Source organism: Biomphalaria glabrata, chromosome 3 (genome assembly GCF_947242115.1).
Source record: "Biomphalaria glabrata chromosome 3, xgBioGlab47.1, whole genome shotgun sequence".
In the NCBI taxonomy this organism is placed as follows: Eukaryota; Metazoa; Mollusca; class Gastropoda; family Planorbidae; genus Biomphalaria; species Biomphalaria glabrata.
Window position 1 is genome coordinate 41,755,231 of NC_074713.1, and position 101,914 is coordinate 41,857,144.

A 101,914-nucleotide genomic window follows, 5' to 3' on the forward strand; every position below is an offset into this window, starting at 1 on the left:
AAATGTTTTTACATCACACAAACACTGTCTACTAAACAAGTCAACTCCACATTTGTAGACACTGAAATGTTTTTACATCACAAACACTGTCTACTAATCAAGTCAACTCCACATTTGTAGACACTGAAATGTTTCTACATCACACAAACACTGTCTACTAAACAAGTCAACTCCACATTTGTAGACACTGAAATGTTTCTACATTACACAAACACTGTCTACTAAACAAGTCAACTCCACATTTGTAGACACTGAAATGTTTATTGTCATAAGAAACATAAAATATATAAATGTATATATGTTAAAAAGATTCACAATAGGTAGTTGAATTGTTATCACAAATACTTAAAAAATGAATGAAAACAGTGCAATTTGTCAGACACTTTAAGTAAGTTAAGGAATGACTCAGTTGAGACAAGACACTTGTGTCCTTTTAAATATACAGTGAGAACCTTTTTTTCTAGAGAGACATGTTAGAGGTCAGTGACATGGCAGAAATGTCTCCAAAGCATATAATGCATGGCTACCATCATTTACAACACTGACAGACTAGACAGGAAATCTGTTTTTCAAATGTTAGTACTGACAGGACAAGACAAGAATGTTAGTCTACAGAAACAGAATCAATGCTCTTTAATTTCCTATTTAGATCCATTTCAGTTTCTCACAGTAAATGCTAGCTGGCAGTAAAAACATTTTGCCATAAATATCAATTATTTTACTTTGTATTCAACCAAACCTTGGCTTCTTTCGACTGCAGACTTCCAAAATAGTGCTAAAACTAGGCTACTACTAGTGCAAGCATCTAGTTCAATGTCAGTTCCTTATAGAACTAGATCAGACCTCCCACCCCTCCACTTTGTTCTTTTGATTTAGATTACAAGCAATCTACTACTAGCTGGACAAAAGTCTTCACAAAGACTTGACAACATTGAGTGTACAAACAAGAAGACAAAGAATTGACCAATCTGAACCGTCAGTCTCACTAGTTGCAAAGTGATAAGTCAAAAATGTCGTGAATATATGAATAGTATTGTATAGGAAAATAGTCCAAGGAAAATAATTTCACAATAAAGTTGATAAGTTCAACAGTCAGTATCCACTGTTGAACACTTCAACAGTCATATCAGAAACTGAACAGTTCAGCAGAGAGAACATCTTTAAACTAGTCTCTAAACACTTTTATATTATAAATACTACAGATCACTTGATGTTCTACTTAATATTAGTTTGACTATCTTCTAGGTTTAGAAAGGCATCACCAACTTAGTGATAAATGTTGGACTCGTAACATGTTGCTAACATATAGAAAATATTTTGGCAAAGCTTTAAAACGTCTGCAGATTTTATACACACAGTAAAAATAAACGCTGCCGTTTTGTGTTTAATATAGGAAAGCTTGAAATTCAACTTCAGATGAAATGAAATAAAGAGGTTGCATAATAGACCAAACTACAACAGTATGTGATCGCATAAATGGTTAGAATAAAACTACAAAACATGTCTCCATGAGCAACAGTCCAAGTGATGTGTGTGTTCTAGACCACCTGCCACTGAAGAACTGCTGTGTCTTTCCCTCCGGTGGAGATCAAACGGGAATCATCAAATAAGAATGAGACTGATGTCACGTGACTACTGTGGCCCTTGTAGGAATGACAGGCACTCTGGAAGAGAAGACAATATTGATGGGGGATGATAAGAACTTGTCACAGATAAACAGTTATAATAATCAAGGTGGCAATCAAAGCCATCTGGAAAAAAGTTTGGGTTTCATTTCTGAAGGTGTGTTTGAAACTTAGAAGCAAAAGCTTTAACTAATAGATGAAGTGAATAACATTTGCATTCCTTCAGGAATAAAATAATAGTTAAAAAATGTCTAGAAAGATGATTAATGAGGCTAGACATATAGTGGGCTCCATGTCTATTCAACACTCTTAAGATTCTACTTATTGAATCCAGAGATTCAACGAATGTCATACCTAAATGAACCTCAGTCAAATTTATAAACAAAAAAAATTTACTTTAACGATTAAAAAAAATAAAATTATCATTAAAAAATAGAGACTGCCTAAGCAGTACACATAAACCAATGAGATTTTCAAATATTTGTGTATATTTTATATATTAATTATCTGACTTTAAATGCAAGTTCTGCTTATGTGATCAATAGAACTCTGGCAATTAGCTAAAATAATTTTCATTAAAGATTTGAAAGCAGTTTAAAAATTTATTAAACTTTAAAACATTCTTTCAAAATCTTATTAACCATTATTAAGATGCATCAGCAACAATATAAAATGTTTTCTCTCAATCAAAATTAAACAGATAATAGTTTGTGGAACAGCTTTAAGATTTTTTTTTACAAAATAAAATTAACATTTTTAAAAAACAAAAATCTTTATGGTATATTATACTAATGAATTCAATCTGGATACAGAACAGATAATGAAATTAGATTCAAAGCAAAGAGCTTGTAAATTAATCTTGCAATGATTAATTGTCTTAACTAATTAAAAAGATGAATTGAAAAGATAACTTCATCCAACATACCCTTGGTTGTATAGCTGGATATGAAAATAGATTAACTTTACCAAAGTCATCACAGGAGACAAGGAAGCGTTCATTGTGAGACTTACAGCAGCCATTGATGTCCGTACCGTCAACACCTTCTGGCCAGATCCCTAAAAATACATTGGTCAAACTTAGTTTGTCATCTGATATTAAATTCAATGGAAATAATCATTATCTTTCTCACAATCCAATGTGCAATAAACATTGATAATGAAACTACTTCCTACCAACAGTGTTGAATGCCAAGACACAGTTCTGTGTCGCCCACTTGATGTCTTTAATTACTTGTGTGTTGGTCAACATTTTACAGCTACTGGCAGTCCCTTCAGTGAACAACAACAAAGTATAACATCTTAAAATGTATAGACATAGGAACATTCATGTTTTAAACCTAAATACTGATATCAATCTAAGACATGTTAAACAATAACATAAGATAATTTTATTGGTCCAAACAAAAGGAAATTCACTACATTGTGCATAATGAATAAAAAAACAACTTACAAAACAATATTTCATAGTCTCCAGAATTACTAGTCAAGTATTGATTGTCTTCAGACCAGTCAACATGAGTTACAAAACTGGAATGACCCTGTGCACAAAAAAAGATATGAGAGACTTGGTTAGTTGAAAACAAAAGTTATCCTAGTGAACATCCAAGTCATCCTTCTTTCTGGTTCAATTTTGAACTTAATTATTCAATTTAATGATATGGAATATCTATAACAACAACCAATGATTTTAATCTAAGAAATGTTTCACTAAAAATATAAAAAAAATAAATAAAATGTAGGAAAAGAAATGCAAGACAATTAATAGAGAAAGAATTTTTTTGATTTTAATTATTGTCTTGTCTTAATTTCACATCCTGCAGAACATGACCCCACATCCAGAGAATGTAAGAATCTTCATACATGATTACACTACTTCCAGAATATCTACCAATCTTCAGACCATGACCTCACTATTTCCAGAGCATCTACCCCCTACATCTTCAGACCATGATCTCACTATTTCCAGAGCATCTACCCCCTACATCTTCAGACCATGATCTCACTATTTCCAGAACATCTACCACCTACATCTTCAGACCATGATCTCACTATTTTCAGAGCATCTACCCCCTACATCTTCAGACCATGATCTCACTATTTCCAGAGCATCTACCCCCTACATCTTCAGACCATGATCTCACTATTTCCAGAACATCTACCACCTACATCTTCAGACCATGATCTCACTATTTCCAGAGCATCTACCCCCTACATCTTCAGACCATGATCTCACTATTTCCAGAGCATCTACCAATCTTCAGACCATGATCCCAATACTTACAGAACATCTACCAATCTTGGAATATTTTTTCCCATCCTCAGAAACACTGTAGACATAAATGTAATTGTCTCTGGAACCAACAGCAATCATTGAGCCATCTGTGAAGAAAAATCCAATTATTTCTGTGGTGAGAGACTCGAGATTTACACCCAAAAAAAAAAATCGATTAATAGTACTTATTTAATAATTTACTTCTTTCTAAATACTCTAGGGTTTTAATTTTGTCTTTCAAAATTGTTTTTATTTGCAATCTTGTTAGAGAGATAATAGAGATGTTGAAAAGTTAAAACCTAAATACAGGTCTTAAAACCCACTACTGACACAATTTTGGCAGAGTAGTGTCCTTTAGTACTAGGCGTCCCCACTTACCAGGTGAATACTGAATGCATTCTATTTGTTCGTTGCCATCAGTATGAACTGAGATGATTTCACGTGTGGCAAGGTCAAGGACTAGCCACCTGGCCACACTTGTCCCCACAGCTACAATGCCACCCCTTGGATGGAAGCAACAGCTGTGAATAGCATCCTGAAACAGGTACAAAAAAATAATGTCACATAGGCTGGTATTAGCTACACAAACAAATGACTACCTTGACAAGATACAAGTATGTCACAATGACCCTTTCATCCTGTTAACCAATTCAATTTCTATCCAGAATCAATCACATCAAAAATTCAAACATTTCTATCAGTAAAATAAAAAAAAGGGGCAAGTTATTTTTACCAACTCTAGACTTCAAAGTGAAAATGATTGTCCTCAAAATAAAATGTTTGGTTACATTGGTCAGGTCAGGAAAAAGAAATGGGAAATAAGGGCCTAAGATGTATATGTATATTTCTGTAATAAAACTGTTTGTACACTAAATGTACAAACTATGAACAGAATAGATCTCAGAAATGTTTTATGAATAGAAGTTATGAAATGGGAAATAAGGGCCTAAGATAGTGACATGTATATTTCTGTAATAAAACTGTTTGTACACTAAATGTACAAACTATGAACAGAATAGATCTCAGAAATGTTTTATGAATAGAAGTTATGAAATGGGAAATAAGGGCCTAAGATAGTGGCATGTATATTTCTGTAATAAAACTGTTTGTACACTAAATGTACAAACTATGAACAGAATAGATCTCAGAAATGTTTTATCAATAGAAGTTATGAAATGGGAAATAAGGGCCTAAGATAGTGACATGTATATTTCTGTAATAAAACTGTTTGTACACTAAATGTACAAACTATGAACAGAATAGATCTCAGAAATGTTTTATGAATAGAAGTTATGAAATGGGAAATAAGGGCCTAAGATAGTGGCATGTATATTTCTGTAATAAAACTGTTTGTACACTAAATGTACAAACTATGAACAGAATAGATCTCAGAAATGTTTTATCAATAGAAGTTATGAAATGGGAAATAAGGGCCTAAGATAGTGACATGTATATTTCTGTAATAAAACTGTTTGTACACTAAATGTACAAACTATGAACAGAATAGATCTCAGAAATGTTTTATGAATAGAAGTTATGAAATGGGAAATAAGGGCCTAAGATAGTGGCATGTATATTTCTGTAATAAAACTGTTTGTACACTAAATGTACAAACTATGAACAGAATAGATCTCAGAAATGTTTTATTAATAGAAGTTATGAAATGGGAAATAAGGGCCTAAGATAGTGGCATGTATATTTCTGTAATAAAACTGTTTGTACACTTAATGTACAAACTATGAACAGAATAGATCTCAGAAATGAATTATCAATAGAAGTTATGAAATGGGAAATAAGGACCTAAGATAGTGGCATGTATATTTCTGTAATAAAACTGTTTATACATTAAATGTACAAACTATGAACAGAATAGATCTCAGAAATGTTTTATCAATAGAAGTTATCACTCAGGTTAAAAGAAGGGCAAGCAAAAACTATGACAAGTCTTACATTCATTTCCTTGTTCCAGACCACACTTCTTGACTGGGTGTCCCAGAGAAACAGTTGCTTGTCTGAGCCACAGGTCAGGAACTGATGCTGTGAGGGGTGGGAGGCAAGTCCCCACAACTCATCTGTGTGACCCTAAACCAAAAACAGAATACATTTTTGTGATGGCTTGCAACACTTTTCATAACATTTAAAACTTATCCAAATACCAATTGATGAATCAGGTACTATCATCACATAAGTTATTGCAGTTGATACCAAACAGTGGTTCTAATTCTAATGTTCACAAACCTGTACAATCAGAGAGAATTCCAAGTCCAGTGAGCCATGAAGAATACAATTCTTTGTAGTTCCTACTAGAATAAGGCCACCTTTACCTTGACTTAATGTACGCACAGGACCATAAGCTTCTGGCAACTAAAAAAAAAATATATAAAAAAATTAGTGAAACTATAAATTTAAAAAAAAATCATCTTAAGTCATTTTCAAAAAAAAAAATGTGTTTCTCTTTTATTAGTGTTCAAATGAAACTCATTCTTGAGGGGGTGACTAAAACAAAGAAGTCAAGTGGGATCCAATGAATCAAGTGCTACTAAAGGGAATCAAGTGCTACTAAAGGGAATCAATTGCTACTGAAGGGAATCAAGTGCTACTAAAGGGAATCAAGTGCTACTGAAGGGAATCAAGTGCTACTAAAGGGAATCAAGTGCTACTAAAGGGAATCAAGTGCTACTGAAGGGAAAGGCCCAAAACAACTTCCCTATCAAATTGAAAGGAATGATGAAAAAAAAAAGGGCAATGTTAATTTTTAATTCTAATCATGTTCATATCAGTGTTAAAACAAAATCTGAATCCCTTGTTGGATGGTCTTACTATTGAGTTATTACATCCACTAAATAAATGGGAGACATTTGAATAAATTCTAAAAAATGAAAATACTAAATCAATACCTCTATAATTTTAATGAAGTCATCTACTTACCTCAGTTTCTGGTCCAGTCTTATTGTATGTGTTGTCCCACTGAATGATTTTTCTATCTTTGCCTCCCCCTGAGATTAGATTTCCATCTTTCAAGACGCAAAGGGAAAATACTCCACCATCATGAGCAGCAAGTTTGGCATTGATAATCCTTTGACTTCCTGATAGTATGTGATTCATCATAAACATTAAAGAAATACAAATTTAAAAACTCATTTACCATCTTGAAAATGATATGGAAAACTAATTCAATATAGCAATTTAATTTAAGTTATGAAAAACTGATACAGAATCTAAATAGTCAAAGTTATGGTTATTTGGCAAACTACATTATGTAAATTATGTTATGTCAACCCAACTTCAACAATGATGACAATCGGATAATTTTAAAGTTCATTAGAATATGAATATAATGTTTTAGATTAAATAAACTAACCATGATTGAATGACGCCAGATATAGCCACAACTTTGAATGTTTTGCATAAATAGCTTAACAATTAGAGTTTAGAAGCAATTACAATTCCAAATTCTTATCATATTTAAATTATATTTAAATCAGACGTGTATTCTGAGATAACATTATCTACTTCTATATTTTGTTTGCCATCAAAATGGTGACCAATTCTTTTAAATGCAAATGGCCTATTCATTCAACAGTTTCTGATCAACTTTCTGAGAACAAAAATTTCTGTGCAGATTAACTTAAGAGAAAATGTTTCAAGCTCTGTACATTTTCTAAGAGTAGAGTTTGACATGTTGTAAAGTCAGTTCAGAGAATTTGTTAAACTATTTTAAAACCTTAGCAATATTTGAAACTTTTTATCAGAATTTGTTTAAAATAATTTAAATGTGTGAATTTGTTAAACTATTTTAAAACCTTAGCAATATTTGAACTTTTTATCAGAATTTGTTTAAAATAATTTAAATGTGTAACAAATTTCTGTGTGTGTTTCTATTCATAAATATAGCAGACAAAGTTGTAAGTAAAATGAAGAAAATAGAGATTTAACCAAATAAAATCCTATAAATCAATTTTTTAAAAACTATTTAAATGAATTATAAAATTTAACTATCCTATTCAAAGGGTACATTAATTAACAAGTAAAACCGTAAGATTTTTCAATATCACTATTGTATGAATGACCATCTCGACATATTAAAATAAAATAGTCTGATATATGTAAAACCAACCTCTTCCCCAGACAAAAATGTTGCCATTAGAGTCACCAGACAACACATCTCCATTGTCAGCAAAGGCAAGACACAAAATGTATTTAGGTTTCTCATATTTCTGCAGAAACCAAATAGAATTTGAGATTTGTTTTTAATGTTTGTATAACTAAAAGTCAAACAAAACATATCTGCTCTAATGATGACTTTGTAAACCTTGTAATACTTTTAACATAAAAATTTGGTTGAAATTATTTTTTTTTTAATTTAATTTCTTCCATTATAAAAGTTATGATTCTTAACCAATTCCTACATCAAAAATGCCTTGTTTTTTAGCAAGTGATCCTCCCTCTAATGTCCAGAATGATATTTGGCCCTTTCCACAACAAACTATTTGGTTCTTCTCTAATGGATGATATTCAACAGCCAGAACTGGATCTCCAGAGCTCTGAGAAAATAGTGGTATTGAGTATTTCATTAACAAGAGAAAATAAAAGTCTTAATGTTACAGCAATAGTTTTTAAGATAAAGGAATAATTGGACTTCTTTTTTTATCTAGTAATTTTTTTTTTTTAAGTATTCTTTCAATTACTATCTGTCACCTCCTCAAAGTTGGTTCCATACAGTAGACAACCTACTTTGATATAATAAGTGTAATTCACAGCTCATGTTTGTGAAAGTGAATACTTTTAACCTTAAGCTTAGCAGCTACTTGATAGCGTCAGTCAGAGCAGTCAGTAAGGGGCAGTCAGTAAGGGGCAGTCAGTCAGAGCAGTCAGTAAGGGGCAGTCAGTCAGACAGTAAGGGGCAGTCAGTCAGAGTAGTCAGGGGCAGTAAGTAAGGGGCAGTCTGTCAGACAGTCAGGGGCAGTCAGTCAGACAAGTCAGTCAGGGCACTCAGTCAGACAGTAAGGGGCAGTCAGTCAGAGCAGTCAGTAGGGGACAGTCAATGAAGGTAGTCACCTGATGACTAAATAATTGAGGAATGTAATTACTTTTTAAAGGTTTTGTTAACTGATATTACTGAATAGATATATTATCAAACACACCAAAAATTGCATGCTTAACTTAAAGAATAGCATTTAATCTTCTTGAAAGCCAATATACTGAACTATTAGTGCACAATATCCACAATTTAAACTACATCAGACCTTGGTCTCAGCTATTTTGTGAGGTTTCTCTTTGCTGATGTCCCATACAGTCATGATATGCTCATTAGCCTCATCAACAATTACCAACTGTTGGCCAACATCCTGAAATATCAAACATACTAAAGTTACGAAAGTAGTTCTAGTCTCCTACACTTTAACATATTACATTTATTTACAATGATTCACTTTCACATTAAAGAATACATCTGTATTAGTTTGTAGACTATTTAGCTTGAATTTTTTTTTTAAACCTGTTAAAATTTATTCCCCTCAAAAATAGCACAATTATGCAGCAGTTTAGCAGCTTGGATGACAATTTGATGTTTATAATTTATACACTATGACATAACATGTTCTATTCCAGACATGACATAGTGACACTATCTTAAAACTCACCAGTTTAGAGAAAGACAAACAACAGACTGATCTGTTGAAGACACCAAGTCCTATGACATGGAGTGTGTTCAGGCTAACAGAATCCCAGACTCTGACATGGGGCTAAACAAAAAGCACAATCTTTTAAACAAAATAGTTTCAATATTATTTCTATTAATATTAGCCTTGCACTCACACACATACACACACAAATAATAGAAATGTATGCCTCAAAAAGAAAAACTTGTCCTTCAATTACATTGAGAAACAAAACAAAAAAAGTAAGGTGTAAAGCAATGCATTTTTTAAAGAATGTTTTTGACTATTCTAAGTACAAGATTATGTGAGTAAATGACAGCATAATCAATTATTTAATCATAATGAGAATATAGTTTAAAGAGTTATCTTTTTTTTTAAATAAACATACCATACAAATAAGCAACTGTTAAGTATTTTGTTCTGGTTGTAGTCAACAAGAGATGACTATTAACACAAAACAATCACATAGACATTTAGTGTAAAAGAAATTGAAACTAAACTTCCATGTGCCCTAAAGCAGGAGTGTAAACTAAATGTATGCAAGTACTCACTAGGCTCTCATCTGGAGCTGCACTTTTTTTCTTTGCTTGAGGCTTAAAGCAAAACAAAAACCAAAACAAAATAATTCTAGGAAATAAAATGTGATGCCAAGAAATTTGAAACACAAAGCAAACAGTAAACAGAGGGAAAGCAATGTCTTTCTACAGTGTAACATGGACCAATGGAAGCAAGCATGGAGTTTTGATACAGCTGTTTTATAAGTTTAACAAGAAACACCAACATGCATTTAGAAGGACTAGAAAATAATATGCAGTCCAACATTAAGATTGGGAGCATGTCTGGATCTATAACACTGGAGCACTTTTTTTTGTTTCTTTAGAAACTATTCTAAGACAAGGTCATTTAGGATGAGAAATGTAGACAATTATGTCTTATAATATTTACTTTATAATAGTAATGGAAGTTTTACTTTAGAAGTTAAATAGTAGAGTAGGATTAGACATTATACATAACATTGCTTTGCTTATCTTTTTTTAATCAACCTTTTTTCTACATAAGAACCTATACATTTTTCCATGTTCCAAAAATTTTGTCTTCATCATGAATCTGGAACAAAATATTGATTCTAGCCAGTGGGTTACATTAGTTTATTACAAAGTGCATTTACCTCTGGCTGGTGTTACTGAAATAAACTTGTTTGGTATGAAACTTAAAAGAAATCCTCCTAGTGTTAAGTAATTAACTAAAACATTTGCACAGCTACATTTCGATTCAAGTGGTTCATCTATTGTGCAATTAAAGAAACACATGATCATTTACAATGACTACTAATGGCTGCAGTATAATACAATGTACAAGCTTTTGTTTGTTCATGGCAAGCCACCCAGGCAACAAAGAATGATAGAAGCACTGCCTTATCAATTAGACATGCTGAGTCCATATTTTAAATTGAGCATTTACTCATTTGCAAAATATTTCACAATGAGATTTCATTACATAACTTTCTCATTTATACTTAGGAAACAAATTCATTTGAACATAATTTTTACAGTTAGGGTTTTAGAGATGTTACTAATCATGTGTTTTTGTTATTGTGTCCAGAACCATTTACTGTGCATACACTGGGGAGGAGTTTTTAAATACAGGTGCTAAACATTTATATACCTAAACATTCTCTGAAATACACCTAATTAGTTGTGCAACTTTAAAAATCCTCATATGAACACTTTCTTGTTATGTGTATTGACATGAAAACAAACCTGTAACCAAGTGCCAGCAGATAAACTAATGGTGTGTGTGTGGTCATCCTCAGCCAAAACATGAAATGGATAGCTGGTGCATATACTCATTCACAGGTAGAAAGCCCCAGAACAAAAACCAAAAACCGCTACAGTAATCTATCAATGTGCACTGTTCACTCCACCAAGCAACTACTCTTACCTTAGTCTCTCTCAGCTCATGCCCAGCTACTTGACCAGTGGCTATCTTGATTTTATCAGGATGAATAGCTAGACTAGAGAATGGTACAAGTTAATATTACATGATAAGATATATACATCTTTTTAATGTAATTTTTTTCATAACTACCTTTTATATTTTCCAAAAATTTCTTTCTGCATTGTTTTTTAACCAAATTTTTAAAGCAAACATTCACTTGCAAGTTGTATTCATTTCAATATGGTTTAAAATACCTCAGGAAATTCAGTATGATGTTTTGATATTGCTTAAGTTATCTAGAATAAAACTACCAGAAAAACTAAACAAAGGAAGAAGAGAAAGAATGTAGGGTTTGTTAGTTGTTTTTTTTAATTGATTTGATAAATCAAGTCTTAGTGAAACTATTAAATTTAAATGAATATTGTTTGTTAACCAGAATTAAGTGTACTTGTGGAGGTAAAGCATTCAGGTTTCAATTAAGTGTCTGTTTCTGAATTTTATTTCTCACAAATTTATTTTTATGATTGTTGTTGAAACAAAGAATGTGCTAGATCCAGTCATCTCAATGTGAAATTCATAATTCATACATTTTTGGCATAACATCTTGTATCAGTTAAATAGCTATCATACAAAGTGAGCTGAAAACGAATTGTACAATAAAATCTAAACAAACTGAATGTTTTGTTTTTCAAGTCATGTGACTGATAAAAAAACAAAATAAATATCATTCGCAAAAAAATAAAATAATTAAAAATGGTGGCAATAACACTTCCCATCATTAGTAGAGCACATTGATAATTCATACCATTTAATGTCATCTGTGTGACCCAGATAGTGCCGCTGTGTCTGCTCCTCTACATTGTGAAGAACAACTACAGCTGCAGTAAAGTAAATGATCTCCCCAGTCGGGAGATAATAAAGGTTAGACCTGCAGTCTCTGCCCCTATAGCCATAGCTTTACAATACAAGTTAAGGCCAACACTAGCAAAAAAACAAAAAAAATTCTGGAAAAAATGATACACTTAATACTTTGTTCCAAATGTTCATGATTTTTTTTTATTTCAGACTAAAGATTGTGCTGTCATCACAATGATCAGTCTAACATCTGAATTAGCTAGTGTACTAAGACTGGATACATTCTATAGTGAAAGATAAATGACATATGACACATGGATGCTGGTCAAGAACCTTTAAATTATTCATTGCATATATTGCCATCTCCCAACAGAATGGCTGGTAGCATAGCAACCATCTTCTAGCAATTTTACAAATTGATTCAACTGTTAACCTTCAAATTAAACAATCTTAGTTCCAAATACAAAAAGTGAAGAAAGAGATTCCTTTTTTGTTTCTCTAATGAAACCAGACAAATACTAAGCAGTAACTTAGAAGCAGCCATTAGTGTGGTGGTGTTTGGAAGATCTTCAGAGATATTTTAATAAAACCTGGCAACAACTTGAGAGGCAGGAAGATAAGAATTAAGACTGTAATTAATGGCTAGAAAGTAATGCATAGATGTGAACTTTGAACCAAACTGTTTTAATAAATACAGTAGTGTATATTATATATATTATATATATGTCTCTCCAAAATAGGGCTCCACAGCCACATGAGGAAGTGTGCTCTGAGATGAACCATAGTCGTTCTACTACTAAAGGAGGCCAATGAATGAATGAATGAATGAATATATATATATATATATATATATATATATATATATACAAGGATAAGTTAAACTAAAGCATCAAAAAAATGAAATGATAATCTAAACTATATGAATCTCTTAAAATTCTCAGCTTATAAAATCTTCTAGCTGAAAGATTTGTTATGTGTTGTTTTTCATGTTAAAAGTAACTGCAAGGATACACCCACTCTAGCTGAAGTGTTTCTGATGGCGCATCTGCCTGTTTGCTGATATTGTAATCTGTAAGGTCGCTTGGTCCGTAAAAATTTAGAGCACGTCCCCTCAAGAATAACCTGAGTGAACCCTCCTCTATATAAAAAAAAAAATTAAATCATAAAAAACAATTTATAGTAATGAATGGTCAATAGACATACAATCTTTACAATTAAACTTAACAATGAAGACAAGGAATTCACAAGGGCAATGGCTTACAACTAACCTTGATTCCATTGGGGCTCTTTTGATCTGTTAGAAATAAAGTTTTCGAAAATTAGTATTAAAGAAAAAAAAGCAACAAAATAAAGTTATGTGGGGTTTTTTTTGGTATACACTTTAATGCTGGCACAAAAACAGTTATATAATAAAAGTTTATATATACATTAAAGTTTCAATGGACTGAAATAACTGAGTTAAAAAACCCAACTCCGAATAACAGAAGTTCATCAGGTACTTGTTTTTTCTAATACCAGACATTTCTAAAAACCAATTTTTCTATCTTGGAAGAGTAACTGCCAGTACAATTAATATGACAGTCTAAATTTAATAGTTATAAAATAATCCTAGCAAGGTGGACAATGAAACAATCTAATATCTAAGTTCAAATCCTGGTTACTACCAAGATTCAAACCCAGGACTCTTGGTTCAACAATTAAAACCCTCTTTAAGGTTGTGATATTTGTAATTATAAGAAATTCTGAACTTTTAAATAGTAGTCTTACTTGTTATGATTTTTTTTTAAAAAGGTATTAAACAAAAAAAAAAAAAGGTAGCAAAAGTTTAATCAATTAACATGTTAATATATAAGTAAGACAAATGATACATTGTAAAACATTTTCAACAGTAGGATTGCAACAAATAAAATATTTACTTAAATTGTATTCTTTTTTAAAAAAGAACTTAAATTTTTTTTTTCCAAACAAGTTTTTAATATCTTAGAAAAAAAAACTTTTTAAAATGTATAAATTAGGGTAAGACAACCTTTTAATAAGCTTTACATTTACAATAGAGTAATTACTATTCAGTATCCAAGACAATTTTTGATCATAAATAATTTCAATTAAAAAGTTAATTAGCAAAGACAAACTAATTCCTGCATGCCTATAAAAAAAAAAACCATGCTGAATATGGAAAAAAAAAATAGTGACATAAATATTAGAAGATTAGAATCAAAGTTAAACTAAACTAAAACATGCCACAGCTCCACACCATCACCACAACCAGAGTCTACATAATAAAACAAAAGGGTTGAACTATAAAGACATTAAAACTTGAGACATTTTGTATTAGATTTTATATTAGCTCTGTTACGTTTAATGCCTATCAACAATATGTAGGTGATCATAGCAAATTATTTTTAAATTAGCATGTACACAGGTTCATATTAAAGTTACCTCACACAACATTAAGATTTTGGCTATAAAAAACTAAAAGTGACATCACTACATGTTAAACTAAACAGCACACATATACATAGAAATACTAGCAGTATTTGGCATCATAACCTCAGTGTTAATGAATCGTGTTTGTTGAAGATATATGTATATATTAAAAAGCAGATGAAAAAAAACAAAAAAAAAAACTGAAAAAGACTTTACATAAAACTATTAGGAATTGTGAATTGTACACATATGTTTGTAATGCAAGGACAAAAGATGGCTAAGACTGAGACCAACTTTAGAAACAGCTGTTCACATGGACAGTGCATAGACTGAATGTAGGATTAAGCTATGTTCAGCACAAGTTAATTATAAAAGTAGAAAAGTTTGAGAAGCCCTCATTTGAAAAAAAAAAAATCCAGTGGGAAATGTAGCTTAACCCAATATTTGAGCCTTGCCTACCATAGACATATGTGTACAAGTTTCACTTCTAGTTTCACTGCTATGGCCACAATATGGCGATCAAAGAGAAAATGTCCGACCTGTTGGCCATGCTCCGACCTGGATGCAACAAAAGGTTCCCATGAGATGTGCTCCGGCTAGCATATAAAGTGGACACAACATTGTAGAAAACAGGACAATTGCAATGGAGCAACTTAAAAACATAAAACATCTCAAAACATATCCAATGGAATAAAGAGATCAAAGAAATGAAGAAAAAAAAAAGCACATTAGTCTTTCACATCAAGAGAAGAAAAAAAAACAAACAAAAACATATGGTCATTGAATGAAAGAAATAAACAAAAACGTAACACATCCAAAACAAAACAGAGGTTTGTATTACAGAGATGCCACTAATGTGCACATCTAATGTCAAGAGCAAAGTTTACAAACATCCAGAAATATTAGTTTATATACAAGCATCCACTTTGAATTGATTGGTGCATCAACAGGGAACAGAAAGGTCAACAACAAACATGAAAACATTTTAAAGCTTTGTTTCCATGGAGCAGGAATGAAGTGTGGACACCCCAAGGTATATATATATATGTACTGTATTCTGTTACTTCCAATGAAAAAGTAGAGAAAGAAATGTATGAATTGAAGTAGTCTCTATACTGATGCAATCAATTGTACCTATACAGTATTTGTATTGTTATGATCAATATACAAATCAGTTCATGTACTAAAGCACTCAATGTATTGTTGCACTCTTTGTACTAGTGCAGTGCATATTTGTATATATTTTTTTAAAGTACTTTTGAACATTCAACAAAATCACACATACATTGCAGATCTAAACTTGATCCTGTTCAAAGACACCACAGCTATGTATGAGGTTAGGAATGAAATCACATTCACCTTGTGAAGACCACTTTGGTTCAATCATATACATCAACAGAAAAAAAATCAGATCTCAATTTCCCTGTCATATGGCACACATATCACAGATCAAACTAGGCACACTGATATCACAGGTAGCACTAGACAAACTGATACAACTGGTAGCAGGCTGAACTGAATACTAAATTGACAAAGTATTTTTTAAAACCAACTTTTGTGATTCCAATGTGGCCTAAAATGATTTACATTTACAAACTGCTATAAAGTACATTCCAACAAATAGCAACAGCATCCATCCATACCTGATTCATGCATACTGATAAGAACTATCTTTTAATAGAGTACACTCTAGATTATATTGAGAATACAAGTTACATTGAAATGTAGAACTTTGGCTTAGTTTAGAGTAGTTTAGACTGTGTTGAGCCCATAGGGTTAGAGGAAAATAAGTGATAAAAAAAAACAAATAAAACATGCTACATACCCTAACCAATGTCACTAATAGACTGCGTGCTTAGATCATGTGAGAGGTTATAATTGGCATTGAGTAGAGAATTAGGCTGAACTAGTAGTTATAGTGTAGAAATACTAGGAAATCATTCAAGCGAGTCAAAATTGTTTGATACAAAATTTTACCGTTGTGACATGGTCCCTGTGTGTTTGTGTGTGTGTTTTTAAACTTCCCGCTCAGAGAGATCTGCAATAACAAACTGAGATCAAAGTGGGCCAAGACTGTACCATAACATTCAGTTGGGACACTCTACTTAGGTCTACAAATCTATCCCCCAATACAAACCCAAAACAAAGCATTCCGTAGACTAACATAAAATTGTAAACAAAATATATCTATATGCCGGCTGCTACAACAGATAATATTAACTAGACATAAATATACACTATAAATGACAGCTATGAAATATAGATCTAGATCTAATGAGCTAAAGCATGCATAGAGCTTAAATCTTAGTTTTACTCTTCCATAGCAAGAAAATGAGTGTCCAAGAAAGAAAGCACTGCTCACGAAGTGATGAAGAAACTGCTTTGGATGGTATGCAGCATCAGGATATATTTTTAGGTTGAGTTCCCGCGAGATTGAGCGATTTTTACCTCCCCTGATGGAGCGGAAGGGGGGAGGTCGGGTGAGTCAGACTGGACTAGGTTGGTTAGTAGCAACGGCAGCTGTGTCGGTCTATGTCAAGGACAGGGAACCCCCTCCCCCTGGCGTTATGAATCAATCATATTGCACGGCTCGGTGATGTGTGTCACTGTGTAGACAGTGATCGTGTCATGCCGATGTACCCACGAGCTAGTGCTATAGAGTTGGTATAATAAGACTAAATAGGCCAAAACTGTTTTGATGATTCAGCAAAACAAAACAGAGGCTTGCTATCGATCTGAAAGTAACGATCAGCTATTGTACGCATTGATGAATAAGAGCTTCAAACAATAGATCCAAGTAGCCACCAGCCTACGAGTGCAGAAAAACACACGTACGAGCAACCTAAACTGGATCTTGACACATTTCGTCTGAACTGCAAACGTGCAGACAAGTTGACCTAGTTTCAAGCGACTCAGTGTGTGAATGCGGGACGTTATGATACATTAACATAATTATATATAGTACCAAAACCTGTGTGCCTACTACTGTAGCTCAACATACAAGATACAGGTGAGGGCTGCGTACATGTGCTGCAGTTCGGGGATATGAATAGATGACTACGCTATAATGGATTCATCTGAAAACAAACATAAAATGACAAGCTTCACAACACACACACACAGACCGCTATTTCAACCTTCAAGGACACACACAAATGTAGATTTTATTTGTATATCAAGTATGACTTTAATAGTTTGTATATTCCTTTCACTAGGTTTGAAACAAGAGCGCCCAATAACAGAACTCTTCAAGTCAAAAAATGTAGAAATGATTAACCGTGACAGATCTAGATACTAAGATTCTAATAATGACCAGTCAATGTCACGAGTGCTGGGGTTCAAATCCTGAACACAAAAAAAAAAAAAAATTGATTCGAGTGAAGAAAACGAACTGCTTCCATCTCAAGGGCAAGGCATAAAACTGAAGAGTCGGTCCCTAACATAATCAGAAATACTCGTCATTTAGAGGAGTAGATTTTGTCACGTCTAGATAGCTTCAGACTATAGGGTCCATTTTGTACTCAACTTCTGCAGCAAGCATGTACGTGACACTTCTAATACATTTTGTCACGTCTAGATAGCTTCAGACTATAGTGTCCATTTTGTACTCAACTTCTGCAGCAAGCATGTACGTGACACTTCTAATACATTTTGTCACGTCTAGATAGCTTCAGACTATAGTGTCCATTTTGTACTCAACTTCTGCAGCAAGCATGTACGTGACACTTCTACTACATTTGTGTTCAAGGGAGACAGTTACTTCTAGTGAACTTTTAAGTGCATCAGTGCAGATTCTCTAAGCAAAATTCCCACTTCCATGATTCCTAGCATTGGACATGAAGGTAAATCTACACCACAAGTAATTCTGAAACTATCCATTGATTGGAAATAACTCTGGAGATATGGTCAACAAGCTGATAATACATCAGGCCAGTAAGTCCAAAGGAACAAGTGACATCAGACACACAAAATCCAATGAAAATATTGAGCAACTTTTAAAGAATAGCTGGGTCACTGGTTTGGGTTGAGTTTTACTATTTTTCAATCTTTTAGTCATAACAAACTGTTTACACTTGCATTATTGAAAGTAAGTGTGTTTGAATAAATATATTTAATGCATGTGTTTATTATATGATGCAATATAAATATATAGAGAGAGACTGCCAGGGATAATTGTATGGCTTAGCTTACCTTTGTCACCTGGGCCCACACTAGAGATAACTAAATGATGATATTATGCAATGCAATTAAACTGAGTCACATCATACAGGATTGTTAACATTGACAAAGCTCTGACACAAAGTTCTTTAAGACATTCATCAGGTCAACAGACAAAGCAACAGACTTCAGGGGACTTAAAGAGCTGTATAAATAAATCTAGAAAAGACTGCACTAGTGGTAGACATTCATTTGTGCAACTTACAAGTTTCAAACCTGACAAGCACATGACAACAACATATCCTAGTGGACCAAGCTTGGTGTAAGTTAGTGTATGTGTAGGTTAGTGTATGTGTATGTTAGTGTATGTGTATAAGGAAGTAAACCAAAGAAAAGAGGCAAACAGGAAGTAAGTGAGAACTCAAGTTTCTACATCAATAACACTAGAAGTACAGCAAGTCAGAGTTCTAACAAAGAATTAGTTTAGCATGGCTCAGTAATACATTGAGTAGCCTCCCTTTGTCCTAAAAAAAAAAAATTTAACCCTAAAACACAAACTAAAAAAAACAAAACATTTATTTCCTGTAAAAAGAAATCCACCATACCAAGAGATCAACAATAAACAATGGTTACTGTTTACAACAGTGGTATAGCTAGTCTAGTGGTGTCAAATGATATAGGCTTCACAGATTTAAAAAAGGGGATGGGGGGGAGGGGAGGTCATTAAGTTGTTCGAAGTAATGATGTTTGAGTCTTGAAATGATTAAAAAGTAACATTATTTTTTGTAACTATGTTAACAGTTTAAATGACTATTTCCTGTCACATTTTATTGACTCTGTGATGTCTCAAACAAAATTTACAGAAACAAAAAACTTTATTTATTCCACCAGACTTTGAAAATTATTTTTTAATTTAAAAATGTAAGAAAATATTATAATACTTTCATTAATTAAAAAAAAAAGAAAAAGAAAAACACTATTTTATTAATTATATTGTAATTCAATTTAATTGGCTTTTGCAATGACAAAAACTCTTGCATTGTAGGGGGAAACAGATGTTGGTCTCTAGTGTAGACTAAATGACTGACTGGCTATACCACTGGTAGACAAAAATAAAATAAACAATCTGTTAAACTTTGTGTGTGTGTGTGTGTGTGCAAATTGATTTTGTAATCCAGAAAAATGGCCATGCATAATTAGAGAAATAAATTTGAAACTCAATTTTCCTTTCAGTATTATGTTGTTATAAGAGGAATGCAAAACAATTAGAATCCAAACAAAAAAAAAGTTGTAGATATTCTGTTTCAAATGTGCAAAAACATTTTTTATGACTGAACTACTTGAACAGTCCATAACATTCAGATTATACATTGGATAAAACTAATGGTAGAATGTATCTTTACGCACAAATACTTACGATGTGGGTGTCAGTGCTGTGTTGGACATCTCCACTGATGTGGACAGAGATGACCATTTGGTTAGAGCAGAAGCATGGCGCACACTTTTGTTGGCAGCCCTGGACGATGACGGGGCATTCCTGTAGGACATGACATTGACATTTTCAAGAGCGTTCATGTGTGATTTACTTGTGCTGCTGCTACCAGTCATGGAACGTGGTCTGCTTAAAGTAAGTCTCATAGCAGACCTGGAGGATGAGGCACTGTTCTGGGAGACTGGAATAGAATATCATATCTATCAGACATAATAAACAAGCAAACCAAACAAAATAATAAGCAGTTTCTAAACACTAGGCCAGGGGTGGCCAACCTATGGCGCTAAAGTGGCGCATTTCCCACTGAGGAAAATAAACATGAAAAAAGCATGCCTGTTCGCAAAAAATGATAATAATCAATTTTAAAAAAGTTTCACAGGAATTTAATTTCCAAGCTATTACGATGCCCATATTGACCGGAATGTTTATAAAGCTAATCTGACCCAAAAAAACAACAACAAAGAACACATAGGTTCAATGTATTTGTTAGCATTGGATTCTGTGTGTGAATATGTATGCTCTATCTTTTGGTTAGCCTTGGACATTTTTTATGTTACATATTTAAGCTTATTTAATTTAAAAAATGATGATAATTGGCCTAAAGTCACTCGAAGGAAAAACCAGATCATGGTCTGACATAAGAGGAAGCAAGTCATGTCTAGGAAATCATCAATTAAAGTGAACTAAAGTAAACTAAGCCCTCAATGACTGGTAGAGTTACTGGATCTGTAATATTGCTTAGGTCTGTCAGATACCGAGGTCAGCAAGCATTTTCATTGACGAAAATGATCAAAAACAAACTGAGGTCATGAAATGAGCTCTTAATATATACATTTAAAACTGCTAACAATGTTCATAAATTATAATTTGACTATAGGTCCTACAGAAATAATAAAATTATATGCAAGCTAAAAATATTAACAAAGAAATAAGTAAAAGTTTTCTTTTGTTTTTTTTTCTTAAATCTCTAACCTCTACTCTACACAAATGTGTAGAACTAACCAAACATGTACAAATGACACTACTTTAAAGGACTTAAACTTGTAAAATTATAAGTGGTGCATCTGAATCAGAAGTGAAAAAAATTGGCCCATGGAACCAAAAGGTTGGCCAGCCCTAAACTAGGCTGAGTGACTAAGTATCCAAATGAAGCTCGGAGAATATTAGACATTTATTTTTAGTTAAAGGATCCCAAAAAGAGGACGCATATTCTAATATTGGTCTAACCAAGGGTTACAAGTATTTACATTTTTTGTTCTTGTCTCATTTGTAAACAAAATTCTTGCAATTAACTATAATCCTTTTGTAAGAGTTCTAAATTCCATCCAAAAGGCATTTCCACATTAACTTTTTATTTATCATAACACCTAAGTATTTAGAGTTAGCTCTCAAGTAACTGGTACACTGTGAATAAGATAAGTAGGTTTTATTGTTTATTTGTTTTTCAATTACCTTTAATAAATGCCACTTTTCATGTTAATGCTATACTAAAATGTTGAGTTAACGGACATCAAAACAGCAAAGTACCTACCCTGCTCCACAGAACCAAGCCTTCTGATGACATCAGCTAAGGCAGACTTGAGGCACACTATTTCATCCTCTTGCTGTTGGACTTTCTTCTCCAGATAACTGACCCTCTCCACCAGGTCCTCTTTGTCATGGTTTAGTAATCCATCTGTAGACATAAAATCACACATTTTTTACACTGACCACCACTAAGCTGCTTTTCTAAAAAAGTGACAGTCTACATTACACAACAACAAAAATGAGCAGCACACAGCTGTCAACCAAGAACATAAGAGATAAATAATGAGCTGCCAAAAGAAAAAAAAATTAGTGATGACAATAAAGCTTTTTTTTTTTGCTGGTTCAACTGGTTCTTACCCAGCACATCTAAACTAGTTTTCACATCATCCTGGTGACATTTGTTCAAGAACTCTGTCATAGACGTCATCCCATCCAGCTAGGTATCAAATTTGGAACAGCAAAAACCAAAATCCAAATTAGTTGAACACAACAGCTTCATCCATTAGAACACACAACTTTTCTCCTTGTCTACAAGTTGTTTTTAATATCAGAAGCAATGTTTAGAAATGTCTAACACTGTTTTCAAAATGAAATTTAAAAAAAATATTCACTAATGATTGTATAAAGTATATCTTTGTGTCATACTGTAATACCATTTAGAAGGAGGGGAAAAAAAAAACACTTTAAAAACTCTAAAACTAAAACACTCAAGAGGCATCTATTATCCCAGAAGTTTGTACAGAAATACCATAATAAGGTATTTAGCTATCTAGATAATGAACACAATACTAACTGCTATCACAAACTGATAACTCAATGACAATGAAATATTACATTGGTTAAAAAATAAAAACTAAGCCTAACTTTGTTGTACTGTGAACAGTCCAACTATTACATGCAGCCAGAGTTCAGATAAGGCCAAAGCTGAATTTTAATCACTAAACAGAAAACAACAAAGAAAAACTATTTTAATCCCCAAGCAATCCCATTGATTGCCCAAGACAGGCGGCTCTTGTTTTATGATCATTGATATGTTAAACTAAGCTACATTTCCTGTCAGCTGGAGATAGCAGAACATTTTCTCTAACAACGTCTAGGAGCTGGGTCACATTTCAAACTCATTCTATTATATGCTACTATTAAACCAGACAGAACAAAATATTTATTCACAACATTGTGATGTGCTTGTGGGATGTGAGTATGAGTGCCTGCTTGGAGGCTTAAGTTCAAAGACAAGTTGAGCTGAGTTGTGACTGCTGAGCTCCTAAAGGCAGCAGTGAAACCTTCCCTCAGTACCCCCACCCCACACAAGAGATTAGACTATAGCATATGGAGTACGCCATACCATGTGCTATCTTATACACAAGCAAGTAAAAAAAAAAGAAATATTGAGCTTACAAATAGTTTACTAGCAGAGAATGAGTCACCTAAAATTCAAACCCACATAATATGTCAGTACAACTTTCAAGACATTTTCTGAAAATAAAACACAAAGCTTTCTATCTTTTCCGTGCCAATGCTGAGTAGACTTGATTTTAACTCATTTGATAATTTGTTGACAAAACAGCTACAAACTTTGAATCCTTAAAGGGAAGATGTTCTTTCTGTTAAGAAGTTTCTTTTTTTAATTCAACATCCAGCAGATGATGGGACATTATCAGGGTCTTAAGCCAGGGACCAGTAGGTCCACAACCAAAAGTGTGAGCAGACGGGTAAGGGTTTATCTAAGGCAGGAGTAGAAATTTATAAATGGGTCAATATGGAATCAAGTTTAAAGAATTACATTCAGACCAATACATTATTTGGAAGAAATGGATTGTTGCTGAGCAAAATGAGTGTTAGCATACTGGGTGGAAAGGGAGAGAAATGAAGAGACCAATAGAATCATACACTACACTTCACAACATTTTCTTTTAGCCTTGTAGATCATTTTGAAATGTCCTTATACAAAGTTTCTTATAGGTTCAAAGTAATAGAAAATGTTAGCAGGTTAAAGTAAAATATTAATAAGACTTTAAATTCTTCTTATTAAAACCTGTGACTAAAGTAATGGCAAGCAAAGTTTAATTGAATATTATGTCTTTCTGTTAAGTCCAACTTGGTAACTTCCTCATCAGTAAGCTGATTTAAAAAGAAAAATGTTTATCTAAAGAGATAATTCCTCAAGAGTTTTCAAGTGTTGATTGAAGATTTTGGCAGCATACAAAATGTGAATTCCCAGGAGTCATCAAAGCAAGAGTGCAAATAAAAAGCCTTGGTCTACTAATCCTAACTCAACAACACAGCAGCAGACAGTTTATCCCTCAGTTGAAGCTCATGGGCAACATGGTTCACCAACAAACAAAGACTTAACAAATGAGGCCGTTTGAAGCTCAGAAATAGTTTCTATTTTAATTATTTCTTCATTAACTATAATTCAGTAATATATATATATCAAAAGGTGCAAGAAATTACTGTTAAGATTAACACTACATTACTCTAATGATTATGATAATTACATCATGCAGACACTAATGTATAAGAAGCCAAATAAGAATTGCATAATGTTCTCCCTTTTGAGGAGTTAAAAAGCTGATCTAATTCTAACATGTTCCCAAAAATGGAGCAATCAAAAAAAAAAAAATATTCCTAGAGATGAACAGAAATAAAATAAAATTATGTGAAACTTGAATAGGAGATGAATGTACAAACTTCAAAATCAAGTTGAGCTTCTGATCTATAACAAGATGTCAGATATCACAGTTGATCCCTCACAAAGTAAAACCTTTACTTTCTATAGCCAAAGATTTGAGAACCACGGCCATTCCATGCATGCCATGGAACAAGCTGCACAGAACAGCACAACAAAGACTAGGCTGAAGAGAAACAACACATAGATAGTAGTTCTAGACAGCAGAAAGAGATTTCTGTGTCAAGTAAGTTCCCAAAATCTCCCAATACTAATAAAACAGTAATAATATTATAAACTCTAATCTCTGGTACAACTAAGCCTTTTTTTTTTAAAGTGTTCAGTATTGAAAGCTTGTCAACCATTGGTGGTGCCTGTATTAAAAAAAACAACAATCTACCAAGTATTACATCATAGTCTAAGAACACTTTTCTCAGAGCCCATTGAATAAAGTATGAATAAAGTCAGAGAGAACTTCTTAGCGGTCAGTAAGTGTTTTAATCTATTCATAAAAAAAATATATAGATCTATATTTAAGAATCATTAATAATGCATCAACAAATGTTCACTTAGTCATGCTACATCAGTGGATAGATTATTGCGAAAGCCCTCTTCTTCCTGGGTCAAATTGATGAAGTATTGCATTAACTAATGACTCGAGTCAATCAACTATTTGTAAGACTCCTCTGATAATCACTAAGCAACTGGTTTATTGATTTAAACACGTGACCAGAATATAATAGCTAAAAAAAAATAATAACACGTCGCGCTAACAGCCTGTAGTAGCCTGTACGTAATTAGGTCAACTACAGTGATTAATATATAAAGCGGCGAAGGCTAGAGTAGCACCGTTTAGTTTCTGTGCGCGAACTCTCGGAGCCGGCCGCACCGAAATATAAACAAACAAGATGGAAGATGATGACACAAGTACTTGGGATGAATCTGTTGACATGGAGATCAGTGACAACTCCTCTAAACGAATCCCACCAAGTCTGCTGATGTTTGATACGCACTCTGTGTTTACGTTAGACTCGTAGCCTACATGTAAAACCTTTTTTTTTCCCCTGTATAGATCTAGTGTTTTTTTTTCATGCGACAGGTTTTTTTTCTTTTTTCTCCAGCACACAGCTGACACGAGCGGGGGAAGAGGTCATTGTTTTATCAGCAGCTGCTTCCTCTGCTGTGTTGTTGTGTATCGATCGAGAGACGTGCACAGCACGCACCACGGTTGGCACACACACACACACAGATGCCAGTGAATATAATGCCACTACAGAAGCCTGACTCACAGGCCGTCACGGGCAGACGATCTGTTGAGCTGTTCAACGTTAAACCATTGTCATCGGCGAAACAGACATGACCCAGACAGCGCGCATTAATGACAATGTTTGGTCATTATATGATTTGGATATTTAATCAAATAGGTCAGCAACATAATGGAGTCACAGCATTTAGGTTGGTGAAACGAGATGAATGCCGACACTGGTGTAACTGGCCTGAGCCCTTGAGCTGAGGTTAGTTAAGGTCATTCCGTCTTTGGTGGAAGTAACTTAGTGATGGTCTGTAAAAGGACGAAAGAGGTTTTAATGTAAATAAAAAAGGTTCCCTTGCTATCAATGATTTCCTTCTAGTTCTACATCCCCATTTTCTTTCTGTCCTACAAACAACTACACACATTTTAACCTCCTTTTAAACTAGAACTGACCTACAGTCTAATTTTACTCACATTTTAACATCCATTTAAACTAGAACTGACCTAGAGTCTAATTTGGCAAGACCAAATATATATATATATAGATCTTTATTACTTTGAAGAAATGTAAGAGAATCGACTTGTCATAGAAAACGAGCACTGAAATCTTTGGCCATACAAAAAGCTGAAGTAGTAACCAACTCAAAACGACATGTTCCAGTTTGAAAATATAGGATATTACAAGCAAATTAGGGTAGCGATAGAAATAATAATAAATGACACCTCCACTTATCCCTTCGTCTGTTGAATCATTGGGGCACCACACATGATCTGTCAAACATCATTCTCTATTCCTCTGTTTTTCGTCTTGACTATTATCTCTTTCAATGACATTGGTGTCTTCCCATCGCTTTGTGTTAGTGTGTTTTTGTTTTGTTTTGGAGAAAGGTCTTTGAGGACCTCGTGATATGACTATACAGTTTAAGTTTGTGTTTTCTGGCTGTGATCAGCAGGTCGTCGTGGGGCCCAATGGCCATTGTGATCCTGTTTCGTATTTCCTCATGTGTGTAGGTGTAGGCGATGTAAATATTTACAAGTATTTACACTGCAGCACTGAAGCAATGAGATTACCGACTGTGATCTTGGCTACACCAAAGTGTATACACACAAGCTCACTATAAAACAGAAGTCGATATTGTTATCCAAGTAAATACATATGTGTGACATCAGTATGACAGGTCAAAGTAGAAAGCCAAGCTCAAGTTGAAGGTCACGCCGATCACAATCACAATGAATTAGGATTTGCATAATTATACGTGCATTTGACACCGCTACAATTATATGCTCGGGGAAGAAAAAAAATGTGTAAGAACACCCAGATAATACAACACCGCCCCACCCCCACAAGGACTAATCCCATTTGAATATTTTAGAGAAAAAAAAAAAGACACAAAGCCTTATAACTTATTCGTTGCAGTAGACGTCAGCATTATAGGTCACGCAGCCCAGGCACGCAGAGGAAGTTTTAATGACCCCACCAAAAACAAGAAAAGTTGAATAAATAACGCTGGTAGACTCATGATTATGAAATCTTGAAACTAAATTGACACACGAAAGCCAAAACTTAACAGCCTTTTTTTTTTTTTACAAAGCTTATATCAATTTACTGAGTCTGTCTGGTAAAAAGTTTGTACACGTTATTTCTCCTACACCCAATCTCGGATTAAGCTGAAATTTTGTACAATTATTTCTTTTACATGACAACACAAGAATCAAAAAGAAAAATTAACCTATTAAGTAAATGCTTTTTGATAATTAATTATTTTGTTAGGCATCTCGAGCAAGGGAAAGAAATAGTACTTGACTGGAGAGTTGGTAGCTGAATAATGAATTAGTTTCCTTTATAGGTCGCCGCTTTTAAGTAAGTTTGAAACAAACAATAGATAACTATACAACCTTCTGTTTTCATAAGCACCTCACTGGTGGAGTGGTTAGTGTGATGGCTTGAGGGGCTAGAGCCAAGAGTTCGAATTCAGGCTCCCCCCCCCCATATATATGTATATGGCTCAAGAGTTTGGACAAGAAGTAAAGGAGAGATCACTCTTTTATTTCTGCATGTTGGACTAGAGTTACTCTACGAAAAAAAAGTGTGGGGGGGGGAGAACAAGTAGTATTTACCCGTCACAAAATAGCAGGGGCGGACTTAACCGTTGTGACCAAGAAGTCATGGAAAGATCACTCTTTTTTATTTCTACCCCACGTAGTTTTAGCGGGGGAAGAGAACTAGTAATCTACTCTGTATTCACCCGTCACTAAATAGCAGGGCCGGACTCAACGGATTTCGCGGGGTCAAGTTTGGGTAGGGATACGGATAATAAGTGAAAGTTACTAGTTTTTGTTAGAAAATAAATTCGCCTTTGCATTTTATTCATTCTTTACTACCTACAGAATTATTTTACGAGCCTTGCGTGTAGCGAAGTCATACAGTATATCATAGATCACGCTCAATAGCCATAATTACCAAATGTTTCAATCTATATTCGAGAATTGTTGACCTCAAGTAATTCTTCATTAGTTTGAGGCGCGAGAAGCTTCTTTCACCAGATTCCACAATTACGGGTATTGCATAATGCCGTTTTATTTTTCATCGCGCATAGGATTGGCGCTTTCCATTTTGAATGACACCCCAAAATGACACAAACAAATTTTGTCTATATATTTCAGGAATTTCTTTTTTTTTTTAATTTTCAAAAGATTTTTATAATTTCCGAAGATTTCCATGACTTTTTCGTATATTTTGCAATTTCAGGAGATTTCAAGGAGCTCCTGGTAAATCAGGAGGCTGTGGGAATTCTGTTATAAGTTATAAAATTGTTTAATTTAATAATTTACACCTAGAATTAGCGCGGGTCCTTTGAAAGTGCGGGGCCCACTGCGGTCGCATAGGTTGCATTGGCCTAAGACCGGCCCTGCAAAATAATTGCGTATGCTACGCCGTGGGTCGACTAGTATATAAATATATATATATATTATTATATATGTGGCATACACATGCACGAACTGTGGCCAACTCTTGCCGCTCCAGAATTGACTTGATCAGTCACTCCAGATTCTGCCCCATCTCAAAACGTAACCAAAGCCAGTGACTCACCTGGGTGCATCCGTTGTCTTCCGAGACAGAAGGAGCCATATGTATAAATGCTCTTAGAAAGCGATTACCAACAAATCACTCAGATATTCGTGTATGTTTTGTTGTTGTTTTTTTTAAATATTATTATTATTATTATTTAAATGTTTTTACTTATTACGAAGTTACAAACACAAATACCTAGCGTCAATACTTTCTGTGACTGACTATAACAAGGACAAACCTATTCATAGCATCGTATGGTGTACAGAGAAAATATGTCACACAATCTCATTGATCGTTTCAGTGCAACTGTCAAAAAGATACATTAAAAAAAAAAACGTGTTAACACTATAAATCTATCTTCATTAAATCATCCAACACCTTTGCAAATAATTCGTATGACTCAAAGCGGGAAAGGCGTCTGCCGAGCATTGATTTGAGTGAATATGATGGGCGTCGACTGAACATTGAGTTAAGTTAGGGTGTTTAGGAAGTCATCTGTTTGGTTTGCTTAACAAAAAAAAGAAGAAAAGAACCAACCGCAGTGGCACGTCTGGATTAGACAAAGCTAAATGCATTATAACTAAAACTTGAATAGATTGACTGATTAGGCAATGTAACTATTCACATATAAATATTTCCCCACCCATTAGAAGGATTTTCATGGAGCCAAAACCAACTGTTTTAAAGATAGTATTTCCTCTTCCAATACTGCTATAGCTTAAACGTGACACACTGTTCAGCAAGGTTTTCTCTAATAGCTAGTCTACCTGATGAGTGGTAGGTTAAGCCGAATTATCCACTCACAAACAGATCTAAGAGTTCTAACCAGCAACACGCTGTCGTCTTCAATTAAATGGAGTCTGCTCTCTTAAGTTAATTAAAACTATCTATGAAAATACCAACTGACAAGAGTTTAGGTAAAAAGAAAAAGGCATTAGCCGATAAAACAAAATAACGTTTAGACTCATTGTTGTAAAAGAGGTTTTATTATGGAATCAAATACTTTGAGAAGTTCATCTCAGTTTTAGTTCAACTATTTATAGTCTATATAATTCATAAACTAACATATCAAGTGTCTATCCAATACCAATACCCGATTGAACTATTGGTTGTAAATAATAAACCAAAACTAGTCCAGATTCAAAATGTTCAATTTCTTCGGGCCGTTTTGATTAGACCCATGTTTCGTGTTATCCATTCAATGTATTCGCCACAACGAAACAAAGCATTAATTATTTCCTCGCTCCACCTGTTTGATAGACTTCTTCCGAATAAAAACAACTAGACTAGAAAAATTCAAAACAACATGCTGTGAAAGAAAACCACTGCACCGACCTATATTCTAACATCACACATTTGAAAGAAACTAGGGCACTGTTTCTGTTGAACATTATCCTGATAACGATCTCTAGACACGAGTACATGAAGTCTACAAGGCATTGGAGGAACCTATCACTCACACTTTCAACTATATTAAAAAAAGCTGTTGATCTAGATCTCTGTGTTGTGTGTATAAAAAAACAACAACAGCTACTTCAAGACCGAAAGAGAAAGCACATTGAGTGCTCACAGCCAGTGTACACGACACTCAGGTAAGTCATGAGGTCAACACGTGTTGTGCTGATTGCGTAGTCAAGTTAGGTCGTTTAAAATCTTTTTTTTTTTTTTTTAATGCAATAACGTCTCTATACAATCACATTCAAATCACAAGACTCTGTGGTCGGACGAAAAATTCAAGAAAGGATGACTATAGACCTAAGAATACAACACCGTATTTTATGCGTAGTCAGATCGATTGAAATCATCTTTTAGTAAAATTCTTGTTAGCTATTTAAAAAAATGTTACAATATTTAAAACAGACCAAAGTATATATTATATAATGTTCAAAAACAGACCAAAGTGTAAATAATATAATGTTTAAAAACAGACCAAAGTGTAAATAATATAATGTTCAAAAACAGACCAAAGTGTAAATAATATAATGTTTCAAACAGACCAATGAGTATATTAAACAGTGCTTATAACATACCAAAGAGTATATAAAATAATGTTCACAACAGACGAGGCTTATATCAAGACATCAGACAAAACCAGATACAAGAATGTGAAAATGGCCAGCTTTCAATCTTTTGTTTATTTCCTATTATATAGTTAGCTTCAATTGAATTTAATATTTCAAACTCGCTGAGACAGGTTGAATATTGGTTGACGATTGTCATGAAAAGTATTTGTACATCCAAGGTTGTTTAAAAAAAAACTCTTACTCAGAACTCCTTGCTTATCCTCGGTCAAATCAATAGTAAAACTAGCAGGCTAAACAATACAATCACGTCCCCCGCACAAGTCTATTTTCTATGGAAGGGGGTTGAGGTATCATTGGGATTGTTGATAGTTTGTAGTTCAAAATATTGAAACCTCTCTTTTAAAAATTTTTTATTAACGCACTCTGCCTGTCTGTCTGGTACAATTTTGTACACGTTTTTTCTCCCACACCCATTATAGGATAATGTTGAAATTTTACACAATTATTTGTTGTACCTAAAAAAAAAAATAATATAAAAAATATAAACTAATTAGTTAATTAATTATTGTTAATAATTTTATTAGATATCGAAATGAGGAAATAAATGCTACTTATTGAGGGTGTGGCTATATTTATGGAGTTATTCCCCCTTTACCATTTTGTAAAAGTTATTTCCCCTCTTCCCATTCTCAAGTTGAAATTGTACATAATTATTGAAAGTCGATGAAAACAGGTGAATCAAATAAGAAAAAAAAAAGCCATTTAGTTAATCATTAATGGTAATTACTTGTGTGGTATATGGGAAAAGGAAGCTTAGTCCTGAAAAATTTATATATATACATGTCAGTAATATTGCGATTCTTTCCCTTAGACAAGCTTTGCTTTTTTTTTTGGTTAAGATTTTTTTTTTAATATTGCCAACATAGCTCACCAAACAGATGACCCATGGGTGGATCTGTCATAGGCCACCTCTGCTCAAAACTCTTTGTAATCTTTGCTTTTACCGTTTCGTTTATTTGTAGCTATATCAGCGGTTTTCAATCTGTGAGACGCGTTGTCAAGGGGGGGGGGTAATGTGAAGTCAGTTGTTTTTTTTTTATTTAGGACAAAAAAATTCTACTGTAATATAAATTGCAATTATAAATCCGTATTTGAGCATTTAAAAAACACATCATACCAATATTTAATAAATTTAAAAAACAATAATACTAAAAGGACTTATATGACCATTCTTACCTATTGCACGAGAGGCGTCTCAAAATAGATCAATTCGGAAAGTTGTAAAGATTGCATTTCAATACGTCTTCGTCGCTTTTCTAGAGTCTACCGTCTTTCTGACGTCAGAAGGGTCAAACATCAAGGTAATCAAGCATTGCAAACTGAAATGCTCTACCGAATGTCTCTCATACCTGAGTGTGGCCCCGACTAATGACTTCTAGATGTAAATTTATTCGACCTGCGCTCTTCATTAATAGGAGAAATAGTGACTTTATGAATGCAGGAAAATATTTAGCGCTGAGCGAAGCGCTTCCCCAAACCCACTAGCTGGCTAACAAACGGAGGGGAGAATTCAATTTTATCGGTTTAGGTGGAGGTCAATAGTAAATACTTAGCGAGATAAGCTAAAGACACCAGAGCTGGGTACAGTCCTCAAGGCTTGATACTGCTGATGTTGAAAGACGATAAACTCCTTCATTGATAAAGGGTAATTGCATTGAGGTTAATGTTTGCGTGCCAGATGTTACTGGGGGGGGGGGGGGTAGATTCAATGAACTGAACCTGTTTTGTTTCTATTAAAGTCAGTAGAACAGCCTCCTTTCTTTTTCTGCTACACCATAAACGTTTACACTACAATTGATTATAACGTCTTGATATGAAGACGAACACACACACATTGGTAGCTGGGACATTGCAGAGAATCCTTCTCTAAGGCTTTCGTTAGTTAGAACAGAATGGTAGAACATTATTGAGGATTTGCGTTATAACCAAAAGAGAATATTGCTGAGGACTTGCGTTATAACAGTATGTAAGAACATATTGAGAACTTGCGTTAAAACAGTATGTAAGAACATATTGAGGACTTGCGTTATAACAGTATGTAAGAACATATTGAGGACTTGCGTTAAAACAGTATGTAAGAACATATTGAGGACTTGCGTTATAACAGTATGTAAGAACATATTGAGGACTTCCGTTAAAACAGTATGTAAGAACATATTGAGGACTTCCGTTAAAACAGTATGTAAGAACATATTGAGGACTTCCGTTAAAACAGTATGTAAGAACATATTGAGGACTTGCGTTATAACAGTATGTAAGAACATATTGAGGACTTCCGTTAAAACAGTATGTAAGAACATATTGAGGACTTCGGTTAAAACAGTATGTAAGAACATATTGAGGACTTGCGTTATAACAGTATGTAAGAACATATTAAGGACTTCTGTTAAAACAGTATGTAAGAACATATTGCTGAGGACTTGCGTTATAACAGTATGTAAGAACATATTGAGGACTTGCGTTATAATAGTATGTAAGAACATATTAAGGACTTCTGTTAAAACAGTATGTAAGAACATATTGAGGACTTGCGTTATAACAGTATGTAAGAATATATTGAGGACTTGCGTTAAAACAGTATGTAAGAACATATTGAGGACTTGCGTTATAACAGTATGTAAGAACATATTGAGGACTTGCGTTAAAACAGTATGTAAGAACATATTGAGGACTTGCGTTAAAACAGTATGTAAGAACATATTGAGGACTTGCGTTATAACAGTATGTTAAACAGTGAGTGATGTGTGGTTGAGTGAAGAAAGATGTTAAACAGTGAGTGATGTGTGGTTGAATGAAGAAAGACATGTGAAACAGTGAGTGATGTGTGGTTGAGTGAAGAAAGACATGCGAAACAGTGAGTGATGTGTGGTTGAGTGAAGAAAGATGTTAAACAGTGAGTGATGTGTGGTTGAGTGAAGAAAGATGTTAAACAGTGAGTGATATGTGGTTGATTGTAGAAAGATGAGTGAAACAGTGAGTGATGTGTGGTTGAGTGAAGAAAGACATGTGAAACAGTGAGTGATGTGTGGTTGAGTGAAGAAAGATGTGAAACAGTGAGTGATATGTGAATGAGTGAAGAAAGATGAGTGAAACAGTGAGTGATATGTGGTTGAGTGAAGAAAGATGAGTGAAACAGTGATTGATATGTGGTTGAGTGAAGAAAGATGTTAAACAGTGAGTGATGTATGGTTGAGTGAAGAAAGACATGTGAAACAGTGAGTGATGTGTGGTTGAGTGAAGAAAGACATGTGAAACAGTGAGTGATGTGTGGTTGAGTGAAGAAAGATGTGAAACAGTGAGTGATATGTGGTTGAGTGAAGAAAGATGAGTGAAACAGTGAGTGATATGTGGTTGAGTGAAGAAAGATGAGTGAAACAGTGAGTGATGTGTGGTTGAGTGAAGAAAGACATGTGAAACAGTGAGTGATGTGTGGTTGAGTGAAGAAAGATGTGAAACAGTGAGTGATATGTGAATGAGTGAAGAAAGATGAGTGAAACAGTGAGTGATATGTGGTTGAGTGAAGAAAGATGAGTGAAACAGTGAGTGATATGTGGTTGAGTGAAAAAAGATGTTAAACAGTGAGTGATGTATGGTTGAGTGAAGAAAGACATGTGAAACAGTGAGTGATGTGTGGTTGAGTGAAGAAAGACATGTGAAACAGTGAGTGATGTGTGGTTGAGTGAAGAAAGATGTGAAACAGTGAGTGATATGTGGTTGAGTGAAGAAAGATGAGTGAAACAGTGAGTGATATGTGGTTGAGTGAAGAAAGATGAGTGAAACAGTGAGTGATATGTGGTTGATTGAAGAAAGACATGTGAAACAGTGAGTGATGTGTGGTTGAGTGAAGAAAAATGAGTGAAACAGTGAGTGATATGTGGTTGAGTGAAGAAAGATGAGTGAAACAGTGAGTGATATGAGGTTGAGTGAAGAAAGATGAGTGAAACAGTGAGTGATATGTGGTTGATTGAAGAAAGACAAGTGAAACAGTGAGTGCTATGTGGTTGAGTGAAGAAAAATGAGTGAAACAGTGAGTGATATGTGGTTGAGTGAAGAAAGACATGTGAAACAGTGAGTGATATGTGGTTGATTGAAGAAAGATGAGTGAAACAGTGAGTGATATGGGTTGAGTGAAGAAAGATGAGTGAAACAGTGAGTGATATGTGGTTGAGTGAAGAAAGATGTTAAACAGTGAGAGCTGTGTGGTTGATTGAAGAAAGATTAGTGAAACAGTGAATTAATAACCTTAGGACAATGATTCAACATTAGGACCATTGATACAATAAGGACCATTGATTCAACCTTAGGACAATGATTCAACATTAGGACAATTTATTCAACCTTAGGACCATTGATATTAATAACCTTAGGACTATTGATTCAACATTGGGACCATTGATTCAACATTAGGACTATTGATTCAACATTAGAACCATTGATTCAACATTAAGACCATTGATTCAACATTAGGACAATTGATTCAACATTAGGACTATTGATTCAACATTAGGATGATTGATAAAACCTTAGAACTTATGACTTAGACTAAATTATTGATTTTTAACCCATAAACACTCCAGTGGCTAACAAGATACTTAAGTCAGAATTCATTCAACCATGAATGATTCCTATTCTGAGTCTTAAGCCATAATATATATATGCACTCTGTCCTCACCACTCTGCTATCTACTTAAATTTTTTTCTACAGGGAAGATATGTACTGACAGTCAAGTGTAGGAGACATGTTTAAACATATACATTGTTATATGATATTAACAGCGACATTATATAATAAATGTTAAGGCTAAATGTTTGATAGACAATAGCAATATGAGTTACAAATAAGATTTTGTAAAATGGGAAAAGGTGGACAAAATGTGATAAGAATGTACATCACATTAACTATTATATGGATTTTATATAACTGTATTAAATTATACTTAAATTGTGTTCAAAGAAAATAACAGAGATACAGCTTTTAAAATCATGTCATATATCTTATATCTGTAGTAATAATGTACATAGATCTATATCAATTAGAGAGAAATGGATCTGTATGATTCAAAATGTTTTAAAAGAAAACATTTAATTTTAAATTCATGTATTTGAAGAAGAAATTCTCTTTTACTTTATTAAATGGTTGTTAGAGGATAGAGGAGGAATTTATCATGTGTCTGACAACCATAGACAATCTATAGGCTTTTTAAAGCAAAGGCTAAGGCTTGTATTTTTAGATCTAGTATTTTAAAATGGGTAATACATTAGATTTAGATTATCAGGAGACTATATCTATATCTTAGATGGCTGCCTGGTCATGTGGTATATGCTCTTGACTGTCATCTTGATGGTCCTGAGTTTGAGCCAAATGTGCTGACATATTTATCCCATGGTATTGTCATCCCAGAACCCTTTACATCTTAAGTTTGTACCCCTAGAAAAATATCTACAAAACAGCTTAAAGCCCATAATTGTAATTTATGTTATTTTTTAAATTAAGTGGGTCCCAAGATTTTAGTGATGCAAAAGAAGCAGCCCAGTACAGAAATTCCTGGATTTTTCAGACACTTCATTTAAAGCATGTGACAAAAGTGAAGGCCAGGCAATGACAGCAACAATTACTGCTGATGACATTTAAACTTCCTTCATTCAAAGACAAGGGAAAGAGCAAGAGAAATCCAAAGACCACACCAACAATGCCAAGCCGTGTTAGCAGGATGAGATCAGAGAGGTGTTGAAGAGAAAGCACCAAGAAAAAGAAGAGAATGTAAATTTTAAAGAAAGAAAGAAAGGAAAGCAAAATGATAAGAGAAAGTGGATAGAAGGCAGTGCAAGAAAAAAAAAGAAGGAAAAACAAGAAAAAAGGAAGGAAGGCAAAGAGAAAGTTGGAAGTGCATCAGAGAAAGTGATGAGAATCCACAACTCATAAAACAAATGGAAAAGGAAAGATCTATATATATATATATATATATATTAACTATACTCTATAATCTAGTTCTAGATCTACGATTCTATGACCTACGTTTTTAGAGTTGATTTTGTAAGACTAGATCTAGATCTAATCTAGAGCTAGAAGTAGAATAGACTCTTTCTGAGCCTTCTCTTACTGTTAGTTTAGAGTTTAAAGATTTCTTAATTTCTAGATATAAAGATTAGAGATCTATATTATATATATAATCCATTATAATATATAATGTCTAGTAGAGTATATTATTAGTAGTATATATAATATACTATATAGATCTAGTTAAATCTAGTCATAGTTTAGAAACTCTAGATCATGTATACCTTATCTTTTCTTATATAATACAGACGTTACTTCAAAAAATGAAGATGATTACGTCTTACGCGTCATGCATTTAGTCATGCATATTAACCAATGACTTAAATTCTGCCAAGTCACTGGTTTTCCTGGCTAGCTCAGGCAACCCATTCCATGCTCTAATAGCACTAGGGAAGAAGGAGCACTTGTACAAATTTGTCCTAGCATATGGAACGAGAAATGTGCCTTTATCTTTGTGTCTTTCTGAGTATTTTATTAAATTTTGTTTTTGTATTTGAAGATTATGGTTCAGTGTTCTATGTATAATTGCTACTTTACTTTTAAGTCTTCTATCATGAAGGCTTTCTAAATTTAATGATTTTACTAAAGGTGTTACTCTAGTCAAATGTGAATATTCATTTGTTATGAATCTCACTGCTCTATTTTGTGTCTGTTCCAGTTTCTTAAAATGTTTTCTTGAGTTGAGGGGTCCCAAACAGAGGATGCATATTCTATTATTGGCCTAACCAAGGTTAAATAACATTTTAGTTTTATGTTCTTATTTGATTTAATAGAAATTTCTTTTAAAAACCCTAATGCTTTGTTTGATTTTTTGATAGTTTCATCAATATGGGGATTCCATGACAGTTTTTCATTTATTATAACACCTAGGTATTTTGCATTTTTAGTTTGTGTTACTGCTTTACCATGAATAAGATATGTGGATATAATTTGTGTTAGTTTTTTTGTTACTCTTAATAACTGACATTTTTCTGGGTGGAAAGACATGCTCCAATTTGATTCCCATTTCTAATAGAATTCTCTTTGTAAAATTTCTGTATCTTGTGTTGTTTTTATTGTTCTATATATTATGCAATCTGACTTTTGTTCCTGAACTAATGCAATGTGTTAAATCTTTAATGTAAATTAAAAATAGTAGTGGATCTAAGACTGTTCTTTGAGGTACGCCTGAGTTTGGTGTTGATTTAGAGCCATTTATTATTACAGTTTGTTCTCTCCCTATCAGAAAATCTTTAATCCACTGGTGCAATGAACCATCAATGCCAAAATATTTTAATTTTTTAAGCGAACTATGGTGGTGAACTTTGTCAAAAGCTTTGGAAAAATCTAGTAAGATAGCATCTATTTGCTCACTGTTATCTAAACCTTTTGAAAAACCATCTAGTATTTTAAGTATAAGTATTACCATAATAATAATATATATGAAATTACCATATACTATATAGAAGACTCTATTAGTCTATATAACATTAATTAAAGTTAAACTATAATTATTATAATAAATTAAATATAATTAGATCTAGATTATAATTATAGAGTCTAATTATAAATAATAAAGTACTAAAGAGTCTTCAAAGAGTAAGTACTAAGTTCTAAGTTTAATTAAAGTTCACTTACCTACTTAGTTAACTTAGTTACTAAGAGTAAGACTAAGAGTACTATACACTATACTACTAAGACTTAATAAGTTAACAAAGTTTAAAGTTAGATCTAGTACTTACCGACACAATTGACGATACTTAGTGGTTCTCCCATCCCATTATGATTATCCATTCTAATTAAAATTTACTTGGATTGAAGTTAATTTCAAATTTGATAGATCTGTTGGTGTCCAGTCTAGTCTAGAGTAGAGATCTCTTTAGTATAATATAGATCTAGATCTAGAATCTATCCGATGGGTCACACTTGTCACAGAATTATTATTATTCTCTCTACCGGCGTATAAATTAGTTTAGTCCTCTTCTGTGTGAAAACAATAACGTTCTATCAAAACAGTGCCTCCAAATCATACTTTGCCAAGGAAGCATTAAAATTGTTGCCTTTTATCTCCCGCTTTCAAGTCGTCCGCCCAACTTCCGTACTTTTTCCCCACAACAATGTTTCGAATGAAATTCTTGGCTGGGGTTAGGGACATAATACGCTCTAGATCTAGTCACCGGTCTTTCCCACAGTGTAATGGACATAAATCTTTTGAGATACACACCATGTCAGGAGGGAAATTACAAAATAGTTTTTAGGGGAAATCAATCAAAATCTACAAAGAATACAATTAAAAATAAATATGAAATTGAGCACATATCGTAATTGAAAGATCTAGCATCTAGATCTTGTATGATGAAATTAATGTGTAGGTGTGGATTATTAAAGAGTATCAGGAATATCAAAATCTTTTCAGTATATTTTTTTAAATAGTAACTCTAATATCTAGTCTATTCTGCTTGACCTACAAGTGGGGGGGGGGGGGGGGAGAGGCTACTCGGTCTATTTATTTTATCGAAAGCTATCTGGCAATTAGATCTAATCTATATTTAGAACATCAACAAGATGGCTGTAGTTGAGAGTGAGAGTGATGGAACTGCTTTTTTGGAAAAGAATGAATCGGATAGGCTTGACTATTTTATGCGATGTGGTTATTTAAATAAGCAGTTAGTTACTGAAGAGAAATACTTTATAAAATATATGGGAAACAGATGGAAAGACTTATCACAGCACCAAAAAGATGCTTTACTCGACCTTCTTAATGTTGACGATAAAACTCGTAATTTTTACAAGAATGACTTTTTAAATCATACAAATAAGACATATGGATTGAAGTCAGGCGAAGACAACGTTCAGAACTCGTTCCCTAGGTTATTTGTGAACTCTGGACAAAAAATAAATGTGGATTTCGAAAATGATGTGAGCCCATTAGAAAATCTATGAGATCTATTTTTTTAAATCTAATCTTAAATCTATCTAGGTCTAGGACTAGATCTAGCAATCTAGAATAATCTAGATCTACATCTAGATTCTAGATTTCTAATCTCATCTGTCTTTTAAAGTCTTTATTACTTTATAAATTTAATAGACTAGAGTGTCACTAGAGAGAGCGGTAGAGACAGAGAGTAGATCTACTAGTCTACTCTAGAGACTAGACTAGAATCGAGTCTAATATTAAATATAATATTATATATATAGATTATAGATCTACTTGTCTATAGATATAGTAGACTTTAGTGACTTTAGTCTACTAGATTCTTCCATAATTATTATAAATTTTTTATTTGAATATTTTGTGTAATTTTGAACCTCACTTACAGACTTAAGACTTACACTAAAAAAAATTAAAATTAAATTACTAATTCTAGATCTATCTAGATATTATATTTAATTAATACTATTAATATTAATAGTAATAGAATCTCTTGAGTCTAGATCTAAAGATCTATTATAATATAATTATAATATTACTTACCCCTTAAGAATAAGATTTAATCTAGTCTAGATTCAGAATTTAAAATTTAGATATAAGTATTATAACTTTTCTTAGACTGTCACTAGAATAAGAACTCATTAGATCTATGGTCTATAGAATAGATTTTAGAATTTAGAATAATTTAGATTCTAGAGATCTAATTTATTTTAAAATATTAACACTCTAACAGTAAAAGTTGTATAGAAGATTTAATAAAATATTTTATTATATTTACTAATATAAAATTTCTATTTTTACTAACTTAGTACTAGTGCATCATCATGAGTCAATTGTAACTCATTATATATATATAGAGAGAGGCATATAAGTATTTTATTATCTATAGATCAAGAATCTAGACTATTATTATCATTGTCACAGTGACTATACAATATATTATATACAAAATTATTGATCTATACATTCAAGAGGCCTATTTCATATTATTTCTATTAGATATAGTCTAGTAAAGAATATAATATAAAATCTGTAGTCTACATTTATAACAATAGTCTAGACTTGACAACTCAAAGCTTAATATAAAAAAAGAGTATCTTCATTCTATCCTCTCCATGCCTTAGTTCTAGATCTAGATTATTTTATCTAATTCTAGATTATTAGTCATCTTGACTAAATTTATTTTTTTTTTATTTATTTATTGCTTGAGCATAAGCTTTGTGAACCAGGTTTTTCTACATATCATCTTTCAAAACTTCTGATTCATGTTTAGAGTTCTTCATTTTTAATTTTAAACTTTTTCTTTTTCATAGCTTTGGACATGGAGAGATGAGCATTCAGGTCCATTTTCTTGGATGTCCAGAGTAAGTGACTAATTAACTAAAGATCATTGAATTTCTTAAGATTTATTGTTTTTCTTATAAGGAAATAAACAAGTGTTCCTTATGATTTCTTCAGAATGTTTAATACTGCAGCTTTCAGGGGAGAATACCATGGTTGATAGATAACTCATGGGCAATTCAAAATCCATTTATACATAACTCATGGGCAATTCATAATTCATTATCTAAGGTCCAAAATGTGCCCTGGAGAGGAAACAATTGTGCTTATGTAAAGCAGTTAAAATAACTGATAGACAACAGTTACATTCCATTTGAAATCAAGTTATTTAAAAAAAAAAGTTAAAAATCTGATGCTCTTAATTCTTGTAAATAATTAGAACTAGAGTAACAAGATGTATTTAAAATGAGGCATTTATTTTTCAGAGTCAACAAGACTTAACTCTGGCTGACTTAGATGAAGAAAATATCTCAAAACCTCAGCCCCGGCTTCCAAAAATTGATGTTGAAGCAGAGACCCAGAAGAAAGCCCCACAGCAATATTCACATGCTGGAGATTCTTGGTCTGTGGATGTTATCAGCGACTATAAAAAGAAAGAGCCACAGATCAGAATCACTCCTAAACATTCTTATCCAGAAAAAATTAAAAACAAGCATTTCCTCGAGGAGGTTAACCCAGCGTTCAATGAAAGCTGTGAAAATCTGCCTAAGACTTCTCAGCCTGAATCAATTAATGGCAAGCCTTTTATAGTCTCTGGTCATAAAAATAGTATTAATGACAAAGATCAGCATCTTACTTCCAAAAAGGTTGGGAATAAAGGAAGTTTGATCAAGTCTTCACTAGCTGGTGACATACTGCCAAACAAGGATAATGTTGAGACAACAGACAGTAAGAGAGGATTTAGTAATGCTGTTATGGAGTCTGAGTGGTCCACCTTTGTTGGGGCTAAAAGCTTACCCTTGGCCCCTGAACCAATGGTGATGGACAGAAGTGAATCTGTGAAGTTAACAGATTCCCCATACCAGGGTGATGATGTTTGTCTTATTCAGGCCAGCCCATCATCATCTCAGCAGGCCACAGTGATCTCCCCTGTACACAGTGAATGGTCAGAAGAGAGCACCCCTGATCATACTACTTACCTTCTTAAAGGAATGCAGGTAAACCAAGTCATCACTGTATGTACATCATGGCATAGTTTAGCTTTTGAGATCAAAATAATATAGTGTGTCATATGCTATTAAGGCAGATTTCACCTGCAATCTGGCTCTACCACCGAGTCATTGTTTCACAAAAGAAAGTGTTTTACTTTAATTAGTCCTTCATCTATATATTTTAAAACATTGGTTCTATCTTTATAATTCTCTTAATGTTTTACTAAATTATCTGACACACAATTTTAGGAAATTTACAGGTTTGCTAATTTGTATTTTTTTAGAAAAAGAAAATGTTTTCTTATGATGCCTTTTCAGTCTTGTCCTATTTTTAGCTATAATTTTGTTGAACAGTTCTAAATATAAGTTTGTTTTAGATATTTCTAAATGGCTTTCTTTAGTTTAGTACATTTCTCATTTGTCTGATTTACTAAAAGTAGTGTTCTTGACTTCTGTCTCAGTCACCACAACATCATAGAAAAACTCACCCAATGGCTGAGTTGAAAAACAAAAAAGAAACTAATGACTTGCCCGACTTGGATGCTGATGAAGTTTTAAAAGTTGAATTGAAGGGGGACACAATTATTGTCACTACAGATAATCCAGTAAGTAATATATCATGTATAGTGTGATTGTTATCTTAGATAGTACCAAGTAGCAGTCATATCTGATCAGCCCATACTAGATGTGTATATATGTAGGTTACAAGAAAACTTCTCAGTTCATCTTTTTCTTGCATCCTGAAAAAACAAAATTTTCATGTTCTCAAAACTAGTTCATTGAGTATTATTGCTACTAGAAGCCTAAAACAAGGTTTTTTGTTGATCCATATGTTTTGTAGGACACCAGTCATCTTTCTTAAGTCATCCTGCCTGAGAATATTGTGTTTTGTATGGCAGCAATCATCTTTAAGTCATAATGCCTCAGAATAGCATGACTAGTGTGTGCAGTCACAGCATCAAAGACTTTTGTTTTAATACATATCATTACCCACCACAGAATTCTTGTTCAGAACTTCAAAATGTCCCCTAAATTCTTACAAGCACCCTTCTAATTGCATACAATGTGCAAGAATTATACATTCTAAACAAAGCTCTAGTTATTCCTGAGAAATAATCTACTTGTTGGGGATGATAAAGATATATCATCTCATAACCTCAATATATTGTACTTAGTATACCAAAATGCTGTCTGTTGTTTTTTCTTTACGAGATAACTTCTTCAAAATTGACAATGAAATGTTTCATTTTCTTGTTTAGAATAACCCAGAGACTGATATTCCTACAACTGGCTTTGATTTCTTAGACAACTGGTGACATCACAGAAGAACTCAAAATTTTATTGCAGTCAACTCAACTATTAGAAAGTTAATAAATAATATTGATATTCTCTGTTCATGTTTTCTTTTTAGCATTTAAAGAGAAAATAATAAATTTTATTTGTATGGCTTTGACCAAAAAAACAAAAACATTCTCTAATCTCAAGGCTTTTCAAAGAATATACATGCATTTCTTGACCTAAATAATCAAGGAAAACACAAATGTACAGAATGAGGCAAAATATTGAATAGTTGTAACAGATAACATGTTATTTTAAAGCTTGTGTTTTGTCTGAAACATCCAGTGTTCATAAGATGCCTTAAGTAGTACTTCTTTTAGAGAAAAAGGGACTACCAACAGACAATCAGAGGTTGTTGTTTTTTTTGTAGAGCATGTAATCAACACCCTGATGCTCAGACATTTCAACATAGTTGATACATCATATATTGTTAATTTCTTTCACATAGTGTGAGCCAGTAAAGTCTGAACTCAGTAATTTTGTTGTTAGGCATAGCAACTAATACTACATTGCCATAAGTGTTGAATGCCAAGAAAAATACAAATAAAATGTTATTGAACTAACACAAAAAAAAGGTCAGATATGAGGCTAAAACCTGTCAGTGGACTTTTAATTGGTGTGCAGTTATGAAATATACCTTTCTTGTAACCTGTTTACTAAAGCACTCAAAAAGTGGAGTAGCTCTCATGGAAGTAGAATATATATAATATAATCCATGTGGTGAATCTTTATGTCAAGCCAACAAAAAGGTTATGATATAGGGCGTGGCTAAATATTTTACAAGTGTCAGGAAATGTTATTAAATAGACAAACTTCAGATTGGAGAGAGATTTGACATTTTCAGCCTTAAATGATCAATGTGAATTTTATAATTTATTATGCATCTTACTGAATATTTATTTTTAATATTTATAAAGATCTACATAGATTTTGTGGGCTGTGACCAATTTTTTGTTTGCAAAATTTAATACTCTTTGTTGTTTTTTTTTAATGCATTAAATTTCATTGTAATTTTGTTGTACCCATATACTTGACTAATTTAATGTGCAAACACATTTATATAACTTGATTGAAACAAGTGATTAATTTGGTGTAACATGATCTGTAACAGTATTATTAAAACTATTTTATATTACACTTTTTTTCCCATTACTTTTAGTACTTTTTTTTTTTGCGTAGATATGATCTGCATTGAAGAAAACTAGGTGTACCTGTGTTCTCATAAATTTTGTTTTAAAGCTATTTTTTTTTTTTTTTGTATGAAACAAATAACTAACATTAAAATCATTACAAGCTAAATTCACTTTTGTTTTCTATGTAATCTGATATAAACATAATATAAAAACCATAATATAAACATTATATATATATATATATATATAAGCTGTTAACCCATGCTATGCTACAGTTGAAATAGTTGATATTTTGCCCAGAACACTCTTAAACCAATCAATAAAAGGGCCTGCATTACAAGACTTCCCCCACCCCCAACAGTTTCTAGCCCTCAAATTCTATGTCCTTTGTCTCTAGATCTGTGAAGAAATAAACATAAATTTAGAAAATGGAACAAAAGAAAGTTACGCATCAAAAAAGGGTTAAATAAGTGCTTACAGAATTGCATTTTTGTACTTTAAGACATTAGAATGTCAGGCTTTCAAGGACATCATAGAAATTGCAAAAAAAAAAAAAAAAAATCATTTTTGGCAATTTTAACTGCAGCGGTTTTAGTGTTGAAAATGGCTTAGTTGACCTGGGTTAAAGTTAGAATCTAATAGGTTAAATTTTCATATTTTATCATCCATGGAAAGTGGATTATTAGCAATTATGATTGGTCAGGACCAAGAATTTTATATTGTAGATATTTTTATGTATAAAAATAAATTATATATATATATATATATTCTTACAACTGAGGTAGTGATGCGGGTAGGGGTGACAGAGTGTGTCATCAGTCAACATAGATGATGGCAGGCAAATCTTTAAGAAACTACTGTGATCTGACTACAAGTGCTAATCATATGTGATATGGTCATGTGATTGTCCAGAAACACCTGGCGACATTTGGTTGTATTACATGGTACAGCAGTACAGGGTTTATATGCAGTAATGTCAACCACTGTGAAGCATTTGTACAGTCAGTGTAACGTTTTGCCAATTGTACAGTTAAGGTTCTGAATTTAATAGACATTAAAGAATTACCAATTATGTTATTTGTAACCAAGATGTCTGGTTTATCTGATAGAAATAGGAATACAAATTTCTTAGCTTCACTTTCTTTCAGTACCGTAGCTCGAACTCTATAAATAGCAAGAGACAAAGTGTTGTTTTTTTTAGTTTTGTTTTGGAAACTTTTTCTTTAATTTTCTTCACCGGCACAAGTTAGTGTAAAAAGTTTGTGAAATTCTGCTTACAATTAGATCCACTCATCAAAATGTGATAGAAATGAAATATAAAAAAAAATAAAAAATTATGCAGTCTTATAGTCTTATAGGGATAACAATAACATCAAAATTTACATACAGTATTTTCAGTATAACTAAACTTATTCTGAAATCTGTTGAAGTCTTGAACATTATCACAGACATCGATCACTAACACACTCAACTTATACACAAACACTGAGATTCACTTACTGCCTAACTAAATTTTGCCAGCATGTACCTTATAAAATCAAAAAGTATAATTCAACAAATGGGTCACTGGACTTCTATTCAGATTACATGAAATATGTACAAATTGTATATTACCCAATAAGAAAATACTGCTGAATATATATAACATTAAAATTTGCTGTACACTAATATCTTTAAGACATTGACTGGTAGTGTTCTAGTGGATAGTGTTCTTTGTATTGTTTCACATGATTTTTCATGGAGTTCATCTGTTGCTTGAGGTGGTCTGGCATCTCATCATATACATCTTCAAACAAAGACTCTGGACGGCCCCGCTTCTCACTTTCTGCTGCTGCAAAGGCTTTCATGACCTGTGTCCATGGAGGAGGAAAAAAAAAAGATGCATTTTAATCTGCCAGATGTTGCCAATATCAGATCTTTGGCATTAGGTGGATTGAAAAGCTTTCTACACATTGGACAAAGGCCCATAGTCCAGGACATAAACATGAAAAAGGGATTAGTATGATTAGGTTAAACAGTTGGTTAGGTTAGAACATGTGTCAAACAGACAATAATGTGGCAAGGCAAGCCATGAATTTAAGATAAGATAAGATAATTTTATTGATCCAATCTAATGGAAATTCAGTTTGACTACAATTGACAAGCTCAGCGAAACTACTGTACAAAAACAATATTGATTAAAAATTCTATAACATTCACACACGAAAACACACATTCACAACCAGCACTTCTTTATGAATTTGACTTTTATGTACTTCTTGATGACGACAGCTGATCTTGTAACACTCTGACCGAAAGTGGGATAAAGGAGTTTTTAAATCTTTGAGTTTTAGTCCTAATGGAAAGGAGACGACCACTTCTTTCTGAGTTACAAAAGAAAGTGAGCATACTTCAACAAACTTGGAAAAGGTTGGTCACCAGTACAACACAAAAGCTGTAGGAATTTCAACTTAAGTCAAAAGAGAGATGCCCAAAACTGATGTCACTGTAGAGATGTGGTTACATCAAAATATACATATTAATATTACACAATTATAATTCACTTACCATAATCCAAAAATGATACAAATAAAGTGTCTAGTTTATTATATAGGGGAGAGAGATTATCTACTAATAAATATTCAATGATCTACATATAAAATAATGGTGCCATTAAAATGAGATAGATTATCAATATCTTACTTTTATTTGAAACCCAAGTTTGTAATACAAATGGAGGCTGCAATGTTCAAATTTAGAGTTTCTTAGCAGCGGTAAAACTATTAGTTAAATCACCCTTTTCCCATTGTCTAGAAATGTGAACCTGGGCACACTGTACATATTAAGTTGTTTTTTTTTGTATACCATTATATAGTGGGTTTTTTTATAAACAAAACAAAATATTGTAATCAAACTAAATTTCCATTTCTTTGGATCAATAAAATTATGTTTTCTGTAATCATTTGTTGTTGTTTTTTCATTTTTAATTAATTTCATACAAATCTTGGGATTTGCAATAGTGGTTTTAAACCAAAACATACAAGTTAACAATGAGAAATAAAATTGTACCATTTTACGAGAATCCAGTTTCCACTGTTGCTCCTTATCATCATCCCACAAACCTTGATTCATCATGTAGCGTCGGAAGCGTGAAATGGGGTTGTCGGTCTTGTCCCAGTGACTGACTTCATCTACTGACCTATAGGCTGAACTGTCATCTGAGGTACTGTGATGCCCGATTCTAAGAATGGAAAAAAATATGAATGTTATTAGAGTGTCACTAAAATATAATTTTGAACTAGACTGTAGGATCAATGGTCGTTATATTGAAGATTTCTCATTTGCACCTTTACTTTACTTACAGTAGATGTTTATGCTGGCAGACGACTGTGAAAATTAATTTATTCCATGTAAAACTAAAATTTTTTTATTTTTTTTTTGCGTATCAAAAATCAGTTATGATGAAACTTTATTACTGAAATAGTGTCATGTGATGCACTTATTTAGTCAAGTGGCTATTCAACTTTCTTAAACTTAACTTGTATATTTCAGACTGTTCCTTCAGATATAATGCCTATTATGTGCTAACCCAGGCCTCCTGCAGGATGGAAGGTGATGATGATGATAGACAGAGTTTGAACTTGAAACCATGGTGACATAAGTCCCAAGCTCTTATCACATATTCATTCTAATCCCTAACCCAAAACATCATGATGTAAAAAAAAAAACACTCTTATTTTGGAATGTGGTAGTCTTAAAGAGATGTGATTTAGGGTTTACAGTCACACCACAAAAGCTTTTGCAAAACTACAAAAAAAAATAAAAAAGGCTATTGAAACATTTTAGCTAATGTAAGTCCATATTGGTTTATCTAATAAGTCAGTACATACCTGTAGGTCATAGCTTCAATTAGAACAGGTCGGCTTTGGGATATACACATTTCTCTAGCCTTCTTTGTGGCATTATACACAGCAAAGACATCATTCCCATCAACACGAACAGACAACATTCCATAGCCAGCTGCCCTTGAAGCTGTAGAAAAATGGGTTAAATGGCTAAAATTAAATAAGAGTACAGAATTAATACTAAAGTAGAGCAGTTTAGAATTTAATTTCTTTTTTGCATAATTTTTGTTGTTGCTGGGTTGTTGTTTTTTTGGGAGGGCGGGGATAGAGAGGGGTGCTAGAGAGCTATTAATTAACAAAGCAGTTCAATGTTTAAACTGATTGATACTAAATGCCTACTTACCTATCCCATCACCCCTGTATTGATCTTTTGTTGGTGTTGATATAGCATATCCATTGTTACGACTGAATGCATAAAACAAAACAAAAAAGTAAGTAATAATTTTTTTTCAAATATCAGACCTGCCTACCAAAAAAAGTCCAAATGCGTAACGCTGATGGTCAAAATGCGTATTTTGGCACCAGAATGCGTAACACTTACGCGAACCACTATTTTGTCATATATATATATATATAAATTATATATATATTCATTATATATATATAATATTAGATCTAGATGTCATGATTAGATCTACAATCTAAATCAATACGATAATAGAGATGATATCTAGACTAGATTTGGATCTATGTCTTTATGTCTATATAATGAATATAATCTACTCTAGATCTGGGCTCAAGAGTGTTACCGATGCCGTGAATCCGCTACAAACGTAGGTCTACTCCAAACTTTCGTAAGCCTACCTTCATCCTTGATCTATTCTATACTATGACTAAGAATTTAATCTAGTCTAGATCTAGACTAGATGGTAGTAGATGTTATCGATCTAGATCTAGTCAATCTAAATCATACTGCAACTAAATTGGATCTAGATTGTAGAGTAATGTAGAGACTCATGACATAACGTAATCATCAATCGTAATGTCTAGCTAGATCTAATCCTGTATAACAAGTTATCTAGATTCTAGATCTAGAATCCAGATCTAGATCTAGACTAGATATCTACAATGTCACTCAATGTGTTTTGAATCGATAGCACTTCGATATTTTTTTCTATACAAATGAATACGGGAATCAGGGATTCAACATAATTAATTTCTACTAATGAACTTACAAAAAAAAAAAAAAAAGTCACGTTGGTGTATCAGCTAACTGACGGTACCAACCTGGTACCAACCCGCCACTCCCTCACTCTCGCGTTCTTCATTTCTAGACTAAATCTAATTGCTTTTAAGAACCAATCAGCGTATAGATCTGGACACAATGTGTTTCCCCCCCCCCCGGCCAACAAAACAAAACGGCTTAGCGTGACCTCCGTGTCCGCTCGTAAGCTAGTCAAGAGAGGGGGGGGGGAAAAAGGATACGAAAAGCGTAACGCGACGGGTTCAATGCGTATTTGCGTACTGACGGTCATTTTTTGGAGATTTTGCGTAACGAATACGCATTTTGCGTAACGGTAGGCAGGTCTGAAATATATATAAAAATTTTTTAGAACAATAAAATTAATTTGTTAAAGAAAAAAAAAGTTAATATATAAAAGAAAACAAAGTGAAAACAAAATAATTTTGAGTGACAAGGGGAGATAATTATAATAATAATTTTACAATTTATACAAAGAAAAGCTTACCAAAAGAAAATAATTGGACAATTCAAGACAGCAGCAAAATTGAAAGCTGCATGAGCATCCCCTTCAGAGGCAGCACCCTCACCAAAGTAGCAAATGACACAAAGACCATTTTGTTTTCGTTTAAAAGCATAAGCAGACCCTGAGGCTGAAGGAAAGTCCAATGAATCATATCAAGTACATAATAAATTCAAGTGATTATGCAAGTTTTAGTTTCTAAGCATATATTATTGTCATTCTTTCTTAATTAAAGTGTAAAATTATGACTCAGACAAACAGTACATGATGTAACTTTTGTAAAAAAAGAAAGTTATATTTCTTTAGTGACCAACAGGAGAGATGATGTAGAGATTAGTTGCTTATATTTTGGGGGTGGTGAGATACAGTAAGTTATAGTGTGTCTACCTATTCTGACAAACGACTCAATTGTAAACAATGTCAAATCAATACATGTATTTAGCCAAATATTCCTTTAAATTTTGACCTTACGTTTAAACCCATGAAACACTCCATAATACATCCATTGACGAATGAAGAAATAGAAACCAAGAATAAAGAGCGATTAGGTTTTATTAGTGCTTCCATGTTTTTATCAAGACTTTTCTAAGTATAATGTAAAAAGTATACCTTGAGGCATCTGTGTCGCCAAAGTAGAGGATATAGTAACAAAATTTAGCTCTCTAGAGCCATAGTGAACTGGCATTTGTCTCCCTTTACCAATGTCTTTGGCATTACCATAGCATTGATGCATAAACTGCTGTAATGGAAAACCTCTCCACATGAGCACACCTTAAAAAAAAAAAATTTGTTTTAATAAATTCAATAATCATATAATTTTAATATACTTGAACATTAACACTGGTAACTAGAGACATCAGTAATCACCTGCTTCTCTGTACTGCCCATATATGAGATCTTTAGGGTCTAGTGCAGCAGCTGAGCCTATATGAGTTCCTTCTTCTCCATAATTGGTCATGTAGAAAGAAATTCTGCCTTGTCTTTGTGAATCATACAATACTCTGTCCATAGTGTTCAATAATGTCATATCCTTATACATCTTAAGCACTGTAGACTCATCCAGCTACCAAAAATTGACATGATATTGTTATATAAAATGACATACATAAATGGTTTTAATTATATATTTGCTAAGTCCACAAAATCAAAACTTTTTTGGCTATAGTAAAAGCATGCAAATAAAATTGTCCTTAGATGTTTAAAGACATATCTAGTTAAATTCTCACAATGCAATAGCTATCAGTTTATGTGGGAAGAAGGGGGGGGGGGGGAGGCATGGACAAAATAAATGAAAGATCAATATACTTTTATTGAAAAAGAAACAAAAAAAAACAAACCTTTGGATCTTGTGATGCATCAATGAAGTTACCATCAGCATTAAGAGCACGATAAACTGGAATGCCTTCAGCATTATCAGGATCAATAAATTCTAACTTTGAAATGAACTCTGATCGAGAACCTGGAAAATTAGGCTTGCCTATTTCTGCACTGGTAGAGTAATAGCTGAAGCATTTTACCTAGGAACAAAAACAAATAAAATATTACTTAGGTGTATAATGTCACTCACTGGTACTATGTTCCAGATGATTTATAAATTGGCAATGGTTTGTGTTATTCTCAATATTGTGGAAGGCTTAAAATGTATTTGCATTTTAAATTTTCTAAAAAAAAATTTTACACTGCAGTTTTCTTTAGACACGAAAGGCAAATTAGACGACCTAGATTAGGCTAGATAGGTTTATTTTTTCCATCTGGCATAGTCCATAGTCATAGAATAGTCTCAATAGTCAATACTCAATAGTCTAGTCTACTAGAATAGATCTAATAGATCTATTATTAGTATTATTACTCTGCTACTTCTAGATAGAATCTATATTCTAGCTAGGACATTCTGACTCTAGCCTACTCGTCTTTAGATCTAGATAGGTCTAACAGACTCTAACCATTACTAATTTTTTTACTATTGTAATAACTTTATTTTAGCAGGCATTACAGGGAAATATATTGAAAACTAATATATCTAGAACTTAGTGTCTTAGTAGAAGCTCTAAATGTTCCAAAATAGTGACTCTATTGTCTCTATTCTCTATATAATACTATATCATACTATATGAGTATATAATATGCTAATAATATAGTTATATACAATATAGTATTATATATATACTTAATAAACATAGACAAGAATGATAGATCTAAAATCTAAATTCTAACATTCTAACTTATTCTAACTAAATTACTAATATTAGTAATATTATATTAACTAAGTTTACTAAGCTAAGTCAATATAAGTTTATAAGTATATAGATCTAGATTCTAGATCTAGTACGAACATAGTTAATAAAGTTAACATACCCGATTTATTAAAGCAGAAGATGACTGTAAATATTGCGGAATAATTGAATTGCTTATTTTTAAAGCTTGAATTAATAACCTTGGCATCATTGTATATTGATAATATTGTTAGATCTGCAAATAGTAAATACTAGCTAGAACTTCTAATAACTAAACTAGTCTAGTTTATATTATAAAATAATATAATTATAAGCTAATCGATACTAGATACATAAGATGTAAATCCTAGCCAATCTAGAGCCTATAGGTATATTCTCTATGTCTAGATCTGAAGGCTGAAGTCTAAAATCTAGGTCTAGAATCTAGACATAGACTTCAACACAACCAACTTTATTTACGTTTGCTACTTTGACATAACCCAAAGACTAGATCTATAACAAAGCTGCCAACTGCAGTTTTCGTAAAACCCGTTGAATATCTCTACATTTCAAAAATCAAAACTTGATGGTGTTAATTATAAGCTTAATAAACTAGATGAAATATCTATTGAGAGAGTTTAAAATCTAATTATCAATTAATTGCTAGTGTTGTAGTAGTGTCAAACTTGTGTTCAAAGATTAATCACGTGACTCAATTTAAAATTATAGCCAACTCTTGTGCTGATATCTAAATAATGCACAAATACTGTATGGTGCGCATGGTATTCAACGGGAAGATCAGTCTAGATTACTATAGAATATTCTAGATCAAGATACCTGTCTGAACGCTATCTTTGTGTTTATTTCGTCTTGTGATCTTTACACGGTGGCAGCGTTATAAAAATGGAAAGAATACCTCATCCGAATGCCTTAGAGCGATTGAGTACACCCAGCTCTAATGCGTACATGAAATTGGTTGGGGAAAAGTAAAGGCGGTTGGTCGTTGTACCATCGTTAACCGTGAGCTAATAAGTAGCCTAAATAATTATATGTAAATAATGCACAAATAATGTATAGTGTGCACGGAAGATCAGTCTTGATCAAGATGGGATTAAAGAATGCTATATATCTTTGTGTTTATTTCGTCTTGTTGTGATCTTTACAACTCGATTCTGACAAGATCAGGAATAATCATGCATATTTTGATTTAGATCTATAATATAGTATTTTATAATTATATGAGTCCATATGACCTACGGTACGACATGACCTGCGTCCAGACTAGTCTCCCTTGTCAATTTCATGCTCACGACACGGTACGTAGATCGTTGTAGGCCTATATATAGCTCAGAATATAGCTATCATAATTCTAAGACCATATCGCATATATCATACATGTATACTTTTTAATGTCCAGTGGTTTAGCATCCATGGCGTGAAGGGGTTCAATGAACCTGGGCACATGAGCATCAAGTTCACAGCCTGTGTGGGAAGTTTCACTGCGCTCAAGGGCCCAAATATCGGGGTCCACATGCATTAGTCCTTGGGTATGACACGAAAGTAGAAAAAAAATGCACTTTTGTAAAAGCCAATTTAAAAAAAAAAAGAAACTTCCACCAAAAATGTCCTAAATATTATCATCTTAATATGTCAGATTAAATTGGTCGAAGAGGAGCAGTGACAGTTTGTGTAACCAAATCCCTTCACTTTTCCCTTTCAGCAGCTAAATAGGCTTAATCAAATTTAATATTAACTTTGAATCGTATTTTCAGTTAGTCTGTGTACCAGCGGCTTGGATTGCTTTGAGTTTGATGTAATTAGGCTACTGCTACATCAGCTTTATTGTGTACCTAATGGTGGCTATATAATCACTGTGCGTTGGTGTGAAGTTGAATTTGGTGCCAGCTTGCCCAATTTCTTTTTTTTCCCCAATATATTAATAAAACTTTTGTTAGTAGCCTATTATCAGAACCGTGGGGAGGGGAGTAGGAGGAGATAAGAGTTTGAAGAAACATATTGATTCGCAGGACAAACAAAAAAGGAGGGGAGACAATGCAGTCTATATTAGGGATTGGTCTGATTGTCACGAATTAAAATCTAGACACAGACGCTAATTATTCAACATTTTTTCCAAGCTCAATCTGTTTAATATTTCTTTTTCTTTTTTCAGCATTTTTGAAGAAAAAGTAAGCATTTATTTTTTTCATTCTTCTATTCACATTTGTTCAATATTTCTTTTTCTTTTTTTTTCAGCATTTTTGAAGAAAAAGTAAACATTTATTTTTTTATTCTTCTATTCACATAAATCTAAATTGAGACTAAACATTTAATATATTAGGCTAGAAAAAAAAAGTCCTTTATGTTGCACAGGGAATCTAGAATACCATTGCAATGAACGGTAAGGCTGATTTGGGGGGGGGGGGGTAGGTTTATAACAAATATCTAGAAGATAAATCGGTAAAAAAAAATGTATTTAAAAAATGTCTTTCACTGATAAATCCTTTTTATAGTATAGTTGCGAGACAGAAACTAAGCTGTTCATTTCCGACTCATTGCTTAATTTAAAAAAAAATAAAAAAGCAGCCCCTTGTGCATTATGTTCACTGTGCTAACCATAACTTAAACGTAGTCTTAAATGATTTCGTCAGCTGTGTTGAAGAAGTTACATATTCCTATAACCTGTTACAATATGTGTTTGTTTTTTTTTTTCACATCATATAAAAATGAGCACATCTTGAATGTCATAGGGAGAGAATTGTTTATAGTTTACCCAGAACCCTTTGCCTTACAAGATGGTAATCAAGGAATGAGATTTATATATTTCGATGTACAATAGATGTAAACACCAATTACTTTGTGTTCCCTCAAGGGAAAAGTACGACTGTAAGCTACAGTATTTAGGCGGAAATTAAAAACATTATAGTTACTATATATATTGTTTTGCTAATTGTCGAGCACAAGATTGTAAGCGCAATCAATGTTAAATTGTGTCATAAATGTTGGAAAATAACTAGCAAGAGCTATATAGACAAATCCCAAAGAATTGTAAAATGTTGAGCAGCTAGATCTACATAGGCAAATCACAAAGAATGGCTGGTTAATTCGATAAAGATGTTTGTTTTCTGTTAAATGTGTATCCTTGTGTAGCTGGATAATAAGCTCAAATCATGCCTGCATCCAAGGTTAGCGTTACCAGAACCGGGAAATTTCTCTCAACTTCAGCGTGGCGCCCGGGTAGTAACCGCCCGACTGTAACAGTTACAGAGGCAAGCATTTCACTGCCTAGCAAGAATACTACTAAAACGGCTGCAGATCTTGTCAGAGTGAGTTCATCCTAAGTCTCAGTGTGGCTTTAAGGCGGGTAAATGTACAACAGATATGGTTTTCCCCTTGCGGCAGCTACATGAAAAGAGCAGAGAACAAATACAGCCATTCGATTCGATTTTATCGATTTCATCGTATTGGAGAAAATTGGCTGTCCAAAAAATTACGGAAACTAGTGTCAACTTTTCGTGAAAACTTGTAGGAATCTGTACAGTTTGACAATTTCGCCTCTAGGCCATTCCCCATCAAGACAAACAAGGCCTCAACACTAATCGCCTTCTTCTTTTCGGCTCTACTCGCCAGCGCCCTTAAATCTCTGGAAGAGATAGGAATAGATCCGATGGAAGGCTTTTTAACCTGGCTCGACTTAAAGCCAAAACGAAGAGACGGCGTATCCTTATTAGGAACTGCTGTTCGCCGACGATGCGACACTCACCTCCCATTCGCAATGAGGATTACAAAGGCAGCTACATGCCAAGAGTCTTACAATAAATGCCACCAGAACTGAAATTCTGGTCCAAGACGTCTAAGAAATAGGATTACACGCGATCAGTATTGTGAACCACATTCTTACAGTGGTGCAGGAATTTATCTACCCAGGATCAACTATTAACATCAACCTAAATTTAGACAATGAGCCATTTAAGGGACACAAATAATTGGGAAATCTTCTCAGAGAGAGAGAGAGAGAGGGGGGGGGAGTAGTAGGCCTTGTAGTAATAGGCCTACTAGTAATACTGACGCGGACAACTGTAGTAGGCCTAAAACTGAATTTGCATTTGTTTGGACAAATAAAAGAATCTTTATCCAATATATGTATCTTATTCCAATAAAAGTATCTTATTCTGAAAACTCTCTAAGCTTGTCTCGGAAAATACCAATCTGACCACGCAACCAAAATGCTAGTGTAATACCAAACTGACCACGCAAACAAAATGCTAGTGTAATACCAAACTGACCACGCAACCAAAATGCTAGTGTAATACCAAACTGACCACGCAACTAAAATGCTAGTGTAATACCAAACTGACCACGGCAACCAAAATGCTAGTGTAAAACGCCTGCATACTGAGCACTCTTCTTTATAGAAGTGAGAACTGGTCAACATGCATCAAGAGCATAGATAAAACAGTTTTCACTTGCGCTGCCTGCGACACATAGGCCTAATGAAAATTTCCTGAAAGGATCGTGACTCCAATCAGAAAGTTTTGAAATTGGCCAATGCACACAGTATCTATATGCTTTTTGACACAGAGAGAACTACGTTGGCTCGGACATGTCACCCGCATACCAGATGGAAGAATTCCTAAGGACTGTGGCGTCACTAGAGTCGGTGTCACCCACTGCGGTTAGTGTTATATATATAATTGTAAACTGTTTTGTATAACCGAAAGGTCAGGTTGCCTATCCCTCCAGCAATGTGGTCTGTTGAAGCACTGTTAGTTACTCCAAGTGTTTTCCATCATTCTCAGCTTGTGTCGTCTTCAACGTATTATTCTTTCCGTAGTAACGAGAGCCCATATGTCAGTGTTAAATTATAACGGAGTAGGACGTTCCGATAATGAGAGCAATATTTATACTAGTTTTTTTTTTTAAAGTTGCTCAAATTAAGTCCAATAAAGAAGGAGACAACATTGGCCAATACTATTATACGAGGGATGTTCGAGGTACACATGGCGCCCGTATGTCTTAAGATCATCTTCGTGTTCAGTAAGAATCCTTGCCGCGAACTTGTCTTTTTGTCGCAAAAAGGCGTCAACATAATGATGTTAAACACTTGAGAGAATATGGACTTTTCTGACCATTCAAAAAGAATCACGTCAGCAGTTTTGAAATGTCTTCTTCAAAAAGTTTTTAATCGATGTTTTGGCAGAAGCCTCACACAAAAAACGGTATACATTTAAAAAGATCCGTATTAGTAGAAGATACAAAGTCTTTATTTTACACTATTTTAACTTCTTAAACATTGATAATGTCATTTCAATGGGTTAATATTCAAAATTTGATTGACAACTACAATGAACAGATAACTTTTAAATTTTACCCGTATTAAATATTTTGAATTACTTCATCCCCTCCCCATTGGTTAGGACGTCGCGCTCTCATGAGAGAACATCACCACCCCCCTCTCATAGGAGTGGCCCCACCACAGCGTGAGGAAAGCTGCAGTAGCTTATGCGATTTTATAATGGGCTTGTTGTCCTAACTAAGATCATCCTCATCTTTAGAAGGCGTCTTGTAGCTGGTCTGTTCACGCAAAAAACGTCAATAGTACGATGGTACGTTGTCGGAAGAAATTGGTTCGTACTGACGTAAAAACGGGATAGACTCTAGAACCATGATGAAGATGTATTAATATATTTTCTTTGAAATAGCCATTTGAATCGATCTTGCTACTAACGTAGAAAAGTTCTAATTGGACCATGGATTGGACGATAAAACGACGTCAAATAATTAATAATTTAATTTTTCTTAAACTTTTGTAATAAACTCGCTTTCGCCTAATTATTACTAAAATATAAAATAACTATGCAAATGCAACCAATTTTCTTTCTTTAAAAAAAAGACTACCTTTGCATCCCCCCTGTTATTTGGCCTACGTAACTTGGACATTTATACAAATATATATATATATATATATATATGTAGGCCTAGCCTACAATAGGGCCTAAAATAAAATATATAGATTTAGATAAATACAGTAGGCATGCCTAGGCATATTTGGGTATATATCTTGAGATTTATTTTGTTATTTTTTTATTTAGCCTATTTATTTATTTATTTATTTTGATTTGCTAGTTTTTGCCGATATTCAGTTTTTCCATTCGGGTTTTTATTTTCTAGTTTTTGCTAATATTTTCTGTCCCTGTCGGGTGTCACCCCCTATTGGGTGTCACCCGGTGCGGACCGCAGCCCCCTAGTGACGCCACTGCCTAAGGACATCCTCTATGTGCTTACGGAGGAGTCAGATCATGAAGTTTGGAAACTGGCTTTCTACGGATCATCAGTAATTTGCTCTGAGTAGTTTCGCACTTTAATGATTTTTTTTAACTTCCTAGCTTTCTATAAACAACATTCTATACATACGTGTCTCGTAGTTGTAGATGAGTTTTCTATAATTTTAAAATTCTTGAAGGGTATTATAATCAGTCTATTAAAGAATTTAATAAGAATCTAAGCTGTGATTTATTTAATTAATTTTCGACTCTAGATCTACATTTATGATTTATATAGATCTAGATAGTAGATCTATAAAAAAAAAAACAAAGAAAAAAAAAAAAAACACTACAAAACGTTATTCGTTTTCTTTCGACAGTTTCGGAATATGACTCATCGGAAGTTACGACTTTCACACTTTGCTGACTTTTCCCATAACCTACTCCCTACTGTTATAATAAGGCAATAAGCCTAGACCTAGAGTCTGTAGAGTTAAGACCTCAGTGTCAGCTAAAGCAATGTACAGAGATGTATTGTGTTTTAATGTTTATAGTCTATAAATATTCATATTTATTTCTCAGAATGGTTTATCTTTAACTTAGGTAAATACTATTTACTATACTAGAATCTATATTGGCATGGGTATACTATATTACTAGATCTATATATTATATATCCAGATCTCTAGAGTTTTAGAGTAGGTGTAAGTCAAAGTCTAAGTTTATGCTATTCGGACACCTATGAGGCTATAGCCTATACTAGCCTATAGGCCAAAATTTCTAAGTTTGACTTTGACAGTGCATTATTTGACAATGGTTCGACATAGAAAAGAAAATGAAGTATCAAAATCTTCTTTAGTTTAAGGAGAATAAGGATGACTACATATATTTGTACCCCTAACCTATATTTGTTATTATATTTAAGGTCAAAGAGGCAGTGTGTTTTCATTTAATTCAGACAAATTTGACCCACATTATTTGATTTCGGACACCATAATTTATTTCAGACAGCCTCTATATTTATATTTTTCACAGAAATTCGCTTCATGATGATGTCTTTGCCGCCTTATTGGATCAACTCTACAAAGTGAAGAACTCTGTGTATCTACTTCTCATGTGTTTCTCCTGATTGTTGTGTGCACGCTGATTATATTCCACTAGAATGGCACAAGAACCTGTTATTCTCAATGTCTATGATATGGTAAGTCAGTAATTGAAATGGTATATAATGTGACAACAATGATTGCCTTGTACTGTTTCAGATGAATGCCTTGTACTGCTTAAGATAATGACTAGAAGATTATGCTAGATTTATGTTATCTCTAAAAATCATTGTTTGCATTTTTATTGTAATTTAATAAATTTGTTAAGCAAAAAAAAAATTGATGATCCATGGTTTAAATAAAAAAGCTGTCATCTTCAATAAAAAAAAACAAAACAATAGATAACTTTGCCTTAAAATAAGAGTATGGTACTGTCTGTTAGATAGTAGATAGAAATATAATCTCTGTGTCATGTCTGTTTGAATGCTTCTTTTAAACTAGAATGCTGTTTATATTGCACTTGTTAGCTCTATACATCTCTAGAATATTCAACAAAAGGAACATGTTCTTCTGTTTTATTTTGATTTCCAGACTTATCCTGAGATGACACACATCTACTCTGCAATCATCAGACTAGCCCTACCTTCACATATACCTTAGTCTGTTGAACTGTTTGGCACCACACAAGATCTGTTGACCATCTTTCTCCATTCCTCTGTCTTTTGCCCTAGATAAAAAAATTTCACTGACAGACCAGTCCATTCTTTTATGTTGTCTTCCCATCACTGTCTCTGTCTCCTTCTTCTTTTTTTTCCTGGTACTGTTCCCTGAATGAAGATTTTTGTGAGTGCTGAGGATCTTGTGATATGGCTATAGAGTTTAAGTTTATGTTTTTGACATTAGTTAGCAGATCATCAACTAGCCCTACAAAGTTACTAAATCTACACTCTACAAGCTTGTGATGTAACAAAACATATAATTTTTATGAATAACAATCTAAAATTATTTTTTTTTTCAGTATTGGATTAATGAATACACATCTTCACTAGGTATAGGTGTATTTCATTCCGGGGTACAGGTCTATGGAACAGGTATGTCTTGTTGTATTTGTAGTTTATTCTTGTAAGTGGAAGTGATTTATATTGCAGAACAGAATTTTAAAAAATCTGCAACAAAAACATCACTGAATTTTCTTGTTTTCAGAATATGCTTATGGTGGACATCCTCTCCCACTATCTGGTGTCTTTGAAATTGAGCCAAGGGATGCAGATGATCTCGGAGAACAATTTAAGTTTAAGTTAGTTTTTCTTTTTATTTCAATGTATATTGAGTTTTGAGTTTAGGCACATCGGCACAAATTAGGCCATGTCATGCCCGTAATTCTTTAAGGATCACTCTCCCTTTATATAACAAGGGCTAAATTCTATACAGTTAAATCTTTAAAAACAAGGTCAATGTATATTAAGCCTATGTTTATATTTGCAACTATGTGTAGGGAACTTGCATATGAGGAAGTGTGGTACTTGTCAGTAGAAAAACTTTTTATGTGTTAACCTATATTTTTGTTGCTATTGTAGATAATGAAGTCATTGTTATTAGCTGATTTGATTCACATCTATTAAAACTTCTATGCTCCTCATTTTAAGTATATTGCTGATTCAAGAAAAAGAAATATCTAAGATTGCTCATGCATTCTCATGTTACTTTGATTATTCTTCAGAGAAGCAATTTGTGTTGGTCACACAGACTTTACTCCTGATGATGTCAGAAAAATAACAGAAGAGTTAGGCAAAGAGTTTCGAGGGGACCAGTACCACCTGTTAAACAAAAACTGCAATCATTTTACTTCAGCACTCGTACAGGTTTGTTGAAACTCCTTTATACTTTATCTCTGTCACTGTCTTAAAGTTCATCTCTGTCTTTGTCTTGAAGTTCATCTCTGTCTTTGTCTTGAAGTTCATCTCTGTCTTTGTCTTGAAGTTCATTTCTGTCTTTGTCTTGAAGTTCATCTCTGTCTTTGTCTTGAAGTTCATCTCTGTCTTTGTCTTAAAGTTCATCTCCTTCATATTCATCTGTCCCATTCATTGCACCTGCCTCTGAAACCCAGGGAGGGGATTCAACAGGGACCATTAGCCCAGTCTGAAAATGTTGTCCTTCCATTGAACATAATAGAAATACTGGTATAAAAAAGTTTTCCACGGGGTGCTCAGTTTTCTGCCACTTAGTCCAGAATATAAAGTGTCATAGGTCTGACATATAATTACACTATGGGAGCGGAAAAAAAACAGAATGGTCTTGACCAAAGAGAAATACTATTCGATGGCCATAGGTATTCATGGGGCCTGGCTTTAGCTCCAATTCTTATCTCATGTATGTTGTCTAACTTTTGATTGGCTTCCTATGCATATCTCCCCATATAATAGTTGTTTAGATAGTTAACTGTCTAGTTTTAAATAACCAGCCTTTTTTTTTTCTCTCTGTCTAGATACTATGTGGTAAAGAGCTCCCCAGCTGGGTAAATCGCCTGGCCTACGTAAGTTCATGTATACCATTTCTGGAGAGAGCCATCCCCAAAGAATGGCTGACTCCTAATGCCCTGCACAATGTCATTGAGAGCAATTCAGCTCATGGCCAGCACCGGCCAGCGGCAGCAGAGGGAGGGAAGAGATGATGGAGGCTACGGTTTAAAAAGTAGCACAGGCTCTTTTTTTTTTCTTTTTGTTGTTGTTTTCTGATGGGATAGGCACAGGCAGTGATGGTGGATTGTTTTGTTTAAAACTTATGTTGATATTGTTATTTTTATATGTGGACTAAAGATACACATGTTTTGATATTAGTGTTCATTGAAAGGATCCTGTCAGTTCTCCTGTGTTGATGTTAGTGATATGACATAACCCAGAAACACTTAACACTCAGCATTCTTAACTATTTGTTTCACTGTATTTAATGTAGGAATGATGTCCAGCGGAGCATGTTTTGAAGAGAGATTGTTCTTCTCATGTTTATGAATTGTTGTTTTTGTTTCTGACAAACTTACATTGAAAAGCTGAGTGATAATAAAGTCTCTTAATAAACATTAATGTATTAACCGAAAAATAAACTTACATTCTTTACTTACATAATATTTTCCTTTTATATAGCTGTTGGATTTATAGCGATAACTTCTTGAGGCTGGTAAGGTAACTTGTTTCTGTGGCCAACATGTCTGAACTAACCCTTTCAACGCCAGGGCCATGGTTTCAGATTAAAATGAAATATTTTGTTCATAATTTGAATATTGTTAGATAAAAAAAAATATATAACCTATACATATACAAACTTCCATGGGATAAAAAAAAAAAGAAAGGGCTACTTATTAGCTAAGGTTTTGTTATATCAAGGTCTGTTTCTTAAAACATATAAGTGCCATCATGTACAGCACCATAAACAAAACATCCTGCAATGTGTACATAGCCAGTCTCTGAATTATTTCATTTCATAGTTTTTCAAGTATCTTTGTCCAGCTTCAAATACTTTATTGATTTATACATTAAATATCTGAAAATTCTGTTTTTCCCAATCCTGACAGATTTAGTATGAAATTGTGTTTTTCTTGGTTTACATTTCAAATACTGCAAGTCAGTTTTCTCTTATCTTAAATGATCTACTTTGGCATGTTGTTCTTCTTCAAACTATAACTTTTTAAGCAATGTTAATATTTTGTTTATGCTTTGTAAATAGGCCAAAAATGTACAGTTGAACTACTGAAATGTTTTCTATTTACTTCTCTTGTGTTTTTCTTGTTTCTGAAGTGCAATGAATACATATGTTTACAGGCTCATCTAGATTGAAATAATATACTTTTCTTGTCATGTTACAATTGTTGACCCAATAAATCTCAGATCCACTCTACTGCTTTGATCTCCAGATACTCATAATTATCATTCAACTTCCTTAGTTTTCAAGGGGAGGTTGAAGTTATTCTTATAGTGTACCAAAGCAGAAAAGGATGAAATCTTGTCTGCACACACTCAATACTGAACACATTTATATTTATAGCTTGCTAGACTTTACATTTCTGGTTAGTTTCACAACTTTTGTCTAAAGCCTCAATCATATATTGTTAAGTTCACAACTTTTGTCTAAAGCCTCATTCCTGTATGATTAGTTTCACAACTTTGTCCAAAGTTTCATATAAATGAATGGTTCTACTTCATTTAAAAGCACAATCCTAAGAAAACATTTTCGTTTCAAGTGGCTTATAAAACTATGTGTTTCTGTATGACTTATTATATGTAGTTGAATATTTATGGACAGTAGTTATCCAGGTTTCAGCTATACTCTAGAATTTGTTTCTTCTTCTTTACTTCAGTTTGAATCCCATTGGTTTGAACTGAAAGGAAAGAAACAATTCCTTAGCACTTTGTCAGCTTAGTGAAATCCTTTAGTTGGTTTGAATTTTTAATTGCTGTGCACGGTAATTAGACTAGAAAAGTCCATTTTTAAAACCTGAACAAAGAAAAGTGTTTTATCAATAGCTTCCCTGTTGATGTGTAATTCAGTTGTTTGTTTGTTTTTTCCTTCCTTCTTATAGGATAATAATACACACTCTATTGAATAGCCCCATCTGTTGTTTTATGTTGAACCTATTTAGCTTCTTTTGTCATTGTAAATGTGTTAATATTTTTTATGGCAAATATATTGTGTACATTTTTTTGTGTGGAACATTTGTGCTAATAACTTTAAAGCCTGGACAATGACTTATGTTTTACAGTCTGGAACACACATTACTTGATGCATTTATTTTGAAACCAAGAGAATGTACAGAAGGAATTTTTTATTTGATTTTGCAATGAATGAATTAGTTGATGTGATTTAACAAATATATATTAGCAATGAATGAATGTTTTGTTGTGGTTTATAAATGAATGTTTAGAATACTTACACTTCAGTTTTTTTTTCTGATTTATCGTATATAATAAACTGAAATATTTACATTGGTTTTATTTATTCTAAAACAAATAAAAGATTTAATCATTTTTGTTTTTATATCTTTGTTTTATATTAGTGATATGGATTTCAACACGGCTGCTTTATATTCAACGGATCAAAGGAAATTTAGTTTGTGAAATAAAACAATGAATACTTTCTTTTTCTCAGCAAAACTTGTCACTTTTAATTAGAGTATGCCATTAGTAACAGTATATTTTTTCTTAGTTTTTTGAAAGCAACAACAAAAAAAGTGATGCTGTTCTTTCATTTATTAAAGCTCCAGGAAAAGAAAGATGTACATATGACAAGATTGGTGAGATCTGAGTTAGTGATCATAATAACATAGCAAGTGAAATAAGAGACAATAGTGTTTTGTGATAAGTAGAATCTTTTTTATAGCAATGATGAATACCAGGCCATATTAGGGACAACATTTATTTATCACATTTTTAAAAATTATAATGTTCAATAATCCACTAAAAATAAAACTAGACATTGATCCACACTAAAATCAATAATCTAATGGTTAAGTCTTGAACTTGACCCCCACACCTGTTACTAAAACAAAAAACTACCACATTAAAATATCCAGTTACAAGCACTCTCATGTTGTGCACACAGTAGTTCTAGGAAGTTAATGTGTCAACTTGATTTACTTTTCTTCTTTTAAAGCAAAACTTTTTTAGATAGAATGATTTCAATAAGTAAAGAGTTACATTTGTTCATAAGAGAAAAGGACTAGCTTGTCATATACAAGACAATGTCATACTTGGTTATCACCTTGTATGTATATCAGTAGCTGTTGCATGGTCAATTGATACAGAAAAAAAAATTACAAATAAAGCCATTAAATAATTTTGCTGCAAACAAGTTTTTGGTAGTTATGAAATTCATTTCACAACACACCAAAGAGATTATTGAACAGTTGTAACTATATTCTGACTACATTAGAATTCTAGCCAATTGAGGGGGAGGGGATGAATACAAATATATTCATAAATTAGCATTGTAACAACAGGGCAAAAAAGCACCAAGAGAAACAAAACAAAAAATATTTGCTTTTCTATCCAGAGCATGTGGCTGACATACAACAATATTAGTCATCTTTCTAATCAAAATAAAGCAACTAGACTTAATACACATTTCTACCACAAAGCAACCAAATTGAGGCTTTTGGTTCACCAGCTATAAGTACTGCACAAAAAACAAAGAGATAAACTTTCTCTATAAACTGCAAGTAAGTTTTGGGAACCAATGCCTTGGTTTATTCAAAGGATACATATTTCTATTAGAGAAGAATTTAATGAAAAAAAAACAGACGCTCATATTTTTTTGTATCCCACAGGGCCTAAAAAATGTTTTCTTGATCAATTATAAAGATGAACAACTTTTTTTCTAAAATGATATTAAAAAGCAAAACAAACATTAAAAAAAAATAATTGTTCACATTATTTAGAATTATATTCAATAGCTTAAGACACATTAGTATTAGTCCACAAATGACTAGGATCTCTTAACATATAGAACATATTGCACTCATATTCCATTGATATCACTGTCTGAATAAAATACAAATAAAACAATAATACTTCTATGACACAAATTACACTGTTGTAAGTACCGCTTGTTTATACCTATAGGCAAGAGTGCTGTGGCAGTCCATGCTAACAAGAGAAAACAAAGATATAGAGCCACAGCTTTTCTCTCTCACCTGGTGGGTTAATACACTTTGAAACAGCCCTTACCATGTCTTTAGTAACAAGGAACACCAAGTGACTCAATAAAAATCAAAAGTAACTTGTGGTTTATTTGAAATAAACTTCTTACACACAACCTGTTCACAATTCAAAAGCTTTAGCAAAAAAGTGTATAACAAAATGTCTGTTTTAACACAGAAACAATAAAAAAAAACTTTTATAAGAACATTTGAGGCACATGAACACAAGTAGAATTCATTGGAACATACCATGATATACATAGTAGCTAGTAGTATATCTACTGTTTTCCCTTAGATCAGTAAGTTGAGGAATCTGGGTCTTTTAAGCCACTGAGAATTGATTTTGTTTTGTTTTCAAGAGAAATTTACTGGATAACATAAATACTGATTTATAGTAAAAGATGTTTGAGAAGACAAAACTGTAAAGTAAAAATAAAGTAACTATTTCAGACCTTGTGATCTATGGGACAGATGATTGTCTCCCATTTTTTTTTGTCTTTTTGTTTCAGTCACACTTCATTATATTGAGTTGACTTGTGGCAGAAAATTATTTTTTTTTGGTATCCATCAAACTATTGATAAATGTAACAAATTAAATGATTTCTATTTGTTAACAAAGCAACGTTTGGGATCTAATTAGTCTCACATGTTTTAAAGCAAGTTGTCAATGCATATAGAGAGATTCTTTAACAATAGTTTACATAAGTCTATAGCATAATATTTCATCAAATATTTTTAATAGTTAATTGGCTCACTATAATGAATTGTGGTTACATTCTTGCATGGTACCATAAAATCTACCAATGATTTGATGAATAACATCTACACTGGAAACAACTATTGAACAAATGTTTTCATGAATGTGCTGCACGTTGTCTCTTGTAAGTTTGAAGGCCCAAAAAAAAATGTAATGACTTATAAGGCACAAAGATTCTGGAATGGTTCATTAGACTCACACAAAACATTGCTTGGAACAAACATTTCATAATGCAGCCAAAATTAGATATGAATTAACACAGCAATAATAGTTCCTCAAACTCATTATGAGCATGTACACATCCATCCACACAACCTCTGTCAAGTTTGGGGTTCCGTTTTTCTTTTTTACAAAATATGTTTTTGTTCATGTCATTTGAAAAAGATACAAATTAATTATCAATTTATATTTGTTTCTTTACATTAATAATAGTGTGAAAAAACAAAAACTCCAGCCAGGAAACAGAATATCTATGTGGTTAAATTTCTAGCAGTTTCAAACAACCCTCTGCGAAAAAATGGCTCAAAGTCAATAAAAACTTGTTTTGTTAAATGTTTGTTCTTAGATGGGTGGAGTGGACATTCTGGTATCCTCATACACAGTTCTATAGCATGGCGCACATATTCCTGAAAAAAAAAAAACATGTTAGTATGTACCAGTTTTAATCAGCTAATAGTGAAAATAAATTACAGAAACTGTAAAAAACAAGGTTATAAAGGACAGTTTGAGTGGAAACACAAACTCAAAATCAGTCCCCGAAGTGGTCCACATGGAGTCTTCACCAGGATTTGAACACTGGACTTGCGATTCCAAGTACTTTATCCGTCAGCCACAGCATCTCCATATATTCATTTAGCATACACTTATATTTTTAAAATAATAATTATTAACCTTCTCCATACATTCAAAATTAATAACATGTTACGTGCAATAAAGAGAAACTAAAAAAAGATTTATTCTTCTAATAAAATTAGATAAATTGGCAACACGAAAAAAACAAAAACTTTACCTACTTTAAGCTATAATTATGAACAAATGACTACAAGACTTTCCCCTCACAAATACAAATTAATATCTCCATTGTCATTTGTCATACTAACTATACATAGATCTAGACCTAGTTTTAGATCTAAATCTAGATTGAATATCTAAGTCTACGTCTTGAACTAAATCTAAGTCTAGATCTAAAAATAGATCTAAAATATCATGATGTCCGATTTTCATTTTCTCTTCTAGTTTCTGAGATCTAATCAGGACGGATGGATTGATGGACAGACAGGCCACACAAAACTAATAGCGTCTTTCCCCTTTCGGGGGCCGCTAAAAATTGTTTCACTTGGACAATGTAGGCAAACTACAAAGACAATTGGTTAGAAACAGTCAATGTTTAAGAAGTACCATTTGGAGGTATGAGGTCAAGCATGTCATTGTCTGCTCTTCACTTCTGCTTTGTAGAGAAAAAAAAACAGGAGGACAACTTGTGCTATGCTACGATTCTTGTAGGCAGAAGGAAGTATATCAAGAGAAAGTGCTTCTCAAAATAAGTTTAGTATCTAGACCAACACAGTAAGTTCAAAAACCTTTGACAGGAAAGTTAGGTTTAATATCATCATTAGCATTATCTTTCCTTTGCATTCCTTGTGAAACATAGAGCCTCAGTAAAAACACGCCACTCTCTAGTTTTTTAACAGCTTCCCAGCTCTTTCCTATCCTCTTGGCTTCATCTTATACACTGTGTTATTTTTGGTCTTCCTCTGCATATTGTACATTGGGGGTTCCACTCTAAGGCCTGTTGTTGGTATCTTTTCTAAGGGTGTGGACAATCCATTTCCACTTTGTCTCCAAGAACTTCCACAGTCTATTTTGTCATACCAGTGTATTTTTTAAGACATTTCTCAGTCATCTGTTGATGAAGGTCTGTACTTTTTTTTTGTTGTTGCTTCAGTTGTTCTCCATGTTTCAGAACCATACAGTAGTAGCGTTAAAGATTCTTATTTTAGTCTTGTTAGAGATAGTTTAATATAGGCCAGTCTCTATGTGACTGTTGTCAGCAAAATATTGAAGAACTGAATTATCAAGTTAAGACAAATGTAGTCAATAGGGTGTAATGGTGAGGACAACAGCATTTAGACATCAGGGAAAATGGTTCTTTATATAAACTTAAAGAAGACTATAATGAAAGGGGAACAACTCTGAAAGATAAGATCGTGGTAATGCTGTGAAATATAGGATATCCAAATCAACTACAGAAATGTATAGTATTACTGATAACCAAATGACTGAAAAGGTTTATAGATTCAAAGTTGACTGCATCTAATACTGTCTAGCCAATAAAAAACCATGGGGGAAAACATGTAGAAGTTACCTCTAATAGCATTCGTCTCTCAGATGCCACTTTTTTATTTTTGTGGAAAAACTTTCTTGGCGGAAATACCAATTGATTGATCTATTGAGAAAAATGTATTATTTGAATAAAAAAGTAGTCAATTAGTAGTAGTCAAAAGTGTAAAGTGTATAATTTTCTTCTACATATTTGTCATAAAAATTTTTTAATTAAAATTTAATGAAACAATTTGAATATTTTTTGTAAAAAAAAATTGTTTTCTTACCAATGGATATTTCTTTTTTAATGCATTATGCATCTCTCTAAATCTACTGTAGCGTCGAAAAACATACCAAGACTCTTCTCCAATAGTTATCTATAAAAAGGTATAAAATTTATAAAGGGAATTTATTCTTTGAAAATGATTATAATAGATGTTCTGAAAACTATCACACACATTTGACTAACTCACTTTAACAAGATATTCATAATGTAAATCTTTGCCACTCCCACGCAAGACGAAAGTTGGAATCTCAATGTTCAGCAGTACAGGGGCTTCTGTCAAGGTCAGTTGTCTCATCTGAAACAGTCAAGTCAAAAGTATTAGATTATAAAAGAAAAAATAATTTATAGTACAAAGTGTAAAACTAAGCATTGAGATTAATAAATTCGTTAGAACCTTGTCCGTACATTGTTACATGATCTTACCAGTTTTTTTTTTTCTTCTGTCAGTGTCATTGTTTCACAAGACTGTAACAAAGGTTTTAAAAACTTTTTCAGAAAGTAGTGAATAAATTGAACTGTAATAATATTAAGTTCAAACCTCAATAAACCGCTTTCATTAGTTCAATATATAAAATAAGTCTAGATATAAACTAGTCAAAATGAGCACTTACAGAACTAAATATTTTTGATATAAAGATTCTACCAATTTAATTGTCATTCTATCAATGAGTCAACAAAAAAAACAACTTGTAAAAGTAAAGTCCATTGACTAATTAATTAACACTTAAATTTCATTTTCTGTTCATAATTAATTTCAACCATGTTCATTTAAAGAAAATCAAGAAATGCAAACGACCTACTTACCTGACTACGTGTGACTCTATTGGATGACATGTTATGACCACTGGGATAAAAAAAAGTGGGAAAATGAAATGTATGTTTTGAATTGAATTAGTTGATTTATCAATATGATCAATGCTGTTATGTAATTATCAAAACCCCAAGTTTCAATAGATTATACTCTACAATGATGATATCAGGCTAATTATTTTTTCTTGAGACATATTCCCACTAGCTAGGTAATGTTTAATTTCAGTATTGTTTTTACACAATTAATTCATCTTCGAAAAAAATACAACAATTTCACCACAGCAATAAAAAAAGTTTGCTAGCAATATCAGTCCATTGATCAAAAGTTATTTTTAACCAACAAAGCTCATTGTACAATATTATCCTAACCTTTTGTTAAATCTATTCCATACACAACATACCAACATATATGTAAGTCCATCTTACCTAATATTCAAACACATTTTTGAGTTCCTCTATTTCTTATGTAATATCCCCACATATTTAAGAACATATATATCTCATCTAGTATCTTAATGTATTTGTAAGTTCCTCTATTTTCAACCTATATCCCCACATATTTAAGAACATATATATCTCATCTAGTATCTTAATGTATTTGTAAGTTCCTCTATTTTCAACCTAATATCCCAACATATTGAAGAACATATACATCTCATCTAGTATCTTAATGTATTTGTAAGTTCCTCTATTTTCAAACTATATCCCCACATATTGAAGAACATATATATCTCATCTAGTATCTGAATGTATTTGTAAGTTCCTCTATTTTCAAACTATATCCCCACATATTGAAGAACATATATATCTCATCTAGTATCTGAATGTATTTGTAAGTTCCTCTATTTCTTACCTAATATCCAGCCTTGCTTTGAGTTCATCTATTTCTTTTTGATGCATATTTTTCAATCTCTGGATTTCTTTTTCTCTTTCTAGTTTGTCTTTCTCTCGTTCAATCTTGCGTAGTCTCTCACGCTCTAACTTTTCTTCAAAGAGACGGCACTTGACTTCCTGTTCCACCAAGCTGTTCAACCTAATAACCGATTTTATAAAAAAAAAAAAAATAAACAAAAAAAAATGGTTGGCCTGATCTAATTGGGAAATAAATATAAAACAATTCTCAGACAATGTGAACACAACTGTTAAACAACTAAGACATGAGAAGGAAGATCAGAGGCAGACAATGTTGTTATAATGTTAGTGGAGTCCACCAGACCACCATGCAAAAAGAAAATGTGTCAAAATTTTAAAATAATCTATCATAATAAAACCACATGTTTATCCATTGCCCATGTATTTACATTGAACTGGTGTGGATTTGTGAAAAATTTCTGAAAAATTGCAATTAATATGAACTAGACAACTTAACAATAGGTATAGGCTTGTTATAAGCCTAAAGTTGGTTTGTAAATATTTTGGTTGATTTATAATCTGAAAAGTCAATATTTTATTAAACAGAAAGTTTTTACTTCAACTGAAAGAGACAGCAGAGCTGGATTGATAAGAAAAGTCTTGATCTAAAAGCCAGAAAGATACTAAGAGAATGTGAGTCATGGCTCTAGGGCATTAGAGACAGATTTAAGCAGGTTTAGGGACTCAGGGAGGGTAGAGTTAATATTTACATATTATTTACAACTAAAGGCCCTTTTATATATAAAATGTGCAACTTAAAATTCAAAAATACTTCTTAATGGACTGATTATAATCATTGATTTTTAGTTGTACAATTCCGCCAGCATGGATATTTAAACCATTTTGTTGTGTTAATGTTCTCTACCTGTCTTGTCTCTCCATGTCCATGAGCTTCAGTTTCTCAAACTCAATTGTGTCCAGCTGTCTGTCTCTTTCTTCCTCAAACTCTCTTTGTCTGGCTTCCAGTTGCTGGGCAGAGAACTCTAATTTCTCTTTCAGATCCTCAAGTTCCTGAATATAGTTTAGTCAATAAATTCAACAATTAAAAAAAAACTTGTTGAGTCAGTTAAAAACATGAGAAAATGTGTCTTCTTTACAGAAACAAATTCTAAAAAAGAAAAGAAAAAAAATAATTTGAGAAATTAATGTAACCACCTTCTTTCTTTCTATGAGCTGTTCCCTATGTTCTTCAAGTTGCTCAGTACTACACTTCTCATTGATTCCAATTTTTTTCAGCACTTCTTCTTGAAGGCCAACCAATCTGAACAATAAAGTTGTAAGTAATGTATTATACTTTCAAACACTCTGCCTAATGGAAATAATTATGTCAGCAATAGTAAATAAATGACACACTAGAACAGTAATCTTTGTGGCATACACCTCAAACCTGACATGGCAGCTCCAGTGGCTGTGCTGGAGTAGTGAGTAAGACAGAATACATTTTGTACTATTCAGAATGTCTAGATTTTAAAAGGTAAGTGCTTACTAATTTCCTGCATCACAAGATTTTTTATTTATTTTAATAATTTCCAATTATAAAAATAATGAAACACACATTTAACTGCCAAAGGATTACTCTTATCAATTTTAGTTAATTGAAAACTTTATATTTTTTATATTTAATGAACGATTATTTGCTGAAGCTAAAATACAAGATATTCCTCAATGTTTTCTGTTCAGCGGATGATACAAAACTAATATGTGTTCACCTTAATCTTTCTTTCTGAATTTCATCCAGATTTACTTTGTACATATCTTCTAATGATTCAATTTCTGCTTCAAGTTCTTCTATCTAAAGAAAAATAAAACATGTTATTTCTGAAAAAGTTTAATTTTTAAGAATAAATTATTCAGTTATAGAAATTTTGTTCATATTACTCTATTTTTTCTTTGCTTTTCTTTTTCTTCTGTCTTTCTTTCCATTTCTTCCCGTTCTCCAGCCAGTAAGTTGAGTTCATTCTCCAACTGAAGAACTTCCGGGTCAGAGTCACTTAGTTTGATATCCATCTGGACAGAACAAAAGAAACAAATGTTATCACTTCACAAAACAAATTTAACTTTGTATTTAACCCAATTTGAAGTCTGAGACAGTCTTTTCAGTACAACCATTCATAAATGAATGCAACTGCTAATCAATGAACTTAAATTCACAACTCTAAACCTTAATGTAAACATTCCTGACAAAATGTCTTATTTTGAAGATGTTTCAGTTTCCCAAACAAGTTAATTTTGATTTTAGCATTTCAATGTAATAAATACTTTTCAGTATACTTTTTTTTGTAAAGTTAATCTGTTGCTTCTGAAGACCAAAACATGTTCAGTTTGAATGGCTATTAAGAAAAAAAAGAGTATTTTCTTGTATTAAAACCAAAGAAAACTGTTTTCATGCAGTTTAACACAGCCAAAGATGTTACAAAGTGTGTATGCGACATGATCCAATATGCACAAAATATAACAATGCTATTGACATGATCTAAGATCTAATAACGTAGCAATAATAATGTGATAACATTAATATATTAAAAAAGAAGTGACCCCCCACCATTCATGTTTCTATCCAGAGAGAGTTTACTTAATCTTTCAGAGTCTCCTTCATTAGAGAGTTTACTTACATCTTTCAGAGCCTCCTTCATTAGAGAGTTTACTTAATCTTTCAGAGTCTTATTCATTAGAGACTTTACTTATATTTTTCAGAGCCTCCTTCATTAGAGAGTTTACTTAATCTTTCAGAGTCTTTTTCATTAGAGACTTTACTTATATTTTTCAGAGCCTCCTTCATTAGAGAGTTTACTTACATCTTTCAGAGCCTCCTTCATTTCTTCCACTTTGACTTGTTTTTCCTCCATCTCCCTGGACAGCTGCTGTAGATTGTCACTGTGCTGCCACAGCAACTGTTGCCTTGCCACTTCCAGAGCATCCAGCTCAGCCTGCCTCTGCTTCTCCCAAGTCTCTATCTCCCTCTCCACTCTGGCCATCTCTTCCTGCTGGTGTTGACTGAAGCTCTTCTCTTCCTTCTGGAGCAGACTTCGGGCCTGCAGGAGCTGATGGAATTCATCCTCTATTTCAGATTTCTCTTGACCAGTCTCACAACTATTAAATACATTAAAGACATTTGTTGTTTCAATTCAATTAAAATAAAAAGCGTAAGTAGAGTCTTTTAAACTGGTAATAACACAACTTTCATACATATTTATGTCTTGTTTCTTTTTAGATAAGTCTAACTCGCATTAAAATATCAAATAATGTCACAGAACAACAGTACTTTGTCTTATTCCCTATGCTGTTATTTTCAGTAACTAGCATCTAGGTGTATGGTGTATTCTGTAGAAGATAGGTCTTAGTTAACAGTCTGAACAGTTAAAGATGGAGCATTAGAAATACATATTATTTTGTATATCACATTTTATATTTATTGTATTCATTGACTCCATTCACCTAGTGATGATATTTGGTATCTTGGGTCTTGAATGATCAGTGAAGTTGGTTTTTGGGTCGCAATGACCAATACTGTTTGCCCTATTAAGAATAAGTTGGCTCTTATTAGTTATTGCTTAGTTTATATTTCATAGAGAGAAAGTCTTGAACGAGTTTTATGCTAGTGTCAGAGAATGAGATCTGTGCTTGTCACAACGTGTGGAGTTAAGCATTATGTAATTAATTGTACTGCTTGCTAGGTGCATTGTGTATATATATATACTGCATCATTGCATGCCAATGAGAGGTTCATGTTCACAATTAATCATAATATTTACATCTTAAGTCATCATTATCATTTATTCATTGTACATATTTTTTCATTGTATTAAGCATTTTAACTTTTCCTGTTTTTCATTTTGAGTAGAAGTCATCTGTCAGGGGCCTGGGATAGTAACAAGCATAATTGTTAGCCCCTTTAAAAAAAACAAAAAACTGACATGGTCAGCTAACTAGTTCACTGCATTTTATAGAGTCTTGATAATACACCCAATAGCTAAGTACATTTTTTTTTTAATTTGGCTTAGGCTAAATGGGCTGACTATTCGAAGCTAACAAGATCAGTTTTTGTCTACATACAATTACGAGTATTTTGAAATTGTAAAGTAACTTTTCTTACTTTTCCTATAATCTGAATATAATCTTCTTCAGTAGGTTGTCTTAGAGTTAGAAGATTTAAATGTCTACACCAATGTACAGGGTTCAGAAACTGTTTCCCCATATCCCCTGTAGGATTTTTTACTTAATAGAATATAGTGAACTTATTTTTTAGGGAATAATTATTATCACACTACCCACCAGGTCTGCAGCCTGTTTTTACACTGAGTTTCATGTTCTTTAAGATCATTCCAGGCCTCTTCTATCTTTAATGCATGCTCATTCAAAGCCTCCAACTCTTCTTTCCATCTTTTCCTGTTTTCCTCTTCAATGTCATCATGTTGTGCCCTGAGCTCAGAGGCTCTGATGTTGAGGTCCTGAGTTTCCAGCAGAAGGTTAGAATTGGTTGAAAGCAGTTGTCTCTCCTCAGTCTCATAGTCTGTTTTCAGTGTTTGAACAGCACATTCTTCATTCACAATAGCTTGTTCTAGCTGGAACAGAAATAGAAATACACATACATATATTATGTCATAATTAAAATACATTCTTTTTTAATTTCAACATTTCTCAGCTTGCAGCATGCTTCTCAGATGAATTAGACACATTGATTAGTATATAGCTCCACCTTCCTGATCGAAGATGAGCACATTTCTCATTTCCTATGGACTCGAAATGACTGTAAAGTCCAATACTCACTTTAAAAAAGCCGGCCGCACACGTGGCATGGGTGGGTTTGGTCAGTTGCAGATAGGCCTGCTTCTTCTCTCAGCTTTTTGTTGGTTCGGCGCTCTTTCACCCTGGCTACTCAACTTGCTTTAAATCTTGAGACTCAGAGACTCACAGCTTCACACCTCGAGGAGCAATTGAGAGCTAGTGCTTCCCAGCCGTGAATGTCGATATCGCATTCCTTAAAGGAGCTCTTGTGAGTGTCTTTATAGCGCTTGTATTGAACTTTCTGGGAGCGCTTTCCTGCACACAGCTCCCCATACAGAAGTCGTTTGTTAAGGCGATTGTCTGGCATGCGGACTATCGAAGTTGGGACCTTTTTACTGTCACATTGATACTGTTTATCTTGGACAGCTTTAAGATTTCTGTGTCTGGTATGTGGTCGGACCAACGCACCTTATGGATACTCTTTAGACAGCATAGGTGGAAGGAGTTTAACTTTTGATGGATTAGTAGCACTGAAGGGACATTTTCCTAATAATGCTTCTTAATAAGAACTGTGAGATACATGTGTGGTAATGGTGAGAAAAAAGAAAATGCAAACTCTAATAAAGGGAATTAAAAGAGATAATAGAATATGAATTTGTTTAAAATATAAAATTCTGATTCAAAGCATATATTGCTCCAAGACTTAGTTTTGTACCATCTTGTAAAATAAAAACACTCCATTCAAGCTACAGTTCCCTAAGATATATCCCACCTGTTTCTTCTTCTCTCTCAAAATGTGCTCATTCTCTTCCTTTCTCAACTTCACTCTGCTTATCTCCCCTTGCTTCTCTGACATTTGTCTCTCCAAGTCTTGAAGAATTTCAACAATGGATGCTTCTTCCTGCACTTGATCTGGAAACCAGGTGACATTTTCTATCTCCTAAACAGACACAAAAATCATGAGTAAAAGATAACAGCCAAGATAAAAATAATTAGAATGTGCAAAATTTAAACAATGAAATAAACACTATGTAATATGAAAAGGAATAATATACTTCAATATTATAATATTTACTAAGCTAAGAAATGTCCAAGACAGTGTTTATAAACTCAAAACGTGTATACACTTGTACAGCTGTATCAATACAACACATTTTTCAGAAGGTAAATGAGATTGTTATAGCAGAGGAGTTTACTATCCCTTATTCATTGTCATTACCATTTCTATTACAATCCATAACTCTTCTAAATGATAACATTAACAATAAATATTACATCGGTTGATGTTTGCCAAAGAAAAAAAAGATAGGAACATGAGACTATGCAATGCAATTTTATTTAACTATAAGACACACTTCTTGTGTCTTATAGACACATGGGCATAGCAGGACTCTGTCATTGCACTTCTGGCACAGAGATTAGTTTCTTTATCAAGTTTTTCATGGCCAAGTTCAAGGAAGGATTGAGATAGCAGTAGATCTACTCCATAAAAGTTTGTCAATGTGTAGTAGGCCTACTGAAATACCAGTATCCCACCACCAACACAAAGGTCAAAGAAGTAAAGGCTAACTAATAATTTTCTTTTTAAGCTGAAAGAAAAAAAAAGGTACAGCTAGGGTCTAATAATCCTTAGCTCAATGAGAGTAATGTGTAAAGACTTCTTGAATATTTATCTAAATGTGTCCAAAACAGTAAGACCTTTTAAAAATGATCCACACAGTAACCAACTTGAAAATGTTACAAACGTTATGTATTACCTTCAATAAATTATCTTTTGAGATTTTTAAGTCCTCCAAAAGTTCCTCCTCCTGTCTGTCCAATTCTCTTAAAGACTGTACAAGATTGTCATAAGGATTGCCCTGGGTAAGATATTTACAAATAATGAATAATTTACACAGAATATTAAAGAAAAACAAACTAAAATAATTATTTGTTTTTTTAACGTCTTCTCTACATAGTGTGCCAGAGTTTGAGACTATTTGTCATGCATTTATACATCTGCTTAACAACAGGTTGTAGCCATTTGAGATAGTCCCATCATAAGAAAACTTCTTTTCCTGCTAGCAATGTACCCAGATAGATAAATTAAGGAAATTTATGATCCTCAAAATTTTAACAACATTTTGTTAGACAAAGAAATTATGGGATGCCTTACTTTACTCTTGATCAGTTCAAGTTGTTCTTCCAATTCACTCAGCTGTTTGGTCTTTTCTTCCAGTTCAAGGAGGATTTGTTTCTCTTGTTCTTTTCTTTGTTCTTCTTTCTTCACATACATGTCTTCTAGTTCCATGATCTCAAGCCTGCTCATACAGAGTTTGCAATTGCAAACAATTAAAAAATACCAACGAATCTGACAATTTATATAACGCTTATTAAAATGATCTAAAAGAATGATCCTAAGAAGCTAAGCCTATGATGAGTCCCAATACTAGCCTAACACTAAAAAATACAAACCTGAACATAAACCTAGGTACAAAACAAATCCTAAACCAAACCTTAAATTAATTACTGACCAAACATTAATATTGACCACAAATCTAAAATAATTTAATGGATTAGACTTTTGTCTGTTTAGTACATACATAAGAAAAATTATTTTAATAAAACAATAAAAATAATGAACAATCTCAAGAGGCAAAATAATTTACTGACCTTTTCTGTTCCAGCATTTCTTGATCCTCCCTGTATGTTTTTGAAGAAATGTCCCATCTGTAGAACAGAATTTCTTGAATTTCAGAGGTCAACAACTAATAGAATTTTAGATTAATAGTCTATGTGTTAGTGAAACCTAGTTAACAGCCATGACTAAATCAAGACACTCACTGATATAAACTTTCAAAGAGAATAAAATTAAGTAATCTCACCCAGAACCATTGAGTGCAAGACTTTCATTTGACCGATACAGTTCTGACATTGACTGACTCAGAATGTTCAGCCTCGGAGCAGTGGTTAAGTCACCAGGTGGAAGACTCAAGGTAGAAGAAGACTGAAGAAAATAGCAACAAGACTAGATAACAAACAAAACAGCATCAAGATTTGATCTTAGCTAATTGGTAACTAATCAAATCTGTAAGATACCTTTCGAACTTGCAGATTTTTCTTCATTTGTTTGGCTTCTTCAGGATTATTATATCTAAATACATTGGAGTGACCCAAAGTAATCACCATACCTTAAAAAAAAAATGTTTAGGATATGCACTATGCTAAAGTTAAACACATAAAGCTCATATCTATATCAGTGTATATGGGTAGGTCTATAACATGAATGAAATTCAAATTAAAAAATTGTCATCTTTAATGTTATATCTTTCATTAACTGTCTACTTCACTTTTTCCCTACAAGTTTATGTGGTACAGTTCTTGTCAACTATTAAACACTGGTGTTGAAGTTAAAGAGGATATATCTTGTCCAATTTTCAGGAAATTCCAAATTTCCTCAACTATTCTGGATCTAACTGATCAAACATGTTTGGATTGGAAGGGGGGGGGGGAGGAGCAGGGAAAAGAAACAACATGACAACAATTAGCTAAAGAAATATGTAACCTCTACACTGAAGAGTGCTATGCTTTCTATCCCCATTACTTGGGGCCATTTTTTTTACAACCTTCCAGTTAAAATAGGATAAGAAGGGGAAAAAAAAAGGATGGATTTCTTATAAACTGAGATACTAGCAATGACTTTTAGCCTACCTATGTTGATATCTTATAAACTGAGATACTAGCAATGACTTTTAGCCTACCTATGTTGATATCTTATAAACTGAGATACTAGCAATGACTTTTAGCCTACCTATGTTGATATCTTATAAATTACAGATGTTCCTTCAAAACAGAAAAAATAATGACATTATTCACATGCATATCCATCTGTTAATCTAGTCTGCTAAGTCATAGGTTGATGGCTGGTTAAGGCAATCTGCTCCCTGCTCTATTCATTCATTCCTCCTCTAACATATATTGCTCATTAATCCCTGACATGAACCATGCATTTATCCTTTTACATAAACTACTCATTTATACGCTTACAAAGGAAAAAGTAATATTGTCTCTGAAGTAAGGTTGTTTAATCACCTTGTTGAAGTTTGGTTGGCTCCTTGATCACATGATTATTGACAGCACAAAGTGCCCCTTCTATTGGATGTAATACTACACTATTCCCAACATACTCAATGATGCAGTGATCTGGCTCCACGCCAGCACCAAAGATAGCTGAAACAAAAAAAAATTACATTATTGTCAGCAATGATACTGACTCCACACCAGCACCAAATTTAGCTATAACAGAAACAAATACATTATTGTCTGCAATGATACTGACTCCACAACAGCACCAAATTTAGCTAAAACAGAAACAAATACATTATTGTCTGCAATGATACTGACTCCGCAACAGCACCAAATTTATCTAAAACAGAAACAAATACATTATTGTCTGCAATGATACTGACTCCACACCAAGAATGAATAGGAAAGCATCTAATAAATCAATGAAATTTCTGAAAAGCCAAAAAGAATTAGGGTTGGACTTACTGATATCCTGACTTTCTTCAGATTCTTCAGAGCCAATTTTTGTAATTCCTTCCTGAATGATAGACACAAATGAATGAATTTATGAATGAAACTAGCAGTTGTAACATTTTCATCTGATTAATGTCAAAAATTAACAGAATTATTATTTTTTCTCTTCTTTCAAGAAAGTAATTTGTTTACTGGTTAAGTGAGTTAAAACAAACAAGAAGCCCTATTGTCTCCCTTTCTAAACAATGTAAGTAAGACCATTTGTATAAAACAATGTTTTCTAAACAGAAAGCTTGCAGTAACCCTTTGAGGTAATAGTTTAGCTTCTAGGTTATAAACTCATACATTGAATATAATAATATCATAAAATACTTTTATAAATGCATTTTTAATGAAAAGACACAGACACAATTTTTCTACAAGATTAATAATATTTCTAAGTTAATAAATTATTACTTGTCTAGGACTCAGTGTAATTACCTTTAAGTGGAAGAGCTTGATGCCAGTACTTAGAACATAGGACTCAGTGTAACAATTACCTTTAAGTGGAAGAGCTTGATGCCAGGACTTAGAACATAGGACTCAGTGTAACAATTACCTTTAAGTGGAAGAGCTTGATGCCAGGACTTAGAACATAGGACTCAGTGTAACAATTACCTTTAAGTAGAAGAGCTTGATGCCAGGACTTAGAACATAGGACTCAGTGTAACAATTACCTTTAAGTGGAAGAGCTTGATACCAGTACTTAGAACATCATCGTCTATACTGATGAGGTGTGGCAAAGAGGAGTCCAGCACAACTCCTACACCTTCTTTACGAAGAGCAAGATTTTTTTCTTTGATCAACTTGGCCGACTCACTCCACTTCTCTGCCCACTCTTCAGTCAATACTTTAATCTAGTCAGCAATAAAGAAGTAGTAGAGGTTTCAATTCTAAATAAGTGTACCAGATTTTGTCACAACAAGAAAGTGAAAGCAAATAATTTTTAAAAATCTTCTTTAAAAAGAAAGAGGAAAAAAGAAAATTATACATTATTACAACATGAACAATTTTATTTTTGGAAAGCTAAATACTTTAGTTGCTTTAAGGATGGCTTTGATTCTTAATTCTTTATATGCACTTTATTTCCTTCTAAAGGTAATGCCAAAACTGGCCAATGTAAAATTTTAAAAAAAAATATATAGTTCTTACCCTTGCCTCATTTTCATGAAGTTTTTCTTGGACTTTGGGTGAAGCTTCCTGTATGACAAGTAAGGATTATGGGTAATTTTCATACATTATAATATACTAATAATTGCATAAAATATCAACATATATATAATTTTACATACAACATTACTTGAAGATATTTAATAATTCCTTTACCCCACTGCCTTCCAATAGTGCTCTCAACCTTGCAATTTCTTCTCTAAGTTCTCTGATAAGTTTGACATTAGCATCCTGAAATCAAACAAGACATCTCAATCATTACCTTAAAAAAAAAAAGTAGGATACAATTATTGCACAATTACACTATCTTTTTACCTCATTGACAGTTGGCCTATTGATAATATTTTTAGCACGGTTGGCATAGCGTAATGTGCTCAATGTTTCCCCATAGTTGACGTCTGCTGGTGAAATTGCTATGAGAGAGAATAGAAGAAAAAACTTTTAACACGGAAATTAAGTCCAAACAAAATTTTTTAAAGTGCAATTTTAATTTATTGATATCAATTTTTAGAACAGAAATAAAAAGTTGAAAAATAAATGTTGTCAGGTAACAACAGATAAAGAAAGGCAAATAGTTGGACTAATTTAGCCAGCAGAAGTATTTGTACATAAAATGAGAAATATAACATTTTTTAACTATTTAATAGTTTTGTGACTTCTAGAAACAACAACAAAACTTTTTACAAACATACACAATGTGCAGTTCAATATTACTTTCAAAAGCTTTAATCTTCAATGAAGCAAGATGCCACTATCTTTACATTCAAGCTTTGGCTTCTTATATATACATGAAATATATATGTTTTCTTTTGAAGTTTTTCAAATGCTGATTTGGTCATATATTATATTCCTTATAAAATATGTGTACATTGTTTTTGTTAAAACACTAATGGTTAGGGTTAATAGTCATATATCAATAAAAGATTCCATAAGAAAAATACTCACTAGCAATCATAATAGTCTTAGCATTTCCACCAAGGCTGTCTTTGAGTAGCCATGTTAAAACTGAGTCTCTGTATGGAATAAAAGTATGTTTCCCTCTGCTACCAGACTCTGATCTTTCAGCTGTTTATAAAAAAAAAAAGGGAATGTTGTTTGTTTATTAATATTATTATTGAATTATCTTTAAACATTTATAAAAGTTTAAAAAAAAATTTTTTAAATAGCTAGTATTTAGACAAAGTGTTTTCATCTATTAAGTCATGGTCGTAAGGATTTTTTTTACATTTAATCCAGAAACATTAAATAAAAGGAAATAATATAAAAGTCTAAATTATTGGTTTCACAAAAAGCCTTCGTACCACCCTAAATTTAAAAAGACAAAGTAATAGTTCTACAGGAATAGAAAAAATATAAACTCTTCATGGACTCACCTAATAAAGAGATAACATTCCCCAAACTGACTAAAGATTTGTTGATGCTACCTCCTTCCTTCAAACGTATGCCTGTAGCACCTGATGCATCAGCTCTCTCACTAGCAAGATTAAGCCAAGACAAGAAACTCAAAAATAATTGAAATACAGAAGAGAAGAGATTTTAAGTTTGTAACATTTTTCTCCACCCATCATGCCACTAATTCTCATGAATTTAATGTCCATGTTTATAAGGATGGAAATGTATATCATTCTTCTATTCATACATACATAATCTACTTTGCTGCAAATTACTTTGTGGGTTTATTTAAAACAGATGTTGAAATCTAGTACTATTCAAATGAGTAGCAAAATGTGTTAAGTACACAAAATAAATTACAATGCAAAACTGAGTAAAAAGTCACTTTAGTATTGTTTCACTTCTAACAAAAATTTGTAGATACTGAAATTTATGTCTGCATTCATTTTTAGAAGCCCCCGAAAGGGGAAAAGACGCTATTAGTTTTGTGTGAAATGTCTGTCCGTCCGCCCCGTTTAGATCTCGTAAACTATAAAAGATAATGAAAATCCGACATCACAATATTTTAGTCCATTCAAAGTTCTGATGCAACAGCTACTTTTTTTTTTCTGAAAGCAAAAAATCTAATTTTTTAAATCACTAATGCAAGCAGTTTTTTAAAGAGAAAAAGCTATTTAGTATGCATTATAAGTTAGACCTAATTTAAAACGAATAGTAATCTTATAAACTGCATTTTCTTGAACATTTTCTAATTTGTGGAATTTTTTATTTTTTTTAAATTTTTTTTTTTAGGATTTGAATAAGAGATTGAGCCTTTCAAAACAATTACATCAATTATAAGACTTCAGTTAGGCCGGGGAGGCGCAGTAGCTGAGCGGTAAAGCGCTTGGCTTCCGAACCATGGGTCCCGGGTTCGAATCCTGGTGAAGATTGGGATTTTCAACTTCGGAATCTTTGGGCGCCTCTGAGTCCACCCAGCTCTAATGGGTACCTGACATTAGTTGGGGAAAAGTAAAGGCGGTTGGTCGTTGTGCTGGCTACATGACACCCTCGTTAACCGTAGGCCACAAAACAGATGAACTTTACATCATCTGCCCTATAGACCACAAGGTCTGAAAGGGGAACTAGTTAGGCCAGGTTCACATCTAACTTTGCATTCACTTGCACCTATCCTTGATCTGCTAGACCAGCGGTTCTCAACCTTTTATGCTCGTCGACCCCTTTTTACCCCCCCCAACTCTGTTGCGACCCTCCCCACACACACACATGCAGAAATAGAAGAATAGACAATAACAATCCATATTTTCGATGGCCTTAGGCGACCCCTGGCAAATCATCAATCGACCCCCAAGGGGGTCACAACCCACAGGTTGAGAACCCCTGTGCTAGACCGTTGGGTCACTACACAAGATCTCACAACCTTTTTTCTCCATTCTTATCTCTCATTTGTCTTTCATATAATTTCATTCGGATGTTCTTTTTGAAAATATTGAAGCCTGCTTGGGAGGACCACTTCAGGAGCCGATTTTGAGTTTGTGTTTCCACACAAACTGTCTTTTGTAACCTTGTTTTTTTTGTATTTCGGTGTTCTAGTTTGTCTGTGGTCTCACCTTCCAGCCAGATCTACAAGGTTGATTTTACTCTGTCTTTCACTGGGCAGACCATCTAGATATCTGGCCTTCATAAAAAAAAGAAAAGAAAAATCTCACTAAATTGACAGAAGAATAAAATAAAACATAATAACCATTAATTAGTTACATATAATATCATTAAGCTCAAAACATAGCACACACTCATATATATCCATATTTACTTATAGGGCAACATGCAAAAAAGACTATTAGCATTGACTGGAAGGATGCTGAGAAATTGCATGCTGGTCTAGATGTTAACATCTGCACAAGACTAAGCATACATAGCATCGCAGTAGTCATTGAGAAAAAATATGAAAGAAACAAAAAGCTTTTTAGTGGAAGTTGCAAAAACATCTGGCCAGTTCTGACCTATCCTGCTCAAATTCTTGTTAAAATTTTTTTTTCAAAATGTTATACATGTTTTGGATGTTAAAGATAATCTAAATCCTAGCCCAAATCTCCAAAGACTGATGATGGATAGCAGCGGGCAGGGTAGGAACCAGGGACCATCGAGACAACCGAACAAAAGTCCCAGATGCATACTGCACAACCAGCAGCCATCCCTATATTTCTGTATGGAATATAACACAACTTCCACTAAAATTCTTTTAGAGGTGAACTAAAGAGTGAGTTAGTTGAATCTAAAGTTCTACCATATAATTGAATAATCTTGTAACAGATCCACTAAATTTCACTTCCATATGGAAATCTGTTGAGGACCAATGTTAATTGTCCATTTAAGTCAATTGTTTGGAGCCTGATTATTGCTATTTCAGTTGCTATTACGTCCGCTATTGTTTTTAAAATAATTTTCAAACTGGAACAAGACCACTTTCCTGCTTTATTTAAAACTGGGGTATTCTTTCAAAAATAAAGTCAAATGAAATATTATATGTTAATTATGTCAGGAGACATAGTAATAGGGATAGTTTTTCTGGAAATTGGATAAGAACTTTTCCATTTCTCAATTTTTCTGCTCTTTTTTTCATTTCTTTCAGGAAGGGAGGGATTTTGGATTTATTCTCTCATCTTTGGACAATATGTCAGCATTGTCTTCTATTTCAATTGGGATATTAGTTTTCTAGTGGTTGTTGTTTAGGTTGTTTTATATAGAAAGCATCAGAGATTTTACTATGTTGGAAAAGTTCATGATGTCAAAGACTACAGTACTAAAGCATTTATTAATATATCATATGAATAGCTTTGATATTGATTCCCAGTTCATTTAAAAGCATTATTTTAATTAATGATGACAAAGTCATAAGAATATCATAGTTACTTCCCTTCCCCATTAGTCTGGTCAACTTGTTTTTGTTTTAATTAATTCACTACAGATGTCAAGCCCTCATCATAGAGTAGTTCACATTTACCAGCTGTTACATTCATAAATATGAATTACAACCACATCCCAGCTGGCTGCCATTAGTTACCTGTGTAAAGGTGATGGTAAATATAGCATGAGACCTACTGCTGACATCATTCATGTTGGTGGAGGCTGTGGTTCTGTTGCTGTTTCCTTTCTTCATCAAACTGGCCAAAGCTTCGTAAGTAATCACAGAATGCTTGGATAAATCTGAACAGATACACACACAATTTTATATGTATCATTTTGAAAGTATGGACTTAGATGTACTATTTTCTTTCTTTACAATGTTTCTCATTTTTTAACCCAATGAGTGCGGAGCGTCTATCCCATAGACCAGTGATGCCCAACCTTATTTGGTCTGAGGGCCATTTTAATTTTCAGCATTCGTGTCGCGGGCCATATCACCAAAAAGAAAAAAATGTAATATACAATGAGCTATTTTTAATAGTTTTATTTGTGGACCTACTTACATAATTTAATGTGATGCATGAAGTTTATCCAAAACCATCTTCTGAATATCTGGCTGCATAGATGAAACACCAAGTCGGAGCACTAAATCTAGATGTTCATCAGTAAGGTAACTTGGTTTTCGCCCGTTTCTTCATTGAAAAAATTTGTTCCCACAAATAAGTGCTTGTAAACATTGTGATCATCCTTAGCGCTTGTTTTCGAAGATTTGGAAACGCTTCTGCAGGTAACATGGAGTAGAAGTCAATGGTCTGCATCACTTGAAATTTGTCAAGCAGGGATGTCTGGCTTTGTAAGTCAATCAGTTCCAGTTGCAGATCCGTCTGAGCACTTGACACATCAGCAGCTAACGAATTTCAATAAGACGGATTTCATTTTTTAAATTCTGAAAATCCACAAATCTTTCACTGAAAATATTCATCAAGAGCCTCAGATGTTGGATCATTCTTTCTTTAGGGAAAGACATATTTAGATGCTTATCATTTTGTAGAGTGGTACAGGCTGGAAAGTGGACAAGATTCACCTTTTCCGCCTTTCCCGCACTTAACTGTGAAATAGAACGTCTTTATATTCGGACTCTATTTGTGTCAGAAAATCTTTGAAAGTTTTGTGATTCAACGCCAGTGATTTGATGAAATTTACAGTGTTGAGCACAATCATCATCACATGGTCCAGATTCAAAAACTTTCTACAGAGATTATGTTGGTGAATAATGCAGTGAAGCCGCAGGGGTTCAGTTCCATTTGACTCAACAACTTTTTAAATATCTCTTTCTGTCATTCCCCTGTGACATCCAACCATATTTCTAGCGCCATCAGTAGTCACTCCAACTAATTTATTCCAAGGAAGAGCAAGGTCCTCTATGATGGCTGACACTTCTTTCAACAGGTCTTCTCCAGTTGTAGTCCCATGCATGCTCCTTATAGCTGCAAACTCCTCTGTTATATCAAAATTACTGTTTGTACCGCAAATAAATACCAAGAGTTGCGCAGTATCAGTTATGTCAGTGGACTCATCAGCAGCAATAGAAAACATTTCGAATTCTGCTGCTCTGTCTTTTAATTGTGAATGAAGATTTACCCCCATATTTTCCACTCGCCTTGTAATTGTCATTCGAGAAAGGCTGACAGCTTCTACTGCATTCTGCTTTTCAGGACACATTTCTTCCATCACTGCTAGCAAGCACTTTTTTACACATTCACCATCGGAAAAAGGCTTCATTGCTCTACTTAAGATGTGAGCAACTCTGTAGCTGGCCCTTATCGCAGACTCATTTTCTTGTCTCTTTTTGTTAAATATTCTCGACAATCCCCCAATCTCTAGTCGTAAATTGGCAATCTTGTCTTCGGGGCTCAAACCAAGAATGCCACCATATGTGTTTATGTGTTTGGTTTCATAATGCCTTTTAATGTCATGTTCTTTAAAAACAGCCACACTTTCTTTACAAATCAAACATGTTGGCTTACTATCATATTCCACCAAAAAGTAAAGATCTGTCCACATTTCTTGAAAGTTTCTACATTCAGAGTCCACTTTTCGTTTCTCTCCCATTTCATTCAATCACAAACGTGAAACACTGCGGTACCAATTACTTTGATATCAAAAGAACACCACCCAAACGATGCATTAATGTTCTGTCAAGGTGTCAAGAACACGGCTAGCTCAAGACAGTAGCGTTATTTTTTAATAATTAAAAATAGCAGTCTAGTTTTATCGTCATTGAAAAAAAAAACTACACTTGTGTTCTTACAAGTAAAAAAAATATTTACTACGAATATTAGAATACCAAACCTAAAGACGGAATTCATCAAAGAATGAGTGAGAAACCTAACTGAATGAGAATATTTTTTCCACATTCTTTGTTTTTATTTTTTTTTTATTTTTACATTTTGTTCCAATGCTTTGGCGGGCCGGATAGAACCACGTCGCGGGCCGGATCTGGCCCACGGGCCGTAGTTTGGGCATCGCTGCCATAGACGGTCTGACTGCCCCTAAACGCACGGTCTATCCCATAGACGTTCATACCCTACCTTTGTTTCGTTGCATTTTTAAATTAAACTTTTTAACTAACAACAGTGGAACTATTTTTACTTTATAAAAGAGTTCTTCATCCTTTGTTTACATAGAAATTAGAAGCTTTTGGCTTTATTTAGACATTCATTTTTACTTTTTTTTACGATGTAAAAAAATGTCGCCATGACTACGCTAGTCTAAGACACACCCACAATGTTGACTACTGAAGAAACTTTATAATTATTCTAAAATTTATCACAAATAAATAGTAATAATGAAGAATTTGATCTAGATATATAGATTAGAATCATTAGATCCAAGTAAGTCTAAATTTAGTGTATATATATTATTAGTATTTAGATCTAAATTTATTATTGTCAGTAGGCTAGGTGTAGAATGTAGATCGAGATTGACTAGATCTAAGCTTTTATCTCTAGATTTAGACTCTAGATCTAGATATATCTCTAGATCTAAGCTTATGATAAAGAAAAAGAAAGGAAATGGTAGATCTACATCAAATAATCATCCACTGTGGGCATTTTTTGCCCATTTTCTTTTTTTTTTTAGTATTGTTTATCTGTAAAAATCTACAACATCATGGCTATGCTTGTCCGAGACACACCCACAATTTTTACAACTGAAGAAGCTTTATAATTGTTCTATTTATACTTCTATGAATAGTAATAATGAAGATTTAGATCTTGATCTACATTTAGCATAGGATGAAACAGACTTGGACATTATTAGCATTTAGATTTAGATATAGTATTGTCCTTAGGCTTAGGCTAGGTCTGAAATGTAGATAAAGGTTGACTAGATCTATGCTTTTATCTTTACACCTGGGTAGATCCCTATAGATCTAAGCCTAAGATAAATGAAAACAACAGAAATGGTAGATCTAAATCCAATATTCATCTACCATGCTGGGCTTTTTCTTGGTATATTTTGTAGCAATTGTTATTTAGTATTGTTTATCAGTAAAAATCATCGTCATCACCATGACTATAGGCCTACTTATACAGGTTCAAGTTGCACTCTGTCTTGTAAGTACTCCAAAAGGTTTACTACTAAATAAAAGTGAAATATAAAACTATTCTAGCTCCATAATTTATTACAAAGGAATAGTAATAATGATCTAGGTCTAGATCTTAGGTATAATGAAATAGAATTTTTATTGTCCTTCAGCTAGTTAGAGATTTATGCTTTGATCTCTCGCTAGCCTATGTCTTGCACTGGTCTAGTATTAGAATGAAAGATGTTCTAGGCAAATAAAAAGAAGATAAATCTAGATCTATATCCCATTGATTCAAATTTACATAATATTTGAGTACATTTAATTGATAGATTTAGTTCTGGTATCTATTGTTATTGGTAGAAATAGTGCTATATTTTTTCCTTTTTCTGACTAAAAAGCCATGTAAAAATAATAATATAATCAGTGATTCATCATCTTTTATTGACTGTTTTATCACATTTCTTTTTGAAAAAGATGTCAGTAGTCTAATATGATGTTTCAACAGTAATGCAAAGATCAAAATCTATATTTAGGTCTCAGAAGTTCTAAAGCTGGCATCCATTTTTTTTTTGAGTCATATTATGTAGATTATAATTTGTATCTTATATTTAAATAGAAAGATGTTAACATTTTCACATTCTCCATTCATTTACCTTTACTTTGATACCAAATATGTTACTATAGCTTCATTGGTACTTGAATAATAAATTTTTGTTTTAGGCATGTTTGGAACATTTTCTTTTTTTTTCCAAAAAAGTAGCATTTTTTTGAAAAAAAAAACAACACAGCACTCAATGAGTTAAAGTAACTAACTAAAAAAACATTCAGGCTATATGTTTGAGAATATAGTAAATAGATTCATTTTTGCTAGAAGATTGTTAGCTAAATGGACAAAATGAACAATATAAGTGCTTATAGTTCTAATTTTAAATAACTGTCTTTATATGACATAAAAAAAAAGAAAATCTTAATTTCTTTCGTGTTATGTAGAGGAACAAATATATGAGCAGGTGAATGCACAACCAGGTTACACAAGACTTGTATCCTAAAACAACACAAAATTATAAGAATAAAAGCATTACCTTGAACATAAGGACCATCCCTAGGGTGCTCTCGGACACGAAGATTGTGTGTTGACTTTGTGTAGTTGCTGTTGACATTCTTCAACAAGTCTCTCACTTTCTCATTGTAAATCTCTAAGTAACTAAAAATAGGCAGATTTCAGAATGGAGGTCTTTTAGAATGGCACAAATCTGATCATTGACAACACACCATTTATTTTTAAACAATAAATTAATACCTGACATGAATTTGATATGAAGCTGTGTTATCACTTAATCTTGAGAAAAGTGCCTAAAATAAGTAAATGGGAATGATTATATAAGATGTATATAGTTTATAACTAGTTATTTGGGATATTGACAAAATAAGATGTATTTAGTTTAAAAGTAATTATCTTGAAATTGATAAAATAAGATGTATTTAATGTAAAATTAATTATTTGGGACATTGATAAGGTAAGATTGTAATAGTATTTTATGTAAAAATAATCTCAGTTAATGTACTTTTTTTTACATAATTTTTTACATTATTATTACTATTTTATGTTTTTATTATTACTATTGACAATCAATTTAAAAATAAACAATTAAAATATACAATTTTACCATGTTTAAACATTTTTTAGCAACATAATATAAAAGTTTAAAGTTAAATACATACTTACATTGCAATATCTAGGTATTAAGCCTGGGTCATCCTGTAAATCAGACATGCAATTAAGATTATATAACAACAAATTTAATTTCCAATAATAAAACAAATCATTAAAAAAAAATTATCTAACATTACCATAAATAATTACCTAGATTTTGATCAGTAATCAATACAAGGTAATATGAGAAACTGACCTCTGAACCCATCATGGTGTGTGTTTTGCCTGAGCCTGTCTGACCATAAGCAAATATACAAATGTTGTAACCATCAAATGCTGACTGAACTACATCTTCCCCTAAACTTGTGAACACCTGAAACAAGGAATACAGAATCAAAATATATATTAAATGGAAATAATGTTTCTTAGACTTCTAATGTAAAAATAAAATATTTAATAGATGGCCTGAAAAATCTGTCTATGAAACATGAAAAAAAAAAAAGAAAGAGATTAAGCTAAGAAATATTTTTAATAAATATTTTTAATAAATATATATATATATATATATATATATATATATATATATATATATATATATATATATATATATATATATATATATATATTGTTATAAACTTGGTGGTGGCACAGAGAGGGGTAGTGGTGTGTGTGTAGTTAGCCGACGCAAATCGCCCCAGGCCAGCGCTAGACGAGTGGTCAACCGTGACGAGTTACGACGGTCAGCCGAGACGAGTGTCAACACGGCGGTTCGGGAAGGATCGACGGCGGTCCGGGAAGGATCGACGTCGTGAACAGAGCTCAGGAGCGTCACGAGAGTTGTAGTCATCTGACCACCTAGAAACGTCGAGCGGCATTCTGTCCGGTTCGAGAAGGCCAGTAGGGACCCTATATAAGAGTGGAGGTGTCGCAGTCAAGACGGTTCAGAAAGCGGGTTCACGACAGGAGTTCAGAACACGGTCGACTACAGCACAGTTCAACGGTGTGGTTCTGTACGGAGCATTACGACGGTTCAGTGCGGAGTACTGTCAAGTACAGTTGAGACGACCGGCGTCTTGATCTTGGTCTGTGATCGAGTCCGACACAACGAGCCCAAGTGTGTGAAGTCAGTCCCGAACTGTTGAACCCAGTGCAAGCCCGGAACGAGACGGAGAGGCCGGTGCAAGACTTGATACGGCGGAACGGTGTTATCGGAGAGATATTTGTTACCGCAGAGCTATTTGTACTGTTCTACGTGCTGCCAATTGTACAGTATTGGCTGTTATTTATGGACATTAAACCTTTACGTTATTTTGGAGCCCTGACTTGTCAAGTTCTGTAAGTTGGTGGTGTATGGTGCAGTTTGCAGAGAGCCTGGATAGTGAGATTCGTAACAATATATATATATGTATATATATATATATATATATATATATGTTGTTTTATATAGAAAGCATCAGAGATTTTACTATGTTGGAAAAGTTCATGATGTCAAAGACTACAGTACTAAAGCATTTATTAATATATCATATGAATCGCTTTGATATTGATTCCCAGTTTATTGAAAAGCATTATTTTAATTATTGATGACAAGATCATAAGAATGTCGTAGTTACTTCCCTTCCCCATTAGTCTGCCTACCATTTATATATATATAAAATCCTTTAAAAAAATAGGTTATCTAAAGGGGAAGGACTCTACCCATTAAACTATATCTATCAATAATGTACAAGTTATTTCCCTTATTTGATATCAAACAAATTCATGTTTTGTTAAGTACAATAACTAATTCTTTTAAGTATCATTGATAGTATCAAACAAAATAATTAATACTTTTTAAAAATTAATTCATGTCTTATCCATGCCAATGAATAATTGTGCAAAGTTTCTGAGAATAGATGTGGGAGAAATAATGTGTACACACTTTTTACCAGACAGACAGAGTGAGTTAATATTAGCTTTGTAAAACCAGTACAAGACATGAGTAGATGAATAATGAAACTAAGTAGAAACTACATTTTCAATTGTTACCAATAACTAAAATAATGAAAAACTGCCTACCACTTCTTGACTGACATAGTGAGAATCATTCTCATTGACTGACCAGAAAGAATGGTCAAAAGTAAACTCTCTGACCTTCAAGGCATCTCTGCCAACATCTCCTTCAGCAGCATGTTCTGAAACCTACATAAGCAAGACAAAACAATGAGATGACAACTATCTTACAGCATCAGCAAGACAAAACAATGAGATGACAAATATCTTACAGCATCAGCAAGACAAAACAATGAGATGACAACTATCTTACAGCATCAGCAAGACAAAACAATGAGATGACAACTATCTTACAACATCAGCAAGACAAAACAATGAGATGACAACTATCTTACAGCATCAGCATTAAAACAAAATAATCATGACAGTGTGTAGTCTTTACATTTGGGATTGACAACGGAGCTAAAAAGCTTTGCTTGTGTCTAAGGGTGAAGGAGTCCTTTTATTTAATGGATAGATTTATGGTTGTGAATTTCTGCATGATATTAAATATGTCAAGATTAATTGAGATTTATAAAGATGATATTACTTTCTGACTTTGTGAGACAGTTTTAGATTAAGATAATTAATATAAACATCTCTTAAGAAATTCCCAAGAACATGGCAACACTTACTTTAGGATTAACAATCCTTGTCTTCTCCCCTTCCATCTGAATAATAACCTGACTAGATAAGCCATCCTCTCTGTTGACAAGAACAAAGAAAAATGTGTTTAAACCAACTAAGTACATACATAGCCTAAATTAAACACAAAAAAAAAAAAAATGTATGATAGTCATTTTACATCCATATTCATTTTCTGTACAAAGCATAATAAAGCATTCTGGTATTTCTAGTGATGAAACTAAAAGACAACATAGAATAAATGTTCAAAAAGGTCAAATTGTAGATAAGAGTATGATGTAGCAGTCATCTCCCTGGTGCCCTGAGTGAAAGGAATTCATGATTCCCATTTCAACTTGGTATTCACCAATACTTGCACATTTTTAAACATGTTTAAGCTTCTGACTAAATTTGTAGTTGCACTTTATCTAGTGTAGTATCTAGATAACAGACACTAATGTGAAGTTCTAGTACTGTGGGGGTTTACTCTCAGTGATCCAAACATGAAAACCAATTGGGGAAGTTGCACTTAGAATGTATTTCTGTGGCCTATTTGGTTTATTGTGAAATGGTTCCTTTAGGTTATATATTATATATAATTTTAAATGAATGGTTGTTGAAGTCATGTCTCTCTTATAAAGAGCATAAAGAAGGTGCCTGATGTTTTTAACGTCTGTACCAGACTTGCAGAATTTCAATTAGACAGGTCATAGAAGTCATTTGTTCTTGACTTATGTGGAAACAGTTGAATTACATGCAACCACTTGGTTTCTATTCAAAGCATTTCAAAGAAAAAGAGCCAATCCAACCCTTACTTAAACAGAGTTAGATTATCAGACTCTATAAAGAAAGAAGTAATTTTATCTCAGTTTTACTTTAACTAACTAAAGATGTTCAAGATATTTTATTCAAACAAGCTTAATATCAGTTTAAAATGTTGTTATCCTTATACAAAAGTTGCTGATGTTTTTATGATTTATGATCTAGCAGGCTATAATACATTTTTATTAACATTAGCATAGCATGTTGACATCTTACAAACTTATCAGAGCAGAACAGCAGGGGTGGCCTTGAACTTAAACAAAATGGGGTGAAAAGAAAATATTTTCAAAATAAGATTTTGAGCAGAAAAAAATAAAACAGAATAAAACTTTAAAAAGAAAAAAATAACTCTAACAGAAACTATTTGAAATGATATTGCAATTTGTGGTTCTCTTTTCAAACTCCAAACTATCTACTAAAAAGCAATATTAATTCTGTATTATAGTATTTTTCAATGAACTCAATACAAACACTATTAGACATTTTAATATTATAGGTCAACATACTTAGATGTAGATAAACATCTTGAAGACTAAGCTAATAATAGAATGTATTGATCTTATGCGTTTGTGTGAGGTTAAAAGATAAACGTCTGTGTCTATGTAGTGTGTGATAAAAGATGTGTGTAGGTGTGTGTGTGTGTGTGTGTGTGTAGCAGCAGCTGGACCAGCACTAAGTATGCCCACCTAGCTCACTTCAAAGAATGTCTTTTATCCAATGTCAATACATAGCATTCCAAACTGAAACAATTAATTGATAAAATAAATACTTGATGCTAAGATGTAGGCCTAAAAATAGTTCAACCTGATCCCAAAATACTTTGTTTAACCAGGAGTTGCAATGATCAACTAGAAAAGAGTAGAAATTATAATCTAAAGAAAAATGTGCATTTCAATTCAACTCAACATTTAAAAATACAAATATCTGACGTAGTGATTGGGTTCCAAATGCAAAATGCCTTCCTGGTCTTGTGGTAGAGGCAAACTGGATTGTCGTCTCGATGACACCAGGTTTGAACTTTGCCTGACAGACACCATTTTCACTGCCCTGAGAGAGGTTTGGGCTAAGATGTGATAAACTTTAATTCTAAAGGAACATCACAAATAAAAACAATATAGTCATGTCATAGTTACATAACTGGTGTTGTCTATTTGTAATGCAAGGTTGGTTTATTATGAATTTACTTTGAATTGGCAAAATTGGAGTGAACTGTTGACATTTTTTAAACAAGTGTACATGCCTTAGTAACAAATCTTGTCCTTCAATGAACTAGCTTCTTCTTACCACTGGTATCCCAAAGATGATAATGATAAACCAAGGCAATGGTACATTTAGGATAACTCTCTCTGAAGTACATTAGCAATATTCCATTCCATAAGACCCAAACTAACAAGAGAACTATGCCTGTTTCTTATATGAAATTCAAAGTTGGTCAAATAAACTGATCTGCTACCAAAATAATTAAAACTGAGTATTTCCAAGTTCTAAATCTGTTGAAAGCAGAAATGTTTAAATAAAAATATTATTATATGCCTGGCTCCAGCCAGCTCTAATAAATGTATAACATTTGTTGTAGAAAGAATCTATTTTGAATGATGTGTGAGATGTATCACTCTGACCTTTTTTCAGCAGAAACAATAAAACTTTACATCATCAGGTTCAAAGTCTAAGAGAGAGCTCAAAAGGAAACTTTAAAAATAATAATAAAGTTCTGATTTAGAATCCATAGTCTATAGATATGATACCCTAAGAAAATACAACAATGTTTACACTCTTTCAGTGTAGCAAGCATGGGAAATGTACAGCAGTAGTCTATGAAAGTTGAGGCCATGCTCCTTTAGACATAGGAAAAAACGTAAGCCATTTCATCTTTGAATGCCCCTTCCTAATCCACCTTAGGCAGACCCTACTACCACTACAGCCCAACATAACCAACACTCTGTACGGCAGTGCTGAACAACTGAAGAGAACAGCACACTATTTTTCCTTGGCACAGTCTGCAAAAGAGCTTACAGCTCAGCAGCAAAAAGCTGGCTAGAAGAAGGACAAGACATGAAAAATGGAACTTCAACTACAGATTTGAAACAAAATATCAAAGATAAAAAAACAATCTATAGTAGCAGACAGAAACAACAAAAGTGTTTAGTTGACATAAATCAAACAAAAAACTTATAAAAATAAAAAATTCTAATGTTAATAATAATATTAATGCAGGTGTCAAACGATGTCCTTGATGAGACAAATAATCACACAGAATTTCTATTAGTTCAGTGTATTGTACGTGTTTGTTGGATTGTGAATCACAGCATATTGATGGATTAGTTACGTTTGTACAATCAATATGTGTGTCCTGTTATAGCCCTTGTCACAATCACAGGCAAAGAATGTGTTTCAATGAGGTGGCAGCAGCTGCTGACACTCTTCAGAGGCTCTCACTCCTGCCAAATGATTCTTGTGTAAAATAAAATAACAGCACTTCCAGCTTTAATGTCCTTTTTTTTTTAAATACAAATTTTATAATATAATGAAATATAAGATGAATGAATTATAGTATAGTGAAAAATGAAATAAATCCAACCAACCCTGTGGTTATATAGTTCATGCTACCAAGCCACATTGCTTCCTTAACTAAAAGATAAGTTTTAATTCTTTTTTTTTTTTAATTAGATGTATCAATTAAAAAAGTCTTTTTTTTAATTGAGAACCTAAGCTGATCTGAATCATCAATAAAGACAATTATGTTTATTTTGGTAAGTGATTGTTTAAAATCTTACATTTCTGAAAATAATAAAGAATTCAAAGAGCTCTCTGGATAGCAGAAATATAAACTTACTTTATCCAACAGATAATCTTAACCTAAACTTACATTATCCAATAGATAACCTTAACCTAAACTTACATTATCCAATAGATAATTTTAACCTAAATTTATTTTATTCAATAAATAATCTTAACCTAAACCTACTTTATTAAATAAATAATCTAATATAAACACACTTTATCCAATAGATAATCTAATAATCTAGCATATATATATATATATATATATATATATATATATATATATATATATATATATATATATATATATATATATATATATATATATATATATATATATATATATATATATATATATATATATATATATATATAAAATGAAAGAGGGAGTTGTAAAACAAAGAATGTAAAATATTGATCCATTAAAAGACTTTTATCACAAAGACCAAGACTTAAGACAACTGAATAGTTATCCAATGACTAATAAAAACAAAAATATTAAGGTTGGCCTATATGCTAAACCATAACTTTTTAAACAATGCATTTTATAATATTTCCATTTGTTCTCTGTAGACACATCTGTTTCTCAAGCTTTCCATTACACTGTATTCATATTATGAACATCAAAGGTAACAGCAAGATGGCTACGTCAAATGTGGCAAATGTTACTAAAATAAATACTTGATCATGTGTGAGCCAAACGCTGTTGTTAAAATAACCTCAAAGATCTTGAACTTCAAATACATATCATTAGTAAAATATTTTTGTAGAATCCATCTAGCCTAAAAAATGTAACAATGTTTACCCACTTTCAAAGCAGTAAAATGAAAACATGGTAAACATTCCACTAGTTTCTGAAAAGTTGAGGATAAGCTCCTATAGACATTTGAAAAATGGAAAGACCTCTCCCCTTTCTTTCATTTACACTTGCCAAGAATGTTGCAAGAATGAAACATTAACTCTTTCAACCCACCGCTGATTTAAAGCATTGAAGTATACAATGTAACAGCAAGTTAAATAATATTTAAGTTTGTTATACATGACAGTTATACAGGACTGTTATACAGGACTGTTAAAAAGGACAGTTATATATGACTGTTATATAGGACATTTATACAGTTATATTGTTCTGTATAACAGTCATGTATAACTGTCCTGTACAACAGGACATAATTTTTGCCTGTTATACAGATCTGTTATACATGACTTTTATATACGACTTTTATACAGAACAGTTATGCTTGACCGTTATACAGGAATGTTATACATGACTGATGAGGAAAAAGCAGACAAAAGAGAAGAGGAAAAATGGCTTAGATTTGATCTCTTACCCCCAGGCAATATGAGGACCATTACAGTACCCCATTAAGCCACATCTTATTTTACGAGATAGATGACGTTCTGCAATTTAGGTAATTCTTCTCATGCATCCAACATATGACTAATACAATTACCTCCCTTTGACAAACACTTTCAACCAATCAAATACTACATATATATGATGATTTCCAATATTTTATTCTCTAATCCTAACCTCAGAAGCAATCCAAGAAAGAAATATACACTCATATTGCTGACATTTTTTGTTAACAATAGATCTTAAAACAGATGAGAGTTCTCTTACAGATGAATATTAGAAACTAACAAATACTGCAACATAACAATCATGATAGTAAAATCTTACATTCAATATATCATAAAAATTCTACTGTCTAGCATTATTTAAATAGAATCTTCTAAATGACAGACTTTTTTTCAAGTAGGAATATCCTGCAAAGAAAGTCTAAATCTATTATTTACACACACGAGAATTGGACCACCTAACGTTCCAATTACAAGAAAAACAATGCCTATTATAAGCTATCCTGACATGACCAACACATAATTTTTGCCTCAGAAATGGACACAACAAAATGAGATCAGAAGCTAAAATTCAGAACTAGCAAACTTTCCCTTATGGAGCATTGCCAGAGAATGCTTACCATGTCCTTTAAAACTGCATACTCTATTAAGACTCTGGTCCCAAATCCTCCTATAGAAGAAAAACTATATGGAGAACTGCCTGATCTCAAAACCACTGTGCAGTTCATCTCAGATTACTGATCTGAACTCTCTGACATATTGAGAATGAAAAAGAAGAAGATTTACATACACCTAATTTGAAAAGCCAGATCTACAACAGCTTGGGTTTAGGGCATGGAGAGGAAAGGCCCAGGAGAGATCTGAATGGAAGGTTGTGTTGAAGCAGGCCCGAGCCCTCCATGGGCTGTAGCACCACTGGGATGGATGGATGGATAATTTGAAAAGCAATTTCCAGTCACTAAAGTAAGGCAGTCAAGAAAAGACTTTTCTTTCTTTAGATAAAGTCATGAAAGTTTGTTAACTTTCTTTTGTTTTCAAGTAGCTCTAGGCAGTCTAAGTCTTAATTAGGATACAAAAGGGGAGACAAGAAACAAGTGAGGGTCGGTCAGTGAATAATTGTAGTTTTAACATGCATAATGATTTTCTGTTATTTCAATATAAAATTTAATTTTATATTTCATACTGATAACTGAATCATTTATATTAGTATTCAGAAAAATAACTGCTGTGCTTTGCCTATTAAATAGAACTCATAAAGTACTACTTCATCCCAAATATCTAACATGCATTACATTTATTTGATTTATATAAATCTAAAATCTAGATTTACATCAAATACTGAATAATAACTAGGTCTAGATCTAGTTTTATTAGTATGAAGTATTCTTAATTATTAAAGTAAGTCGGTATTGTATTGTAAGTCTACTTGAGTTTGAGACTTAAATACTTCATTTCACTATCACTATATTTAATATTACATTATTAGTGATTAGTCCATCTATTCAGTCTAAGGCTAAGGCGACTAAATTAATACTAAATAAGCATTATAACTATAAAAAGGGTTGCCATATTTCAAAATATTTGCAGAGAATATAAAAATAATAAAATATAATATGATAAATATGATTATTAATATTATTATGATCATGCATGTTATAATCTAGATCTAGACAAGATTTAGATCTAGTCTAGATTTTTTTTTATTTCAAAGTCAAAAAAATAATAATAGTTAACTTAAATCAAAAGACAACAAAATCAAACAAATTACAAAAGTGTGTAGATCTAGTGACTAGATCTATGTCTAGTGTCAAAAGACTGAAAAGTAAAATTTTTTTTCAAAAAAAAAAGTATGGTTCACCTCAAATTGAGAGGTCGCACTCTCACTGCAACTTTAACAGAAGTCATATTTGGAATTTTCTATCAACAATATAAATTTAGAAGAATGTAAGTTTTCTTTCATATTGAAACCTTTGATGAATTACAAAAATATTAAGCAGTATCCCATGCAATGGTATCCATTATTTCTCTAGAAAAATACAAAAAACGCCATTGTTGTTTAAGTCAGTGTTATGACATGTGATCTATCTATAAAAAGATGTGACCGGTGATTACAGAAAAAAAAGTAGCCACTAAACATAGTCTGAATTAGTTCACGTTACTATGAATTATGATGATGGATTGATGGTCATTCGTTTAAAAAAAATAATAAAAAATAATAATAATAAATAGATCTACACTTTTAAAGATTAAATCTATTTTAAGAAGCTAGTTAATTTAGATTTTTTTAAAGTGCAAGTTTACACGCAGCACAGCAGAGTTCAAACCCATATAGTGGCTATAGGCGTCAACCCATGCTTTATTAGACGAAAATAAATCCAAAAACTAGATCTAAATACCACTGACTCATTCACTGGAACCGCCAGAGCTTTATTTTAACATTTGTAGGCCTATTAATTTAA

At 32.9% G+C, this 101,914-nt stretch overlaps 5 protein-coding genes and 1 long non-coding RNA gene across 23 annotated transcripts; 3 read left to right on the forward strand and 3 right to left on the reverse strand.

Moving 5' to 3' along the window:
• Positions 1-241: 241 nt before the first annotated feature.
• On the reverse strand, positions 242-39,243 carry LOC106055403 (echinoderm microtubule-associated protein-like 2). Of its 12 annotated transcripts, XM_013211652.2 has the most exons (23): positions 25,554-25,689; positions 22,312-22,530; positions 21,959-22,102; positions 20,353-20,608; positions 15,317-15,373; positions 13,619-13,644; positions 13,362-13,488; positions 12,301-12,450; positions 11,499-11,571; positions 10,109-10,150; positions 9,540-9,641; positions 9,144-9,245; positions 8,307-8,441; positions 8,015-8,114; positions 6,826-6,983; positions 6,136-6,261; positions 5,848-5,979; positions 4,276-4,432; positions 3,907-4,004; positions 3,076-3,163; positions 2,799-2,894; positions 2,551-2,681; positions 242-1,664 (listed from the first exon to the last, which is right to left on the reverse strand). In XM_013211652.2, the coding sequence occupies exons 2-23, from the start codon at positions 22,379-22,381 to the stop codon at positions 1,539-1,541; spliced, it is 2,496 nt and encodes an 831-aa protein (XP_013067106.2). In that variant the 5' UTR covers positions 22,382-22,530; positions 25,554-25,689; the 3' UTR covers positions 242-1,538. The 12 variants fall into 12 exon arrangements, with proteins under 12 accessions (XP_013067106.2, XP_013067103.1, XP_055881111.1 ...); XM_013211649.2 differs by lacking the exons at positions 22,312-22,530; positions 25,554-25,689 and adding an exon at positions 38,811-39,243; XM_056025136.1 differs by lacking the exons at positions 10,109-10,150; positions 25,554-25,689 and having other exon boundaries at positions 22,312-22,733.
• LOC129925386 (uncharacterized) lies at positions 24,774-26,359 on the forward strand. Its single transcript, XR_008777147.1, has 3 exons — positions 24,774-24,869; positions 24,960-25,110; positions 25,744-26,359. It is a non-coding gene; the product is annotated as an uncharacterized LOC129925386 (long non-coding RNA).
• LOC106055404 (uncharacterized) lies at positions 30,319-43,887 on the forward strand. 2 transcript variants are annotated; one of them, XM_013211655.2, is made up of 5 exons: positions 30,319-30,539; positions 41,314-41,364; positions 41,767-42,498; positions 42,954-43,097; positions 43,752-43,887. In XM_013211655.2, the coding sequence occupies exons 2-5, from the start codon at positions 41,356-41,358 to the stop codon at positions 43,806-43,808; spliced, it is 942 nt and encodes a 313-aa protein (XP_013067109.2). In that variant the 5' UTR covers positions 30,319-30,539; positions 41,314-41,355; the 3' UTR covers positions 43,809-43,887. The 2 variants fall into 2 exon arrangements, with proteins under 2 accessions (XP_013067109.2, XP_013067108.2); XM_013211654.2 differs by lacking the exon at positions 30,319-30,539 and adding an exon at positions 39,602-39,987.
• Positions 43,888-46,151: 2,264 nt separating this feature from the next.
• LOC106055402 (2-oxoisovalerate dehydrogenase subunit alpha, mitochondrial) lies at positions 46,152-53,389 on the reverse strand. 2 transcript variants are annotated; one of them, XM_013211647.2, is made up of 10 exons: positions 53,244-53,389; positions 52,906-53,019; positions 51,888-52,067; positions 51,418-51,613; positions 51,160-51,321; positions 50,536-50,680; positions 49,191-49,252; positions 48,833-48,974; positions 48,012-48,183; positions 46,152-46,813 (listed from the first exon to the last, which is right to left on the reverse strand). In XM_013211647.2, exons 2-10 carry the CDS (start codon positions 52,993-52,995, stop codon positions 46,637-46,639), a joined length of 1,326 nt encoding a protein of 441 aa, XP_013067101.2. In that variant the 5' UTR covers positions 52,996-53,019; positions 53,244-53,389; the 3' UTR covers positions 46,152-46,636. The 2 variants fall into 2 exon arrangements, with proteins under 2 accessions (XP_013067101.2, XP_013067102.2); XM_013211648.2 differs by having other exon boundaries at positions 53,117-53,357.
• A 1,454-nt stretch (positions 53,390-54,843) lies between these two features.
• LOC106055401 (deubiquitinase DESI2-like) lies at positions 54,844-65,084 on the forward strand. 5 transcript variants are annotated; one of them, XM_056025147.1, is made up of 6 exons: positions 54,844-54,949; positions 60,059-60,224; positions 61,085-61,157; positions 61,270-61,363; positions 61,787-61,928; positions 62,552-65,084. In XM_056025147.1, exons 2-6 carry the CDS (start codon positions 60,186-60,188, stop codon positions 62,735-62,737), a joined length of 534 nt encoding a protein of 177 aa, XP_055881122.1. In that variant the 5' UTR covers positions 54,844-54,949; positions 60,059-60,185; the 3' UTR covers positions 62,738-65,084. The 5 variants fall into 5 exon arrangements, with proteins under 5 accessions (XP_055881122.1, XP_013067098.1, XP_013067100.1 ...); XM_013211644.2 differs by lacking the exon at positions 54,844-54,949 and adding an exon at positions 58,954-59,094; XM_013211646.2 differs by lacking the exon at positions 54,844-54,949 and adding an exon at positions 59,128-59,224.
• A 207-nt stretch (positions 65,085-65,291) lies between these two features.
• LOC106055400 (kinesin-like protein KIF16B) lies at positions 65,292-101,531 on the reverse strand. The gene is made up of 36 exons (XM_056025135.1): positions 101,314-101,531; positions 94,502-94,571; positions 93,894-94,016; positions 92,092-92,208; positions 91,908-91,940; positions 91,482-91,534; positions 91,264-91,385; positions 86,750-86,892; positions 85,296-85,363; positions 83,667-83,767; positions 83,239-83,358; positions 82,609-82,706; positions 82,450-82,524; positions 82,276-82,323; positions 81,801-81,980; positions 81,097-81,148; positions 80,638-80,775; positions 79,645-79,736; positions 79,431-79,552; positions 79,219-79,275; positions 78,722-78,866; positions 78,324-78,425; positions 77,339-77,506; positions 76,114-76,403; positions 74,637-74,931; positions 73,720-73,848; positions 73,551-73,633; positions 72,997-73,102; positions 72,707-72,852; positions 71,783-71,962; positions 70,924-70,963; positions 70,543-70,584; positions 70,307-70,414; positions 70,121-70,210; positions 69,877-69,957; positions 65,292-68,137 (listed from the first exon to the last, which is right to left on the reverse strand). The coding sequence occupies exons 1-36, from the start codon at positions 101,358-101,360 to the stop codon at positions 67,982-67,984; spliced, it is 4,020 nt and encodes a 1,339-aa protein (XP_055881110.1). The 5' UTR covers positions 101,361-101,531; the 3' UTR covers positions 65,292-67,981.
• Positions 101,532-101,914: the final 383 nt, after the last annotated feature.

Bases quoted from the DNA above. Each gene is read 5' to 3' on its own strand.
- LOC106055402 (XM_013211647.2), bottom strand. From the start codon at position 52,995: ATGATGCCAAGGTTATTAATTCAAGCTTTAAAAATAAGCAATTCAATT. The intron at 48,184-48,832 runs GTATGTACTGAC...TTCCATTCTTAG, and splicing joins ATTGAAGCTATGACCTACAG to AATCGGGCATCACAGTACCT. The intron at 46,814-48,011 runs GTACAATTTTAT...CCATGGACACAG, and splicing joins AACTGGATTCTCGTAAAATG to GTCATGAAAGCCTTTGCAGC.
- LOC106055404 (XM_013211654.2), top strand. From the start codon at position 39,634: ATGGCTGTAGTTGAGAGTGAGAGTGATGGAACTGCTTTTTTGGAAAAG. The intron at 39,988-41,313 runs GTGAGCCCATTA...TCTTTTTCATAG, and splicing joins ATGTGGATTTCGAAAATGAT to CTTTGGACATGGAGAGATGA. The intron at 43,098-43,751 runs GTAAGTAATATA...TTTCTTGTTTAG, and splicing joins TTGTCACTACAGATAATCCA to AATAACCCAGAGACTGATAT.
- LOC106055401 (XM_056025147.1), top strand. From the start codon at position 60,186: ATGGCACAAGAACCTGTTATTCTCAATGTCTATGATATG. The intron at 60,225-61,084 runs GTAAGTCAGTAA...TTTTTTTTTCAG, and splicing joins TTCTCAATGTCTATGATATG to TATTGGATTAATGAATACAC. The intron at 61,929-62,551 runs GTTTGTTGAAAC...CTCTCTGTCTAG, and splicing joins TTACTTCAGCACTCGTACAG to ATACTATGTGGTAAAGAGCT.
- LOC106055403 (XM_013211652.2), bottom strand. From the start codon at position 22,381: ATGACGTCTATGACAGAGTTCTTGAACAAATGTCACCAGGATGATGTG. The intron at 11,572-12,300 runs GTATGAATTATC...ACCATTCTCTAG, and splicing joins CACACAGATGACATTAAATG to TCTAGCTATTCATCCTGATA. The intron at 3,164-3,906 runs GTAAGTATTGGG...TTTTGTGCACAG, and splicing joins CCAAGATTGGTAGATGTTCT to GGTCATTCCAGTTTTGTAAC.
- LOC106055400 (XM_056025135.1), bottom strand. From the start codon at position 101,360: ATGACTTCTGTTAAAGTTGCAGTGAGAGTGCGACCTCTCAATTTGAG. The intron at 79,737-80,637 runs GTGATTAAACAA...TTTTTTTTTAAG, and splicing joins GCCAACCAAACTTCAACAAG to GTATGGTGATTACTTTGGGT. The intron at 70,415-70,542 runs GTAAGATCATGT...TGACTGTTTCAG, and splicing joins CAGAAGAAAAAAAAAAACTG to ATGAGACAACTGACCTTGAC.